Here is a 144,179-nt window from a genome sequence, read left to right as displayed (position 1 = left end):
GCCCCTAACACCCACCAGCACCGCTTTTTAGGCCGGGTCCTTGCACGTCTGGCCCGTTCCCCTCATGACTTACTCGTAATTGGGGGTGACTTCAACCTCTCCCAAACTGAGGCCTACGATCGTCTGGTGGTGACCCCCCGGGTTTCCCAACCCAGAGCCCTACGGGACTCTCATGCCTTGTACAGACGAGCAAACATGTACAATGAAACCGGTCCGCCGGACCGTTTTCACCGTACATGTCTGCCCGGGGATTTCTGTATGGTGGCTGTACTCACCATCATACAGAAATCCGCGCGTAAACAATACGCGGGGCGTGGCCGCGGCGAAGTGGGCGGCCCTGCCAGTTCAATGCTTCCACGCATGCGTCGAAGTCATTCGACGCATGCGAAGGATGGCGGGCGCTCGGACATGTAGCGGACAGGATTCCAGCGGGCTGTTTTAAAACAAGTTTGGAAATATTTGCCCGCTGGAAAAAGGCCCGGCGGGCAAATGTATGCTGGAATCCTGTCCGCTCGGGCCTACACACGACCGAACATGTCTGCTGAAACTGGTCCGCGTACCAGTTTCCGCAGACATGTTCGGTCGTGTGTATGGGGCCTAAGTTTTTCCGCCAATTGACGAGAAAGCATGCTCTATTTGACGCTTGGCGGGCTCTCTACCCGGGCGATCGCCAGTACACCTTCTATTCGTCCCCCCATCACACCCATTCGCGAATAGATTACTTTATGGTTAACAACAACACGCTACTCTCCACCGACTCGCGGATACTGCCCATCTCCTGGTCCGACCATGCCCCCATCACTCTGACACTCAACCTGAGTACCCCCCCACCGCAGGCCCTGTAACTGGCGACTAAACAACTTCCTACTGAAACATGCCCCCTCGAGGATGGAATTAGAATCTTCCCTACAGTTTTATTTTACCGAGAATGACACCCCTACCTCTGGGTGGCCCACAAGACGGTGATCAGGGGGCGCTGCCTGGCCCTCTCCTCGGCTCTTAAGAGGGACGCCAAGTCCGCCAAACTACAGGCCGAGGCACAACTTCGGACCCTAGAAGCCCGTTTGCAGTCCTCCCCGTCCCTGTCACTCCTTAAGCGCATTGCCCACATACGCTCGACGCTTACGGATCTTGCTATAGGTCAAGTTGAGAAGGCATTGATCCACCTGCGGCAGCTGTACTATGACAAGGGCAATAAGGAACATGCACTATTAGCGAGAAAACTGGAAGACCGCGCGCTTGCTTCCACCCTGCACCGGGTACAGGATAGGTCAGGTACCACTTTATCCCATCCCCAGGACATAGCGGACGCGTTCGCGGAATTCTATGCAGACTTGTATAACAAGCCAGAGATACCCCACAACCCCCCACCTGACTTACTCGACAGGATGACACAATACCTTGACCAGGCAGGCATTTTCCCCCGACTTCAACCAGCGGACCTCCTCACACTGAACGGAGGAACTCACTGCTGAGGAACTCACACTAACTATTAAAGCCATGCCTGCCCATAAGTCCCTGGGACCGGACGGATTGCCGTACGAATACTACAAGACCTTCCTTCCCCTACTTCTTCCATGCATGACCAAGCTCTACAATGCGTTTTTGCAGCAGACCCTGATCCCGACGGATATGCAGCGCTGTTTCATTACTCTGATTCCTAAGCCTGACAAAGACCCCTCACTGTGTGCCAGCTGCAGGCCGATAGCCCTGTTGAACTCGGACCTTAAGATTTTTACAAAAGTCCTCTCACACCGCCTGAACACGATATTACCCTCCCTGGTCCATAAGGATCAGGTAGGCTTTGTCCCCCTTCGTCAAGCGGGAGACAACACAAGAAAGGTCATAGATCTCATCGATGTGGCGGATAGGGAGGGTTCGAAATCCCTGCTTCTAAGCCTAGACGCGGAAAAGACGTTTGACCGCCTTGGTTGGCCCTTTATGCTGGCCACTTTGCGACACATGGGGTTCAGGGGACCTTTCCTCCAGGCGATCCGGCACCTCTACACCAGTTTCACAAGTAAAGACCCCTTTTGCCACCTCGTCCACTTTCCCTGTCGCCAACGGAACTCGTCAGGGGTGTCCGCTTTCCCCCCTACTTTTTGCACTTTGCGTCGAACCCTTGGTGGCATCTATTCGCAGCAACCCGAATATTCGGGGTATCCCAGTGAGGGGGAAGGAGTTTAAAATATCCTTGTTCGCTGACGATATCATCCTTACCCTGACCCAACCTCGCATCTCCCTGCCCAACCTCCATGCTGAACTCGAACGTTATGGGGCCCTCTCGGGTTATAAGATCAATGCCTCCAAATCTATAGCCATGCCACTCAACATCCCCGAGCCAGAGATCCTTCACCCACAGTCGGAATTCCCCTACAACTGGGAGTGCGCCTCCTTAAAATACCTGGGGGTCCATCTCACCCCGACTTTCGCCTCCCTATACCAGGCCAATTTTCCACCTCTGTATAAGTCGATCAGGGAGCTGGTCCATAAATGGAAGACTGATCAGATATCTCTCCTAGGCCGCATAGCGGCTATTAAAATGGTTATTCTCATCAAACTGCTGTACCTGTTCCAGACTCTCCCCATCCCGGTCCCCTACGCTCACTTGCGCGCACTACAAGCCGACCTTCTGCGCTATGTGTGGAACTACAAGCGTCACAGGGTCCCACGTTCAGTTATGGTGGCATCGCGGACTATGGGGGGCCTAGCACAACCCTCTCTTTCTTCCGGGGTTGGAACGACCCCTTTCCTTCTCCTGGTGGACCACTCATGGCTTCTCCAGAGTGAAACACTTTTTATCTGCGCGTTCGTTCCCATCATGAGAGGCCCTTCAGGAGACATAATCAAAAAAAAAAATTCCCGAAATCACAATTTATGATTTTTTAACTATTTATTTGTATGATACAGCTGCAAATAAGTATTTGAACACCTGTCTATCAGCTAGAATTCTGACCCTCAAAGACCTGTTAGTCTGCCTTTAAAATGTCCACCTCCACTCCATTTATTATCCTAAATTAGATGCACCTGTTTGAGGTCATTAGCTGCATAAAGACACCTGTCCACCCCATACAATCAGTAAGAATCCAACTACTAACATGGCCAAGACCAAAGAGCTGTCCAAAGACACTAGAGACAAAATTGTACACCTCCACAAGGCTGGAAAGGGCTACGGGGAAATTGCCAAGCAGCTTGGTGAAAAAAGGTCCACTGTTGGAGCAATCATTAGAAAATGGAAGAAGCTAAACATGACTGTCAATCTCCCTCGGACTGGGGCTCCATGCAAAATCTCACCTCGTGGGGTCTCAATGATCCTAAGAAAGGTGAGAAATCAGCCCAGGACTACACGGGAGGAGCTGGTCAATGACCTGAAAAGAGCTGGGACCACCGTTTCCAAGGTTACTGTTGGTAATACACTAAGACTTCATGGTTTGAAATCATGCATGGCACGGAAGGTTCCCCTGCTTAAACCAGCACATGTCAAGGCCCGTCTTAAGTTTGCCAATGACCATTTAGATGATCCAGAGGAGTCATGGGAGAAAGTCATGTGGTCAGATGACACCAAAATAGAACTTTTTGGTCATAATTCCACTAACCGTGTTTGGAGGAAGAAGAATGATGAGTACCATCCCAAGAACACCATCCCTACTGTGAAGCATGGGGGTGGTAGCATCATGCTTTGGGGGTGTTTTTCTGCACATGGGACAGGGCGACTGCACTGTATTAAGGCGAGGATGACCGGGGCCATGTATTGCGAGATTTTGGGCAACAACCTCCTTCCCTCAGTTAGAGCTTTGAAGATGGGTCGAGGCTGGGTCTTCCAACATGACAATGACCCGAAGCACACAGCCAGGATAACCAAGGAGTGGCTCTGTAAGAAGCATATCAAGGTTCTGGCGTGGCCTAGCCAGTCTCCAGACCTAAACACAATAGAGAATCTTTGGAGGGAGCTCAAACTCCGTGTTTCTCAGCGACAGCCCAGAAACCTGACTGATCTAGAGAAGATCTGTGTGGAGGAGTGGGCCAAAATCCCTCCTCCAGTGTGTGCAAACCTGGTGAAAAACTACAAGAAACGTTTGACCTCTGTAATTGCAAACAAAGGCTACTGTACCAAATATTAACATTGATTTTCTCAGGTGTTCAAATACTTATTTGCAGCTGTATCATACAAATAAATAGTTAAAAAAATCATACATTGTGATTTCTGGATTATTTTTTTTTTGATTATGTCTCTCACAGTGGACATGCACCTACGATAACAATTTCAGACCCCTCCATGATTTCCAAGTGGGAGAACTTGCAAAATAGCAGGGTGTTCAAATACTTATTTTCATCACTGTATCTCTTAATAGTAGGTCATCTTTATCAACCCTTTCCTATGTGACACAATGGGAGCGAGACCTTGGATCTGGTATTGAGCGAGAGGACTGGAGCAAAGCTTGGACGTCAATTGCAAAATGTTCGTTTAACACTTCCACCCTAGAGGCCGCTTATAAAGTACTCCTGCGGTGGTACTGGGTCCCAGCTAGACTGGCCCATGCTTATCCTGGCAGCAGTGATAGATGCTTTCGGAATTGTGGTCAACATGGGGAGGTCCTACATATATGGTGGTCGTGCCCATGCTTGATCGGCTTCTGGTCCAGGGTCTTTGGCCTATTGCAGACATTATTTCATGTGACAATCCGTAGGGATGCCCGACTGGCTCTCTTACATTGTCCTATACCGGACCTATTTGCGCCCCAACAGAAATTGGCCACGTACCTTTTTATTTCTGCCAAGAGGACCATTGCCCAGGCCTGGAAGACTCTGTCTGTTGCTTTCCAGGGGGTGAGAACCAAAATGACGGCTATGATGATTGATGAGCAGATGTCCAGTATATTGAAGGATTCGCATGCAACATTTTTGAAAGTCTGGAAACCGTGGATAAGTTATTCCTTTCCATCCAGTTATGGTCAGCTTTAAGAAACCTTGCTTTGGCAGGTCCCGTGTCCGTGATACTTGCCCTCTTCTGGGGCCCCTGTTTTTCTTTACTCTTACTCTTACTCTTTCTCTTTTTTCCCTGTTTGCTTTCCCTCTCATTGCTTTCTGATATGAAGGCCAACAATGTCGGCTGCTGTACTCCTGGGTACAGAATGACATTTGTGTCTATGACACAGGCCTTTTAACCTGGTCCTCCATGGCCTGTGTTATAATTTGTTTTGTTGTTTATTACGTGTTCATGCGCTATTTCCTTATTTCTTTGTTCTATGTCGCCCCTGCGTGGGCAAACCACGGCTTGTTATAATTTTTGAAAATCCAATAAAATATTGAAACAGAAGTACATCAGGAATAGCCTTTTTATTTGAGATCTCACACAAATATAGACACAAGGATGACAATACAAACTGTAACCAGAAACCAAATTAACATGAGCTAATTATCTAATCATTTAGACAGCCTAGGTGACACAGAAGCATGACCTTTGGACAGACTTGCCAACTTTTAGCTCAGAAGACACAATCAACATTATCATAAATAGAAACATAGAAAACCTTCTCACAATAGCAGAAGCTAATTACAATTAACAATACAAACAGTGATCTACCCCTCCTCAGCGTAGTAGGCAACAAACTATAGTAGGAGTATACTGTCCGGCTCCTACCCAGTTCTAGAGGCCTGTGATCAGCTCTTTATATATATCCTGGGAGATATTGTGGATAAATATTACTGTTATATTTAAGTAACAACCTTCTCATTGTCCATTAAGCAGCTGTCCATCATTTTTCTCATTCACACTGTGCCTCTAATGGACTCAGGGTCACTTAGACATAAGAGGTGCATGGGGATCTGAAACAAGGGTTTACCAACCTCTCCAAGGGATTCTTGGTTCCACAGGCCCTCCTGTCACACACACAATCAGATTTTCCGACGGGAATTGTGGGATGGCAGACTGTTATCGGAAAATCCAACCATTTGTATGCTCCATCGGACAATTGTTGTCAGATTTTCCGCCAACAAATGTTGGATAGCATGCTTTAAAATTTTCCGACAAAAAATGTGTGTTGTCGGATTATCCGATCGTGTGTACAGAAGTTCTACGAACAAAACTCCAAAGTACAAAAACGCATGCTCAGAAGCAATGCTAACCATAACACAACATTAGCAGAAGTTGCCCAAAGGGTGGCGCTAAAGAGCTGAAAAACACGTAGTTTTGTGTTTGTTGGCTGACAATTCTTTGCCATTTATATGCAATACAAGTTTCCACGGAAAATCAGATCGTGTGTACCAGGCTTAAGGGTCCATGAGTTGAAGGATAGAACATTGCCTGACTGTGTTGATGGGAGAATCCCTCCCGCTGTCCTATTTTATTCTGACAGAGGGAGGTTTCTGTGCCATCAGAATTCAATGATCACTGCTAACAGCTATAGTAGCCGGCAGTGATCAGGTCAAAAGCACAACCAGTCTGCCCACAGAGGGATCTAAATTCATCCATTTCCTGCTGAATTGGCTGCATAGGCGTTGCTAGGGGGGTGCGGGGGGTGCGGTCCGCACCCGGTGACACCCGCTAGAGGGGTGACACCATCCCGTTTTTGTTTTTTTTTGCTGACATGCCCAGCAGGTGACACCCGCCAGAGGGTGACACCGGGGCCGCCGCGCCGCTAAACACCGTACTGTATTGATTGGAGCGGTGCGAGCAGGGCATCTAGCCGTGCGGGGAGGCTGCCTGTTACATTCCTCAGTCAGGCTATCCCCGTGTGAGCCGAAGTTGGTGGGCGGAGCTGTGGGTGTGGCTGCCTCCTCTTCTCCTCCCACAGACTCCTTCACCATCGATGATGCTGCAGCTCAAGCAGCTAGAGGTGAGGACAGAGCAGCCCCGCCCACAAGCCCGGGTCTTCATCTGCATTCATGCTATGTAAGTAAGTTACTCTGCAGTGTCACTACATAGAGTTCCAAGATGCACTGTGGCACCACAGCCTACCTTGTACCACCCAGCCTGCCCTGTGCCACCACAGCCTACCCTGTACCACCCAGCCTGCCCTGTGCAATCCCAGCCTGCCCTGTGCCACCCAGCCTACCCTGTACCACCCAGCCTGCCTTGTGCAATGCCAGCCTACTCTGTACCACCCAGCCTGCCTTGTGCAATGCCAGCCTACCCTGTACCACCCAGCCTGCCTTGTGCAATGCCAGTCTACCCTGTACCACCCAGCCTGCCTTGTGCAATGCCAGCCTACTCTGTATCACCCAGCCTGCCCTGTGGAATCCCAACCTGTCCTGTACCACTCCAGCCTACCCTGTACCACCCCAGTCAGCTCTGTGCCACCCCAGCCTGCCCTGTATCACCCAGCCTGCCCTGTACCACCCCAGCCTGCCCTGTACCACCTCAAACGTTCCCATGCCACCCCAACATTCCCTGTGCCACCCTAACTTGCCCTGTACCACCCAATCTGCCCTATGCCACCATAACTTGCCCTATACCACCCCAACCTGCCCAATGCCACCATAACTTGCCCTGTACCACCCCAATCTGCCCTATGCCACCATAACTTGCACTATACCACCCCAACCTGTCCTGTGCCACCTTAACTTGCCCTGTACCACCCCAACTTGCCCTATGCAACCCTAACTTGCCCTATACCACCCCAAACTACCCTATATCACCCCAACATGCCCTACACCACCTTAACCTGTCCTATACCACCCCACTACACCAACCTGCCACTATACAGCTCTATACTACCCTAACCTGCCACTATACTGCCCTATACTATAATTTACAGGGGCTGGTTTTGGGTGCGCTGCCTGCTTGGTGCTGGGCAGCCTAGACAGAGGGGGGGGTGACACCATGTTTTACCGCACCGGGTGACACCAACCCTAGTGACGCCACTGATTGGCTGAATTACGATCTGTCTATGACTGACTTTATACATAGGAATGTTACAGGTGTGACCATCAGAGTGACAGAGCACAAAGAGAATGCTCTTTTAGTCACACACATTTTTTTTATACTCTTTGAAAGTGGTGTATGGCTCCAGAACTTTTCTGAATACTTGGTGAATCAAACCAGACCCTTATTTTGTAACACGGGCAGCACAGCTAAAAGATTACATAGCTGAATGTGTGAAGAGTAGGATCCTGATTCTTGATTATGAGTACTCCAGTATTGCACCAGTGGGTTTGGATTGGCTGACTTAAAACAAATGTGCATCTAGAGAAATAATTGATAAACTGTAGTCTTATTTTGGGCCAGTGTCTTTGAAAGAGCAGAATTCAGTGGATTGGTAAAATTGCTATGCAATCAGCATTTTAGGAGATGATGTCGGCAGTAGCAGCATTTATATTTTTCCCATGACATGTTTATTTAAATTAAGAACTACTCTAGTACAGTTAAAATATGTACATTGATATACGTCACTATGTACTCTTATTAAATCCATAGATACCCCTTCTTTCTTTTAACGTTATCGTCACCTGCCTGAGTTGATCGATAGACGTCTGGGGATCAGAACATATTTCAGCCCACCTAGCTGACACTCTGAGGGGGATACGAGTTCGGTACTCGTGGATTGACGCCCACTGTGTTTTTGCTACATGTGAGTGCATCATCTCGAGACCTACTCTCACCTTTTTTGAGGTTCCCTCACAGTGTTACGCTACATGCACTCTGTGTCTATTTTCTTTCTTCCATGGTATACATCAGCTATTGAGATCTGCCCTAGCAATTAACCACTAGCCGACCGCGCACCGTCATTATACGGCGGCAGGTCGGCTCTCCTGGGCGAGAGCCCGTAGCTATACGGCGGCTCTTTGAGCCGCCACTAGGGGGCGCGTGCGCGCCGCCGGAGGCGCGCGCGTGCCGCCGCTCGCCCCCGACTCCCGTGCGTGTGCCCGGCGGGCGCGATCGCCGCCAGGCACACGCGATCGCTCGTTACAGAGCGGGGACCGGGAGCTGCGTGTGTAAACACACAGCTCTCGGTCCTGTCAGCGGGGGAAACGCTGATCTTCTGTTCATACAATGTATGAACAGATGATCAGTGTTTCCCCTAGTACGGCCACCCCCCCCCCCCACAGTAAGAACACACAGGGACATACTTAACCCCTTCCCCGCCCCCTAGTGTTAACCCCTTCACTACCAGTGGCATTTTTATAGTAATCCAATGCATTTTTATAGCACGGATCGCTATAAAAATGCCAATGGTCCCAAAAATGTGTCAAAAGTGTCCGAAGTGTCCGCCATAATGTCGCAGTACCGAAAAAAAAATCGCTGATCGCCGCCATTACTAGTAAAAAAATATATTAATAAAAATGCCATAAAAATACCCCCTATTTTGTAATCGCTATAACTTTTGCGCAAACCAATCAATAAACGCTTATTGCGATTTTTTTTTACGAAAAATATCTAGACGAATACGTATCGGCCTAAACTGAGGAAAAAAAAAGTTTTTTTATATATTTTTGGGGGATATTTATTATAGCAAAAAGTAAAAAATATTCATTTTTTTCAAAATTGTCGCTCTATTTTTGTTTATAGCGCAAAAAATAAAAACCGCAGAGGTGATCAAATACCACCAAAAGAAAGCTCTATTTGTGGGAAAAAAAGGATGCCAATTTTGTTTGGGAGCCACGTTGCACGACCGCGCAATTGTCAGTTAAAGCGGCGCAGTCCCGAATCGCAAAAAGTCTTCTGGTCTTTGGGCAGCAATATGGTCCGGGGGTTAAGTGGTTAAGGAGAGGGTCTCTGCCAGTTTTTACATCCAGTTTGACCTGCAATTTTTTTTAGCTGTTTGGATCAAAAAGCAGTGAGGTGAGCTGCTAGTGCACTCAGAGTTGGTCATCACTGAAGATTTCATTTAGCACGCTGCATCTTTTGTGGAGGTGTTTCATCTAGACACTGTTTTGTGGACTATTTATTGGACTTTTATGTTTGATCACTTCTACGGATGGGACTCTATCACATGCGTGATTGCATTTCTTATTGTCATAATTGTTTTTTATGCACCATATTCCATATATATAGAAAAAGTGCAGCGCAAAACTCAAATATATATATGATGCTGGTATACTAAACAACCAATACCATTATAATGTGAATATAAAGAAAAAATTAAATAAAATTCTAAATGACAGTCCAAAGTCCATAAGTGTCAGAAAATAAGTGAAATAGACGGAATAAATCTCCACCGCGTGATAATCCACCAAATTTAAAGTGATCCCTCCACCGTTACAGATGGCTACTCTCACCTTCATGTATGGACCACTGAATTAACAAATGGTCAGTAAAGCAGATCAAATAGGCAGGTCAATGAACAGGAACCAGGCTGATGTATCAGATCCTCGTTAAGACAACCAAACCGCAAAGGACAGGTGCATGTAAAGAGATAATCACAGACTAAGTGCTCACTGTTGCAATGTGTAGATTTATTCTTTAAGAGAAGCAAAAGTCAGGCTACTCACATTTAGCCAGACAAAAAACGGCATGAAGTACAATCATTTAGTATGGACAGCAGATGAGCGACGTGATGTGCAGGCTCCTAAACCCCCGGACGCGTTGCGTTATATCAACTTCCTCAGCGGGGCGGGGCCTGTTGCGTCGCTTTCCTGCCTTTAAATAACTGCTCGTTGTCATAGGGACAATCGTCAAAGTGGCGTGCGGAGCCTGGCGTCGAATTCTGAACAGCTGATCGTTCAGGAAATGATGCAAACGACGTCAGAGCATCCGATGTAATGTTCAAGTGTGTGCAACTTTATTGTTTACACACACATGATCCAAAACTAAAATGTCGCCATCTTGTGGACAAATTAGAAAATTGCATCCGAATGTTACTTTTAAAATTAATCAAATCGCTCAAGGCTGTCCATGTACAAAAATTGCTACAAAATATATATATCTCTAAAAATAACATGTTAAATCACTATATGATACTGCATAATTCTCTAAAAACCTTTCAGATTAAATACATATAAAACATTTTATTATTACATATAAAATTATCAATATAAAATCCCCAGTAAAAAATAATATTAATATTTAAAAACAAAGTTGCTATTTGTTTGATATGAAGCAATTCAAATCAAAGTCCACATTTAACCCTTCAGGGGTGAGAACCTTAGCCTCAAATATCCAAAAAGATTCTCTCTGGCTAATGTGGCGTGTGTAATTGCCTCCCCTCCAGTGTCTGTTTACCTTCTCCAAACCCCAAAATTTTAAACATTTGGGATTCTTGCTATGGCATTGCTTAAAATGTCTTGAGACGCTGTGATAACGGAAACCATTTTTAATGTTGTTCACATGTTCGCCTACTCTCACCGCCAGTGACCTTGAGGTGCGGCCTATGTATTGTAGGCCGCAGTCGCATTCTAACATGTAGACGACACCCTCAGTGTTGCATGTGATCAAATTTTTTATAGTATAAGATTTTTTAGTGGAAAAGGAAGTAAATTCTTTACGTTTTTTTAAATTGAATTTACATTGTTTGCAGGCTTGGCATCTTCCACAGGCGTAAAAGCCAGATAAAAAATTAAAAATCCTATTTTCTTTAAAAAGAGGAGGATCAATAACTCCAGGGGCAACAACATCTCTTAGGGAGGGGGCTTTCTGATAAATAAAACGTGGGTGGGCCGGTAAAACGGACCCCAAAACCTTGTCCTTTTTGAGAACATCCCAGTGTTTATTTACAATCTTTTCAAATTGTCGATACTGGATGTTGTAATCCAGGACAATTTTGAATTTTGAATTCGAAATTTCCCTCTTTATTCCCCTGTTTGTTAGAGTCCTGTACTAAATCAGCCCTGTTAAGGGAACCCACTCACAGCGCAGTCACCATTTTTAAAATATTTATCACTATGAAACTAATGATTGATAACCTGCAATATATTACAATTTTGGTTTTAGATTTAATACCACTTTAAAGTGTGAACCGCTTCAGTCCAGTCATGTGATCCAAGAGCTCCGGCTACCCTGTGTCAGTGGGCAGCTGCTGCAGTGGAGTGGAGGGAGCGTCGGCAGCAGCTGTGCTATGAGAAGTATAAGATAACGGATTTGCTGCGCAAAAAATTGATGATGTGCTAAAAAATTATAATGTGATAAAAAAATTCAAAAATAAGTCCCTTGTAATATGAATGGTGCAAACAGTTTTTGTACAAGTGTGCACCTGACACTCGTGTTTGAGTTCGTACGTGTGTGATATGGGAGCATGTGCCCCTAAATGTTCCAATGCAAGTTCATAAATAACGCACGGGCTAGACTATTGTCTTAATGCATTTGGTTTGAAACTGCTAACACTATCAGTAGACTTCTGCTTTCATCCTAGGAGTGTAATTCCCCAATACATAAAGGCCTCATATGCACAGTCATATAGACAGGGGCTTTTCCATGTGGCATGTTGATCAAGTCTAAGAATGCTACTGTATTTAATGTAAAACCCTGTCCCAGAGTGATTGACAGCAACAATCTCATGGTAGAAGCCTAGGGTCATGCTCAGGGTGTGAAGGTATGAGAAGAGCAAGCTGGCAATGGTTTTTGCTAGGATGAATGTATATAGTGGATGGAAAGTGGTCATTCTGAGGACGGTTACCAAAGCTGCTGTGGTTTTCAGAGACATAATCCTACTTGCAGAGGTTAATGTTAGTGGCTGGATAGGGCTGAGCCCTGAGGTTAGGGTTGCCACCTCATCCCTTTAAAACCGAACACATGAATTACACAGCTTCTGAGGCTAATTAAATGCAGATAAGGCACGAGTGAGTATATTTACAACCTTAATCAGCCTCAGAACCTGTGTAATGAATGTGTTTGGGTTTAAATGGATGAGGTGGCAACACCTACCTGAGGTGTACATCACTTGGGCATGTCACAGTAAGGTGGCACAGAGTTGTGCAGTGCCAACTCTGTCTAGGTCATGTGTGTCAAATCTGACCCACCAGGCCATTCCATGTGGCCCTCACATTCAGGGGGAGGGGTGAGATGTTGACAGTCTGTGAAAGAGCTAAACCATGCACACTGTGCATAGCACACCCATAAACCCTACACTCTGTAGGTAGTGCACTCCTCAACCCTGCACTACATATGTAGCACACCCCTGAACGCTGCTCATAGTGCATCCCTGAATGCTGCACATAACACACTCCTGCTATTCATGGCACCTTAAAGATCCTCCGACTGTAATTTGACCACACCAACCATTCAATGCAGTTCAGCAGGGAAGGGTCATGGTCAAGTTTCTACACCTATTCTCGGAGAAAATAAAAAACCTTTATAAATGTATATAATCTTACAGATACAGTATAATTGGCCCTTTGAGGACACCATAATGCTGATGAGGCCCACAATGAAATAGAGTTTGGCACCCCTGGTATAGGTAATCTATGGATAGCTGAACTGTAACAGACTTTACAATATTTTGGTCTTCTTTATACCAGTTGTACAAAGTTTATTTACCAAGCAATGCCTGGCCTATCCCTTTAAGCAATCTGCAGTACAAATTCTATCATCATCACATAGCCTAGAGTGTATATCTTTTGTACCCGACAACTTCCTCCGATTTTATTACAGCAATATCAGTGAATTTGCAGTTTGGATGTAAGAAGGAGGTGGATTTTTTTTTTTAAATGTGATCACTCATACAGGTGTCATCATAAGAAAGCTGCCAAGGTATAGTAATGATAACTTATTACACTGCATATGTAAGGTGAAGCAGAAATATTATAAATACACTATTCAGAGGGGCTTATGGACTATGAAAACCCATGTCAATTGTAAGAAAACACACACCTATGTAAATACAGACTAGAGTGTTATCAAAAGGTGGGGCACTCAAGCTCACAACTTGACACTGAACATATGCAAACAATAGGAATGAACATTGCTGTGCAGAAATAGAGAGCAAGTGTATGCTTTGCTGTGACTGCTTGCTGAAGGAACAGCAAGCTTATTTATAATTAACAAGCAGGAACAAACACGCGAGTCCACATGGATTGCTCTGCACATCATGGTAATGCAATCAGCTATCCTAACAATGCTCACAATATTTTCCATTGGCCTTATTTGACAAAGCAGCCATTATATGGCCACAAACAGATTCACCTTACAGGAATCATGTCAATAAAAGAAAAAAAAATCGAATTGGCAGATAGATGCATTTAGACCAAATTTACACAAACTGAGAATTCTAAAGCTGACTTTAACTTGCATTAACACACTTATAGCATTAATGTGCATTTCAATTGCATTGTAAAACTGGGTTCACATGTGCTGCGGCCTCACAGCATGAGGTTCAGTGGGTCCCTGTTCAACGATTCAGGTCTGAATTTTTGCCTGAATTCACACCAAAGATGCACAGGACCCTTTTTAAATGTGGACTGCCGCCACCCCAGAGCTGTGTGAACGGGCTCCATTGAGTGCCAGTCACACTCTCCTGTCATGTAAATTGGATGCAGGGAACCTGCATCCAATTGGCATATGTGTGAACCCAGCTTAAAGGTGTTTAAAGCGGGGGTTCACCCCCAAAAAAAAATTTAACATTACTTTCAGCCGAGTTGTGAGAATGACATTAGGCTGTTTTTTTTAAATCCTTGCCGTACATACCGTATTATCTATATTTTCACCGCGGCTTCCAGGTATGTAATCTGCGGGACTGGGCGTTCCTAATTGATTGACATGCTTCCGACCGGCGCATACAGCGCGTCACGAGTTGCCGAAAGAAGCCAAAATGCGAGTCGGCTTTATACGGCGCCTGCGCACCGACGTTCGGCTTCTTTCGGCAACTCGTGACGCGCTGTATGCGCTGGTCAGAAGCATGTCAATCAATTGGGAACGCCCAGTCCCGCAGATTACATACACGGTGAAAATATAGATAATACGGTATGTAGGGCAAGGATTTAAAAAAAAAACAGCCTAATGTCATTCTTACAACTCGGCTGAATGTAATGTTAAAACATTTTTTTTGGGTGAACCCCCGCTTTAAGTTGTGTCAGGTGATGCCCCTCATAAGATTTTATTTTGAGGTTTTACAACTATGCCCTAAATGTGCTTTAACCACATCTGGTCAAGAGTATACATATATGCAGCCAAATGGAAGTGGGTCTTTATCGGTGGGGGCATATATATGCGTATCTGTCTTTGTGCTGGGAGTGAGCCGAACAGAGATCAGGCTCTCACTGAGAGCCCTGGGTGCCATCTTCATAATTGAGACCAGTGACTCCTGGTCCCAGATCACCTGATCACTGTGATAGTCTGATTGGCTATCACAGTGATCGGCCACTGTGAAGCCCACTTGTGTTTTCTTTCTCTCTGAATATGGGGAGAGACACATTATTCAATCTCCCTGCAAGGGGAGAGAAATGCAAACGTGTGTAAAAAAAAAAAATATATATATATATATATATATGTATAAAAGAACAAATGGATAGATCAATGTTTGATCTAGGTGAGTGCCAGCGTTAATGTTTGGGTCAAGTAAGGGCCCAAGGTCAAAGGTCATAGTCCGTATATTTTGGGCGGGATTTATTTAAAAAAAAACTTGGTATCAGTGGGTTTTAGGTAGGATAGAAAAAAAAGAAATGTGCACCATTGTTTTTGGGCTGTACTATAGGTACATACAACAACTCACTGCGATCGTCAGGAGCAGTAGCATTTTTTTTTTGAGTTGTTCTTTGGTGGTAGTAGCAAGAAATATACAGCTAAATTTAAGAAAAAAAAGTTTTACCCTTTTGGAACAGTTTTCCTTTCTCGAAAAAAAAAAAAAGCCAAGAGATATCCATTCCAATTTACCACCAAAAGAAAGTCCAATTTGTCTTAGGGAAAAAAAAAAAAAAAGCGCAGTATAATCCCCCTGGATGCACAAAGTAGTGGTGATGATATGTACGGTTTTACCAACACATGTCAAGGTTGCAAAATTGTGTTTAGGCATTACCGTTTATTTTACAGTTAATCACTAAGGGGTTAAAGTGGTTGTAAAGACATTCTATGATGCTCCACTTGCATGATCCATGTTATGCTGGCAAATATGTGCACTGGTTTTTAAGAAGCCCAGTTTTTAACTGGTAGATGCTACAGCATCCTCTACTGACGAGCTATTGCCGCGTACACACAGTGTTTTTTTGTGATGAAAAAAAACGACGTTTTAAAAAACGTCATTTAAAATGATAGTGTGTGGGCAAAACGTCGTTTTATGTCTTCAAACAAACGACAAAAAAAAATTCGAACATGCTTGAATTTTTTTATGTCGTTTTTCAAAATGTCGTTTTTTGTGTCATAAAAAATTACCGTGTGTGTGCAAAACAACGTTTAAAACAATGTTTTTAAACCCGCGCATGCTCTGAAGCAAGTTAGGACGTGAGTTTAAATGGAACAGAGTGCCGTCGTACGTGCTGAACTTTTGGAAAAAACTATGGTGTGTATGCTACGTCGTTTTTGAAAATGAAGTTTAATTAAAAAAACGACGTAGTTTTTAGCATGAAAAAAAACTACGTTTTTTTCATCACAAAAAACGACCGTCTGTACGCGGCATAAGTCCAGGAGTGTGTGCGATGGGAATATACATAGCTGCTGGGCCTGGATGACATTCAGAGAGTGATTTGCATTTTCTCAATAAATGCAAGGCATTGTTTGATTGGACAAGGTGGAGAGCATGACATCACCACCACATCTCATCCAATCAGAGAACGCTTTACATTAAATGAAAAAATAGGATTTTTGTACTCACTGTAAAATCCTTTTCTGAAGTTCATGGACGGACACAGCTCAAAATATTCTTGACAGTAGGGTTATGTTCTGTCTATCAGGAGAGGACTAGGCAGACATGTTAAATGGTTAAAAAAATACAGAAGAAAAAAATATATCTACCATTTAATGTAGAATGACAAGATTGAACAGTTGAACCGCCATTTGTTATACTTTATTCAACACGTTTGTACATAGACTGCCTGCTGCGAAATTGTCAGTGTTATATATGAAGAAAAGCTGAAGTCAATAAGGAAGTTATCTCAAGAGTTTGGTGTGCTCTTTAAACCTACTGCTTCCATAGAACGGCGCTAGAGTAACAGATAGTCTTGTTTGGACTAAAAGATCAGAGAACTCAAAATTCTTCTAATGCCACAGTGCATAAAGGCACTTCATAGTGCGGCGCCTGCCACAGGTCCATCGAGCTGCAAACTCGAAGGCGACCCCCCACCCGAGAGTCGGGTGGGGGCAAACCTTCATGCTGTTGCAGATTTGTTCGCAGGCTTGTTTTGCTTCCGAATCCAGGGACGCTTTTATCCCTCAGCTGGCACCTTGTCAGCCTGGGAACGCTTACCTGCAGGCCCAGACTGTCGAAAATACCTCTTCTGAGCAGAGAAGAAGGGCCCTGGCCTACGGCATGGTTCCTTACCCTTCCTGGATTGTGGGAGTAAAGTACCCTTACCCCCAGTGGCATTCTTAATAATGTCATCCAGCGAAGCTCCAAATAGCCTCTCACCCTGGAAGGGTAAATCTACCAGAGCCTCCTTGGAAATCTGGTCCGCGGACCAGCATTTTAGCCAACGTAGTATCACAGCAGATACTGGAGGCTCTGGAGCGCAAAGCAGCTGTATCCAAAGCTGCATCGCAGACATACGTAAGGCCATGCACCAGTTGGTCAGCCAACTCAACACAGACTGGGGAAGCCTGATGCTTCTTCAGCTCGTGGTGCAACAATTTTGCCCACTCGGTAAGAGTCTGTGACACCAGCGCCATGGCCAATACTGGTCGCAATGCGGACCCCAGCATGGTGAACATGGACCGGGCCACCACTTCGGACCTCCTGTCAGTAGGGTCCTTGAAAGCAGGGGTCCCTTCTACCGGAATTGTGGTGAACTTGTTCAACCTAGACACCAGTGGGTCCACAACCAGGGGGATGCCCATTTTTTTCAAAAGGGTAACGGACCGCCATGCTTTTTGGGACTGCAAAAGGAAAAACCTTAGCAGTGAGCACCCCAAATGATGATCGATTGATCGAAATGCGTCGGGATCCATGCTGACTCCACTGCTCGACTTTTACACGCTTTATGTCTGCTGAAATGTGAGTGTAATATTTTATCTCTTGATGTCAAAGTAAAGACTTTTTAAACGGTATTATGCTATGTACGCATTCGTTTTTCCTCTCCTATCTGTTGCACTCTGAGCTCCCGGATTCCCTGTAAGAGCCCACGGTCTTCATAGGCTGGTCCTGGCATCATTATCTATGATCTATCATATAAGGAGTGGATCCCTATTGAATTTCTGCCTCTGCCTACCATCTGAACGGTCGGAGTCCGGATACTGTCATCTTATAAGCCTATGTGACTCAATAAGCATATGCTTAGTTGAGTCCACGTTTTCCGGTAAGCCTCCCATCTTTACTTTGGTGGTGGATCTGCTATCAATATTTTTCCCACATTTTGTCACGTTTTGTTTGGATTTTCTGGATTTGGAATCATTATTGAGACTTATCCCTTATTTATGAATTCATTTTTGCACTTTATCATCAGTTATGAACTTTTGAACACTTGGTGTTATATTTATATGACTTTTTACACAGTTGTATTTTTTTCCATATTTTTAGCGCTACACTTTTTTTCTGTTTTCACTTGTTTATTTGCAGAATTGATCCCATTCTGTGGTGTTGGCTGCCATTTTTATGTTTAGTTAGGTAGCGCGGTGATATATGCAGTATTGTATTTAATTTTGGACATTAGCAGTGAGGGTCGACTTGCGGGACCCAAAATGGACCCGCACCTCAGCAGATGCCCCAGTCCCATCCTCCAATTTGAGGGTTTCCCGCACCGCAGTGATAAGTGCCGCCACAAGCGCCTTCTCCTGCGCTGCCCCGGACACAAAGTCCTCCTCCCGGTCCGCGTCCTCTGATACCTCAGAACAGGGGCCCTGTGCCATGGCCAGGCCCGAGTCTGAATCAGAGCTGTCCCCAGATGATGGTGGGGGGAGGGGGCACTTTTTACCCCCCTTACGCCCACACACCACTTCCACCCTGGCAACAAATTATCCCAGAACCGCTGACAAAGCATCTACCTGTACTGCAGGTGCTGGGGGACCAGTTGCCATCACTGGAATCGAAGCGCCAGCCTCTGACGCCATACCGCTCACCCGACATTCACTCAGAGACCAAGTCAAGGTTTCTGAAATAAACAACCCACCCTCCTTGCTGCAATAGACCGAGGGGTTGACCCCAGAGGAAACTCACCGCTCCGACCTGGGTACTGTTCAGGTGATCTGCCATTCGCGCCATACAGAATGAGCCATTTGAGTGCTAGAGGCCAAAACCAATGTTAAAACCACAACAAAATGGCCGCTGCTCGCCTCAAAAAGAGCACGAGTTACAAGAAAATAGTCGCTGGCTGCAACTGCATTAGAAAACCGCGTGGCTACAAGAAAATGGCCGCCAGCTGCATTAAAATAAATACAGTGCGGCTACAAGAAAATTGAATCCTGAGGTAAAAGAAGGCCGCAAACGCCGAGCCTCCAAGCGAAGGGCCCCTTAATAGCAGACCACCCCACACAGTCCCAAGTACAGGACCCGGAGCCCCACAAGGGACCCCGGAAAACAGCAGGCCCAGCAACGCATGGGAAGGAGAGAAGGACGGGAGAGAGGAAAGGGAGGGCGAGAGACCCCCTAAACGACCGCCCCAGGAATGCCCAGCTGCTCCATCCTGCCAGGGCAGGAGGAACCTACTTACCTTTCCCGCGGGGACCGCTGGAAGCGTTCCCGACAGACCCACCACCGTACCAGTATGGAGTGGTTGTCAGCCACGGCCCACCGTGACATGGACTGCAGTAGCTCACCGGCCACCCCTGGAGTAATGGGGTATGTCGTGGCCGACACCGCATGCAGCTAAAGGTCTGCTCACACTCGATGGCCAGACTGGGGAGACTAAAAGGATCTATATTATCCAGCCTGTCACCCAGCTGGCAGTTGATAGTAGATATCAGGATCAAAAAACAAAAAAAATGTAAAATTTAATTTTTGTTAGGACCAATGGGCCCCTAGGGAGCCAGGTCCTTATATGCTAGGCAGGAAAAAACTTAGCTGCTGACTGCAGGGTGAGGGGTTATGACCAGAGGGCCCGCTCCCTGGGCGGTGCTGTTCGGCTTTGCTGTATTAATTGTTTTTTTAACCATTTACCATGTCTGCCTGGTCCTCTCCTGATAGACGGAACATAACCGTACTGTCAAGAATATTTGGAGCTGTGTCCGTCCATGAACAAAAGAGAAAAAAAAATAAAAAAAATTCTGAATGGTATCTGCGCTTAATTGCTGACCTCATGTGTTCAGCTTGTGACCCAACTAGTGTAAATCTCTGGAGTAGCAGCGCATACTACAGTGATTTTCAGCTTCCAGGGGTATCCCACAGGTATGGTGTATGTATAGTTACATCGGTCCAGGTCAGACAAATATATCTATGTAAGAATATACCCGTTTTAAAGAAATATTGTATGTAAAGTTTGTACTGCAAAACAAATTTGAGTGCACATGGGTTACAGTGCTAATTTTCAGATGTGCCACTTTTAAGTTCCCCTTAGACCAGTGGTTCTCAACCTGGGGGTCGGGACCCCCTCGGGGGTCAAATGATGATTTGCCAGGGGTCACCAAATCCTGGGCTGTTCCTGAAGCCCGCACTGCTCTCCCAGGAAGAGAGATAAGAGGGGGAGGAACAAAGAAAAAGGGAGAGATAGGGAAAAAAAGAGAGAGCAAGAAAGGCAGTTAGAGGGAGGGATGGGGAAAAAAACAAGGAATTTGGGTAGAGAGAGATGAAAGGGAAAGAAAGTTGAACAAAGAAAGAGTGGTACATCCTAAAATGTACCATAAGGGGTTTTAATACTGTACGAGTGTAAAGCACTCAGGGAACACTAAATGTCCACGGGTTAGGGATCCAAATTACCTGTCTTGCCTTGGGTGCTTTCAACCCACACTACAAAAATAATTTTACTGTTAGGGGTCCCCACAACTTTTATCAAGGGGTCACGGCACTAGAAGGTTGAGAACCACTGCCTTAGACCATCACGCTTTCACTATGCTTTTCCAGGAATAACAGGTGTAGTCAGTCACCTGGATGAAGCTCAGACATGGAGGGACCTTTCTGTCTTGAATCTAACTTGTGTAGGGGAGGAGTGGGTTTACCAGATTTGGCTAGAGATTGTAAAGCCTCTCAAATAATGTGTGTTATTGACTGGCACAAACACAGTGCATTAAAATTATGTTTTTCTCTGGAACAAGACAACTCACCAGCCCCTTTACAAGACTTCCCTGGTCAGGCCAAATCGCTACTCTTTCCCTTAAGAAGCACCCGCTTATAGAACCTGCATTGTGCTACATGACTAGATACTTTACCCACGTGGGCAGTTACAGCTACCCCTCTCACTTAACCCCCATACTAACTCACCCGGAGTTTCTCCCCAAACTGACAAACTTTTTCAAATTTGGGCAGCTAACTGCCAACCAGCGCAAGGGACTTCGTAATCAATACAGAATGGTGCTCCTCCCCCTTATCTGCAGGAGGGAGATTCCTATTTTGGACCGCTGGCAACAGCTAACACAGTCCCATTTTCTACACCACAACAATTCTTCAGAGACCTAAAGCCTTTTGAAAAGACCTGCACAACCGATGGTCCACTGCAGCGTGTGCACAGTCCCTTCTCTTACAAAGAGAGGGGAGTTTTTGGGACTTTGAATGAGATGCGTTTTTAAGCAAACAGTAAGTATAAATAAAGTTGTATACGTAATAACCAGGCTCACACTTACCACCCAAACAGCAAGCCAAATTCAACTGTCTAACTCTCTGCATTCTGCAGTCCTAACTAAACTTGTAAAGTCTCCTCAATAGAGGCATATAAATACTGATGAGTATATAGAGGGCAGGTGACTGGGGGTGTGTCACGGCCCCTACCTATGATTGGTATAGTAGTAAAGAGCACTAGAAAAAAATGCATAAATGTAAAAGGGTATCACAAAACGCATCTCCATCCCTGTGTAGTATAAAGAAAACTATGATTGGGACTTTAAATGGTTCTTTTAACCAACAGGGTTGGAGGCGTATGTTTTTCATATGCCTCATTTAAAGTCCCAATCCTAGTTTTCTTTATACTACACAGGGATGGAGATGCGTTTTGTGATGCCCTTATACATTTATGCGTTTTTTTCCAGTGCTTGCTCTTTACTACTATACCAATCATAGGTAGGGGCCGTGACACCCCCCCAGTCACCTGCCCTCTATCTACTCATCAGTATTTATATGCCTCAATTGAGGAGACTTTACAAGTTTAGTTAGGACTGCAGAGAGCCGTGGCGAGGCCTGCAGCTTAACCATGTATTTGCAAATGCGTGCAACCAATCCTCTGCTTTTAACATACACAGTTAGACAGTTGAATTTGGCTTGCTGTTTGGGTGGTAAGTGTGAGCCTGGTTATTACGTATACAACTTGATTTATACTTACTGTTTGCTTAAAAATGCATCTCATTCAAAGTCCCAAAAACTCCCTTCTCTTTTAACCAACAGGGATGGAGGCGTATGTTTTCCATATGCCTCATTTAAAGTCCCAATCCTAGTTTTCTTTTTTCTCTTACAAAGGGCTCCCGAGTGCTCATTCTTGGGGCAACCCGAAGTTCCTTCAGAAGTAGGAAACTAACTTTGGGCTAACATTTTCAGAGCAGCAAAAAGATAGAATCTTAGTGTTTGCCCACAAGGCATCGATATGAAACAAATACCAAGAACTCTCTTATAAGATCGTCACCAGGTTTTACACATTCTGCGACTTGTTGGGGATGCGGAATGCATGTCGGTACCTTTATGCATGTTTTCTGGGATTGTCTGGCCTTCTTCCTACCTTCTGGCAACCACTTTTAGAGATTATACAGTACAGACCAAAAGTTTGGACACACCTTCTCATGCAAAGAGTTTTCTTTATTTTCAAGACTATGAAAATTGTAGATTCACACTGAAGGCATCAAAACTATAAATTAACACATGTGGAATTATACATAACAAAAAGGTGTGAAACAACTGAAAATATATTTCATATTCTAGGTTCTTCAAAGTAACCACCTTTTGCTTTGATTACGGCTTGGCACACTCTTGGCATTCTCTTGATGAGCTTCAAGAGGTAGTCACCTGGCGCAGCACCCAATCACTCTCCTTCTTGGTCAAATAGCCCTTACACGTCAAATAGCCCTTACACAGCCTGGAGGTGTGTTTGGGGTCATTGTCCTGTTGAAAAATAAATGATGGTCCAACTAAACGCAAACCGGATGGAATAGCATGCCGCTGCAAGATGCTGTGGTAGCCATGCTGGTTCAGTATGCCTTCAATTTTGATTAAATCCCCAATAGTGTCACCAGCAAAGCACCCCCACACCATCACACCTCCTCCTCCATGCTTCACGGTGGGAACCAGGCATGTAGAGTCCATCCGTTCACCTTTTCTGCGTCGCACAGACACAGGGGTTGGAACCAAAGATCTCAAGTTTGGACTCATCAGACCAAAGCACAGATTTCCACTGGTCTAATGTCCATTCCTTGTGTTCTTTAGCCCAAACAAGTCTCTTCTGCTTGTTGCCTTTCTTTAGCAGTGGTTTCCTAGCAGATATTCTTCCATGAAGGCCTGAATCACACAGTCTCCTCTTAACAGTTCTAGAGACGTGTCTGCTGCAAAAGGTGGCTACTTTGAAGAACCTAGAATATGAAATATATTTTCAGTTGTTTCACACTTTTTTGTTATGTATAATTCCACATGTGTTAATTCATAGTTTTGATGCCTTTAGTGTGAATCTACAATTTTCATAGTCATGAAAATAAAGAAAACTCTTTGAATGAGAAGGTGTGTCCAAACTTTTGGTCTGTACTGTACATTAAATAAAGGGCAGGCTCCATTGTCATTATAGACTGCTCTGTACCCTTTACCTTACTATCCCTGTTATTCTGGGGAAGCCTTCCCATTTAAGTCCCCTTTGCTTCTAGTTTGTTTGAAAGTCGCGTGAAATCACATCTAAAATAAAATATTTACCTGAGGTCGCAATCGCACTGTGATAACTAAGACCACTTAGTGGTTTCTGCATCAATCGATTTCATAACTTGTACTACACCTATGCGATTTGTAACATGTTCTTCCTGCCAATTGTAATTTGCACAACATCTCGATATTTGATGCAAGTAATGAAATCCCTTCTTAATAAAAATTTAATTTGTCCCAGGTATTTGAACCATTTTGTGGTGTGCAGAGTATTACACAGGATTATATGAGTAGTTTTTAGTTTAACAAAAAGATACCTTGGTAGGTGTTGCAGGAAACTATCAACACACGGTAACCACTGATTTTGAACTAAACTAAATACGTTTGTGGCATGGGGGGGGGGGGGGGGAATCACAGAGGTCCGGATCCCTGTGACCTCAACACCTTGAAGCTCCCAAGGATAACAGAAGTACCACTGCCATGTCTTCTGGATTGGTCTGTTACTTGTCCTTTGAGATAAATAGAGGCTCGCTGTTGTGCCTTGACATCAGACATGCATCCCTGAAGAAATGTAAACTACAGCACAAGCACCCTGCTCTTTCCTTATACGAAACAGCACAATCAGGCAACTGTTTCCACCTACTATGCTGAGGGATCAGAATAATCTAAACTTGTTTTCATTTCAACTGCAAAGCTCCTTTAAATAATGCAAAGCTGCCTAATCAGCTTTTATTACAAAATACACATTGCAACCAAAGTTTTTGTATTGTGTTTTATTACATTAAAATAAAGGGGTTGGGCACAGAAATGTGGAATAGGACAATGTTTTACTCAAATCTAGAATATTAGTAAACTAAGACTGGAAAAAATGCAAATCCCAGTTAAAAATTCTCAAGTAACCATCTGTTTCAATTCCTCCCATCTCAATCATGCGTATGATTGAACAACTAAATACATATTTAACTTGTAACAGTGTTTTGAAATGATAGTAAATAATGCAGTTTAAGAACGGATGCAGCAATAAAAAAAAAGTCTTATTTTTCTCGCGTTACAGAAATGGAACAAAATAAAACAGTGGGATGTAATAATTCAAAAAATAAATTAAAAATAATAATATTCCTGGATAGTCTTAATTAGTGAGAAGCACATGGTTCCAAATGCAACCATGGCATATCACTGCTAAAGAAAATATTGCACCATAAGTAATCTGTACAGAACTTTTGTTTTGTTAGTGACCTACAATAGACAGCAGCCATTTTCTGTATGAAGCAGCAAACCTGCACTGCTCAGCATTTCTGCAGCCTGTTAAGACACAGGTAATGAACCTGATCTCAGATTCAAATATTAGAGAGTCCTGGACAGGGGTACGTTTTAGCCGTTTGGTTTCTTGAGTATAGCCCTGTTTGTTTGTATCACATGCTCCGTCGATATCCATAGTGTTGGTGGGGCAACTCAGAAAACTGGTGTAGTTGTGGGTTCCATTTCCTGGGCCGATAACAGCGCCATCCACATCTGTGGCTTGCACAGTTGAAGAGGAAGATTGTTCATTGTGCAGTTGGTGAATCAATCCAAGTATCTGACGCCTAAGAACATTGAGAAGAAAAATTAGTTATGTGAAACTCTATTGGAATGTCTTTCATACTGACCAAAAACCTGTCCAGCTCAAAAGTCTCATGTCGGCCTTCGGTAATAAAATAGTTCAAGAGATGCAAAGCACAGGACCCAAAGCAACTAGTCCACTTTACGTTTACCTAATGGAGAGATAATCTCTGAAAATCTGTTACAGCACATGTCCGAAATTGGTACCTCCTTACTGCTGCACACATACTCTATTTAACAGAGACTCTTGGGAATCCTAAATCCCTAGGTGCTCCATTATTCAAATCCCAACTAGAGCTTATATGGTTATGCAGTGCCTCATTTCCTACTGTCAAGGAACGCCACCATTTAAATGTAGTTGCCAATACAAATACAAGGCCCCGGCCAGAGAGCAACCATCTGAGCTCTGGCTAGAGGCCCCTGTTTTTTTTTTTTTTTGCTTTTCAGGGTGCTTTAGAAATATAAGCATAGACAAGTGGACGGGGGGGCTTCTTTACCACCTTTGCAGAAGCCATAGGTACACTCTCAGTGAAAGATTAATTCAATTCTGTTTATATGCTGCAAGATGGCGGTACAGATTACACTAGAGCTAGTTCAGTTGCATATGTTAATTAAGAGTTGGTATACTGAAAATTAATATACAAAAACCTCTACAGCTATTTATGCTCTCTATTGAAGAAAAAAAAAGAAGATTTGCAAGATAACGTTTGTTGCTTATATCTGCAGGGGTTGTTTTTACATACAGTTTTCACTGAAGGTAGCCTATACTTATACATTTTTCATCATATACTCACTTTATTAAGGTTTAGAACATAGCTACTATAAGTACTATAATTTGTCATTAACAAAAATAATGACTATACTTTGTCATTAACAAAAAATTTGCATTTTCTAACCTATTGAACAAGCATTGTTCAAACAAGCATATTTAAAATTATTGGGTGTGATATACTGATTCATGACTGTTCCCCAGATATAAAAAAATACATTAGGAAACGGCCCTTAAACACAGTGACAAAGTTTTTACCATTTTCACAAGCCCCTGTAAACTGGCTCTTTTGCCAGAGGCAGCTTCCAGGAATAAACCTATGGTTCTATGTTAGCAGAAACAACTGGTTGTATTGGTCACATTGTCAAAGCAATGAGCTGGGAATGATTGCTGCAGAGCTGCTGGGGAACCATCTGCTTACACAGATAACGATAACTTTTCTATGTTAATGCCCAGCCAACACTCAAGACATTGGCAGGACAATAAATTGTGGAGCCGTAAACTCTTTCACTCCTGGAAATATGCTGCTGTGGCCAAGGGGAAGTGAAGATTTACAGGTTTGTTTATCAAAATGGCCTACAGCACTGATCTTAAGGTCCAATACTGATCTACATGTTTAACCACTTGCCACCCAGGCCAATTCTGACATTTGTCCTACATGTAAAAAATCATACTTTTTCGCTAGAAAATTACATTAGAACTCCCAAACATTATATATAATTTTTTAGCACAGACCCTAAAGAACACAATGGCAGTCGTTATGGTATTTGCAAAGGAATTTTTCAAATGTGTTTTGGGGGGAAAAAAAACATTAAAGTTAGCCCAATTTTTTTTGCATAATGTGAAAGATGAATTTACTCCGAGTAAATAGATACCCAACATGTCATGCTTCAAATTTGCACCAAACTTTGGTACTTAAAAATTCCCATAGGCGATACTTGAATTTTTTTTACTGGTTACATATTTTGAGTTACAGAGGAGGTCTAGGGCGAAAATAATTGCTATTCTTGCTCCAACGTTCGCGGCGATACCTCACATGTATGATTTGAACACCGTTTTCATATGTGGGCGGGACTTTCGTATGCATCAAGGTAGAAAACCTTCTGCCTTTACAACCACTTTACTTTTACCTTAATACACAAGTACAAAAAAAGAAAAGAAAAAAAAAAGAAAAGAAAACAACAACTCACCTGTGGCACCAAAGTGCTTCATGCCCTGGGTAGGATTCAATTAGATCTCTGCTCAACTCCATCTCTTCTTCTATCAAAAGGGGAACATCAAGTCGTGGGCCCTCTTCTTCTCTGGGAAGACAGGGACTCACTGACACAGCTGAATTATCAGAGTCTGTTTGTGCTTTAGCTAGTAAAGATTTGAGCAAGAACTGACGGTAATGAAATCCACTGTGGTCGGAAACGTGTGTGGAGACCCATTGTTTGGTGGAAGACAACTCATCTATGAGAAGCTGAAAAGAAACAGAAAATGCAATTATTGTTTATCCTATTAAAAACACATAATTATGGGAGATAAATATAGGATTCCATTGCAAAAAGAATATCAGAATAGTTGTCTAATTCAGGCACATGCTGAGAACAATTAGGAGGATGCAAACACACACTGACATCTATTCTAGATATTGAAATTGCAGATAAAAGACTACATTATAAACCACATTTATTTGCAGTAAATAAGCCGCATCTTTTGAGTCCTATGCATTTTTAACATCTTAACTAGGTATAAATTATCTTTTATTAAACACATTAAAAGTAAAAGTTGTTACTTTTAAAAAAATATTGTCTAAATATATCTCACAAGTTCAACATTGGAGTGTAAAGTACAGTATATGTTAAATAAACATTCTTTCCCTATAAGTAGATATGCAAGTGAATGTGATCAGCTTGAAGTCTTGCTGTACTGTATTGGGGTGCCATTTCCAAAAAAAAAAAAAAAAAAAAAAAAAAGGGACACATTGGGGAATTTTTTTTTTTGTATGGAGTAGTTTTACAAAATGAAAGTCATCTTGTTACACTGGGAATGTGAAATGCAGTATATATGAAAGTATTATACTTAAAATAAAAAGTACAGATTTTATTGAATAAATAAATTAAAACTTATTTTAAAATTTCATTTTTTATTACAAATGGAACAAAGCACTATATTGAAAATGTCAACTATACACAAGACCAGGTAACCGTCCCCTTTTCAGTTATTGACAATGCTGATCCAGAGGTATATATTGCGCTTGATCAATGTTCTCCTGATTTTCAGGTGTCATTTTATCTATAAATTAGGGCATTGTGTATTTTTGGGAGGCCGTGGTTTGTAAGACTTCCTTCCTTGAAGATGCTGCTGGTGAAGAAATATTTTGTGATGATCCAGAAGCAGCAATAATAGCGTTTCTGGAATAAGAAAATGGCTTCCCAGACTGAATCCATATATCATATCCTGCCAGAATGTTGAGCTGCAATGGTCTGGAGTGAAACTGGGTGTACGACAGAGCCACAAAAAGAGGTCACCATTGGACCCCAGACTCATGACCCTGGGCCCAAAGAGCTTTGGCATGAAATGGAGGGACAGACATTTGTCCTGAGGCACAAAGATTCTTGAAAGGGCTGTGAAGCATCAAGGTTGAGATACTTCACTCTGTGTGATGGGTCCACTGATGACTGCCTCAGATTGAGGATCCAGCTGAAGCTCTCAAATGTCTGCACTTTCATACTATATTTATCCAGGTAACCCACAACATGAATCCCCTTAGCACAGAGCAGAGCCAAAACTTGGGCAGGCACCTTAGTGACAACCTCGTGGGCCATGGAAAGACCAAAAGGGAAGGGCAAAAAATTTGCAATGCTGATCGCCCACTACAAAAAGCCGATATCGCTGAGAAGGTGAAAAGATGGGAATGTACAAGTAAGCATACCAGATGTCTATTGAGGCAAGACAATCCCCAGGAAAGAGGGAGGCAATGAAGATACCGACAGGTTTTATGCAAAAGTGGAGGTTCACCCAAAAACTCAATTTTTAACATTAGATTGAGGCTAATTTTGTGCAGGGGAATCGGGTGTTTTTTTTTTTAAATCGAAGCAGTACTTACCGTTTTAGAGATAGATCTTCTCCGCCGCTTCCGGGTATGGGCTGCGGGACTGGGCGTCCCTATTTGATTGACAGGCTTCCGACAGTCGCATACAGCGTGTCACGATTTCCCGAAAGTAGCCGAACGTCGGTGCGCAGGCGCCGTATAGAGCCGGACCGACGTTCGGCTTCTTTCGGCTACTCGATGTATGCGACTGTCGGAAGCCTGTAAATCAAATAGGAACGCCCAGTCCCGAAGACCATACCCGGAAGCAGCGGAGAAGATCTCTCTCTAAAACGGTAAGTACTGCTTCGATTTAAAAAAAAACACCCGATTCCCCTTCACAAAATGAGCCTCAATCTCATGTTAAAAATTGTTTTTCGGGTGAGCTCCCGCTTTACGAACCAAAAAGACGCAAGAATAAAATCTCCATAATTTTTGATTTTCCGGAACAGGAGATACGACCCCCTTTTTCTTCGCCTGTTGCCTGTTGGTCCAAAATTAACTTTGTTCTGGAAACCGCAAAAAGGCTTCTTATTCTGTGGCTTATTCTTTTGAGAAAAAGGGAACCGTTTACTCTTCTCAGAGGAACGAGCTAGGACCTCCACCAATGAGGAGCCAAATAAGAGCTTGCCTTCAAAGGGAATGCCGCAGAGCTTGTTCTTGGAGATAAGGTCCCCCTCCCAAGACTTAAGACAGATCCCTCGCCTGGTTAAATTAATGAGAGCAGAAGACCTAGCTGCAGCTGCATCAGCCAAGAAGGCCACTGACTTGGCAATGAGTGGGAGGGACTCCCTAATTTCCTCTTTGGGGGTGTCAGATGAAAGAAAATTATCCAGACGCTGAACCCATACATCCAAATTCCTAGCCACACGGGTGATGCTACAGCTGAACCCATTCTGAAAGAATCATATCTTTAAGTGACTGGTGAACCAGGAAAGTCCTTGATTTCCGTCCCTGAAGACCTCTATACATTGAATCCTGAACAGATTGGATTTGCTGTGGCATCTCAATCTGTTCTGAGGTAGAAATTGATATTAAAAGTTCATCAATATCCTCCGCTGGAAAAAGAAACTTAGGGTTACCCGCCTCCCCCACTGATGGGGAATCCTCATCATCAGATGAGGAACTCGGGTTCTCCCCTTCTTCCAGATCTGAGGTATAGTGAGAATCATTGATCTCGGAGGGGGTCTAACTGAAGCTGAAGGCTCTTGAGTTCTGGGACCAGAGGAAGGCGGCCCAAGACCTGCTGTCCTGTCATTAAAAGACAGGAAGGAAGGCTACCACCTCCTTCATAGAAGACATTAACTCTTTCGAAGACTAGCCCTAGATGCAATACAATCTTCACAAAAAAGCCTTTTATATAGCCTGGCTCTACAGTTTCTGCATTTTTTTTCATCGGCCTATCCTAGAAAAAAAAACAAACAGAAACAAGAGCCATAAGAAAAGAAGGCCCATACAAAAAAGGTCCCCTGCTGCATAATCACAGACAAGGGCTTACCTAGGGGGCAGTATGGGAACCGATGGCTACCGCTGGTTCCATCCGAGCGGGTGCTCCATCCTCAGGCCTGTCCTCAAGCTCCATTGGTGAGTGGGGATCGGCCAGGGAAAATAGGCTGCTGTCCCAGGCAGCATGTCCTCCGAGTACTCCGCCGTGTTCCTTATGAACACGCCGGGAAAGTGCGTCACGTGAATTCCGATTCCAGCACCATCTTGCCACGTCACCGGAAGTCCTCGGACGCCATTTTGGTACACCTCGGTGAAGACGAGGCTTCCACCAGGCAGAGCTGGGCAAAAAACCTGAAGGAAGTTGCCACCACATACACAGGTAAGCAAGTGCCTCCAAAAATAGGGAACCCTTCTGGCTGAAAAAACAGGGACTGAACACACCCAGGACTTGGCCACAACCAGTACTGGAAGTTGCCAGAGCAAGGAGTCCGCCAACCACAGTTACCAGACCTAGGAAAAACAAAAAACATGTCGGTGCTCCTGGAGGGTCTGGAAACACTAAACTGAGGGTCAGAGGAAAGGGAGGGGCCTTTTAAAAATGATTGGCTCCGCCCTCTAAAGGAAAAACAAATCAGATGCAAGTAGTTGTCCTGGAAGGTGAGGGGGGGGGGGGAATGTAAGTTAGCCAAGAAAGGCATTTAAAGAGTTTAGCCTCCATGGGGGCTGTACAAGTCTTATTTAGAAAAGAAATGAGAGGATACGTCTCAAAAAGTATCCTGGATTAATACAAATCTTCACAGATGGGCCCACTCCCCATTTAGGTCATGCCCTACTAGCAAGTGGACTGGGAAAGACCTAGTTGGTTTAGGCAATTTAAGAGACCCCATGGTGGATACCTTGGGGTGAGCAGACTCAGGCTACTCTAATGCTAAGCAGGAGCATACAATGTCAATTAGGGTAGTAATAGCTTTTTATTTTTTTAAAGCCTGTCTGTACCAGGCTCCTACTTCCTCAATCATATTGCTCATCCCGCATCACCTCCCCGCCCGCTGTATAAATTCCAAAAATGTTGGTTTGAAAAATGCCCATCAGCCTTGTCAAGAAACACATTAACCTGTTTTGGGAAATGAGGGTTGTTCCGTGTGTTAGATTGCTAGGAAACGTCCTACAACTGTTTCCAGTAATGTCTTGAGAGAAGAGAGCAGACTTGAACTAATCAGAAAACAACTGGAAGGCCCAGATACAAAATTTGCAAAATGCTTAAAGCGGAAATAGACTGCATTTGAACACCACAAACCAAACTCCCCCCATCCATCTCTCCATGCTTTATTTTGCTGAGAAATCACTTTGAAAAACAACCCCTAGCGTTTATGGTAGTGGCCATCTCATTCGTGTAGTATTTACTTCCTGGAATTCATCTGCCCTTAGAGCAGGCATGCAGGCAGGAGGGTGTGCTCAGCTGAGAAAACTTGCCGCGTCACTGGAAGTCTCCTGGGATGTATGACATCATTCGCCTAGGCATGGAAACCATGAAGTAACTGAAGAAATGAATTTTACCTACATAAGTAGCTAAAATTAATAAGTAAATATGATATACAGCAATTTCCCATCTTAATAAAATAATAAAAAGAATAAATATTATTTTAAAAATAGTCCATGTTGATTGGGAGAGGGAAGTTCCGCAGCCCATAGATGGTGTGATTTTCTTTCCTGCAACCGCAGGTTGCAGGAAAGAAAATCACTTGATTACCCCATCAACAGTCCGTGTTGATGGGGGAATCTCTTGTGGGGAGCGATTGTGTTCTCTTGGCAGGGAGAACCATCCTGGTCAGCAGAAAACAGTGATTATTAGTAGTGGCTATGTCTGCTGGCAATAATGGCATGAAAAACCCGATAAGCTGGTTGCACCCAAGTTGAATGATCGATCAACTTGGGTCCAACAGTCTGCCTATACATGGTCCCAACCCCGACTGAACCGGACAAGATTTGAACTGTCAATGGCTGGCTTTAGAATCTGTGGTTTGATAAACAGGTTATTTGCAAGTCCCTCAGTTGGCTGCTCTGAAACATGGTCAACTGCAATAGAAAAAAAGACGACTCATAAAAACTGGCATTTGCATCACATCTGAAACTGTCAAGAGTAAAAAGTCAAAAAGGCCAAAAAGAACACAGGTATTGAGGATGGAATTTTTTTTTTCCTGCATCATGCAGAAGTCTGTACTGTTTTTGATGGACTGGCCAGCCTGTCTTTAAAAATTGAAGGAAATACATCTAAGGTTCACCAGCCTATGTAGAGAACACAACATGGAGTACAAAAAACGTCATTCTGGGCTACTAGGAATGCTATGTATTTGTTAGGACCTACTGGAAAGTGTCTTGCAGTAACAAAATTAAAAACAGGTACTTTGGGTTACAAACAATACGTTTAAAAAAAAAAAATATATATATCTCTCAACATCATGGTATGACAGCACATCAAAAATATCTGAAACAATCCTGTGCTACTGTGAAGCTCCAGTGGGATTTACAGAATAAAATGTGCCTTGTCTCTGATCCTAGACAAGTTTCCCAAAGGGAGGGAAACAAACAATTCACACCGCTTTCATCTCTACGCAACAAACATTCTTTTCCCCTCTTTTTTCTATAGAATAAAGCCAATCTATTTTATCCGATAGTGAACCTTCAAAGATCCCGAGAGGTTTGCACCAGTATGAGAAGAAATGGTTTAAGAGGAGACAATGTCGGTTCCCCAGGGCAAAGGGAAGTGAGCCAGCATTTCCTTCGAACTGCAAAGCGCTAGTACAAAGCGAAGAAAAAATTATGTATCAACTTAGTTTACCACTATCCATTGGAAACTGGTCCATTACCTCAGCAAGGAAAAAATATTGCTACAACTATATGCAGCAGATGTGCAAATTACCTTAGTGCAAAACTTAACCTAACATTTAGGCCCGGATTCAGAAAGCAGATACGCCGTCGTAACTCTGAGTGCGGGCCGTCGCATCTCGGCGTCTAAATTCATAGAATCAGATACGCCTCAATGTTGCCTAGATATGAGCGGCGTAAGTCTCCTACGTCGTCGTATCTTAGGGTGCAATATTTACGCTGACCGCTAGGGGTGCTTTCCTAGACTTCCGCGTCAAATATACAAATTAGGTAGATACGCCGATTCAGAAACGTACGTCCGCCCGGCGCATTTTTTTACGTCGTTTGCGCAAGGCTTTTTCCGGCGTAAAGTTACCCCTCATAAAGCAGGGGTAAGTCATGTTAAGTATGGACGTCGGAAACGACCGAACAGCGTCGTATTTTACATCGTTTACGTAAGTCGTTCGCGAATAGGGCTGTACGTAAGTTGCGTTCACGTCGAAAGCATTGACAGTTTGTGGCGTAATTTGGAGCATGCACACTTGGAAACGTTCACGGCATGCACCGTTCGTAAAAAACGTGGGGTCACAATTAATTTAAATAAAACACGCCCACATCATCCACATTTGAATTAGGTGGGCTTACGCCGGACCACATACCCTATGCCGCGGTAACTTAGGGCGCATGCTCTTTATGAATACGGAACTTGCGCCCTAAGTTACGGCGGCGTAACGTATCTGAGATACGTTACGCCCGCCGATAGATACACAATTGTATCTGAATCCGGGCCTTAGTTTTTGCACATAATCTTTCAACGACAGTAAATGGAACTAATCAGCAGTATTTATAGTTGTTAGATCCACGCTTAGGACATATTCTTGGGCTGCTGCCTCCCCTGGAGGTCCCTAAAGGGATAAATTGTGTAAAATGTTTATGATGTTGGGGTGTATGGCGCTGCCCTCCACTCAAATCGTAGTATGGGTAGAGAAGTGCTACCGTAAGTTAATTTATAATAGTGTTATTAATAACAACCATCTGCATGTGGGTGATTGTATCCAATCTAGTAGTGAATCTTCAAAGAAAACGTTACAAAAAATAGTGGTGTCAGGTGAAGTCCATTGCTGCATGCCACCTATGAAGAGCGAGTTGGTGTTCGAGTCGCTCTTTCTGGGGGCCAGTTAGCAATGGATGTGTGTACAAGTGGTTAATGTTCACTCAATACTCCCTTTAATACCTTTAGAACAGGTTTTTTCCTCAAAGTTGCAAAATTATGGTAAATATCCTAAAAAAGTGATCCAAACTAAAAAGCCCCTTCTATGGGTGATAGCAACCCGTGTGTATTAGATGTAAATACTCGAGTGCACTAAATCCTAAGTGTATCCAAAACTAAACCAGATATTAAAGCGGAGGTTCACCCAAAATACACATATTATGTTAACAAGATCTTTGGAGCAGATACTTCTAAATATGGCTGCTGTTTTTTTTCGTTTGGATGTAATTACCCCAATTCAGACGTATTAGTTGTTACTTCCGGGTATTTCTCCCGCGGGAATGGGCGTATCTCTCCCTTTCCCTGGCACCCCAGTGTGGGCTGGGAGGTGTCCGCAATGTCTCCTGGGAGCTCAGTGTAATGATTCCCAGGAGATGATCTGTGACACCAAAGTATCGTAATCTCATGCTATTTCACTCGTCTCGTGTATCATCAAGCGGGCCACGTGACGAGGGCGGATCACCGCTTCCCGGAAGTCTGTGCTTGTGGGCTTCACAATGCCCACAAGCAAGATGGAAAAGACCAGGATCATTTTTTATAAGTTATTCTTTATAACGAAAAAAGACACGAGATGGTTCTAATCGGCTACCAAGTGAGTGATATGTTGGTATCTGTAACCCCATTAAATGCACCAAAAAAAAAAAAAAAAAAAAAAAAAGGAGGGACCATGGGACCTCCGCTTTAAAACAACTTGTGCTATATATAAAAAAAACAGCTGTGCATCCAAAACCTGCACTATAATTGCCCTGTCTTTAAACACATGTGCGCAATGAAAGGTAAATGAATAAATAAGTGTGTCCTGTGTATCCTTCCCCACCAGGCGGGAAATTGTATATGTCCCAAAAAATGCAAGAAGTACCCACTGATAGGCAAATCCACAAAGAAAGTTTATACTGAGTAGATAGAAGTTCAGCTGCAGTGTCCAATATTCATAAAATATGTAAAAAAGGTAAATATATAATTTCACTAGATCTTCCAGTAAGGCGACTTTTGTGATTGTCCTCGGTGTCCTATGAAGACTTTATCCTGAAGTGTACAGATCAAGGTGACTTTTGTGTGCCCCTTTTGATACCCCACTCACCAGATCCAGATATCCCTGCAGGCGACAGCGAGTGTTTTGATTCGCTCTATGCCAGGTTGCTGCTCCTCCGCTCAGACTCCTGGGTTCCCGGTCCAATGGCCAGGTCTTGTAGCTGTGCTACGTTACTGCCTTCCCAGCATATCAGCTCCTGATGTCCGCATAAAACCAGAGAGAAACGAACTTGCATAGTGTAATTCCATTTATTTAAAAAAAGTGTTGTTTAAAAAAGCGATCCAAATTGCATCATCAATGCAGATAAAATCAAAAGAAAAATATACACAATATCTAAAGGGCCGTGTAGCTGGCCAGCTAGAACCTGTTCTAGGTAGCTAATATAACCTACATGTATATACAGCTAAACCTGCCAAGAACCTAAATGTAGTGCACATGTTTATATGTGAGAGACAAAAGCAAAAGTTATTGACTGTGATTTCTTTATCGTACATCACGGGACACAGAGCGGCATATTCATTACTATGTGGGTTATATGGAGTACCTTCAGGTGATGGACACTGGCAATCTCAAACAGGAAATGCCCCTCCCTATATAACCCCCTCCCATAGGAGGAGTACCTCAGTTTTTACGCCAGTGTCTTAGGTGTTGGTCATGGTTTAGCTCGCCTCCACATCCTTGGGATTAGGTGGGCTAACCGGTTCTGTCCAAAGGCCTCAGCGCTAAAGTGGTCAGTAACCGGACCCCAAACCAAAGGGGTATAGCCCATAATGCTTTTCTTTTTAGAGAGCTGGACCCTGGGCCCAGAACTTAGAAACCTTTGGGGGCCTAATGTTTCTGTTGCCAGAGTGCTATATGGGCCCAGGACAGTGGATCCTTCATAGGAACCCAGGGCCTGAAGGTCAATGCCCCACGGAGATGGGGGAAGATTGGGCCTCTTGCTTTGCAAAGTCCTGCGGCATGGAGCAGGTAAGTGAGGGGAAACTTGCGGAACTTGGTTCTTAGCAGGTTTTTCTGGGGGGTTCACAGGGGACATGCCTAAAGTTATGCACTGCATCTGGCAAAGTAAGTCACATGTCTTAAAGATAGGATGGCTCTATGTGTATTCCCCATAAAAGGTGAACTCCCTGGTAGTATTGTAACATTGAGAAAGAAGCCTGTGTGTGTGTGTGTGTGTGTGTGTGTGTGTGTGTGTGTGTGTGTATAAAGAGAGCTGTGCTTACCTGCAAAGCCTCCAGGCGATTGCTGCCATGGTTTTACCTCCTAGCCTGGAGACAGGACAAACTGCCTCCTCGTGTGGTCTCCTTCCCCCCACCCCCCCCGCCGGCGGGCGCGCGCGCGTCCCCGTGATATGGGCGCAATTTTGCGCCGTTAGCTGAGGGGGGAAGGGCGGGCCAGCATGTTAAAGGAAGGGGCGGCCCTTCCATTTGTTCCCAGCTCAGTGTATGCTGGAACTGAGAGAGGAAGAGACCAGAGCGGCAGCACGGGGCGCCGAGGACACACAGTGGCCGAAACAGATATTACAGTCTTCAATAAGACTGTCCTGGAGCCTAGAGTTAGGCTGTTCTTTTCTATCTCAGCAGTTTTTTGGCAATACTACTAAGGGGGACAGAATGTTTTTTCTCTCTTGGGTTTGAAAAAAAAAAAAAAAACATTAAAGGGAAAGAAGGCATTTTTTATCCCCCAAACGGGTTTTTGGGCAATAACTATTTATAGTTCCAAACACCAATAAGTTAGCGGGCGTACCTCGGTATTGTACCATGGCGTCTGGTTCAGAAGGTACAAGAGGTGGGGATTCCCCCAGAGAGTCTGAGGTCTCGGACAAAGTTATGCCGCTGCTTTCCCGAGAGGGAGCCTTGATGGGACCATCGGGATCTGGGGCTGGAGCTGGCACGGGTCAGTCCAACCCTAGGGTGGTCACGGACGAGGTACTGTCCACCTCCTTAAAGGAGATGGAAAAAAGAATGGAAAAGATGATAGCCAAGGCTATGCGGGGCAGAAAACGGAATAGATCTCCGTCGCCCGAGCGTGGACCCTCAGAGGAGGAGGTCCTTTCCGCAGGGGAATTGGACGACCTCTTGGACAAGGACCAAGCAGGTTCGGGGATCGAGGATCCGGATACAGGGGAGTCTGGGGCAGCCTCCCAAGGGGAGAGCTGGTGGGTTCAAGCCTTAACGGACTTGGTCCATAGTGCATTCAACTTGCCAGTACCAGATCTCCAAGTATCGACTGTTTCAGCTTTGGGCTCACTAAGGGCGCCTCAAAACAACGCAGTTTTTCCGATCCATCCTCTGCTAGAGGAAGTTATGTTCCAAGATTGGACCAAGCCAGATAGAATCTTTTTACCACCTAAAAGATTCTCTGCCTTATATCCTATGGAAGATAAATTTTCCAAGAGATGGGCAACCCCGGCGGTGGACGCAGCCATCTCATGTGTTAATAAATCTTTAACATGCCCTGTAGAAAACATACAGGTGTTCAAGGATCCGGTTGATAAACGCTTGGAAGCACTACTTAAAAGCTCCTTCACTACTGCAGGGCAGTAGTGCAGCCAGCTGTGGCTGCGATTGGGGTTGCACAAGCATTATCGGATCAAACTAAGCAGATGCTTAAACTTATTCCTGCCCAGCAGGCAGAAGAATTTTCGGATGTCCCTAGGGCCATACGCTTTACGGTAGATGCGATTAAGGATTCTATCCAGCAAGCGTCACGTTTATCGTTATCCCTTATCCATATGAGAAGACTCTTATGGTTAAAGAGCTGGGAGGCTGAGCCCCCATGCAAGAAGCTCCTGGTAGGGTTCCCCTTCCATGGAGGACGACTCTTCGGAGAAGACCTGGATAAATACATTCAGACCATTTCAAGCGGCAAAAGTACTCTTTTGCCAACCAAGAAAAAATTTCAGGGGCCTGCGTTTAAACGACCGCACTCCCCTGGGCAGGGGCCCTCTAATGCCAAACAGTATCGACGGCCTCCTGCAAGATCAAACTTTAACTTCAACAACAAATCGCAGGGACAGGCCGCTAGAGGCAAGAAGCAGTGGTTTCGCAAACCAGCAAAACCAGCCCCCAAGCCGACCTTATGAAGGGGCGCCCCCACCCACGAGGGTGGGGGGAAGGCTGCGTCTCTTTTCAGAGGTTTGGGAAGCCAGCATTCCCGACAGATGGGTACGATCTTCCGTGGCTACGGGCTACAAACTAGACTTCCTAAAGTTTCCTCCTCCTCATTTCCAGGAGTCAAGGGTTCCAAACGATCCGGAGAAGGGAGCCGCATTAATGACGGCATTGAATCATCTACTCTCCCAGGAAGTAATAGTAGAGGTACCAGTCCTAGAACAAGGGCTGGGTTTCTACTCCAACCTATTCATCATCCCAAAGTCCAACGGAGATGTCAGGCCAATTTTGGACCTAAAGATGGTAAATGCATACCTAAAGGTCCGCTCATTTCGGATGGAATCCGTGCGGTCAGCAGCTGCCACACTCCAGAAGGACGACTTCATGGCATCCATAGACATAAAGGATGCCTACCTTCATGTTCCAATTTATCAGCCACATCAAAGATTTCTACGCTTTATGGTGGCTTCGCGTCATTTCCAATTCGTGGCGCTTCCCTTTGGGTTGGCTACGGCCCCCCGGGTGTTCACGAAGGTCCTAGCTCCAATCCTAGCCAAGCTAAGGATCCAAGGGGTCACGATCCTAGCGTACCTGGACGACCTCCTAGTCATAGATCACTCGTCTCCTGGCTTGGAACGAGCAGTGGCCCTCACGGTCCAGTACCTCGAGAGGTTCGCTGGGTCCTAAATCGAGAAAAGTCAGCATTCCAGCCCACAAGGCAGTTGGAATATCTCGGCATGAGGTTAGACACAGAACAACAAAGGGTGTTTCTACCTCTGATAAAGGTCAAAGCCATCAAGGAATTAATCCTACTGGTTCTAAGCAAGAAAGAACCGACTATTCGCCTATGTATGCGGTTACTAGGCAAGATGGTGGCCACATTCGAGGCGGTACCGTACGCCCAGAGCCACACTCGCATCCTGCAGGCAGCCATCCTGTCAGCATGGAGCAGGAGGCCACAGGCCTTGGATATCCCTTTGCCGCTCTCATCAAGAGTCTGACAAAGTCTGTGTTGGTGGTTAGACCCTCAGAATCTAGTGAAGGGGAAGTCTTTCAGCCCAGTGGCTTGGAAGATAGTAACCACAGACGCCAGCCTGACGGGCTGGGGAGCAATTTTGGATGGTTGCACTCGCCAGAGTACTTGGGCAAAGCCAGAGAGGCAGTTGCCCATCAACATCTTGGAGCTCAGAGCTGCTCGACTAGCCCTCAGGGCTTGGACGTCCAAATTGCAGGGGTTCCCGGTGAGAATTCAATCAGACAATGCCACGGCCGTGGCATACATAAATCACCAAGGGGGAACCAAGAGTCAAGCCACTCAGAGAGAGGTGAGCTTGATTCTCCTGTGGGCAGAGGCTCATGTGCCCTGCATATCGGCAATATTTATTCCAGGAGTGGACAACCTTCAGGCGGACTTCTTAAGTCGCGAGACTCTGTTGCCGGGGGAATGGTCTCTACATCCACAAATCTTTCAAACACTCTGCCAAAGATGGGGAGTGCCGGACGTGGATGTCATGGCATCGAGACTCAACAAGAAGCTAGACAGGTTCATATCCCGCTCAAGGGATCCGATGGCCTGCGGAACCGATGCGCTGGTTTGCCCTTGGCATCAGTTCAAACTTCTTTATGTATTTCCCCCGCTCCAGTTACTACCCCGCCTGCTGCGCAGGATCAGGGTGGAGCACATACCAGTCATCCTGGTAGCTCCAGCATGGCCCAGAAGGGCATGGTATTCACTAATCCTGAAGATGGTAGTGGGAGACCCTTGGACTCTTCCTCTACGGCCAGACCTGCTATCGCAAGGTCCGATCCTCCACCCTGCCTTACGGCATCTAAATTTGACGGCCTGGAGGCTGAATCCCTGATTCTCAGGGGTAGAGGTCTGTCTCAGAAAGTAATCTCTACCCTAATCAGAGCCAGGAAACCGGTCTCTAGGGTGATTTATTACAGGGTCTGGAAGGCCTATGTAGGCTGGTGTGAGTCCAAGCGATGGCTTTCTCGCAAGTTTACCATCGATAGAGTATTACGTTTTCTCCAGCTAGGAGTGGATAAAAGGACTGGCATTAAGCACAATCAAAGGACAGATTTCAGCTTTGTCAGTGTGGTTTCAGCGGCCGCTGGCCACCCACTCGCTAGTTAAGACCTTCCTTCAAGGGGTCTTACGTATTAATCCTCCAGTTAAATCCCTGCTTTGTCCGTGGGATTTAAATCTTGTTCTGTCAAGTTTACAGAAACAACCTTTTGAGCCGTTGGCTGAAATTCCTTTGGTTTTACTGACAAGGAAGTTAGTATTTTTGGTCGCCATAGTTTCCGCCAGAAGAGTATCGGAACTGGCAGCCTTATCCTGTAAGGAACCATATCTTATTTTACATAAGGACAAGGTCGTTCTCCGCCCTCATCCTTCCTTCCTACCGAAGGTTATATCCAGTTTTCATCTAAACCAGGATTTGGTATTACCATCCTTCTTTCCTAAACCTACTTCCAGAAAGGAAGGGTTGCTGCATACCTTGGATATTGTCAGGGCCATGAAGGCCTATCTTAAAGCTACAGAGAAGATCCGGAAAACAGATGTGTTGTTCATTTTACCGGATGGGCCCAAGAAGGGGCAGGCAGCTGCAAAATCCACCATCTCGAGGTGGATTAAACAGTTACTCACTCAGGCCTACGGCTTGAAGGGGTTGCCTCCTCCGTTATCATTAAAGGCTCATTCTACTAGGGCCATGGGCGCCTCCTGGGCAGCACACCACCAGATCTCTATGGCTCAAGTTTGCAAGGCGGCAACCTGGTCTTCTGTCCACACGTTTACAAGATTCTACCAGTTGGACGTAAGAAGGAATACTGATACAGCCTTTGGGCAGGCAGTGCTGCAGGCTGCAGTTTGAGACCCTCGGATTCCGGGGGCTCCCTTTTGAGTTAAATTTAAAATTTAAAATTATTTTTTCTCAACTAAGTTGGATTTATTATGATTTGAGTATATCTCTAAATTAAATCCTTTTGTCTTTGGAAGATGTTCTCCCTCCCCTCATTGTAAGCATTGCTTTGGGACATCCCACATAGTAATGAATATGCCGCTCTGTGTCCCGTGATGTACGATAAAGAAAAAGATTTTTAATACAGCTTACCTGTAAAATCTTTTTCTTGGAGTACATCACGGGACACAGAGCTCCCACCCCTCTTATGGGGACCATTTTGGGAGGCATACTGCTTGCTACAAAAATGAGGTACTCCTCCTATGGGAGGGGGTTATATAGGGAGGGGCATTTCCTGTTTGAGATTGCCAGTGTCCATCACCTGAAGGTACTCCATATAACCCACATAGTAATGAATATGCCGCTCTGTGTCCCGTGATGTACTCCAAGAAAAAGATTTTACAGGTAAGCTGTATTAAAAATCTCTTTTTTATGCTTGAATGTCATAACAGTTGTATGTTGTGTTAACAGAAGCAAAAGAAAAAATATGCCTTTAAGAATCGTTTATTTATATGACAGTGAAGGTAAGCTCAAATTACACAGTAGATTTCATACCAGAAAGCATAGAGTTAAGCTTTTGTGACTCATCAGTAGCCTTGGCCAATCACAGCTAATAGACAGTCTTGTTGGACTGAAAAGTCAGAGATATCACAATTCATCTAATGCCACAGCGCATGAGGCACTTTATAGTGTTGCGCCTGCCACAGGCCGAGAGTTGGCGTGCGTTCCACGGTTCCGTACTCAACAACCGGAAGTGACGTATTGCGCGTGAGATAGCTCTGCCTTACATACATTTTGTCAAGTGCTATTTTTTTTAAAAAATAATTGGAATTACACTATTCAAGTTCGTTTCACTGTTTTATGAAGACATCAGGAGCCAATATGTTGGGAAGGCAGTAACATAGCACAGCTACAAGATCTGGCCATTGGACCGGAAACCCAGGAGTCTGAGCGCAGGAGCAGCAACATGGCATAGGATTTAGTGCACTGGAGTATTTACATCTAATACACACGGGTTGCTATCACCCATAGAAGGGGCTTTTTAGTTTGGATCACTTTTTAGGATATTTACCATAATTTTGCAACATTAAATCACTTGTTGTACACACATCCATTGCTGACTGGCCCCCAGGAAGAGCGACTCGAACACCAACTCGCTCTTCATAGGTGGCATGCAGCAACAGACTTCACCTGATGCCACTAAAATGTTTTCTTTGAAGGTTCACTACTCGATTGGATACAATCACCCACGTGCAGATGATAATCAGCAGTATACCTAAAAGTGCATGTGTGCCCAGACTATGGGCATGAAACTGCCCATTAGGCAGTAAAATTGCTTTAAAACAACCCACCCAAAGAAATCTTCAAAGCCAAGAAACACCATTTTTCTATGGCGATTAACAGCGCCCTAAACCGCCCCCGCGAACTCTTCAAGATGGTCACCCAGACCATGAATCCAGGATGTCTTGAAGTCCCCAACTCAGACACCCAAGAGTTCTGCAATGAACTATCGGATTTCTTCATCAACAAAATTGAAAGAATCCGGGAAAGCATCATGCAAAACAATACCCCCCTCAACCCCACCGTCAATCAACCACAAAACACCCACAGAAACGCTCTACAATCAACAAAGTTCACTCTGGAACCGATCTCCATCGATACCACAAAAAATATCATTGGTGCTTTGCGGAACAGCACATCGCCCAATGATATCATCCCCACTAAACTGCTGAAGGAATGTGCCGACATCCTGGCACCACCCATCACACAGCTTATAAACCAGTCATTTAAGGAAGGCACAGTGCCATCCCTGTTGAAAGAGGGCACAATCCAGCCCATCTTGAAAAAACCTAACCTGGATCCCAAGGACCCAACTCACCGCCGTCCCATAACAGGCCTAAATGTTCTCTCCAAGATAATGGAGAAAGTAGTGGTACAACAGCTGCAACAGCATCTAGATACCCACAATCTACTGGATCCATTACAATCAGGCTTCAGTCCCGGACACGGGACAGAAACGGCCTTACTCAAAATATGGGACGATGCCCTCGAGGCCGCAGACGAAGGAGAATCTTGTCTCCTGGTTCTGCTGGACCTAAGCGCAGCCTTTGACACGGTAGACCACAAACTGTTACTGATGCGACTAGCCAAGGTAGCAGAAGTCGCAGAAGGTGATTTACCATGGTTTTCTTCCTTTCTTGAAAACCGATCACAAACAGTTAAATTGGGTTGTTTCACGTCGGAAAAGCGCACGGTGTCATGTGGAGTCCCCCAAGGATCCCCCCTGTCACCGGTGCTTTTCAACATCTATCTTCGCCCTCTCTTTGATATTATCAGTAGCCAAGAACTACTCTATCACTCTTATGCAGACGATACGCAACTGTATTTTCGCATCTGCAACAAAAAGGATCATCATCTCAGTTTAGAGAAATGTCTCTCTTTGATAGAAAACTGGATGACTAAGAGTTATCTTAAACTCAACAGTTCAAAAACAGAACTCCTTATGTTTCACGCCAGCCGAAAGAGTCAACTGGCAACAACCTGGACACCCCCGCCCATTCTGGGCCAAATCATCACCCCTAGGTCAAAAGTCTCGGGGTCATCTTCGACACCTTCATGACAATGGACGCACAAATAGGGTCAGTAGTCAGCGGAGCGCACCATCTGTTGCGCCTACTACGCAGACTTATTCCATTTATCCCCAAAGAAGACGTAGCAGTTGTGGTGGGAACAATCGTGAATTCCAGACTGGACTATGCTAACGCCCTGTACCTCGGACTCCCAAAGTACCAAATCTCCCGTCTGCAAGTCGTTCAGAATACGGCCGCCAGACTGGTGACTGGGAAAAAAAAATGGGAATCAATCTCACCTTCGTTGAGAACCCTTCACTGGCTGCCAGTAAAAGACAGAATTGCATTTAAAGCACTCTGCCTGACACATAAGTGCATCCATGGGAAGGCTCCGCAATATCTTTGCGACAAGATAGAACCTCACAATTCGAATCGCGTTCTGCGATCCACCGACCAAAATCTGGTCAGGGTACCAAAAACCAAATACAAGTCCAAAGGAGAAAGAAGGTTTGCTTTTCAGGGTCCTAGACTATGGAACGCTTTACCAACCAGCATTCGGTTGGAGGAAAACCATCTGACTTTCAGAAGACGGATCAAAACTCTGCTCTTTTGATGTCATGAGACACGAACTAGCGCCCAGAAGCGATTCAGTTCGCATGCGCCGCGCTTTATAAGTTTTTCATTCATTCATTCATTCATTCACCCATGCCCTCTCTAGCTGCTTTAACGTGAAGGTATTAATTCTCAAAGATTACAACAAAGTTGGGCTTTAGCCAGTTTACCTGATCAAGTATGTTGAAAAAGTCAACAATTTCCATGGGGTATATTTAAAGTGATATCCCAACAGCAAACGTTATATTGCAGCTTGTCAATTCTTAGATATGGTGGCTGCGTTATTTTCCTTTTTTATGTTCACTCTCTTTTATTTTCACCTGGTGATCGGACCAGAAAGTCTGTTTTTCATCAGAACAAGCTGTCCTACAAATGCATCAGTTGCTTACAATGATCATCGAGTCTGGACTAAATTTTTTAGTGTACCTAAAGCCTGTCTACTGATCAACTTCTGTACGACCAGCCTGTTGGAAAATGTCCGCATGATCAGCGCTGCTGGCTATAGCTGGCACAGCTGATCAGTGTACTAACGGTCAGAATATAAAGACTCAGTGCGGAGGATTCCCCCATCCATCTTGAATGTGTGGATGGGGGAATCAAGTCATTTTTGTTCACTCAATCCATTGATTGAACACAAAAAATAATGGACTCATGTACAGTATGGGCTGCTTAAATCTGTAAGTACATCCAACTCTCCCCTTCCCCCAGATTATCAATGGCTAGTAATTAGCTGTCCAAGGTGCCCCTGTGCTCCTTCATCCAGAGTGGAGGCATTCTTAATACAGGTGGTGTGTTACTGGACAGATCATCAGATGAAGAAGCCTAAAAACAAAGAAGAAAACTAATGCAGCCACCACATCTAAATTAGTGTAAATACCAATAGATATAAAACAATGAAAATACAAATAACTCACAGACCCTTTGGTAAATATCGCTTTTTGATAAAGATAGGGTTGCACTTTAACACAGCTCTACATCTAAAAACAATGACTACGTGATATAAAAGATGTTCTTCACTACTACACTAAAAAAAAAAAAAAAAAAAAAAATGCAGATCAAATCATACCTCAGATGAGGTGTAAGATGTGTACCCATTAGATAAGAAATGTGGAGCTACGATGACCAGTTTAATTCATAAAATTGCAGACATGTTCTTTTGCAGCCTTCAAGCCATATGATACATAGTTTGCGAATCAATTAAAAATATTACAACTCCACGGATAAAGTTGCAGCCAACATTACTGCCAAGTATGTTGTACGATTTATTTGCTCTGTCTTTAATATTTCATTAAAAATACTGTACATATTTTGGGTTTGCATTATCTGCCCATACCTTAATATTTAGCTTTCCCAGGTGCTGTAGAACCCAGATACGATGGGACCAGGAATTGTAGTTACTTGGGTACCTTCCAGCAGCTTCCCCACAGACATTCATCTCTTCTTGTATAATTCCCTGAACCTGCTCTGTAAGAGTATGAGAGGCTCCCTCTTTAGATGTGACTGAGGGAGAAATGTGCTCCTGGAGAAGACGTTGTAGAACCCACCTCCTGTAACCACAAAAAAAATAAAAAAATGAATCATTCAACCGATGTGAATGTTCAACATATATTTATATGTAAAGTGCTGCGTAAATTGATGTAATAATAAACAAAAAAAAAATGTATGTATGTATGTATGTATGTATGTATGTAACCCTAACCATGGGTTCATTGTGCATTTAGCACCTTATCTAGTTTGCAGAGATATCTTGAATATACTCATCTGCCCTGCAAATCCAGCGTTGTGATCTGCCACTGCATGTCGAGTCCTGTGGCGCCATCTAACACCCCAATGTCACCTGGATCCAGCCGACAATTCCAGGTTTAAGTTGCCGACCCCGATTACGTGCTATTGGGCCCAACTCCCCCAGTTACAGATTGTGATCCAATGCCTATGGCTACGTCCGTTTTATCAGCTCTGCAAACCTCCTGGTATATCTATGCCAGACCTTCCAGGAGGCTGCCGGAGGCAAGTTGACAAAAAATTCTTGCCTATGCGAGAATAGAGGGAGGGAGCGGGCTAGACCAATAATATACAAAAGAAGGTCATAAAGAAGTCACCCTTTTAGGGCAAGGAGGGGAGGACATTACCATAATGCAATTGAGTATTCAGGACTGTAAGTCAGGCCATACACGGTTCGAAATCCGAGCAGTACCTGCTGAACCTCCTGACTTGAAGCATGTATGGGCAGGCTGAATGTAAATGTACCAAGTTGATCAATTGACCAACTTGGGTACACGCAGCATGCCGAATTTTACCCAAGATTATCACTAGTGGCTACTATAGCTGCTAGAAAAAAAAAAAAATCAGATTTCTCCCAGCGGGGATGGCTGCCCCCGCCTTGAGAAGACAATGGCACGGCAGGAGGGATTTCCGCATCATCACAATCTGCGTTGATGAGGGAATCAAGTGAATTTCTTTCCTGCAACCTATGGTTGCAGGAAAGAAATTCACTGTGTGTATGGCCTGCCTAGGTCCACTTTAAGTATATTTAAATAAAGTAGGTTTAGGTGGCAAATGTATCCTACTGTACATTATCTGTTATATTTGGTGGCAAAAACATTTTCCCTCTATGGCTTGCCCCCTAAAAGTAACCTTACCTTCAAATGCCAACTCCAAGCTTAGCCACCTGCCCTTGATCAACCCTTCTCATGGAGAACCATTTAAAAAAAAAAATAGCATTCTTTTTAACCACTTGACCACTGGGCACTTAAACATCCTTAATAACCAGACCAATTTTCAGCTTTCGGTGCTCTCACATTTTGAATGACAATAACTCAGTCATACAACACTGTACCCAAATGACATTTTGTCCTTTTTTTCCCACAAATAGAGCTTTCTTTTGGTGGTATTTGATCACCTCTGCGGTTTTTATTTTTTTCGCTATAAATGAAAAAAAGAATCTTTCTTCATTTCTATTATTTCTCTTCATAAATTTGGCCTAAAATGTATACTGCTACATATCTTTGGTAACAACAAAACAAAAAAAATCTGGATATTATTTAGTCTGGGTGAAAGTTATAGGGTCTACAAGCTATGGTGCCAATATCTGAAAATTGATCACTATGTAAACAGTGAGACCCAATTACAGGGGGTATCCCTGTAATTGGGTCTCACTGTTTACATAGTGATCAATTTTCAGATATTGGCTGCTTGAGAACAATTGGCATCAGAGAGGCTATACTCTCCCCTTTTCAACTGAAAATTGATCACACCTGAAGTACTGATGGCCTATCTAATTTCTTGAGACCCTAACATGCCAGAAAAGTACAAATACCCCCCAAATGACCCCTTTTTGGAAAGAAGACATTCCAAGGTATTTAGAAAGAGGCATGTTGAGTTTTTTGAAGTTGACATTTTTTCCCACAATTCTTTGCAAAAATCGAGTTTTTTTTTTTTCACAAAATGTTCATATTAGCAGGTTATTTCTCACACACAGCATATGCATACCACAAATTACACCCCAAAACACATTCTGCTATTCCTCCTGAGTATGGCGATACCACATGTGAGACTTTTACACAGCGTGGTCACATACAGAGGCCCAACATGCAGGGAGCACCATCAGGCGTTCTGGAACACCCAGACCAGTTCTGACATTCCTCTCCTACATGGAAAAATCATCATTTATTTGCTAGAAAAATAGAGTTACGTACCGGTAACGTCTTTTCCAGTAGTCTTTCAGGACAGCCCACAATTGAGAGATACTCCTCCTCTTCCTCTAGGAAACACTGCGCCAGCCCATAAATTTCTCACTCCCCCTGCCAGACCTCAGTTTTTATACGAGCACCTCCGGTCAGCTGGGGAGACACAAGAACATGTTAATAACATATAATTTCATATCAACATCATGTCCTGGTCTTGAAATCAGACTTCCTCTATTCGGGTGGGTACCCAGGGCTGTCCTGAAAGACTACTGGAAAAGACGTTACCGGTACGTAACTCTATTTTTCCCCTCCCGTCTTTCAGGACAGCCCACAATTGAGAGGATAATCGAGAACTTACCAACTAGGGTGGGACTATGGCTTGCAAAACCTTTCGCCCAAAGGCTTGCTCACCTGCCGAAACCAGGTCCACCCTGTAGTGTTTAACAAAGGTGGTGTAGCTGGACCATGTTGCTGCTTTGCAAATCTGTTCCGGCGTTGCTCCAGCTCTTTCTGCTTGAGAGGTTGCCAGCGCTCGAGTGGAGTGTGCTTTTATTCCTGTAGGGATTTCCCTACCAGCCAAAGTGTATGCTTGCCCAATGCTTAGTCTTAGCCACCTGGCAATAGTGCGCCTGGATGCTTTGCATCCCTTCCTGGTTCCAGAAAATAAAACAAATAGTGAGTCTGACCTTCTAAACGGTTTAGTCACCTCTAAGTAATGTAGGATACTTCTCCTAACATCTAACGTACTGAAACGACGTTCCCTTTCCCCCGAAGGGTTGGAACAAAAAGAGGGTAAAACTATATCTTGACTCCTGTGAAACTTTGAAGTCACTTTAGGAAGAAAGGCTGGATCGGTCTTGAAAACGACCCGATCCGGGAAAATAACACAAAAAGGGGGTCTGATCGATAGAGCTTCTAGCTCGCTGACCCTCCTAGCAGTGGTCACTGCAACCAAAAAAGCTGTTTTTAAGGTTAAATCCCTTAGAGAACAATTATCTAAGGGCTCAAAGGGAGTACCCATTAGGGTACGCAACACCAGAGACAGGTCCCAACTGGGGAAGGGTGGCCCTCGCGCTGGTCTCTGTCTGGATAGTGCTTTAAAGAACCTGACTACCCAGGGACTGGTGGCCAGAGGTTTTTCTAAATACACCGTAAGTGCCGAAACCTGCCCTTTAAGGGTGCTAACTGAAAGACCCTTATCTGCCCCACACTGAAGAAATTCTAAGACAGCCGTGGGGCTCTGTATAGAACAGGGGCAATTTACACACCACTCGTTGAAACGAAGCCAAACCTTCTTGTAAATTTTGCGGGTCTCCTTTTTTCTACTATTAAGGAGGGTGGCAATTAAACCTTCGGAAAATCCCTTGGATCTTAGTATGGCTTCCTCAGTAGCCACGCTGCTAGCCTCCACCTGTGAACTTGTGGGCATAGGACTGGGCCCTGTGATAGAAGATCCTCCCGCTGAGGTAGAAATAAGGGTGGTTCTGCCGCTAACTGTTTGAGGACTGAGAACCATGCCCTCTTGGGCCAGTAAGGAGCTACCAGGACTAGAGAGGTGTGCTCTGATTGGAATTTTCTCAGTACTGCTGGAAGAAGTACCGGAGGTGGGAATGCATAGCATCTTCCGAACTTCCAGCTTTGGGACAGGGCATCCACTCCCCTTGCTCCTTCTCCTTTGTTCAGGGAGAAGAAACAGGGGGTCTTCGCATTTTCTCTTGAGGCGAAGAGGTCCACCTCCAGAGTTCCCCATCTCTTGTTCAGGAGATGAAAGACCTCCTGGTTGAGGGTCCACTCGCCCTCCCTCAGCTGCCTTCGACTGAGGAAGTCTGCTGTCACGTTTCTTTCTCCCCTCAGAAAGACCGCCGAAAGGGAGAGGGTGTGGATCTCGGCCCAGCCCAGAATCTCTGCTGTCAGGACCGACAAACTTTCGCTTCTCGTGCCGCCCTGTTTGTTTAAGTAGGCTACGGCCGATGAATTGTCCGATCTCACTTGAATGTGGTGCCCCTGGAGTTCTTCCTGAAAGAACCTGAGGGCTAGGCCCACTGCCCTCAGCTCCTTCCAATTGGAAGATCTTTTCAGATCCTGGAGACCCCAGGTACCCTGCGCTGGAAGGGATCCCAGGTGCGCTCCCCAGCCCTTGCCGCTTGCGTCTGTGGTTACCACCCGAGACACCGGGATAATCCACAGACGTCCTTGGGTTACGTTGGTGGCCTTTCTCCACCACCAGAGGGATCTTTTTACCTGAAGTGGTACTTGAATCAAGGAGTCTAGGGCTTCTAGGCTGTGATCCCAGACCCTTAGTAGGAAGGCCTGCAGCGGGCGAAAGTGAATACCTGCCCACTGCACGGCTGGGAGGGCAGATGTCAACAGACCTAGCGTTGACATCAGGGACCTTAGTGACACCTGTTGATTGTTTTGGAGGGAAGCCACTGCTTTGTCCAACTTCTTGACTTTCTCTACCGGGAGGAACACTCTTGAGAGAGTAGAATCCAGCAGGTACCCCAGGTAAGTGATCCGTTGGGATGGATTTAAACTGGACTTTTCTAAGTTCAGTAACCACCCTAGGTCCGTTAGAACCTTCTTGGTCACTTCCAGGTCCCTGGATAGCTGCTCTGGCGAGGCTGCGAAAAGAAGCAGGTCGTCCAGATAGGCTATGATGGATATTCCCTGAAGTCGCAGAAACGCTATGGGTTCTGCCAGGATCTTGGTAAAAATCCGGGGCGATGAGGATAGCCCGAATGGCAGAGCCTGGAACTGGAGGTGTACAATCGTTCCCTCTAGGTCCACGGCCAATCGCAGATATTTCTGAGAATTCTCTGCGATCGGAACGTGTAAGTATGCGTCTCTGAGGTCCAGAGATACCATGAAACAATTGAGGGGAAGGAGGGCTCTGACTGTATAAATCGATTCCATGCGGAATTTCCTGTATGAAATGGATCTGTTCAGAGGTTTTAGGTTTAGGATTAACCTGTATTTCCTCGAGGGCTTCTTTACCACAAAGATGTGTGAATAAAATCCCCTTCCTTCCTCTGCCCTTGGAACTCTGAGGATGACACTCTGATCCTCTAGCTCCCTTAGAGCTCCCAACAAGGCTTCGGATTTCTCCTTGTCCCTGGGTAGATGGGTGACTAGGTATCTCTGGGGGGGAGGTGATGAAAATTCCAGTCGGTATCCCCCTCTTATGACCGCCAGGACAAACTGGTTTGGGGAAATTGATTCCCATTGTGGGAGAAAGGTCCCCAGTCTTCCTCCCACCCTGACTAGCGAGTCATGGGTTCTTAGGGGGCTGGACAGGAGGGTGAAAAATCGCTCCACCTCTGCCTCTGCCCCTGGGGGTCCAAACCTTCCTTTGGCCTGCCGGTTTGGCCCCTTTTTGTTTTTGCGGACGAAACCCCCTTCCTGCCTGTACTGTGACTTTTCTTTTAGGAGGAAAGGCCTTCTTTTTGTCCGCCGTGCGGTCTAGTACTGCTTCAAGGCCTGGGCCAAAAAGCAGGTCACCTGTGAAGGGAATACCGCATAACTTGGATTTAGAGGCGCTGTCGCCAGTCCAAGTTTTGAGCCAGAGGGCCCTTCTGGCCGAGTTAGCCAGAGCAGCCGATCTGGCCGACATGCGGACTGACTCCGCTGAGGCATCCGCTATATAAGCGACCCCTTGCAGGATAGTAGGGAAGGAGGCTAAAATAGTTTCCTTATCCGTACCAGCTTCAATTTACTCCTGAATCTTAGAGAGCCAATGCTCCAGATTGCGAGCCATTACCATGACGGCAAGTTCTGGTTTAAGGTTCCCTATAGTAGAATCCCAACATTTCTTTAATAGGGAATCCATTCTTTTGTCCATAACATCGGACAAAACCCCCATGTCCTCAAACGCTAAATCCGTGTTCCTGGACACTTGGGAGAAGGCGGCGTCTAATTTGGGGCTCTTGTTCCAAACAGACGAAGGATCCTCTGAGAAAGGGAATCTCCTCTTTAGGGATCTGGAAAAAAAGGGTTTCCTTTCAGGATCCTGCCACTCCTTCTTAATGGTCTCAACCAGTATATCATGTACTGGGAAGACCTTTTTCTCTTGCTCCTCCAGACCTCTGTACATTCGATCATGGAGGGTAAGAGGTTTCTTGTCGGTTTGGATACCAAGGGTTGTGTAAACTGCCCCTAAGAGGTCCTCTACCTCATCCAGTGACAATTTGTACCTAGAGGGCTTCCTGGACTCCCCGTCCTGGTCCTCTTCCTCTGACCCCTCTTGAGAATCAGAGGTGGCACTATCTGGAGGAACCTGTTCCTCTTGGGAAGGGCCTGCGGAAACATCTGCCATAGCTGTTGCAATGGGTATGACAGGAGCAGGACCCTGAGCCTGTGGCTGGGTTGTAACCTGGGTGGGGACAGCCAAAGGCTGTAACCTCTCAAACAGAGATTTGAATGAGGAGAAAGTGGATGACAGCTCTTTAACAGAGGCTGCAAGTCCTGACTCCTGTTCTAATTCATTTTCCCTGACTAAGGATTGAATGCAATCCCTACACAGGACCTTAGTCCATGATTCTGGAAGGACATCCCTACAGGAGGCACACTTCCTCTTTGAGCTATGCCTTCCACCACCCGTTTTTTCAATGGCCTTCTGAAATACAGAAAAGGGCAGAAAACAACAGTTTTAAACAAAAATTATAAACTTGGTTACAACCCTGGGAGTGCACCTAGCCCTCTATAAATCCTGGGACTAAGGACTCCCCCTCCCCTGGCCACCCAGGGGGCTTGCCTCCCCATGCATTGAACCCTACATGGAGAGGCAAACCTAAGCTAGAGAGCGCCCCTCCCCAGGGTACTCTTACCTTAGGCTCGCTGGAGGTAGCGTCAGTTGTCAGGGCTGGCTCTGGAGATGCTGCCGACATGACCGCAGGTGGCTGCTTGCTGAGAGCTTCTCTTCGCCTGTGCGAGATCCGACTCCCTCCAGCGTCCGTCCGGACCTCCTATCAGCACCGCGACCCGGAACCGGAAGTCACGGTTCAAAGGGGAGACATCCGCTCTACGCCGGAAATGACGTCACCCGCCGTCCAGCCCGCTCGGTTCAAAAAATTTTCTGCGGCCTGTAGTACAGGGCGAGCCCTGCTGTCTCCCTCGCTGCGCCCCGCTGGACGAGATAGGGGTCCCCGCAACCAGGAGCCGCGCTCGGCGTGGATGGGGTGGCTAATGGTGGGCCTGCACCGCACCAGGATTCACCTGGAAGGTAAAAGAAATGGCCTCAGTCCTCTGACTGAATTGGCCTAGGTTCCCATGCACAGTGTCTCCCCACCGGAGGAAACACTAATACTGAGGTCTGGCAGGGGGAGTGAGAAATTTATGGGCTGGCGCAGTGTTTCCTAGAGGAAGAGGAGGAGTATCTCTCAATTGTGGGCTGTCCTGAAAGACGGGAGGGGAAAATTACATAGAACCCCAAAACATTATATATGTTTTTTTAGCAAAGACCCTAGAGAATACAATGGCGGTCGTTGCAACTTTTTATCGCGCATGGTATTTTTCGAATGCGTTTATTTTGGAAATAAAACAGTTTTGTGCTTTTAAAAAACAAAACAAAGTTAGCCCAATGTTTTTGCATAATATGAAAGATGAAGTTACGCCGAGTCAATAGATACCCAACATGTCACCCTTCAAAATTGCACACGCTTGTGGAATGGCGCCAAACTTCGCTACTTAAAAATCCCCAAAGGTGACGCTTTAAATATTTTTACTGGTTACATCTTTTTAGTTGGGGAAGAGGTCTAGGGACAAAATTATTGCTCTCGCTCTAACGTTCGCAGCGATACCTCACATGTGTGGTTTGAACACCGTTTTCATATGTGGGCGGGACTTACGTGTGCGGTCGCTTCTGTATACGAGCACACGGGAACAGGGGCGCTTTAATATTTTTTTTTTATTGTTCATTTTACTTTATTTTAGTTTGACACGTTTTTCCTCAAAAATAAATGTTTTGATCGCTTTTATTCCTATTACAAGGAATGTAAACATCCCTTGTAATAAAAATATAGCATGACAGGTCCTCTTTACAGTGATATATGGGGTCAATAAGATCCCACATCTCACCTCTAGGCTGGGAAGCCTGAAAAAACCCCCCAAAAAAACGATCCTGGCTTCGATCGTAGCGGTGAGTCGGAAGAAGCACCAGAGGGCGAAGGGAGGGGGACGTCCCCTTTCGCCTCCCGTAAGAACGATCAAGAGGTGGAACAGCCGCCATGATCATTCTTATGTAGGGAATCGCTGGCTGAAAAAGATGATATGATGAAGCTACAGGCATCATTCAGATATCCCTGCACAAAGTCAAGGACGTTATATGACGGCCGGCGGGCGGGAAGTGGTTAAAACGCATTTTTTTCCCCCCAGAGTATTGGTGCGGGGGTATTGCAGAGTATTGGTGCGGGGGTATTGCAGAGTATTGGTGCGGGGGTATTGCAGAGTATTGGCGCAGGGGGTATTGCAGAGTATTGGCGCAGGGGGTATTGCAGAGTATTGGCGCAGGGGGTATTGCAGAGTTTTGGCGCAGGGGGTATTGCAGAGTATTGCGCAGGGGGTATTGCAGAGCATTGCGCAGGGGGTATTGCAGAGTATTGCGCAGGGGGTATTGCAGAGTATTGCGCAGGGGGTATTGCAGAGTATTGCGCAGGGGGTATTGCAGAGTATTGCAGAGTACTGGCAGGGAAGGAAGAGTATCGCAGAGTATTGGGGCGGGGGTTGCAGGGATGGCTGAGCAGGGATGGCTGGATCTGTGACTGCAATAGTCACAGATCCAGCCACAGCGCTGCTGACACCCGCTCTCCCCCTCTCACAGTGTACCGATCGGTACAGAGAGAGGAAGGAGGAACCCATCAAATGACGCCGGTTTGTTTACATGTGATTGCTCCATCATTGGACGGAGCGATCACGTGGTAAACGGCCGCTATCAGCTGCAATTTACCACGATCCGTGATGCGCCGGCAGTCACGGACATCCCCGTGTGCGCGCGGGAGAGCGATTCTGGGAGGACGTTATATAAACGTCCACCCGGAGTTAAGGAACCACCCTGCAGCCGTTATTTTACGGCGTGCGGTGGTCAAGTGGTTAAGAAGCACACAGGTAGGTCATGTGAGGTGCGTCACAGGCTTCCTCTTCCCTCCTTGTCCTCCAGGGATGGGTTGTGCTCAATGATGATGAGAACAATGTTGATATGAGAATATCAGCACTAGTCTCTACATCATTAAACTGAGCATAGGGTGTTGTGGTATCACCCCCTTTAGGAGGCAGGTCCATGATGCTGTTCATAAACAGGATCTCCCTAGTCTTCCAGACAGAATAATGCCCAGGACATTTTGTGGTGAAAATGAACTGCTGGGGCCAGGGGCGTAACTAGAAATCACAGGGCCCCATAGCAAAATGTTGTATGGGGCCCCCCCCTCCAAAAAAAATGAACTAATGCCATTGAACAACAGCTCAGGTCAGGTAATCAACACTCACCCCAGTGCAGCGGGCTCCTCCGGTCATCCTCATCCCCCTCCTCTTCATTGGTGCAGTCAGTGGCAGATTTCAGACTTGCCCGATCGCTCCTCCACTGCCCTGATCTGAACTCTCCTGAGTCCCGCTTCAGCGCCGAGCGGGGATCTCAGTGTTGTGATGTGGCGGCGGCTGCGGGATTGGAAACTCCCGCCTTCTGGAGCCGGCGACGCGTATGATGGACCTGTGACTCGGCAGATCATATCGCTTCCTGCTCGCCGGCGTTCGGGGCTAAATAGTGTATGGTGCCCTTTTTGAGACTCGGGGCTTTTCGGGGGCACATTCAGGGCTCCAGCCCCCCTAGCCCGGGCCTAACGACGCCTCTGCTCGGGACACGGCCGGGCTCGCGGGGCTGGGAGCCGGATAACATTCTTCATCCTCACCAGTGTTGCCAACCCCCTGAAGTGAAATTTACTGGCAAGGATGCCAAAATTTACGAACGACACCAATTTTTTACTGGCACTGCAAAAAACTACCTAAAATTACTGTTTTCACTGCTAAACAGTGCAAGTAAAAATTTTGAACTATAAACATGTAGCTAGTACTATTAGCAATGTGTTTAATTTAAACAAAAGTCAAAAAGCATATTTCTCCATTTACATGAAGGTCAGGTCACTATAACCCTACCAGCGCTGGGTTCCCCACTTACATCAGAGTCTGCAGGATTCCCCCTTACAGTAAAAGGGAACTCTTATGTAAAGGGGAACGCTGCAGATCATGATCTAAGGGGGAACTCTGATGTGGGGGGAGGGGCGCTGGTGACCAGAGACCACCTTATATCAGAGTCCACTGCATTCCCTTTACATCAAAGTTCCCACTTACATCAGGGTCTGCAGGAACATTCTTCTGGTGACCACCAATGCAAGGAACATTATTCGCACAGACCACCAATGTAAGGAGCATTCTTTCTGCTGACCACCAATGCAAGGAACATTATTTCTGCTGACAACCAATGCAAGGAATATTCTTTCTGGTGACCACCAATGCAAGGAACATTCTTTCTGGTGACCACCAACGTAAGGAACATTATTCGCACAGACCACCAATGTAAGGAGCATTCTTTCTGCTGACCACCAATGCAAGGAACATTCTTTCTGGTGACCACCAACGTAAGGAACATTATTCGCACAGACCACCAATGTAAGGAGCATTCTTTCTGCTGACCACCAATGTAAGGAACATTATTCGCACAGACCACCAATGTAAGGAGCATTCTTTCTGCTGACCACCAATGTAAGGAACATTATTCGCACAGACCACCAATGTAAGGAACATTCTTTCTGGTGACCACCAATGCAAAGAACATTCTTTCTGGTGACCACCAACGTAAGGAACATTATTCGCACAGACCACCAATGCAAGGAACATTCTTTCTGGGGACCACCAATGCAAGGAACATTCTTTCTGGGGACCACCAATGTAGGGAACATTATTCGCACAGACCACCAATGCAAGGGACAATTTTTTCTGGTGACCACCAATGTAAGGAACATTCTTTCTGGGGACCACCAATGTAGGGAACATTATTCGCACAGACCACCAATGTAAGAAACATTCTTTCTGGGGACCACCAATGTAGGGAACATTATTCGCACAGACCACCAATGTAAGAAACATTCTTTCTGGGGACCACCAATGTAGGGAACATTCTTTCTGCTGACCACTAATGTAAGGGACATTCTTCCCACTGATGGTTCTTTTTGTCGAAGTGTACAGATATATCAGTGTTGTATACAAGGAATAGCTCTCAATATACAGATATCAGTGTCAGGGAAAACACTCAGTGTATAGATGTCAGTTATACACTTAGTGCTATTCCTTATGTGTTACACTGACATCTATACACTGAGTGTTTTCCCTGACACTGATATCTGTATATTGAGAGCTATTCCTTGTATACAACACTGATATATCTGTACACTTCGACACTCAGTGTAAAGATATCCGTGTGTCAGGGAATAGCTCCTGGTAGAAGGGGACTGGGGAAGAAGGAACACTTAGCCTGGCTGATGATCACAGACATGCTGTGATTACACACTGACCTGCTGCCACACACAAGACTCCACTGTGTCTCCAGCCTCCAGCTCTCTCACTGGCTTTCCCCCGCGGCATGGATGTATACTGTGGCCCCGCCCCTCTGCTGAATTCCCTAGGAGGATAGGTGGCCAGAGCGCCTGTCATTGCAATAATCCTCATGGCTCCATGATCGCTCTGTAATCCTGGCCAGCACCTAGTCCTCTCATACAGCCTCATCATCTGCAGGCAGGGTTGACATCACTCACTACCTCTGCGGTGCACAAACGTTCCTAATTTTGCATAATAAACTGTGGGCACATCCAGGGGCAGACTGAGCAGCTCATGGGGCCCCCCTGACTCTGGGGTCCTCGGTTTCTGCCCGACTGATCAGTCCGCCCCTGTACCGGACTGTTCGTAGAAAAAAAAAAAAAAAAAAAAATTAACAAAAAAAAAAAAAACGGACGGTTAGCAACAGATCCTCACCGGGCCCCTCTCGGCTGCGGGCCCCATAGCGCCCGCGTGGGTCGCTATGGCGGTAGTTCCGCCACTGGCTGGGGCAACTCCAGATTATAGGTTAAAAGGAGTTGTAAAGGAAAACATTTTTGGCTAAAATGTCTGTCTGCAATGAATACAGACATAATAGTTTTATCATTCCTTTTAAAACCACTTAAAAAGTGATTTAATTCTATCATCTAATCTACCTGTGGTTTCAAGTTTCGTTTCTTCTTTTCATCTCCTGTATCTCGGCGCTCGTTCGTGTGATTGACGTCGCCGTAGTGCATTGAACTACATTTCCAAGTATACTTTGTGCATTGCGCATGCGCAGTTTAAAAAAACGGGCACGAGAGCTCGCTCACAGTTTTAGAATAAACCGCCCACTATACCGCCCAACGATTAATATTCATGCTTTGAAACCCACCCACACAGCCATAGAAGCCAGCAGCAACAAAGGGAGGAGGTGCTGTGGGGTTTTGGACACACACTGCTTACACCTCCTTGAAGTCTCTGGATCACGTAGAGAGCTAGCCTGACGCACTGCTGTAGTCCATAGGACGGGGGCGAGCACGTTAGTGACCACAGAGAGAAGCTCCCATGACTTTCTTCATCAGGAAACAGACAACCAGGAAGTGTCCAGAACAGAGAAGAATTACAGCAACATCAGAGCAAAAACAAACAATGAGGACATGAAACCAGGACTGCAGTAAGGTAAAGGAAGCTATTTAGCTAACAAAAGAAAATCCTTTAGTGACCCTTTAAGTATTGCGTCCTGAGCTTCTTCTATTAATCTGCTGGGGATCCATTTTAATTTTCAAAAATGTTTGACCAAGTTGCAATTTTAGCTGTCTCTAGGACTTATCCCTCTCTTCACCCTTACAGCACAGATAGATAATGTATATTGGCTTTGCACACATTATTATAATTAAGACTAAAGAATGCACAGTTTAAAAAAATGTTTTTTTGCAATGGCAGTAAATGTAAAATATTCCATATAAAATATTACGTAGTCTTTTGAAAGAGAAAATATAAAACCTTAAGCTGCCACCAGAAGAGGAATAGAAGGTATACTGTATCTCCCAGTGGGAACGCAATGTGGTTAAATGCAGGTCGCTGCAATAGGGCATAGAAAACAAGTCTTCTATGCGCCTTGTTTAGGCTTCTAATAAATTCTGGTACATCTGCCTTTAGAGACCACATGATTAGCTGATTGGAGTTGATGTGTGTGTAGTTTAAGTGTAACCGTGGTCTTCAAAGTAAATGCACTTGTTTCTGGAAGGCTGAATTTGGTTGATGGGCATATCTAAACAAAGAGCAAAAAAAAAACGCATCCGGATGAAAGGCAGCAATTAGGGTTGGAATTATTCCATAAGCACTTTAAACTTTGGTAAAATGCTACTTGAAATTCCATCTAGTGTTGCTTGCATATTTAGGCATCCTTCCAAGACTTAACATACACAGTATTTAAGATTACAGAAAATGTTTAACCAAAACCTGCTTTCAATACATATCTTTTTAGCCCCTATGTTGTCATTACTGGGTCTGCAGAGTGCTGTGCTCGATAACTTCACAGCGCCCTGCTTCAGTACTCCACTTAAGAGCCCCCCTTAATGCAAGCAATGGGATGGCTCTTGGGAGGAGTAAACAAATATCAAAAATGTCTTGATCGGTGGATGTTTTCAATCAAATCAGACTACATTTGCATGCAAACTGCCTAGGTAACATCCACACCTGATGCTGTGCTTCCAACTGATGATGCTGGATGTCTACCAACCAGGAGATGAGGCAAGCTCTATCTGACCTGCTACAGCTTCTAATATACATTCTGAGAAAGTCAGTGTGCAGTGAAGTCCTAGTAAGTAACCACTTCAAAACCGGGTACTTCCATCCCCTTCCTTCCCAGGCCAATTTTCAGCTTTCAGAGCTGTAACATTTTGAATAACAATTGCAACACTGTACTCGTATGACATTTTGATAATTTTTTTTCCCCACAAGTAGAGCCTTCTTTTGGTGGTATTTGATCAACTCTGCGGTTCTTATTTTTTGCCCTATAAACAAAAAAAGAGCGATGATTTAAAAAAATAAATAAATGTCATCAGTTTAGGCCGATATGTATTCTTCTACATATTAACACTAGGGGGCGATCAAGGGGTTAAATGTGTTACCTAGAGAGTGATTCTAACTGGGGGAGGAGACTGATCGGTGTTCCTATACACACACAGATCCACATTCCTGCTCTGTCACAAGCGATCGCGGGTGCCCAGTGGACATTGCGATTGCCGGGCACGTGCATCGGCTAGTTGGTGACGCGCCCCCTATGCCGGTGGGAAGCTGAGGACATCATATGACGCCCGCCCAGGATGGGAGATCCTATCTGCAAATGTCATGACTATGGGCAGGGAAGGAAGTGGTTAAAGTACAGCAAAAAGGAGCCTTTTACAACTGTGCAAGGCAGCTGGTAAAGCCAATTATAGACAGTTTGAACCTAGGGCTCGTTCAGCAGCGACTAACCGAGATTCAAACCATGTTTGGGCAGACTAATTGTACCCGACTTGGGTACAACCAACCTGTCAAGAATTCTAGGATGCGATCATTGCCAGTGGCTATAGCCGATAGCAGTAATCACTGTGTTCTTCCGGCAGGCACGGCATTCTGCATCCCCCCCACTGGGAGAACACAGAAGTTCTGAAGGAGGGATTTCCCCATCAACACCGATTGTGTTGATGGCGAAATCAAGCAATTTTCTTTTGCAGGAAAGAAAATCATATCATCTATTGCTTGCCGAAGGGCTGATGTTCAGTTGTGGCTTAACCCCTGGCTTGTGGGCAGTTCCTTTGGCATTCTCACTTAGAACCCAGGGCTTATTGGCCCTGCATTTAACGTGATGTGGCCAGAGCGCCTGCAACTATTGAAACGCCTCGCCTTATAACATAGGGGGAGTCTGTAGGAAAGACGGATTAGGCAGGTCTATTTTACCGATACTCTAGGCATAAAAAAAAAAACATTTAACCCTTGCAGTGTGGGGTAGTCCCAATGCAAGGGTTTTTTTGTTTTTCCCCCCAGAGTTTTGCTTTAGGCTCAGCGCAGCCATCTTGGATGTGTTGTCAGCAGCGCTAGCAGACACAGAGTGGTCACTCTGTAGTATCCCCCTTTACTCATCCTCCAATAATAATTACATAACATTTTATGTAAAGGGAGATGGGTTAGATCAGACAGTAATTAGACACTCTCAGAAAAGAGGAAGCCTAAGGCTGCTTTCACATTGCAGCGTGGAGCCGCGGTGATGGTATAGCCGCGCTATTTGTAGCGCGGCTATACCGTCGTATTTACCGCGATATTCGGGCGCTAGCAGTGAGGATTTAACCCCCGCTAGCGGCCGAAAAGGGGTTAATACCGCCCGCGTTGCGGGCGGTATTACCGCGCTTTCCCATTGATTTCAATGGGAAGGCGCGGTATAGGAGCGGTGAACACACGGCTCCTATACCGCGGTAAAGATGCGGCTAGCAGGACTTTAGGGTGCGCTCCTGCTAGCGCACTGCTTCAATGTGAAAGGGCATGATTTTTCATGCGTATAGCAGCGCTATTTTTAGCGCTGTCCCGCATGAAAAATGCCCCAGTGTGCAAGGGGCCTAACAGATGCAAAGAGGGAATGAACTCTTCATCTAAGGCTGCATTCACACCTGAGCGTATCATTTCCAGGCATTTTTGCACAGACGTTTTGGAGGTCCAAAGGTCACCAATGTAAAAAGCAGTACAACACTTGTAAACTGTGTAAAAAGAAGCTCAAGTACTTTTTTGAGCTTCAGGCGACAGAACGCTCAGATGTAAACGGGGGTCATTTAAAATGATTGGGATTTTTCTTGTTGGGCGTTTTGATATGAAAGTTTTACGAGCTGAAAACGCTCAGGTGTGAATGCAGCCTTAAGGCTGGCCATACATTCTACAATTTTTTTCTATAGATTTCCTTTAGATTTCCCAAAACTATATGAGGGGTCAAATCTAAACACTTTCAATTTGTATGCAATCAGCCCTTGTACTATACAGTTGAAGGTAAATCTAAAGGAAATTGAATAAGAAAATTGTATGGTGTATGGCCAGCTTAAGTCACATTTGTGCAGTTAAAAGGAGGACATGTTAAAAATCAGTTTGGAATATAATGGGTAAAGGTAGATTTACTGACCATAAAGATCTTGTGCACATTTAAATCGTACTAAAATCCTAACATCTATCACATAACACACTACTGCAATATATTGAAACTACACTGGGCTTGATAAATGACCTCTCTGCAGTGAATACTCCCTAGGAAACCTTGAAAAGGGAATTCATTCACTTCCGCTACACTGGTCAATAAAATCTCAGCGTTTACTTCTAACATATAAATTATTTCCTACAGTGCTTAGAAACTTGGAATGGCATCAACTTCACTTCTGTGGGAAAAAAAGAGAAGAGAGAAAACTAGATAATGCCTAAATGCCTAGGATACAGACTGCTGCAGGTATCCTGGAGATACCATCTCCTTAGGAAATCAAATGGAAAGTTCTCTCACAGGAAAGCAGCTAATCCAACCATGGCCCACCGAAAATGAAATGAGCTCACAGAGAGACTTTGACAGAAAGCTATTAAACATATCTCCCAGGAGAAATTATTTCAGAATGCAACTAGATAAAGGAGCCCCTAAAAGTCTGGATTTCAAGTCAAAGTCAAGTTCCACCTTTAGGAGCCTGTTGCATATTATACCAATATTTAGGGTGCAACTCCAACATGGTGCCAAGTGGACCGCCCCGCAGCAGCTGTCAGATTTGAAATAATAGAGCTATGAATAAATAAACTACAAGTTCTGTCTGCCAAAATGGCAGATGGACTTTTAGTTCTCAATGGAACACACGTGTGGTGATTACCGCGTTTGTAGTCCATAGATACTTAATCCAGCTTTCTAACAAAAGTCTGTACGGTAAAACAGAATTATAGTTGGAGGAAGAGTCAGCAGGAGCATGTACATTTCACCAACAATCTGCTTTTTGTGGTTGCAATTCTTTACCAAGGCCTCTCTGCTTATGAGAAATGGTCTCCAAAGTACGCTGGGACACTGACACTTCTAGGGGTGATCTTCCGGGTTCCCTTACAGCTTTCATCAGTTCCTCCTGCTGAGCTCCATGTCACTGCAGGAGCTTTGCAGGAAAAGTTACTATACCGACACCAAGTCACTTTAAAAATATTCATCATAGAGATTTTTTATTTATTTAATTTTGGTCATAATTCTACTTTAACCATTTCCGTTTATTACAGATTTGGTAAGAAGCCAACTGCAGTCTACTTCCACAGAAGCAATCATCATAAAATCAAATGTGTTGAACTATACATTGCACTTCATAACAGTAGCTTACCACATATAACTAAATAAAGCCTAAATAAATGACTCACACCTGTACAACATATTTAGGAATTGTGTATACAAGTGTCAAAGTGGTGTCATCATTGTGTGATAGCTGCATTGAACCAAACCTTTCAAAACAGACAGTCAACAGATTCAGCAAATGATTCAGATTCAGATTCAGAAAATGATAGCATAGAAGAAAATGTATTTTCTTGTTATTCTAAAGGTCTGTTACCTTCTTCCCTTTTTTCCCCTGACACCAAGCCAAGATATTTCAGGCTCCAAAATAAATTGTAAAAATAAAACTTTACAGAGTTCTGTTAGAGTAGGTTCACACTAGAAAGTGGTACAGGAAACACACAATCCATGCGTGCGTCCCACACTGCATTTGAAATGCACTGCAGTGGCTCTTTGCAGCGAGTGTCAATGTGAAGGTAACGGAATGCAATGTGTTTTCCTGCACCAGATCACATGGTGCTACGATGCTCAAATCGCACTGAATCGCATGTGAATTGCACCGTGCATTCCCGTGCGATTCATAGTGTGAACGATGATCATTGGCTCAATTCATATTTACGCTGCATATTGTATTCGCCATATACATTGTTGTTTAGCCTCGTAATTTCCACTGGCTGTCCTTGCGGATATTAGTGGTCATAATGGTATAGTAATAACAAAATGTTCCTTTTTACTTTTTGTAAGGCATGCCGAGGTACAAGATACATGCCAGTTAAAAACTGAATACTTTAGCACACAGCAGCCCCTGTGACGGTACCCAATTATGTGCTTGATACTTAAAAAGGGCTAAGGTGCTCGATGATTTACTTTAGAGCAGTGGGCTCCAAACTGCGGCTATTTGCTTGCCTTCATCCAGCCCTTGGGGAACTTTTCCTTCTACTGATGCAAGATACTATATTTTACACCAACATCTACAATGGGACATAATCCCTGTTATTGACACCAAAGATGGGGCACTATTCCTCCCACTGACACCAATAATGGAGCTTTATTCTTCCAACTGACACCAGTAATGGAGCTCTATTCTTCCAACTGACACCAAAGATGGGGCACTATTCCTCCCCCTAATGCCAAAGATATACTGTTTACACCGATTCCAGGACAATTTCTATTCCCACTGGCCACATTCCAGTCCCCCCTAAAGTCTGAGGGACAGTAAACTGGCTCTTTGTTTGGAAAAAGTTTGGAGACCCCTGGTTTAGAGTAATAAAACTGTGCATGGCTCTGTTTGTGGTTTGCCCAGTCTGTTCCAGAAGCTACTGTGCTAACAGAGATCCAGCCACTGTTATCACAATTTAAGGACACATAGGAATATTATGCCTTCTGCTCAAGAATACACCGCCAGCATTAGTAAAAAGAAGTGCCAGGTTTTACAGCCTATTCAAAGCAAAGACTTATTATTAAATAGTGTGGGTTATCTAACAGGGTATAGCCTAATGCTATAACAAGGTAACAATGCTTAACTACTCTGGCAATTGTTAAGAAACAGCAATGATTTTTTTTGGTCGTTTATATCAGGACTGCAGACCACCTTTAGAAGTAAACATGTGATTATTGCTCACGTGATCCTAGCCAGCAACTCTGTCCTATTTCATCAGAGACTACGAGATCAATACTGGTCACATAAGCATTCTGCTACAATTCTCCCATTGTCCCATTATTGTTATTGAGGTGAGTAGCTTACAGCTTTCTTGACAATTTCCTAATTTAAAACAAAAAGGATATCTATCTGAATAACTGGAGGTTATTATCTCAGTAAAGGTCCCTCTTATATGCATTTTAGATTCAATTAATTTAAAATACAGACCTGTGAATCCATGTTTCTGGACTTTTAGGAAACTTAGTCAATGCCAGTTTTCCCAACTGCAAATCTTTGATAGGGTTTAAGACTCCAGACTGGATCAGTTCTTTCCTGTTGAGAGAAAGGTAAAACTCATTTGAGTAAAAAGCGTGCTCATACTGCCAAGACTTTTATTATAGACCATGAAAAACCGGAAAACTAGCTTTTAGAACCACGTTATCAAGACTTTTTATTATAGAAAAAAGATTAAAAAAGGCATCATTAGCAAACCAAGGACTGGCAATTAGCAAGTCCTAAAAATAAAGACGCTGCATGAAAAATAGGAAGTAATGACTAGCTGCCATATCAGCAGCATTTGCGGCATCTTTTCACATATTTCCAATAGAATCAAAGATATTCACATGGGAGTGATCTGCCAGTACACATTATTATCCTGTTGTCAGTCAGCCAGTTCTTTCTAACTGTGCTGCTTCATTAGCTCTGCAGCTCATATTGAAAGGAAATTTGATCAGTTACTAAGCGCAATTTGTAGATAAACTGTTCTATAAAAACCCATAAAGAATTTTAGAGAAACAGCAACCCTTTTTGTGCTAAACATTTACTTTCCTTGCAAAAGGACTCAGTGGCTGGCACAAACAGGATTCCTTATTTCCCATATGCTGTTTCTGCTGCCGAAACAAGCCAAGACATTAAAGTGGTCAGTAGGCTGCAGCCAGTTCAACAGCGATATGTACATATAGATAGATAATTTATCCATCTATATATCAGGACTGTGCAAATGTTTGACAGGTCTGAAAAATGCTGTAACATAAGAATGCTTTCAGAAAGAGAAGTGTTAAGCTAGCAAAATGGAAAGTAAACAGAGTAGAAATCAAAAATCAATATTTGGTGTGAAACGCTTTGCCTTCAAAACAGCATCAATTCTCCTAGGTACCCTTGCACACGGTTTTTAAAAGGAACATTTCAGGTAAGTTGTTCCAAACATCTTGGAGAACTAACCACAGACCTTGCGGATGTAGGCTTCCTCAAATCCTTCGGTCTCTTCATGTATTCCCAGACAGACTCGTTGTTGAGATCAGGGCTCTGTGGGGGGCAAACCAACTCTTCCAGGACTCCTTGCTCCTCTTTATGCTGAAGATAGTTCCTAATGACATTGGCTGTATGTTTGGGGTCATTGTCCTGCTGCAGAATATATTTGGGGCTAATTACACGCCTCCCTGATGGTATGGCATGATGGAAAATATCTGCCTACATTTCTTAAAGCGGAGGTTCACCCTCAAAATGAACTTTCCAGCATCCTTAAAGCGGAAGTAAACCCATCAATTTAACAGTTTGAAAAAGCAGTTACATTCCTGGCATACCGGGAATGCTAACTGTCACATTGGTTGTGCTCTCAACCAAACTGTCAAACCATCCAATGGCTGGTGTCATAACTGATCACATGTGCAGCATCAAGAAGATTAAACAGAGGCCAAGACGCACCTTAGCAGCCGTCAATCAACTCCTCTTCGCTTAGAAACGCCCATTCCCCGCAGGATTCCCCGCTCGGAGCCGGAAAACAAGGGCTCATATAACGATAAGTACAAGTAAAAAAAAAAAAAAAAAAAACAGCATACTGCAGATGTTAGCAGTATGCTACAGCTAATGTCAAAAAGTGGATTTTTGGGTGAACCTCCGCTTTAATACTAAGAACACTATTGATCCTGACCAAATCTCCAACTCCATTTGCATAAACGGAGGCCCAAACTTGCAAGGAACCTCCACTATGCTTCACCATTGCCTGGAGATGCTGATTATTCTACCACTCTCCAGCCCTCCAGAACAAACTGCCAAATATTTCACATTTTGACTCACCAGTCCAGAGTACCTGCTGCCATTTTCTGCACCCCATTTCCTATGTTTTTGTGCATAGGACATGGAAACAACGCTAAGTCACTCAAATATGAAGAGGACATTGTTAATGTGATTTTAAAAATATGCCAAATGTTTCCAATCTCTTCACTGATATGGTCAATATAAACTAATTATATAGAAAATGCAATCCCTATATGGTTCAGACCTTTGCTGATCTCCAAAGATCCTACCCATAATTCCAACATCTTTTTAGTCTAAATGTAAGACACTTGGTTGAGCTGATCTCCTCACTTTATGGAAATTTGACAACACCTTTGAGCTATGTTAGTAGGCGAGAACAAAACCTCCAAATTACCCCTTGACCCCAAACATTGGGCTTCCAGAACTACAAAAATTACTGCTTCAGTGCTACATGGTTCCCACCAGGTTAATCCACACTAACCATAACACCTCCACTCACTGCTTTCGTGACAGCCTAGAGGCAGTCTCTCATGCATACCTGGTGGTCCTGCCCAGTGGTGACAAGCATTTGACATGATCCAAACCCTCTTCTGCCAATCAGTGCCACCAAACCCAGTAGAAGAGCTCCTCAACCGAAAACCAGATGGGCCAAGTCTCAATTCACCCTCATGACACAGATCCTTACAGCCACGAAACTGATAATTGCAAAGGCGTGGCCTTTGCCACATCTGCCTCGGAAGTCAAAACGCAAATGCACTGGACTAATTAGAAACTCACTGATAGACTTCAAGGTAACATGTCTAAATTTTGTAAATTATAGGAATCATGAGTCCCAGCTTATCTTCCAAACAATTTCAAATGGTGACTCTTGCACCTATGACAACAGTCTCTACGTTTCCTTACAATCTCGGTAAAGTGCCAACCCTCCTGGTCGGTTCCTCCAACTCCCTCCCACTGCCCCTCACCCCCCTAATTTTCGACCCTACACCTCCTTACTTTTGACTCTCTACTACCTCTTAATTCCATTTACTAGTTATATCTTATCAAGTATACTTAATTTGTGATCCGTTTTGCTTCATGCACTGCAAACACCATGGTCATTGTTACCATGTTAACGCAGTTGTATAGTCCATATGTTACAATATCACACTGTATATTGTTACTGGTCATTTCATCTTCTCACACATATTGCCAGTACAAAATACCAGGACTTGAGCATTTTTGTACTTTTTTTTTTAACTAAAAACTTATTCAATAAGAAAATTGAACCCCATTAAAAAAAGTTAAGAAATTAATCATGGTAACAATAATAATTATATTGAGTAAAATAGTAGTAATAATAACAAATATTATTCATGATCCTTTTTATAGTCCAAGAGATAGTCTGTATACTGGCAAAGCGTACACTTAGACTTATGCTTGGACTGCCTTAAAAAAATATTTTATTATCCTCTATATAATTCTTGTGTTTACAAAATAATTTTTCATTGCCATCTTCTTTCATGTCATGCAAAGCCTTGTTTGTTCGATTTTTTTAAGTATGAATACTATAATAATTAAACTAAAATCAATTTTTCTGGCATCGAACAAGAACATTTTTCCAAAATGACAATGTGTACTAGGCTTAAGTTAGAAATGAAAAATACACAAGCTAAAATAAAGCCTGAAAGGTCCACAACTTTTGCAAGAAATACTACATAAATACCACTATAACTATTAGGGTAGAAACTCCTTATGTAGGGAAATGTTTGGCTTAAAGATAAAAATAAAAATATATGCTGCGTGTCCCATAAGATTATCTGCCAGCATCCTGTCAATGAATAATCTGTAATGACGTGTGTGCCCAAGTTCTGCCTAATGAAAAGAGAAACATGGATGCAATATTTATACTGGGTTATCAGCGTTCCATGAATTGTAAACCAATATAAATTTAACAAGTGTACTCAGATAGCGTAGGATAGTAGAGGAAAGGGTGCAAGTCTCAAGTGTAGTACTAACCTTACATTCCAGGCTGTGGCAAAATCTGGATTCAGAAGCAGTAGTGTGCACGTTACATCAATAAGCTCTACAAGACAGGAAAGGAAACACTGCATTACTAATCTAGTATATATAAAATATGAATACATCTGTAAATGCCTAATCTTTTACTGTAGACGCATACCAATTAATCAAATATAATACATAAGAGGTCCTATGCCACTTTATTTTTTATTTTTTTTTAAACACCTAAATTGCTATCAACACAGCAGGAAGATGCTGCTCCAACGGCAAATTGATTGCACAATTAATAGAAAGTAGCTGTAAATCAACAGAGCTATGAAAATTCCATGTTACTCGGCATCTATCAGTATTTACTCAGCACCTAAATGTGAGCCACATACAAACCTTGAAATAATTACTAGCCTACCCGGTAAAGACATCTGTTCTCCAATCAGGCCACTGTATCCATCTGTAAACATATTCTGGGGTACTGTAGACTGGAATGGAAACTCCTCAGCACACGGTTATTTGAAGGGGCACCTAAGGCCAATCTGCCTGTAGAAAACTATGCAAGACTTAAGCAGACCATACACGGTCGAATTTCGAACAAATTTTCTTTTCAAAAATCTAAAATTTTGTGATCCGATGAAGCCACCATTGATTTTCGAAATTCGGCCGACCAAACCTTCATGTTGCCGGGAATATTCTTTTCTCTCTGGGAATATTCTTTTCTTGCAAATGCGCATTTTTTTTCTATTACATTTCTCGCACGATTCTTCCATCATTGATCAAAAAATTGTTTGTTTTTTTTAAAAAAAATCCAACATGTCGGATTCCTCAAATTTGATTTCCGCACTAAAATCGGCTGTTGCAAAATTTGTTCGAAAAGTCGAACCGTGTATGGCCGCCTTTAAGGTAAACTACTGAAAATCGCCAATGTTTCTTTATAAGCATTAGCAGGTCAGTACATTTTACTTCTTGCTAGAAGTACAGTAGCTCTTTACGGAAGGTGCTAAAATGTGCTTGTTGAAAAACAGCAAAATGAATATCATACATTTAAAGAAGGAAAAAAGGATGACGAAAATAACCCAACTTTTTTTCCCCTTTCCGCTGAGCTAGGCGCAAGTTTCAAATTATTACACCCAGAGCATAGTTTTGATAGGCCGATAATCCATCATAAGGAGACTTCTCTTTTAGGTTAGCTTGAACAAGAATCTTTGTTCTGAGCCTCTCATTTCTACTCATTTATTTTCAACGCCTGCCACAAGAGTAGCAGATCAATAGTTTCTAGGGTTCATAATCACACAGCCAACGTATGTTTACTTGTCCCTCCAGCTGGTCAGAACCAAAAACAAATACAATACCATAAATAGTTGGCAGTTCTTGCTGATAAGGTGTATAGACCTGGGTTCAGTTCACATAATTATTAGAACAATAAAAAAAATACAATTTATCAAACATACAACAAACCAGTATAGTAAACATTTTAGTAAAAGCAGCTATTGGTAAATTGATTTTTGCATAAAAACTCAACTGCACCGTGGTATAAGGCCTGTGTTGACGGCTTTGGGCTTGTGTTGACATACATTTTAAGACACTTCTGAGATCATTTGGAATTCATTGAAGGTGCATTAAATTGCCACTCTCTCAGTTCAAGGTGATAAAATTGGTGGAGTATCAGCTGGTAGCAAGATCCACTTGGGAAATATTCTTTATTGGCCACTAGGTGGAATGTAGTTTGTGGCAATGATGTCATCTAGGTGGATCACAAACTACATTCCACCTAGTGGCCAATAAAGAATATTTCCTAAGTGAATCTCACTACCAGCAGATACCCTGCCAATTTTATCACCTTGAACTTCGAAAGTGGCAATCTGAAAGCCACGAAACACATTTTATTTGGCGAAATAAAGCAATTGGATGTTTTACTAAAGCAGATGACTCATGTGTATCCTTTGAACTACTACATCAGATGCCTCTGCCAATCGAACCAAGGGACCTTTTTGCCTAAATCTTTCTAACACACAGGTTTACTTACAGTATCTACACATATATAGAGAGAGAAAGAGAACTTTATAGGAGTGTGTGAAACATTAAAGTGATTGTAAGGCTTCGTTTTTTTTTTTAAACAACAAACATGTCATACGTAACTGTGCAGTTCATTTTGCACAGAGTGGCCCCGATCCTCGACTTCTGGGGTCCCACAGCGGAGCTGGTAGCTCCTCCCTGCATAGTATAACCCCCCCCCCTGGAGAAGCGCTCTTCCGGAGGGTTACCTTGTGGGTGGGCGCACACCCGAGTCCAGCATTTGCATCCATAGATGCAGAATGCCAGACTCGGCCCTGCCCCTGTGTCATTTGATTTGATTGACAACAGCGGAAGCCAATGGCTGTGCTGCCATCAATCTATCCAATCAAGAGCCAAGACAACGAGCAGAGGGGAAGAGCGCATCTCTGGTGTTGGAAATAAGGGGCTCAGGTAAGTAAAAACGGGGGCGGGGGGGTTTAAGGGATTTAAGGCACCCTCTACAACAGAATTTTACATTTTTTGTCAAGGTACTCCATACAGATTAATGATTTCGAAGGGGTGCAGACACTGCAACTTCTCATTATAACAATGTGAGCGCACCAGGTGATTATAATGTACCAGACTCTCCCATTTAGAATCAGTATGCAAAAGACATAGTGAAACAACACGCTCTAAAATTTCAAAGCAGAAATAGGTAGGATATGCACATCCCTGCAATGTACATGGACCAAAAATATTTTTTTTTCAACAAAAGTGGGAGTAAATCTTTAACAGGTTTATAAAGCAATTATTTATATCAAGTCCATCAATACTTGACGATTTTAAGACCAGATTTTTTGCTATTGCAAAGGTGGTAAAAGCAAAAATAAAAAGCTATGGGAAAGGGAATAATAAAAGCTCTACGAAAGGAAGGAAGAAAAGACACATTTTAACTCTGTTTATCTTTGATCTTCAAAACTATTTTAATTAAAGTGGCTTTATTGCCATTAAAGAAGACCAGTATGGCGTTCAATATGTCACATAAGTAGATTTTGTGTCTGAAGTTCTATGGATTTTGAATACAAGCTATACAGTACCATACTTTCTGCATTATGATAGGCCTGTGCTTTTTTTATTTCCGATTCATTTTCGGAACAAGCAGGAGTGTAACAGTGGTGACAGTATTACCACCTCTTTTTGTTCACCAGCTAAAAGCTTGTTGCGTCAAAGTTGCAACTGTCTATGTTTTATAAAATCTACAATATTTTTGTTCTATTTAAAAAGTATGCTAATCCTGTATCTTCCTGTGTGAGGAATACAAATTGCCCACTGTTATTTATTTTAACTCAAAATGCTGAATTTGAAAGTACGGAAAAAGCATAATATACAGAAATCACGATAATGGACCGTAGCAACTAGAGTGCAGTCCCAGCAGTTCATGTATAAAAGGGCTGGATTTCTGTATTTTCTAAAGCCAGAAGGTATACCTGCCTTATACAATTTTTTTTTTTTTTAAACCTATCGAGTTTAACAGGTAACAGTATCTTCCAGGAAAGCAACTGATTGGTTCACCTCTACATGAAAACACAAGCAGGCAAACCGAAAAAGCACAAAAAAGCTCAAAAATGCATTAAAAAAACACACACACACACACACACACACACACACACAATCACGGAAAAATTAGGGGAGGGTTTGTGAAAAAACGCTCATGCTCAAGAAGCACAATAAAAACGTGCAAAAGATGCACAAGAAAAGCACAAGCTTCTATGAGCATTTAGAGAAATAAAAGCTCAAATGCCTGTAAAAGCAGCTTTTTTTTTAGCTGCAGTGGGCATGAGCCCTAATGCTTGAGCAAGGTATTTTTGGTTAGACCTGCCCTGTAGGTTTGTTCTATAGATTTTCCTGCTTTTACATTGCCAAGATATGAATGGAGTGTGCTCTTTATAATGATGGTAGCACATCTTCCTTTTCTTTGTAGGCAAAAGGTAAATGGTATTTCTTCCTGATGCCTGTAAGAGCCACTAAAGAGTACCAAAGGTTGAATGGATCTGATGAAGTTCTTTGTCTAATCCAGATATTGAAGGATACATTGGCGGGAGTCTAAACAATGAAAAGTCCTTCCTTTTTTTATGGGATCTTTACAAATGAGTGCAAGGCCAGCCATATACGAATTTCTTGATTCAAAGACTGTTGATGCAGGAATCCCTCCTGCCAGGTCTTCTCAAGCATCAAGGGAGTTTCTTCCATGAGGAGAAAACCCTTCCAGACTTTGGGAGTAAATCTTACTAGTTACCATCTTCCTGCTCTTGAGTAAAGCGTTGATCACCCTTCTGAGAGTAGCCTTTTGCCCTTAAAGATTTCAAGATCTTTGCCGTTAGCTGGGAACATTGAGGCCTGGACTGGAACACTGGGTGCTGTGACATAGGTCCTCTCGAAAAGGCCGAATCCAAGGTGGGTGCAGAGACATCCTTTGTAGGTTGGTGGACCAGGTCCACCTTGATGACCACAGGTCTATCAGAATAAATTTTTACCTGGACTGAGTTACCTTCTGATATACTCTCGGAAGCAGCACTAGAAATGGGAATGCATAGCCTATGACGAAGTCCCAATATTGGGACAATACACCCACCTCCAGGGTGCCAATTTTCAGAAGAAAAGCTCCAACTTCTGATCTGTTGGATCCTTAAGCATCTGTGCATTGTCTACAGGACAAGTTAAGTTATTATTCACATTGGAAATCGCAGCGTTAATTGCTGGTACTTTCCATCTTTTGGAGAATTTTTCCTCCAGGAGGATAGCGAGTTGCAAAACTTTTAGGAGGGAGAAAGTGCTTATCCGGATGATCCCATTCCGGAAATATAAGCTGTTCTAGCAATGCATGTGCTGGAAACGCATGCAAAGCATGGGAAGGTTTTAAAGAACCTAAGGAAGAGGCTAGGTTTTCATGAGTCCCTGTTAGAGGCAGCATGAAGGTGGAACAAACCATTTCTGTAAGAGATTGTATCAGTAATTTCTCTTGTTTGGGAAGCTGAAAAAGGTTAATCTACCGTTGTCTCCTCTATTGAGGGAATCATCGGTTTGTTTTTCTTCCTGATCAATTAAGGGTAACACCTCATCGTGAGTCCACTGTTCCCCTAGCAAAGCTGGAGTGGGGGAAGGGGACCTAGTATGTTTCTTATCCATCTGAATAGAGGATGCGATTAAAGCCGCTAATCTTTCTTCCAAACCCTGGAGGGAGGAGGAAAGGGCATCTTCAGTCACGTATACAGGTGCTGAGATGTGAGGGGCAGCTGCACCATCAATTTGTTCCAATAGCTCACCCTGAGTTGCCATACTTGGTGATTCAGGCGAGGATGACAGCGTGAAAATACAGCTTGAGATCCCAATGCCTGGGGGTAAAATTTTTGCTTTCTTGGTTTTTGAGGTGTCTTTTTTGGCAGGCATAGTCCTAAGTACAAAAACAGAGGCGCTATACAATTTGCACTAAAACACTGAAATAGTCATGACCTATATCAAGTCGCTATACAATTCAGCCTAGTGCTGGAAAAAGAGTGTCCTTCCTGAATCAGGAATGCCAGTGCAACCCATACGTGTCCCACAGCTTGTGTGTACCTGTGTGCAGGCAGCCGTTTCCTCCTCAGCAGCAGAGGACAGACTGACACAGCTTTTCTTTTGTTTGTTTCCAGCCTGCGTGTGTCTCGTGGACGTTTTTGCGGCACTGTGGTTTGGCCCCGCACCTCCGGGAAAAACTCTGCCTTTTTTTTTTTAAAGTGTTCCAGACCAGAACATGAGGGGGGGAGGGGAGCAGAAACTGCAGTGAGGCACAGAGTAAATACAAACCAGCCAGTCAATCAAAGCAGCGGTACTTAGTAGGACGCAATAATGTAAGGGGGATGCATCGCTGCTGACCCACTGGTCCCATCAGAGAGAGTGAAAAACTTGTATAGCGCTACACATGCGAACTGAATCGCCTCAAGGTGCTTTCCATCCGGCGTCGTTCTAAACCTTCAGAAGAGGTGGGTCTTGAGTTTTTTCCTGAAGGCCCGATGGTTTTTTTCCATGCGGATATCCGTTGGTAGAGCGTTCCATAGCCGTGGTCCTTGGACTGCAAATCTTCGCTCTCCCTTTGATTTGTAGTTGTATTTGGGGATGTCGAGGAGGTTTTGGTTAGATGATTGGAGAGTGAGATGGGTGGTGTAGCATTTTATTTTCTCGCATAAGTATTGAGGAGCCTTTCCTTGTGTGCATTGGTGGGTGAGGCAGAGGGTCTTGAATGTGATCCGATCCTTTACTGTTAGCCAATGAAGGGCCTTCAAGGATGGGGTGATGGATTCACAGGGTTTCTTACCTGTTACCAACCTGGCTGCTGTGTTCTGAATGACTTGCAGGCGTGAGATCTGGTATTTCGGTAGTCCTAAGTAGAGGGAGTTTGCGTAGTCGAGAATTGATGATTGTTCCGACTACTACCGCTGTGTCCTCTTCTGGGATAAAGGGGATGAGTCTGCACAGTAGGCGGAGAAGGTAGTGGGATCCGCTGACTACTGGTCCTTTTTATTTGTATTATTTTCTATTTGTGCATCAATCGACATCTCAGCGTCAAAGGTTACCCCTAAGCTTTTGACCTTGGTACTCGGGGTGATGATCTGCCCAAGGATGGTGGGTGGTGTACATCAGTGGTCCCCAACGTTTTTGGCACAGAGGACCGTTGTTGTGGAATAGAATCGGGCCAAGGCCCAGGGGGGTTGGGTTGTTATGTAGCTTTTTGCGGGCTATTTGTTGGGGAAATGGCTGGTGTTAGCGCTTCAATCATCACAGAACAATGGCTAATATGGTGTTGGGATGATTGAAGAAGTGCATTATTTCTGTCATTGCATTGTAATATAAAATGAAATAGTTCAAACTCACCATAATGCAAAATCTGCCACCAGATGCGGTTTGTCACTTGCCACGTCGCCTTCCACCAGGTGTGGATTGTCGCTTGCCACATCACCTGCCACCAGATGTGGATTGCCACATCGCTTGCCACCTTGCCTGCCACCAGATGTGGATTGCCACTTGCCACCAGGTGGAGATTGCCACGTCGCCTGCCACCAGGTGCGGACTGATACGTCGCCTGCCACCAGGTGCGGACTGCCACATCGCCTGCCACCAGGTGCGGACTGCCACATCGCCTGCCACCAGGTGCGGACTGCCATGTCGCCTGCCACCAGGTGCGTACTGCCACGTCGCCTGCCACCAGGTGCGGACTGCCACTTGTCATGTCACCTGCCACCAGGTGTGGATTGCTACTTGCCATGTCACCTGCCACCAGGTGTGGATTGCTACTTGCCATGTCACCTGCCACCAGGTGTGGATTGCCACATCACCTGATGTGGTTTGCCACCTGCCATTAGATTTTTTTGTCACCTGCCGTGATGGCAGCACAGGCCAGTGAGGGAGAACAGCAGTAATGCGGGGCAGGTGGTGAGAGATGATCTCATCTTTCTGCTCCCGCACCTCGCAGCAGTGTAGCAGGCCCGCTGTGTTGGCGGAAGTGCCGTGATCCAGGCGGGCAGTGAGAGATGTCATCTCTCTGCTTGCCTGCCACCGCACCTCACACAGTTCAGCCTTTGCGGCCCGGCTGCAAATAGGCCACGGCCCGGCAGTGGACCGGGGGTTGGGGAACCCTGGTGTACATGATGTCCTAGCTTTTGACTTTCGGTTTACGTGGAGAAGTAGTTCTGTTTTTGATCCGTTGAGTTTGAGGGAGCTCTCAGTCATCAATTAATGCCAGGCATTTTTCTAATCCGTGAGATCAGTCGGTTTTTTTCGGTGATCCTAAAGTAAAGTTGAGTGTCATCCGCATAGGAGTGGTAGCATAAATTTTGCTCACTGATGATTTTGAGGGGTGGGCGGAGGTAGTTGTTGAAGAGCACCGGTGACAGGGGCGATCCTTGAGGGACTCCGCAAGAAACGGTGCGTGTTTCTGAGGTGAAGACTCCTAGTTTCACGAGGCACATTGCGGGTGGTATTAACCCTTTATCGGCCGCTAGCGGGGGTTAATACCGCACCGCTAGCAGCCGAATCCCGCGGCAATTCTGACGGTATAGCGCCGCTATTTTTATCGCCGCTATACCGCCACCGCGCCTCCCGCCACAGTGTGAAAGGGGCCTAAAACGTTTTGAGCGCTGGCAGTGTGAAAGGGCTCTGAAAGCACTCGGGCTTTCACATTGGGATTGCGGATGAGGCTTCGCTCCAATAACGCCCCAGTGTGAAAGGGGTCTTAGTGAATACGACAGAGTATGGTAAGTGCATAGACTCCATCTAGTGGAGATTTTAAGGAATGACCATCTCTTTTCCTTAAGGGAAGAAACACATAGACATTATAAAATATTTAAGTCTCTTCCTTACCTTATCGTCGCCGCAGGATTTTACTGAATTAACAGAAAAAATTCCAGCTTCCCCCCCCCATCAGCTGTGTTTAGCCAAACCTTTAAGAACGGGGTCAGTGAAACAGGGTTCCACTGCCGTGGGGCATGTATAGCACCCCCTCAGGAGTTTTAGGTAATTTTACAAAGACCTAAACCCTGGATTTCTGCGGTCAAGCCCTACAAAGAGAGGCATTACAGGCAAAACCTTGTGCTTCGGATACGAGGTCCCAGGTACCATCCATTTAGGCCTCAGTGGCAATGTGGTTGATCTGGCTTCTTTTTATGGAGGAATTGAAATTAGAGGTAGACCGATATGGGTTTTTCTCTGGCCGATACCGATGCCGATATTTAAAATCGGGGCGGCCGATGGCCGATATTTTAGGCCGATTTTTGCGGCCGATATTTTAGGCCGATTTTTTTTTTTCCCATTATCTCAGAAAATCTAGGTTGGGGAGGAGGTTATTGTTTAGGGTGGAAAGGTGGAGTGCAGCCTATCAGTGTCCATCAGTGCCCACCAATGCAGCTCACCAGTGTAGCCTATCAGTGTCCATCAGTGCCACCTCATTAGTGTCCACCAGTTCAGCCTGTCAGTGCAACCTCATCAGTGCCTACCAGTTTAGCCCATTAGTGTCCATCAGTACCACCTCATTAGTGCCCACCAGTGCAGCCCATCAGTGCCACCTCATAATTATTAAAGAAAAAAAATACAATCTTAGTCATTTTAAGGAGGGAGGTACAGAGAGGTGGTTGTGGAGGAGGGAGGTACAGAGAGGTGGTTGTGGAGGAGGGAGGTACAGAGAGGTGGTTGTGGAGGAGGGAGGTACAGAGAGGTGGTTGTGGAGGAGGGAGGTACAGAGAGGTGGTTGTGGAGGAGGGAGGTACAGAGAGGTGGTTGGGGAGGAGGGAGGTACAGAGAGGTGGTTGTGGAGGAGGGAGGTACAGAGAGGTGGTTGTGGAGGAGGGAGGTACAGAGAGGTGGTTGTGGAGGAGGGAGGTACAGAGAGGTGGTTGTGGAGGAGGGAGGTACAGAGGTGGTTGTGGAGGAGGGAGGTACAGAGAGGTGGTTGTGGAGGAGGGAGGTACAGAGAGGTGGTTGTGGAGGAGGGAGGTACAGAGAGGTGGTTGTGGAGGAGGGAGGTACAGAGAGGTGGTTGTGGAGGAGGGAGGTACAGAGAGGTGGTTGTGGAGGAGGGAGGTACAGAGAGGTGGTTGTGGAGGAGGGAGGTACAGAGAGGTGGTTGTGGAGGAGGGAGGTACAGAGAGGTGGTTGTGGAGGAGGGAGGTACAGAGAGGTGGTTGTGGAGGAGGGAGGTACAGAGAGGTGGTTGTGGAGGAGGGAGGTACAGAGGTGGCTGTAAAGCTACCTCTCTGTATCCCCTCCTCTACAGCCATGTGTTGTGGAGAGGGATCGGTGGGGATGCATTGTGCCCCTTAACTTAAAATAAGGGTCACGCTGATGGGCACATTTTATGTTAAGGGGCACTCTGATGGGCACAACAAAACGTGCTCCTTAACATAAAATTTGCCCATCAGAGTGCCCCTTAACATGCAATATGCCCATCAGCGAACACATTAAAAATATACCCATCAGCGTGCCCCTTAAAGGAGTTCTCCAAGCTAAAACTTTTAACCCCCGCTGTGCCCGGGCTGTAAAACTATACAAAATAAACTTTCACTTACCTGCCTACGATCCCCCGTTGTTCCGATATCGCCGTCCCGTTCTCCGGTCCCGGTCTCTTCCACTTCCTGCGGGTCGGTGACTCACAGTGCGCTCAGCCTATCAGCGGCCGCAGCAATGTCCCGTCGCGGCCGCTGATAGGCTGAGCGCACTGAGTCACCGACCCGCAGGAAGTGGAAGAGACCGGGACGGCGATATCGGAACAACGGGGGATCGTAGGCAGGTAAGTGAAAGTTTATTTTGTATAGTTTTACAGCCCGGGCACAGCGGGGGTTAAAAGTTTTAGCTTGGAGAACTCCTTTAACATAAAAGTTTTGTTGTGCCCATCAGAGTGCCCCTTGACATAAAATTTGCCATCAGAGTGTCCCTTAATAACATAAAATGTGCCCATGAGCACATTTATTGTTATTAAGGGACACTCTGATGGGCAAATTTTATGTTAAGGGGCACTCTGATGGGCACAACAAAACTTTTATGTTAAGGGGCACGCTGATGGGTATATTTTTAATGTGTACGCTGATGGGCATATATTATGTTAAGGGGCAATCTGATGGGCACAACAAAATGTGTCCATCAGTGTGCCTCTTAAAAAAATATGCTCATCAGTGCGCACATTAAAAATATAACCATCAGCGTGCCCCTTAAAATAAAATGCGCCCATCAGAGTGCCCCTTAACATAAAAAAGTGCCCATCAGCGTGACCTTGCCCAGCAGTGTTAGTGTTGACAAAAAATAAATGCCCATAGTGAACTACATCAATGAACGAATATGCCACATACCTAGCTAGAATGCAGGGGATGCTGCAAAATAAGAAACCGGGAAGGAGTAGCAGGGGGCGGGGTGCGCACTGGGCGTCACGCCTCTCGCAACGGAGAGCCAGTAGAAGACCCGGGAACCAGGAGCAGCAGGGGGTGGGGCACGCAAGGGTGACGTGAGAGACAGGCGTGGCCCCCTACTCGCAATGTGAGCAAGGAGTGGACCGCGAGCTGCGGGGGAAGGACCGTGACGTCACGCCCCTACTCGACGCCGTACGTAGACTTCCAGGACCTGCGGTGAGTAGCAGAGGCCAATGCGGATGGAGGATTCATGGCGGGGGCGGGGGCACTGGTGACTGGTCAGTACATGACTGGAAGGCAAGGGACCTCGCGGCCTGGATATTGTAGCCGCGAATCGGCCGATTTTTTCACGATAATCGGCCGATGCCGATTTCACAAAAACGGCCAAATATCGGCCGACCGATATATCGGTCGACCTCTAATTGAAATCCAGCATGGATCACTCCTGGAGCTCTTTAGAGCACTTCTTCACTTGTGACCAACACCTTTAGACACTGGCGAAAAAACTGATGTGCTCCTGGAAGGAGGACGGGTTATATAGGGAGTAAACTTCCTTAATTAGGGTTTACCAGTGTCAACACCTAAAGGTGGCCTATTACCCATTAAGTAAATAGTTAAGGCTCTGTGTCCCATGATGTACGATAAAGAAGAAATGATTTACTGTATATTTGTAAATCGCAAGATAAAATAAATGTATTGACAGATGGCTGGCTAAATACTTATTTACATTCGTCTAAACACCAAAGCTTAATTGAGGAACTTACATTTTCCCAAGCTGGCCTTAATTTGTCACACATCACCAACAGATGCTGTAATGTTCTGTGCACCATTTTACATTCAGGGCATCTATAAACTCATCAAAGTTTAATGAAGTGCTCCTAGCTTGTTAAGGCTGTGCTACATTTTAGGAAAAACAGAATGTATGTCGCAATTAAATCAAAACTAAAAACAGCACTTTTAACTTCCCGATATTAAAAAAGAAATCCCAAAAGCATTTAAGGGGAAAAAGGATTAGGTCGTGAGATTTCTTAAGGTGAAATTCCAGTCTGTTAGGCAATCATTCCTTGCAGGTGAACCATATACAGTACATTGCAAGGATTTTTTTAGAAAAAAATAATGCAGCTTGCTTTTCCTATACTACAGAAACGTTTTGCCATCACTTTTAAAACCCCAGCAAGTGGGAGGATCTGCCTTTATTAAAACCACCTGATTAGTCTTGGTGTCTTATTAAGAAAGGTGGTAGTCATAGCATCCCTATAGGGTCTGTTCACACCACTGTGTTAATAGTTTGTATGGCACCCAAACGAACCCAAGTTGCACTGCACTACAAGGTGTGGTGTGATACAAAAAAAACAGAGGATACTATTTTAGGTCTGTAGTGGTGCATAAGGTAGTGCAAATTAATGGGTGGCCTTAACGCAACGAGTTGCCACCTCATTCCCTTAAACCCGAACACATATTAATTACACAGGTTCTGTGGCTGATTAAGGTGATAATTGAGGCTCGGTTCACACTATCGCTGCATCCGTCGCACAGCAGGGGTCCCGTGCGTGCTGGTTCACCGTTTCAGGTCTGATTTCAGCCCGAATTTTGGGCTGAATTCGAACCTGAAACGCACCAAAAAAGGCACACGTTTTTCCTGCACACCACGCCGGCCCTGCTGAGGAGATATGTGAACTGGCTCCATAGAGAGCCAGTCACATTCTCCTGCTACGTGAATTGGATGCGACGAAACACACATTCAATTTGCATAGGTGTAAACCGAGCCTAAAACTCACTTGTTGCATTATCTGCATTTAATTAGCCTCAGAACTTGTGTAATTCATATGTGTTCCGGTTTAAAGGGATGAGGTGGCAACCCTAAATGCAACCCACGCAAAAGTGCATGCATTAAACACAATGGATCCGACTAGTGTATGTAAGCCCCAAGGCCCCTTTCACACTGGCTTTCCGATCAGGTCTGCCTTTCAGTCTTTCAGGCAGACCCGATCGGACATTCCATTCACCTCTATGGAGCGGTGTATGTCAGCAGTGACATGTCCGCTGACACCTGCTGCTATCCAATCCTGTCCATGAAAATCAGACAGATGGTGACCCTATTTTCCACCCGCCCGGCAGATCGGATCAGGTCAGATGAAAAAAACGGACAGGTGCCATTGGCTCCAGCTGCTGTCAAAGTCAGCCAATGGTATAGAAAGGGGGCAAGCTGCTTACTGTGGGGGCACCCAACAGGAGGGAGGGCCCAGAAGAGCCAAGGAGGGACCAGAGAAGAGGAGGATCGGGCTGCTCTGTGCAATTTCACTACAACCGAGGAGGCAAGTATAACTTTTTTTTGTTTTTATTATTAAAAATAACAAAGTTAGACTTTACAATTACTTTAAGCTGGCCATAGATGGTTAGAATCCCAGCCAGTTCAGCAGGAACCAGCCGAGACTCAAACCTTGCATGGGTAGGTTGAAATTTTTTAATTGATCAACTTGGATATAACCAGCCTGCCGGATTGTACTTGCGATCATTGCAAGCAGCAATAGCAATAATCACTGTGTTCTCTTGGTGGGGACAGCGAAAACACAATGGCTAGGCAGGGGGGTTCCCCTGTCAGCACTGTCTGTGTTGATGGGGGAATAGAGCAAATTTCCTTCCTGAAACGCGTGGTTGCAGGAAATTTCTTTTGTCTATGGCCAGCCAAAGCTCTGTGAAGACTTTTTGGAAAAGCATTGGCCCAATCATAAGAACAGGACATTAGTGTGCTGCTGGCAAACGCTGTACACATAGGTGTGCGCAGCCTGATGCATTAGGGTGTGCACCTGAAAGCTCAAAAACATGGTACCGATCTCTCACTGTGTTCATTCAGAAAGGGAAGGGGGCGGTAAATTACATTACCCCTTCCCCCACTCATCCTGAAATATCATCTATGTATGACCACTGCAATAATATCCAATGGGAGATGTGGGAAGCGCAGCCATGCTGTGGGAGGGGATACCGGGCAGCAGGGGGAATCTGCACAGTAGGAACTGATTAGGGTGTGCCTGGGCACACCTGGCACACCCTGTGCGCACGCCTATGGCTGTACAAATAACCCCCAGTTGCCAGAAAGCAACATACACATTTTTCTGTTCGTTTTTAAAATTTAGTTGAAAATATATATATATATAATTTGAATATTAGATTTTTTTGTTAATGGCTTTTTATAGCATGTTAGAAGAGAGTTTCTAAAGTAATTATTGTTCTTAAAAAGAATAAAAAAACAAAAAAACAGCAAAGTCACCAAGTAGCGTTTATTTTTAGCACAGGCTTTAGTACAAGAATAGCTTCCTGAACACTTAATCACTTTCTCCAACAAGAATGTTGCCCTATTCATACAACTGCAAAATATTTTTCCCCCCCTTTTTACAGATATAAGGTGTTAGCCTGCTACAGAAGAAATTACGGTAGGTTGTTAAAATGAAAATAAAATAGCATGGTAGCACATATAGCACTCAGGAAAGAAAGCAACATTTGAGTACACAAAGCTTTTTAAATCAAAGCTGTGCCCGATTTGGGAAAGGCTGAGATGTGGTCACTCCAATGGTCTGGGTCCACACAAAGGAGTCTTTGAACTGGGAAAATCCGTAGAACCAGCCAAGTCTATCTTGAGCTGTTCTGTTGAAGAGCTAAACAAATGCACCTCTTGTTCTCATGTTAAGTCCATTTTAGGTTTTCATTTTTAACAATGGTATAGGTAAAATATAAACATTGTTTTTGTGGCACTGAAATACTGAAAGAACAGGTTTCTGGCACAAGCCAATAAATATAATACTACAAAAAAGACAATAAATCTAAAACTGATGTATTTCTTGTTTGCAGTGACCTAAGACTAAACCGTAGAAGACAGAAAAACATCCCACAATGCATAAAGTTTATATGTAATGCATCATTTTTATAACACTATCTTGCATAGAAAAAGAATATGTAAACCCAACATTTCATATTCCTGATATTTGCCTGCTGTACTATTTACTTGTATGAGAAAGTATCCTCTTTTCTTTGTATTGCTTCCTTTGCGTGAAATCCCTGGCATTTCCTGCCTGTTCTTCTGCTTGCCTCTGAAAAACTGATCACACTAAGCAGAACACACACCGTGGTCAGTTGTGTAGCTATGCTGGGAACTCTGACGTGCCGCCCCCCCCCGCACAGCTATTTACTGGGAAGAATAGTGTACTACTGTTCTTCCTCCCCCTAGCTCTTATGCAGCTGAGAACAGAGGGAATGTTTTCACTTGATCACTTATTTATATATTTGTTTATATCTATAAACAAATGTTTTGCCTTTCATTTCTATTTAACCAGTTGCTGACCAGCCAACGCCGTTATACAGCAGTAGGTTGGCTCCCCTGCGCAAAATTGTCATAGCTGTACGCGCTGCGTGACATAGGATTTGATGCACGTGCCCGGCGGCCACGATGTCAGTCGGGCACCCGCGATTGCTTCTGAGAGACACAGAACGGAGGTCTGTCAATGTAAACAGACAGATCTCCGTTCTGTCAGGGGAGAGGAGACAGATCTGCTATTCATACCAATTATAAACAGCAATCAGTCTCCTCCTCCAGGCAGTCCCATCCCCTTACAGTTAGAAACACTCCCTAGGAAACACATTTAACCCCTTGATCGCCCCCTTCCCTGCCCACGACATTTATACAGAAAACGGTGGCTATTTTTTTAGCTCTGATTGCTGTATAAATGTCCCAAAAAGTGTCAAAAGTGTCCGATCTGTCCGCCGCAATCTCAGATCGCCACTATTGCAAGTATAAAAAAATAAAAATGCCATAAATCTATTCCCTATTTTGTAGACGCTATAATTTTTGCGCAAACCAATCAATACATACTTATTGCAATTTTTTTTAGCAAAAATATGTATAAGAATACATATCGGCCTAAAGACATTTTTTTGGGGATATTTATTATAGCAGAAAGTAAAACATCGTTTTTTTTCTAAATTGGCGCTCTTTTTTTGTATATAGCGTAAAATTAAAACTGCTGAGGTGATCAAATACCACCAAAAGAAAGCTCTATTTGTGGGGGGGGGGGAAAAAAAAAGACGTACATTTTGTTTGGATACAGAGTCGCACAAAAAATGGCCTGGTCATTTAGGGGGGAAATCCTTCCGGGGATGAAGTGGTTAAATAGGGTATTCACCTGTACTAGTGATTAATGTCCCCCTTTAATGGCATACTTGGAAGCCTTTAGTATACAAACTATTTTCTACGCTCCCGAAGGTCACAAACATACCACCACCACCAAAGAAATCTAAACGACTAAAAGGATTCTTCCTTTTCTTATTCATCGTAGTCAAAAGGCTACAGTACAAAAAATTAAGTGTGTGTGTATAATCTATACAGTAATAGCCTTTACAGCTGTGTTTGCTTTCAAGGCTAACAAGTATGACGCATAAGGTCAGAATGATAGTCAGATCTCTTGTATTACCTAAAGAAACAATAAAAAAATAAAGAAAATTCTTTGTTAACCTAAAGTGGTTGTAAACCTGAGGCATGAAATCTGAACAAAGCACATATTTCTATAGGTGTTTGTACTTGCCTCTCTTCAAAGCATTATTTCTCTCCATTGTCTAGTAACTCTGCCATCAGTATGAATCACTTCTGACAAGTTTTCCAGACACCAGAAGAAAAAAGGTGACATAGGAAGGAACCCCAGCTGATTGACAGACTTAGCTCTGTTCCTCAGTGAAAGGGAGGGTGTCCCTTCCCTCGCATCAGCTTTTGTACAGCATGTAACTGTAGCTCCCTACCTTTTGATTTGTGGGTCTATAAAAAAAATCCATTTCATCTCTGATTTTTACAAAGATGTACAGGACAAATGGCGGCAAATAAGCAGGTACAGGTAAGGGTTTAAAACGCTTGCCGGGCACCTACCGCAGTTATACTGGCTCCCCTGGGCAGATCGCCATACAGGTACAGTGGTCCTTTTAAAGGCTATAGCAGGCGATCGCTCCACAGAGAGACAGAACGCGGATCTGTCAATGTAAACAAACAGATCCCTGTTCTGTCAGGGAAGTAGAGATAGTCTGTTCCTAGTGATCAGGAACAGAGATCTCTCTCTACTCCGTCGGTCCACTCGCCCCACAGTTAGAAATACCTCCCTAGGGAACACTTAACTCCTTGATCGCCCCCTAGTGTTGACCCCTTTCCTGCCAGCGACATTCATACAGTACTCAGTGGCTATTTTTAGCTCTGATCACTGCAATAATGTCACTGGTCCCAAGAAAAAAAAGTGTCAAAAGTGTCTAAATTGTCCGCCGCAACATCGCAGTCCCACAAAAAAAACAAAAAAAAACAAAAAAAAAAAAACGACCTCAATTTTGTTTGGGTACAGCATTGCACGACCGCGCAATTGTCAGGTAAAGCGACACACTGCCGCATCGCAAAAAAAAAAATGGCCTAGTCATTAAGAGGGTAAATCCTTCAGGGGCTGAGGTGGTTAAAGCTGAACTCTGGGAAAATTAAAAAATTGTGCCTATAATGGGGCTCCACAATTGGTGATCAGGACAATTCATCCGATATTAGATCGGACAAGCACGAAAATTTTCCTTGTACGATTTTCATTTCGCATGACAACTGTACTGACTAAAATACAATACAAATACATTACAACAGACTTCTCTTCCGATTTTATTTTCAGTCGTAAGAGAATTTGTGACTTTAGTAACCCATTAAATTTCTACTTGCGACTAGTAAACAAAAAAAGACGGACGATCTGTCGACCGATTTTTGGATCGTGTGTACGGAGTATTACACTTTTGCCTGGGTCTCAGGAATAAGCACCTTTAGGAAACCATACTCCTCGCTCCGCCAGCTTACAGCACTCTTCCCTTCCTTCTGACACTTCCCCACTGCAATGGTAATCTTTTAGTTTCCCAAGAGTTCAGTTTAAAACTGAATGGAGGAAACTACATAAAGATTTATGAGGGAAAGAAAAAACACGGATGTTGTTTAACCATTTGCCTTTAACTAGAGGTCGACCGATATGGGTTTTTCTCTGGCCGATACCGATGCCGATATTTCAAAATTGGGGCGGCCGATGGCCGATATTTTAGGACGATATTTGCGGCCGATATTTTAGGCCGATTTTCTTTTTTTTTTATTATCTCAGAAAATCTAGGTTGGGGAGGAGGTTATTGTTTAGGGTGTTGAGGTGGAGTGCAGCCTATCAGTGTCCATCAGTGCCCACCAATGCAGCTCACCAGTGTAGCCTATCAGTGTCCATCAGTGCCACCTCATTAGTGCCCACCAGTGCAGCCCATCAGTGCCACCTCATAATTATTAAAAAAAGAGAAAAAATACAATCTTAGTCATTTTAAGGAGGGGGTACAGAGAGGTGGTTGTGGAGGAGGGGGGTACAGAGAGGTGGTTGTGGAGGAGGGGGGTACAGAGAGGTGGTTGTGGAGGAGGCGGGTACAGAGAGGTGGCTGTAGAGGAGTGGGGTACAGAGAGATGGCTGTAGAGGAGTGGGGTACAGAGAGGTGGTTGTGGAGTAGGGGGGTACAGAGAGGTGGTTGTGGAGGAGGCGGGTACAGAGAGGTGGCTGTAGAGGAGTGGGGTACAGAGAGGTGGCTGTAGAGGAGGGGGTACAGAGAGGTGGTTGTGGAGGAGGGGGGTACAGAGAGGTGGTTGTAAAGCTACCTCTCTGTACCCCCTCCTCTACAGTCACCTCTCTGTACCCCCTCCTCTACAGCCACCTCTCTGTACCCGCCTCCTCCACAGCCACCTCTCTGTACCCGCCTCCTCCACAGCCACCTCTCTGTACCCGCCTCCTTCACAGCCATGTGTTGTGGAGAGGGGTGGGTGGTGCTGGGCATGGGTGGGGATGCATTGTGGAGAGGGGTGGGTGGGGATGCATTGTGGAGTGGGATGGATGGTGCTGGGAATGGGTGGGGATGCGTTGCGGTGATGCATTGTGGAGAGGGGTGGGTGGGAATGCTTTGTGGAGAGGGATGAATGGTGCTGGGTATGTGTTGTGGAGAGGGATGAATGGTGCTGGGCGTGGGTGGGGATGCATTGTGGAGAGGGGTGGGTGGTACTGGGCGTGGGTGGGGATGCATTGTGGAGAGGGGTGGGTGGTGCTGGGCATGGGTGGGGATGCATTGTGGAGATGCATTGTGGAGTGGGATGGATGGTGCTGGGCGTGGGTGGGGATGCGTTGTGGTGATGCATTGTGGAGAGGGGTGGATGGTGCTGGACGTGGGTGGGGATGTGTTTTGGAAAGGGATGGATGGTGCAGGGGATGCGTTGGAGTGGGGTGGATGGTGCTGGGTGGGGATGAAGATGATTGTGTTGCATTGTGAAGATGGATGGGGATGAGAGTTACATTGTGAGAAGGATCTCCACAATGTAACTCATTTCCACCCAAAGTCATCCTCATCCATTTTCTCAATGCCAGCCTCAGCCAGGTTTCCCTTTTAAAAGGAGTTTTAATAAATTCTGCAGGGGGGCACAGTAGCACATAATTTGGGCAACTTAACCTCCATACATGCTGGTATCATAATCCAAATCTATCTGCATGCACCTAATAGGCTAGGTGCATGCTGATGAGCTGATCAGCCAATCATTGTTTAGAACTTGGTGTAATGCCAGCAGGGAAGGAAGACATTCCTGCTGGGGGGAGTTACATTAGTCAGGCAGCAGTTGTAAGCCAATGATTGTTTGTTTTTTCCCTGTCCCTATTACAGCAAGCCGAGGGAGGGGGCGGGGCACGGCTGGCGGCACGATGCCAGTGAAATCTATGTCCCTTCTGTGGTGGCCGTGCAGATGGAGGAATCGGATACATGGGAGTGGGGTCAGTACTGCAGGGCAGGCGGCCATGCGGGCCGGACACTTTAGCCGCTTATCGGCCGATTCTTTCACAAAAATCGGCCGATGCCGATTTCACAAAAACGGCCAAATATCGGCCGATATATCGGCCGACCGATATATAGGTCTACCTCTACCTTTAACCCCCTTCCTGCATATGCCAATTTTCAGCTGGTGGAATTTAATCTCTGCTGTTTTTTTTATATTTTGCTAAAGAAAAAAAAAAAGAAAAAAGACAGAAAAAAGAAAAAAAAGACAGAAAAAAAAAAAAATAAGCTTGTCAGTAAATTTTGTAAAGAAGTAATTTTTCTCCTTCACCGATGTGCGCTAATGAGGTGGCACTGATGAGGAGGCACTGCTGGGGCTGTACTGTAATCAGGGCACTGATCATGATCAGTGCCTTGGTTACCTGTCCAGTCTGCCCTGCGAGGTGATGCTGCCGATCGGCTTTTCTCGCCACACACTGTCAGTGTGAGCCGATAAACAGTACTTCCTTGTTTACATGTGACCGACTGTGATTGGACATAGCCGATCACATGGGTAAAGAGCCGTGTCATCGGCTCTTTACCGAGATCAGGGTCGCGCAGTGTCGTAGAAATAGCGCAACCGCCAGGCTGCAGGCGCATGAGAGCAGAGGTTCTGGGGGCCGTCATAGAACGTCATTCCAGAACACAGTATCGGTAGGAATCTTTTATCCAAACATTAAATGAAAAGAGCAACAGGCCAAGACATGACTTAAAGTGGTTGTGAACGTTAAAAAAAAAAAAAAAGGGGGGGGAGAGCAGGAGTGTCAGGACACTCTCTACTTTGCAGATAGAGAAAGGAGCTGTGTGTTAGTGGGCATCCTGACACTCCTACTCGCTCCCTCCCCCCTCAAGAGGCTTTCTCCACACCAGGGAGAAAGGCTTGCATTACTGTGTTTAGTTACAGACAGAAGAACAGGAAGTGAGGATTTCTCAGAAGAAATAAGGACATTTAAAAGAAAAATGGAAGGATGAGGTAAGTGAAGGAGGACTGCACTAAGGTAAAGGAAGCTATTTAGGGAATTTTTTTTTTACCTTTACAACTCCTTTAAGGCTAGGCATGCTTTCCCGCCCCCACAGAGAAAAACGCACTGTTGCTTAGGAGATGTGTGGGGTACCATTAATCCTAATAACACCCCACACACTGGAAATTGCATTATACCATGCGGTTTCCCTGCGGCTGCATTTTCTGAAAACGTGCAGGGACAGTTTCCTTGCATTTTCAAAAGTTACAGCAGCCCATTCAAATAAATAGGCTGTTGTGCCTGGGTAAACAACGTAGATGTAAATCAAGCCCTAAAATGTCAGTCCATCCAAGACCAGATCTCTCTTAACCCCTTCATGACAGAGGGTAAAACAAATCCTAATGACTAAACACAGCTTTGCAACATTGACATAGGTTTGTAACACTGTACTATCCATGTAACTACTTATGGTATCTAGGTGAATTGCACCTTATTCTTTTTTTCAGGATGAATTGGGCTTTTGTTTGGTGGTAAATGGTAATGTATATCTCCTGTTTTTTTATTATTATTATTAAAAGGAAAACTGGGCAAAATGGTAAAATAATATTTAAATGTGACTGTATATTTTTGCAATTATCATAACCTACCAAAGAAAAAACGCAAAATAAATGTTCCGGCTTCTGACATAACAGCGATACCACATATGTGTATGGTATTTGTTGTTGGTATACCTAGTGGGGTTTGAAAACATTAGTTTGCAGTTGTTTCAGTATACTGACACTAACCAACACTGAGAACAATTACATTTATTTTTTATTTTATTTCTAATCCTACCTAAAATATACTGAGGCTGATCTTTGATCGCAACGCGAATCCTGACTACGATTAAACCCTGATCCACCTATTTTATTACGCATTTGTTTTTGTTTACACTTTTCTCATCTAGCAGGAACAGGAGATACAAATGTAGCTTTTTCCCCATTCAAGAGATAAAAAAATAAAATAAAAAGAAACACAAGGGCAATTGACCCTGGTACCCGATCACTAGTACGGGACCTGGGGCTCTTTGTCAGAGCCCAGACCCTGTGCTGGGAGCGCACTAAGAAGTGTTCTCCCAGCACAAACATGTGTAAGCTTATGTATGCAGCCTCGCGGAATAAGACCCACTTCAACGAGGCTGCATATATGTGTAAATGCAGCAGAAGGAGCTTAAGGACTTCATTTTATATTATGGAGAATACAACAGAAGAGGCTGGAATTTGATGGGTGGGAGCAGAGTTAGAGATTATGGAAGGGAGAACTCCAGCAACACAACAGTTTCAGAATTACAATTTCCTTTTATTATTTTCGGTCCTTTAATCTGACTGGTTGGCAAAAGGCAAAACAGGCTGATTCCGTCTAACATACACACTGATAAACAAGAGCTATCAAACATTTCATTCAGCAAAAAGGCTACCTAGCTGCTGCAATTATTCCATTAATATAGTGTTAACACTTCCCTAGTCAAGATCTATTAACTGCAGGTTAGTGTCAGTTTGTGATGCAAAAATACACAGGAAGTCTCAGGAAACCTTTAACATCAGAATTACACTTACCATCTCTATTAAGCCAAAGCTTCTTCTGGCGATAAAGCAAAAGCTTGTTATGTACATAGGGTAGCAGGAACTTGATACACCAGCTTTCCACTCCCAACTTGTTCTCCACCAATACTATAGGGCTGCGATTATACTTTGCTTCAGGACATGGAATTAACCCAATTTCATCTCTATAAAAACACAGACAAATTATATTATCAACAATTCACAAGGCAACACAACAATAATATTACCAGAATGATTTTCTGTGTTAATGGGTAGAAACTAAGGGGTTGATGCACAAACTGTAGAGTGTAAAATCTGATAAGATAACAGAGGCAGAGGCATGGCAGCCAATCAGCTTCTAAGGCCTCATGTACATTGCTGCTGGTAAACGGATTTTTTCAGCTGCCCCTGAACCCTACTCTGTCACACAGGGTCGTTTATAGTCAGTTGAGTTTAGAAGGATGGATGGTCAGAGGCATTTCAAATGCCAAACGCCTGTAAACGCGGTAACTCGAGTTGAACAGCGTTTCGTTTACAGACGTTTTTCATAAAAAAAAAAAAGGAAAAGACATTTTTTTCTAAACGCAAACGCGCCATGTAAACGCGGCTAAGAAGACATTTTTAGACATCGGTTTCTAGCTGTCAAGTTAAATCGTTCAGGAGAGGTTAAACCAGGGGTCGACAATATCCGGGCGCCAGGTCACATTGGCGACAAGAAATTGTGACCTGGCGCCCGCGGCTTTGCGGCCTACAAGGCCGCAGCCTCAATTACCGGCCACCGTGCAATCGTGCAGCAGGGGAGGTGGGGCGCATGGAGGCACAGGATCCTGTGTCTCCGTGCGCCCCCACCTCCCCCGCCCCGCGATCGCGGCGGGCACGTGACGGTCGGTAATTAAGGCGGCGGCTTTGTGAAGTCCCAAGCTCTTCCTTCTGTGAGCTGGCGCCATCTGGTGGTATATATATTTTTTATTCTAACACCCTAGAGAATAAAATGGCGATCGTTGCAATATTTTCTGTCATGCCGTATTTGCGCAGCTGCCTTACAAGCGCACTTTTTTGGGAAAAAATACACTTTTTTTAATTAAAAAAATAAGACAACAGTAAAAAGTTATCCCAATTTTTTTTTATATTGTGAAAGATAATGTTACGCCGAGTAAATTGATACCCAACATGTCACGCTTCAAAATTGCGTCCGCTCGTGGAATGCTGACAAACTTTTACCCTTCAAAATCTCCATTGGCGACGTTTAAAAAAATCTACAGGTTGCATGTTTTGAGTTACAGAGGAGGTCTAGAGCTAGAATTATTGCTCTCGCTCTACCGATCGCGGCGATACCTCACGTGTGGTTTGAATACCTTTTACATATGCGGGCGCTACTCATGTATGTGTTCGCTTCTACGCCCAAGCTTGTCGGGACGGGGCGCATTTTCTGGCTCCTAACTTTTTTAGCTGGCTCCTAGATTCCAAGCAAATTTGTCAAACCCTGGGTTAAACAACGTCCCGTGTACATGAAGCCTAACTTCAACTTGTTCAAGTGGTTGTAAACATCAGATATGAACAAAACATATCCTTCCATAGTATGTACTTGTCCCAATTAAAAGCACCATGTCTCATTTCTGTCTGCCGTCTTGTTCCTCTGCCATCTACATGAATCACGTCTGACAAGTTTTCCTGACACCAAAAGAAAAATTGTGACAGGGGAAGGAGCTACAGCTGATTGACAGCCTCAGCCCTGTCCTATGTGGAGGGGTGTTTTTTCAGGGTGGATTTGATTTAAATCAAGTCAGTCAATTTAAATCACTAGTAAAAAGACTTGATTTAAATCGACTCGATTTAAATCCAACATTTTTAAAGAGCAACTGTCACCTCTGTCCCACAGTGGCTCCTCCTCTGACCCGCTGTTGACTCACTGAAGTCTCATTCACTTTAATGGGACATCTGGTGATGCAGCAGTGACAGCGACAGCAGGTGAGTGGATGCCCGCTAACAGGCGCTGCCATGATGGATCTGAAATGACAGGTGCTCTTTAAATGTAAGAACTTATTCTTGCTGGTAGTTCGAATCTATTATTTGTAAACAAAATTAAGGTTTCCTATTTAAAATAAGATGTCAGGTTAGTGGAACATCAGAAACCAATTCAAATGATACAGTTTGTAGTGTACATAGATTTGCAAAACATGGGGATAAAGGAATATTTTTTGTTTTATCTCATGGTTACTGTGAAATTGTGTGAATGCATCAATGCAGTGCATGTTATCTCAGCTTGCATTCATTAAATGAGTTTACCAAAAATGTAACTATTACAGTATGTTGCATGAGGCTGTATATTCTGTAACTAATCTCCATTTAATGCCGAATAAACTAAATTATTAATGTATCTTAAATAGAAAACTATCTGTAGATAGATTTTCACTCCAAAAGCATTTTATTAAATTAAATTTGATTTAAATAAATAATAAAAAAAAACAAAAAAACACAGATTTAAAAAATAACTTATTTTTTATTTATTTTTATTAAAAAAATCATTGGTTTCTTCACTCCAATCAGGTCTCAGAGCTCTCCCCCCACCGAGCTTTGCCAGAGTAACTTCAGCTTGACTTCCTGTTTTTTAAACGCCGGCAAACTTTATAAATTCTGGACTTTGAACGGCTGTAGAGAAGACTGCAGATAAATCATGTACAACATACGTTGGAGGATTTGTTTAAGCTCTGTGTATCACCTGAGGATAGTCACTGTAAGGCTGCATTCACACCTGAGCAATTTGTTTTCAGGCAGAAAGTTGGGAATTTTTGCTATGATTTTTAACACAATTTTTTTTACAGGTCAATAGGTCACCGATGTAAAAAGCAGAAAAACGCATGCAATCTGCCCAAAAAGACGATTTTGCTCAATGTTTTGCTTCAGGTGACAATACGCTCAGATGTGGTGCCATTGAAATGAAAGGGATTTTGCTTGTTGGGTGTTTTTCAAGCATTTTCGAGTTGAAACCGGTCAGGTGATTTTTGTAGGTGTAAGAAATGTTCTGTATTGTACTGTAACATTGTGGTCCATTCGGACCTCTTTCCCAAAATAAACAATTAAAATAAAAAAAAAAATAAAGAAAAACGCTCAGGTGTGAACGCAGTCTACAGCCACTTTAAGCTTTGCCAAAAAAAAAAGAAAAGAAAAGAAATGGAAGTTTTTTTTTTGCAGAGCTGCACCAGATTTTGCCCTCTCCAATTGTCGTAAATCAAACCCTAATAGTCCAGTTACACCTCAACTACTGTATTAGAGGTATATATGCCTGATCTTGGAGGAGGGCATGGGGGTTGGCCGTGGGGTTAAAGAAAGCTGTATATGTATTGGCTGCCTTGGTGGGTGAAAACATTTAAGATACAAACTTGCTGTCTTGCTAACACTGTGGAACAATTTTCTGGATTTAGGAAAATTTGTATAGGCCCGTTTTAAAGAATGAAAGTAGATAGCATCAATACCCCATGTTATAGATTGTATCACACCATAATGCCCCATACACACCATCACTTTATGTGATGAAAAAAAACGACATTTTCTGTGAAGTAAAAAAACGACGTTTTTGAAACTTCAATTTTCAAAGACGAAGTTGCCTACACACCATAGTTTTTCTCACAATGTTCTAGCAAAGCGAGGTTACGTTCACCACTCTTTTCCATTGAAGCTCGCTTCATAACTAGCTTCTGGGCATGCGCGGGTGAAAAAACGTTGTTTTAAACGACGTTTTTTGCTACACACGGTCAATTTCTGTGAAGTAAAAAATGACGTTTTGAAAAACGGCACATAAAATTGAAGCATGCTTCAAATTTTTTTTGTCGTTTTTTACAAGACATAAAACGACGTTTTCCCCCACACACGGTCAATTAAAGTGACGTTTTTAAAAACGTCATTTTTTTCATCAAATAAAGTGGATGGTGTGTATGCGGCATTATAGTTTGTACTCATACAGGTATATGCACATTTAAAAAGGCAGCAAGTATACTGAATACATGCAAGCTCACATTCTACCTTTAAATAGGTTTTAAGCCCTTTGTCAGGTTACTTCAAATAAGCAGCGAAGGCATAAGTGTCACATAAAACACATCTAAAAACTGGCAGACATTCCCATTGAATCTTAATTACAGCACCTAACACTGACTACCAGTCTTTTTGAAATCTAGCCAAATTCTCAGATGTCCATTTCAGATAAACAAGTAAACAACATGCTTGCAGTTTAGGGTAGCAGATTGTGCAATAATCTCACACTTGTCCACCAGCAGTGTCACCCCCCCTAGTGTCATAGCCCTACCCCCACTTTATGTTCTCAAGAACATGCAGATAAACCAAGGTTCTTAAAGGTGTGGACACCTGCCAAACGTGACCAGTTGTAAGGTCTTTAGGAACAATTCTGGCAAATTCTGCATTATCCCACCTAACTGTAGAAGGCAGGGATGCCACAAGCATATTTTACAGTGGTCCAGACTAATTGGAATCAATCTGCAAGGGGCCCCATTATGTCTACTGATGCCAAGGCTAAATCTGAAAAAAAGAGAACACTTTGGTAATTAACTTTATAGTGGTAATTGCAGCTTACAGCATTTTATCACAAAGAAAGGGCCGATAAAACATTTTCTGAAGAAATGAGCCGTAAAATGATGTAAAGAAGTGTTGTCCTTATCAACTGGAAAATAGCTGGGACATCATTTAGTTAAAATTCTTAGAAAAAAACACTAAGTGACACATCTGATCGGAGGGCTAAGGTTGTGTTAACACTATACTACACAACAGTAGTACGACTTTCATCCTACTTTGCTCTGCGACATTGGTCCTACATCCATCCGACTTTCATGAACAGGATACTACTTTGATCCGACTTTGTGATAGTCTGACTTGTTCTTTGACCAATCAAAACAATCCCAGAGTGAGATAAATTCCCTTTACTGCTGCTATAATCACAATGTCGGATGGTTAGGACAAGGCTCCAACTTTGGTCCGACTTCAATGATATTCAATGGGCTAAAGTAGTATCAATGTCGGACCAAAGTAGTACAGGGAGCATTTTCAAAGTCGGACCGACTTCTGTCGGACAAGTTAAGACGGCTCTCATAGGGAAACATTATTTTTCACACCTCATGCGACATGAGCTCCCTATGTCGGAGCGTTTGTCGGACAAGTGTGAACCCAGCCTCATGTATATGGTCATTAGAGGTGTGCTTACACTGCATTAGCATTGACTAGTGTAGGGGAATTGAGGTACAGTAGTAAAGGGCTGCTGTGATTGTCCCTTTACCTCAATCTGATTAGCAGTGTGCAACAAACTAAATAAATACAGTTTTTAAAACTTGCATTTCAACACATCTAAAAATGCAAATTTTCATGTGTTAAAGTGATGTTAAAGGTTCCTTTAAAAAACAAACAAAAACAAAAAAAAACAAACATGTTATACTTACATGCTCTGTGCAAAGGTTCTTCACAGAGCAGCCAAAATACTTTTCTTCTGGGGTCCCCCGCCAGCGCTCCTTCTCTTTGGCGAGTGCCCCCATCGAAAGCCGATTTCAATGGGGGCACTAGTGCAAGCTCTTTCCTGCGTCCATTGACATACCAGGTGGCTCGGCCCCACCCTCCACTTTGACACAGCATTTGATTAACAGCAGCGGGAGGCAATAGCTCCCCTACTATCAATCTGCACAGAGAGGAGGGAAAAAGCCGGGAGAGCCTCAGCTCTCATGCACAGCACTGGATCATGAATGGGCTCAGGTAAGGTGAGGCTGTAACTCTGCTGGTGGTCCCTCCCCTGTCACCATTTTTCTCTTGATGTCAGGAAAACTTGTCAGAAGTGATTCCTGCTAATAGAGGAATGAAGCAGCAGAAAGAAATGACACTTAGTGCTCTTAATTGAGACACCATAGAGGGGTATACTTTGTTCATATTTCCTGTCTGAGGTTTGCAACCACTGTAAGCTGCAATAGACCGTGGAGGGGCTTATTTACATACCACATTTATGGCGCTTTGTGCTTGTGGTAAAAATGTACCTGACATGTAGCTACACTTACAGAAAAATATGGAAGTGCTGCTAATGCATGCCATACATGCAGATGCAGCACGTTTGTCTGCAAAAATGGGGTTAAAAAACAGGTGGTGAGGTGGCATCACATCACCTCCTCACTGCTTGTCAGTCTCCTCTGAAGTGCAGTGCAAATGCAGATTATGCTTCAGAGAGGTAGATTTAGACGCACATTATGCAGCACCCAGTTTTATGATGTGAATGGGGCTCCTATGGTTGCACCTGTCAATTTATGCAGATGAGTATATCTGAACGGATAAAGTGTGAAAAACCCTAAGAGTGCAATCCTTACAGTCAAGCACAGAGGTGGAAACATTATGCTTTGGGGCCGTTTCTCTGCTAAAGGTACAGGCTGACTTTGCCACATTGAGGGGCCAATAGACAGGGCCATGTATTGTAAAATCTTGAATGAGAACTTTCGTCCCTCAGCCAGAACACTGAAGATGGGTCTTTCAGCATGATGATGACCCAAAACATACCGCAAAAGCAACAAAAGAGGGGCTCAAAAAGAAGCACATTAAGGTCATGGAGTGGCCTAGTCAGTCCCCAGACCTTAATCCTATAGAAAATTCATGGAGGAAGCTGAAACTTTAAGTTACCAATCGACAGCCAAGAAACCTTAAGGATTTAGAGAAGTTCTGTAGAGAAGAGTGGACCTAAATCCCTCCTCAGATGTGTGCAAACCCGGTCACCAACTACAAGAAACGTCTTTCCAACAAGGGTTTCTCCACCAAGTACCAAGTCATGTTTTGCTTGGGGATCAAATACTTATTTTACTCACTGAACTACAACTCAATTTATAACATTTGTATCATGTGTTTTTTCTGGATTTTTGGTTGATATGTCTCGATCATTTAAAATACACCCATGATAAAAACAATAGACCCTTCATTTCTTTGTAAGTGGGCAAACAACGGAAAATGTAATTTCATTCTGTTTTATTAGTTATGTTAATTTATTTTTGGATGATTTGTTATTTCTGTAGAATATAGATATTGATTCGTATTATTCGTTTGACAACGGCACAATGGCTCTCCTGCGTGAATCATCGTAGGTGTACGGCGGCTCGTGTAGGCTCAGTTGCGAGCGGCGAACAGTGATCTCTGTCATGTCTCTGTAATCCCATCCCCCACACAGTTAGAACACTCATAGGGAACACAGTTAACCCTTTGATCGCCAATGGTCTAAAAAAAAAGTGTCCGATCTGTCAACCGCAGTCCCGATAAAAATCGCAGATCACCGCCATTACTAGTAAAAAAAAAAAAAAGCCATAAATATATCTCCTATTTTGTAGACGCTATAATTTTTGCGCAAACCATTCAATATACGCTTATTGAGATTTTTTTACCAAAAATATGTAGAATACATATCGCCCTAAACCAGGGGTACCCTCTGATGTGGCCAGTGACCTCCTGCTCTGGGATGGAATAAAATAGAACAGAAGACCGTTATTAAAGTTAAGTTTATTACTAAAATCACAGTGTGTATATGGGCATATCTGTTCTGCAGCGGTTACTGGGCTGCTTTCAAACTGATCCACAGGTGCCATAGACTTCTATTACCTGCGAGTTTGGTGTGCTGAGAGTAGAGTGGGCTCTATAGAGCCGAGTGGGCTGCCATCCACCTGCTCCGCTCATTGTGGCCCGTGACCGGTTACCAAGTCACTTCAGTGGCCCTTGCTCTTCAAAAGGTTGGGCACCCCTGGCCTAAATTGATGAAGAAATTTTGAAAAAAATAAATAAATGTGGGATATTTATTATAGCAAAAAACATTGTTTTTTTTGTTTTTTTTAAATTTACGCTCTTTTTATGTTTATAGTGCAAAAAAATAAAAACCGCAGAGGTGATCAAATACAACCAAAAGAAAGCTCTATTTGTGGGGAAAAAAAGGACGTCAATTTTGTTTGGGTAAAGCGTCGCACGACAGCGCAATTGTCAGTTAAAGCAGCGCAGTGCCGAATTGCAAAAAATGCTCTGTCATTAAGGGGGGTCCAACCTTCCAGGGCAGAAGTGGTTAAAAACAATTCATATGGGCTCATTCCATGCCAGTAATCCAGCCCCTAATACAGAATGAATCGTCAAAAGACGCTTTTTGCAGGGATGGAGGTGTGTCACTGGTGACACCAGACCCATTTTTTTTTCTCTAACACAGAATGAATCAACTGATTGGACTAGAAAACGGTAAGGCTCCGTTCACACCTAATGCTGTTGCAACTCCCAGCAGGGGTCCAGTGCATCCTGGTTCGCCGTTTTAGGTCCAATTTCAGCCCAAATTTTCTGCTGAATTCGGACCTAAAAAAGACCAAAAGACACAGGGCTCCTGTGCAAATTCGCATTATGAAAGATAACGTTACGCCGATTAATACCCAACATCATGCTTCTAAATTGCGCCCGCTCCTGGAATGGCGACAAATTTTGACACTTGACATCTCCATAGGCGACATTTAAAAATGTCTACAGGTTACCAGCTTTGATTTAGAGGAGGTCTAGGGCTAGAATTATTGTGCTTGCTCCAACGATCACAGTGATACCTCTATACACCGTTTACATATGCGGGTACGACTTACATATGCAGTCACTTATGCGCGCAAGCTCGGTGGGACGCAGCGCTCTAAAAAAATGTTTTCTTATTTATTTTACTTTTTATTTTTACACTGTCCCTTTAAAAAAAAAAAATTGGATCACTTTTATTCCTATTACAAGGAATGTAAACATCCCTCGTAATAGAAAAAAAGCACGACAGGTCCTCTTTAATGTGAGATCTGGGGTCAAAAAGACCTCAGATGTCATATTTACACTTAAATGTAATACAAAAATAAAATAAAATAAAAAGTCCCTTTGGCGTAGGTTCAGACTAGTGGGAAGGGGGAACCAATGCGTTTACAGCGTCTCCCATAGGCAGTCCACACTGCCCTCTGCGAACAGCTGTGGGTGTCAATGTATTGTTAATGGCACCCCCAGATCAGTTCACAGATCGCAGTGCGAACTGTGGATTTGTGCAGGAATCGGATCGCATAGGTGAGAACACCCATGCCATCCGATTCCAGTGCGGGGAAAAATAAGTCCCTGCACCTTTTTCTGTGCGAGTCCAATGCGAATTCAGCCAACTGTATGGCTGAATTTCCATTGCTTAGACATCGCATACGATCGCAAATTAAAACATGCGATATCCGAGATTGCACTGGTCGGAACCTAGGCTGAAGGACGTTGGGCAGAAGTGACGTTTGACGTCACTGCCATCATCCAATGTCATTGAGCCGAGTGGGGGGCCATCATTACCTCAATCAACACAGTGCCTCAGAGGGAAAACCACCAGACTGTCTCTGTCGCTACCGACGCCTCCGCTAAGCGGCAGACACGGCGAAACGTGGAGGGAGTGGGCCCCTCTCCCGCCGCCAATAAAAGTGATCTTGCGGCAAATCCGCCACGGAGACCACTTTCATTGTGAAGTGGACCACCCGGCGTTTAAGAAAATATCTGTATATAACCCTGGTATTTAACGTTAAGGTACCGACTACCGACGCATAACGCCGGCGCCAGGTCCGGAAGTGGTTAAACCTTTAGCGAATCACACCGAATTCATTCATTATAATTTCTTTCGTATTAGTTGAAATGTGTTACTTTTTTCTTTGGGTGTTCAGATGCATCCAAAAGATGCAAAATTCAGCCGAATGTTCCACTCGTTACGAAAAACTAATCGCTCGTGTCTATTAGGGACCTCAGATTGTAAGCTCCTTGACTAAAGCGAATGTATAACATAAATGTGAAGTGCTGTGTAAATGGACGGCGCTACATAAGTACCAAAACAGTGCATGTCCTCACACTGAGCTGGGATTTGTTTTCCCAGACAAGCATGTAAAAGGAGAAGAGTTCATTAGCAGTCCTGACCTTATTGTGGAGACAATGCTCACACACCCTAAGGAGAACCTGAAGACTATTCCCCCTCCAGTACCAGTACAGCCAGCCTCGTCCCCTGTCAGGATCCCGTCACCCGGGATGACAGCACGGAAAGTTTCCCAGCTGACAGCTGCGGTCAGGAGGCGCCATGCCCACACCTCCCAGTGACGTCACGCCGTCTCCTAACAGCCACTCACATATTGGGGTTCCTGCGGAAAGCTCCAGTGATGTCCTTTACTACCCGCTGTACCAGCACATCCACCTCCTCCTTCCACTCCGCCATCTCCGAGCCTGCGGGCGGAGACACATCAGCTTCCGGGTCAGCCTTCCGCTCCGCCTGCGCTGCTGCCGCTCATTAACCCTTCCCGTAGTGTGTGTGTGTGTGTGTGTGTGTATGGGTGATGGGGAAGGCTGGCTACAGGAATGTGAACGGAGTCACCTCAGCATGGAAGAGCCTATGTCCTGTATACAATGTGTGGGTGTGAGGACTAGGATTTCTAATACACCCCAAGTGTCTGTTGTGGCACCAAAAAAAAAAATTCATGCTAAAAAAATGCAAAAAAAAAAAAAGCGTAAACAATTGCTGTACAAGTCATATTATAATTAATTGTCATTAAAAGTGATCTTTCGTTTTCAATCTGTAGCTTTCTGTAAAATGCAACGCAGCCGACTGGACATCATTTTGGCCTAGGACAAGATTAATCAACGGGAAAAAAAGAGAGTTCTGTGCAAAAATGAGTAAAGTTCCACTTTTTCCTTTAACCACTTAAAGTGTTAAAGCGGAGTTCTAGTGCCCCAAACACTTAAAAAAATGCTGTGCATTTGTCCAAACGTACATTAAAGTGGAATTCCACCCAAAAATGAAACTTCCGCTTTTTGGAATCCTCCTCCCCCCCTCCGGTGTCACATTTGGCACCTTTTAGGGGGTAGGAGGGAGAAAATATCTGTTATTTACTCCCACTTCTGGGCATAGATCATCACGGTGACCTACGCCACGTCCGGCGCCTAGCAGGGACCAGTGGGATCGCGCAGTAGGAAACCTTGCGGCTTTACTTCCTGATTCCCTTAGCGAAGATGGCGGCGGCAGCACCCGAGAGCCGAGGGACTAATCAGCTTCAGGACCCGACACCGCGGGCACCCTGGACAGGTAAGTGTCCATATATTACGCCACGTCCGGCGCCTAGCAGGGACCAGTGGGATCGCGCAGTAGGAAACCTTGCGGCTTTACTTCCTGATTCCCTTAGCGAAGATGGCGGCGGCAGCACCCGAGAGCCGAGGGACTAATCAGCTTCAGGACCCGACACCCTGGACAGGTAAGTGTCCATATATGAAAAGTCAGGAGCTATTACTTCAGAAGCGATTTGACTCATATGAAGTGGCATGACCAATATATTTTCTCTCCCTGCAACACAGGGAGAAGAAGCTTAGGCTACTTTCACACTGAAGCATCGGCGGTATTTTTATCAGCGCTTTAATGACGTTTTGCTGCGCTATTTGGCCGCTAGGGGGGGCGCTTTTAACCCCCAATAGCAGACGAAAAAAGAGTTAAAACCACTCGCAAAGCAGCGGAGATTTCCAGGTAGTTTGGCGGCGCTGCCCATTGATTTCAATGGGAACTTTAGGAGCAGTGTATTCACCGTTCCTACAGCGTCTGAAAGATGCGGCTAGCAGGACTTTTTTTATCGTCCTGCCAGCGCACCGCTCCATTGTGAAAGCCCTTTGGCTTTCACACCGGAGTGAAAGGAGAGGCTCTTTCAGGGTGCTTTTCAGGCGCTATTCTTAGCACTATAGCGCCTGCAAAGGGCCTCAGTTTGAAAGTAGCCTTAGATATATTTAGTAAGAAGCACACAATAACACTTGTTAGGCAAACATTTAACCCTTTGATTACCCAAGATGTTAATCCCTTCCCAACCAGTGTTATTAGTATCAGATTGCTTGCTGCACTATCACAGTTTCATTATAAGTCACTGACCACTGCCATAGTATAACAAAATACAAATTCCAGTATATATTCCATCATTTGTAGATGTTATAACTTTCACGCAGACCAATCAATATACACTTTTTTATATTATCAATAACATGTGGCAGAATACATTTTGGCCTAAATGTATAAAGACATTTTTTCTTATTATTATTTGATATGTTTTATAGCAAGCAGAAAGTTAAAAATACTGTTTTTTTTCCCTCAATATTTTTTTTTCCATATATATATATATATATATATATATATATATATAAAATAAAAAAATAAAACAGTGGTGATCAAATACCACCAAAAGAAAGCTCTATTTGTGTGGGAAAAAATGATATAAATTAAATTTGTGTACAACGTGGCATGACCACACAATTGCCAGTTAAAGTAGTGCAGTGCTGAATAGCAAAAAATGCCCTGGTCATGAAGGGGTTAAAATCTTTCAGAGCTCAAGTGGGTATTCTGAATGAGGTCTAACTAAAGATTTATAGAGCGGAATCAGGACCTCCTTCCTCCTGCATTGACCTTTCTAGTGATAACTAAAGATCTATATAGCGGAATCCTGAAACTCTTTCCTCCTGCTGGTGATTTCTCTCTAGTGATAACTAAGGAGCTATAGAGCGAAATCTGAAACTCCTTCCTCCTGCTAGTGATTTCTCTCTAGTGATAACTAAAGATCTATAGCGGAATCCTGAAACTCCTTCCTCCTGCTAGTGATTTCTCTCTAGTGATAACTAAAGATCTATAGCGGAATCCTGAAACTCTTTCCTCCTGCTGGTGATTTCTCTCTAGTGATAACTAAGGAGCTATAGAGCGAAATCTGAAACTCCTTCCTCCTGCTAGTGATTTCTCTCTAGTGATAACTAAAGATCTATAGCGGAATCCTGAAACTCTTTCCTCCTGCTGGTGATTTCTCTCTAGTGATAACTAAAGATCTATAGCGAAATCTGGAACTCCTTCCTCCTGCTGGTGATTTCTCTCTAGTGATAACTAAAGATCTATAGCGGAATCCTGAAACTCTTTCCTCCTGCTGGTGATTTCTCTCTAGTGATAACTAAAGATCTATATAGCGGAATCCTGAAACTCCTTCCTCCTGCTGGTGATTTCTCTCTAGTGATAACTAAGGAGCTATAGAGCGAAATCTGAAACTCCTTCCTCCTGCTGGTGATTTCTCTCTAGTGATAACTAAAGATCTATAGCGGAATCCTGAAACTCTTTCCTCCTGCTGGTGATTTCTCTCTAGTGATAACTAAGGAGCTATAGAGCGAAATCTGAAACTCCTTCCTCCTGCTAGTGATTTCTCTCTAGTGATAACTAAAGATCTATAGCGGAATCCTGAAACTCTTTCCTCCTGCTGGTGATTTCTCTCTAGTGATAACTAAGGAGCTATAGAGCGAAATCTGAAACTCCTTCCTCCTGCTAGTGATTTCTCTCTAGTGATAACTAAAGATCTATAGCGGAATCCTGAAACTCTTTCCTCCTGCTGGTGATTTCTCTCTAGTGATAACTAAGGAGCTATAGAGCGAAATCTGAAACTCCTTCCTCCTGCTAGTGATTTCTCTCTAGTGATAACTAAAGATCTATATAGCGGAATCCTGAAACTCCTTCCTCCTGCTGGTGATTTCTCTCTAGTGATAACTAAGGAGCTATAGAGCGAAATCTGGAACTCCTTCCTCCTGCTGGTGATTTCTCTCTAGTGATAACTAAAGATCTATAGCGGAATCCTGAAACTCTTTCCTCCTGCTGGTGATTTCTCTCTAGTGATAACTAAAGATCTATATAGCGGAATCCTGAAACTCCTTCCTCCTGCTGGTGATTTCTCTCTAGTGATAACTAAGGAGCTATAGAGCGAAATCTGAAACTCCTTCCTCCTGCTGGTGATTTCTCTCTAGTGATAACTAAAGATCTATAGCGGAATCCTGAAACTCTTTCCTCCTGCTGGTGATTTCTCTCTAGTGATAACTAAGGAGCTATAGAGCGAAATCTGGAACTCCTTCCTCCTGCTGGTGATTTCTCTCTAATTCTAACTAAAGAGCTATAGAGCAGAATCGGGACCTCCTTACTCCTGCTGGTGATCCCTCTTATTATAACTAAAGATCTAGGTCAGTGGTAGGCGCAACCTCAGCCCTCCAGCTGTTTTGAAACTACAAGTCCCATGAGACAATGCAAGACCCTGACAATCATAGACATGACTCCTAGAGACAAAGGCATGATGGAATTTGTAGTTTCACCACAGCTGGAGGGCCGAGGTTGCCTACCCCTGATCTAGGTGATCCCCCTAATTAAAACTAAAGATCTATATAGAGGGTACACCTTAACTGGTGGAGATGTTGGACCAAATTCTGAGAATCAATCTATAGAAGGTACATCATTCTGGGACAAATCATTGGTGCCAAAGTGCACAACATCCATGTTGCACTCTTTACTGGCTTTCTTGACAATATGTAAAATATTCTGCTTATCTCTGCTGACAGTAGCACCAGGTAACTACTTTTGATACTTCCACATAGTTTCCCAAGGAAACACCTCTTATGCCACGTATACACGATTGGAAAAGTTTGATGTGAGCTTTTGGTCGGAAATTCCGACCATGTGTAGGCCCCATCGGACGTTTTCTGTCGGAATTTCCAACAGCAAAAATTTGAGAGCTGGTTCTCAAATATTCAGACGGGAAAAGTTCTTGGTGGATCGTCTGTATGCAATTCCGACGCACAAAAATTCTACGCATGCTCGGAATCATTAAACTTAATTTTTCCCTTGGCTCGTCGTAGTGTTCTATGTCACTGCGTTCTTGATGTTCGGAATTTCCGACAACATTTGTGTGACCGTTTGTATGAAAAACAAGTTCGAGCCAACATTCTGTCGGAAAAAAATTCACGGTTTTCTTGTCGGAAATTCCGATCGTGTGTACGCAGTATTACAGTTAAATTATCAAAAAAGATGACTTCTGCTTTTAGGAGACTTTTTCACATCTGCCTGGTTTGTAACATAAGATTTAAAAAAAAACTTACTTTTGGCAAAGAAAATAATTTTTCATGTACCTGTGCTCTAGAAGGGTTACTATTCTCAAAAATAACTATGCTTGCAACATTTGTATCTGCTTCTAGCTCAGAAAGAACACTATAAGGGTTGTACAGTGTCACACCCAAACCTACATGTTTATGGTCCACAGTCCTCAAGCCTCGTACACACGCACGGTTTACTCGGCAAGAACTGCTAGCAGAGCTTTCTTGCTGAGTATACCGTGCGTGTGTACGAGGCTTTCAGGTTTCTCCTCAAGAAAACTGCCCAAAATCATGACGAGAAAAATGGAGAACCTGCTCTCTATTTTCTCGTTGTGATTCTCGGCAGTGTTTTCCTGCCAAGAAACCAGAGAGTGTGTATACTTACCTGTCGCCGTGGAAACCCGCGCATGCTCGAAATGACTTTGACGCATGCGCGGTAGCTTTCTAGGCATAGGTAGGGTGCAGCAAGATGGCGGCGACTGCATCGAATGTGACGAGCGCATGCTAGTCGTACGCGATGACGTCACCGCGTTCTTGCCATTTAAAAGAACGGTGGTTCTTTTGAATGGAGTGTGTACACTCGGGCGGCAAGAGATTCTTGCCAAGAATCTCGTCAGGAACAACAATGTTTTTTTCCTGATGAGATTCTGCCCATGTGTACAAGACTTCACTCTTCCCGACCTAACAGTTGTCCACGCTGCCCTTCTCCTGAAAAGACTTTGAAGAAGAGGTGTAGACAGTACAGCAACCCAGCTTCCCCAAAAAGTACCATGAAAAACAAAAGAAATGTATTAGGGCACATCTATTTGGACCTAATTAGAAATTGTCATTTAAATGACATATACAACATTAACTGCAGTTAAGGAATCTTAAGTCTTAGCAGTTTGCATTGTACCCTTTTGTCAGACATGTTCCATGAATAAGCACTAAGTCAGTGCGAAACGTCGGTTATCCTCCTGTTTCTGTTGCTGTGATCTGGTATGTTTTTGCTGTTCGTTTAAATAAAGACAACCTGTTTGGTTTGGAGTGCGGCCATCCATCCTTCATTTTATGCCAATGTTCCTGGATTAATTGCCACCTGAGATGACTTTTCTTGTCTTCGCCCCCCAGTTTGCCCCCCCTCATTTTTGCTGCCCCTCTTGGTTGCTAAAACACTGGCTCGGCATCCAATGATGCTGTGGCCTGGCTGCCAGCATCCTAGCAACCAGTGATGCTGTGCAGCATTGGTTGCTAGGATGCAGGTGGCTGGGCCACACAGCGCCATTGGTCATTATAGGTCATTGGTCATTATAGTGCAGCTGCTGTACTTTAATAACCAATGACACTGTGTAGCTCAGCCATCAGCGCTCTAGCAATCAGCTTAGTAATGCTTCCCTTTGTAATCAGGGCAACCTTCCTGAGCTGTAGTGAGGACGGAGTCTTCAGTATGGACACTAGCCTCAGTGACAACATCCACCAAGTATACATTGTACCATTTACAGACAGCTACAATTGCTTTGGGTTTAAAGCTACATCAAAAACAATTATTTGGAATGAGCAGTGCGCTCTAGTTGGGGTCATGTGCACTGCTCTATGCACATTATACATCCCATAGTCAGTCCACCTTGGGTAGCGAGCAAGAGATGGTAGCTATGTTCAATTCATGCAGTGGGACAATGGAAAAAAAATAGCCACCCTCTAATAGGAGTTGGATTACAGCAGCAAAACCAGAGTTTAGTGTCACGTTAACTTGTTTGCTATCAAAGATTCCTACAAAACTTGCATTTCTAGAAGACCAATCGTTTTCCTGCATCTACTTCTCTTCTTTAAAAAATAAAAAGTATTATACTTTTAATAAATGTATTTATGTGTTTGTAATTTGTTGTGTTTCTATTAAATATACTTTTTAACTCTCTGTTTTGTATACAGTATGAAGCATACTGTATATCATGTGTTGTACTAACAACACATCTAAAAGCAAACTTCTTTCACATTTCCAATAGCGATTTCCTTTTTGTTTTTTTTAATTGGAGAAAGTCTGGTGTCATTTCACTTTTCCTAGTGATTGAATCAGGGCAGAGCAGCAAATGTGGTAATGTGTAAATAGAAAAATGAAATTCAGGATGACATCCAAACACAAGTTGCACCCAAGCTGGCTGTCTCCAGGTTCTATGAATTTCCAAATTGTATTAGAAGCCACAACCTTAAAAGTTTAACACTTTCACACAGAGGGCACCGATGTTAAATTAAAACTACTATGTAAAAGTACCACTTCTATAATTTCCTAAATTCAATTCCTGTACTTTTTACACATTTTGAAAGAACTATTATATATGGGTTGAGTAGCATTAAATAGCACTAATGACTTGCTCCCTTTTTAATGGAAACGTTGAGCTGTCAATTATAATTTAAAAAGAATGATTCCAAGTGTCAGAATTATTTATCTTTACACTTGTTCCAGGTCAGTGACTTAGAAGAACGCAGAGGGAAGCTGATGCTGCGTACACACGGTCGTTTTTCAGCATGAAAAAAAAAACGACATTTTTAAAAAACGTCATTTAAAATCATCGCGTGTGGGCTTCACATCGTTTTTCGGCTTCTGAAAAACAACAAAAAAAATATTCTAATATTTCGGGTTGTAAAAAATGATCGTGTGTGGGCTAAAACAACGTTTTAAACCCGCGCATGCCCAGAAGCGAGTTATGAGAGGGGAGCGCTTGTTCTGGTAAAACTACCATTCATAATTAAGTAAGCACATTCATCATGCTGTAACAGACAAAAAAGCGTGAATCGTCTTTTACTAACACGGAATCAGCTAAAAGCAGCCCAAAGGCAAATAGAACTTCCCCTTCAGAGTGCCGTCGTACGTGTTGTACGTCACCGCGCTTTGTTCATCATTTTTCAAAAACGATGGTGTGTGGGCAACGTCGTTTTTAACCTCCCTGGCGGTATGATTCTGTCTGGAACTACGTACCAAAAGCGGTACAATTATTTTGCAAGGAAATTTGGCGTTTTATACTGTAGGTCTGTAATTTTTAGGAATAACTCACTTAAATCTGACCAAACAAGAGTCTTGTAGGCATCCCGGGTATGATTTTTTTTTTAAAACAAAATCATAAATTATAATATAATAAATAATTATAAATAATTATAACAAATAATAATATAATTATAATAAAAATTATTCAATAATGTAATCAACTCCAAATCACTGAAATTTGCTCAGTTGAAGAATTGTCGCTGTCATTACTTTTATTTTTTTATGACGAATTTCCCCACAAATCGCTATCGCACAATTCTGCAAGTGATTATAATTTATTATCGCTGTTTTCTAGCTGATCTAAAACCATTTTTGACATAAAGGGACACTTTTGGACAATCTACAGTTTGCAGGGAGAAAGAACAGTTTTTATTATATAAAAGTACATGTAGGGCACTGGGCAGACCACTAGGGACAAGGGGGATGTGTATTTTTTACATACAGTACTGTAATCTATAAGATTACAGTATACTGTATGTATAGTGTTTGTTTACTTTTTTGAATTTGGCGCCGTTCTCCGCCCCCGTGCGTCGTAACGTCGCAGGGAACGGAGATCGGCGGCACACAGGGACACTGTAAATCGAGCAAGGAGGACCCGCTCACTCACACAGCGGGGATGCATCGCTGGATCCAGGGACAAGGTAAGTAACTTGCCTGTGGATTCAGCGAGCAGGTAAGCCGCGCCGCTGCACACTCTGCACGTCCACCCCGAACGTGACTCTGGGATACCGATCCTAACATGGAAAACCCACCCCGAGTCACGCTCGGGTTTACCGCTAAGGGGGTTAATGATGAAGTTGGAAAAACGTCATTTTTTGGACATGCTGAAAAATGTCAAAAATCTCCATAGGCGACGTTTAAAAAATTCTATAGGTTGCATCTTTTGAGTTACAGAGGAAGTCTATGGCAAGAATTATTGCTCTCGCTCGAACGATTGCGCCGATACCTCACTTGTGTGGTTTGAACACCGTTTTCATATGCGGGCGCTACTCACGTATGCGTTCGCTTCTGCGTGCAAGCTCGTTGGGACGGAGCGCTTTAAACAATTTTTTTTTTTCTTATTTATTTTACTTGATTTTATTTAATTTTACACTGTTTTTAAAAAAAATGTGTCACTTTTATTCCTATTACAAGGAATGTAAACATCCCTTGTAATAGAAAAAAGCATGACAGGTCCTCTTAAATATGAGATCTGGGGTCAAAAAGACTAAAATAAAAAAATTGTCATTTGAAAAAAATGACAACAAAAAAATGTGCCTATAAGACGCATGGGCGGAAGTGACGTTTTGACGTTGCTTCCACCCTGCTATGGAGACAGGTGGGGGCCATCTTGCCCTCACTCGTATCCATGGCAAGCAGCAAAAAGGACCCGATAGCCTCCGCCGCTACCGACAGCTCCGGTAAGTGGAGACCACCATTATCGTTTACAGGACCAGCCACGAAAAATATGGATATCTCAGGTATGGCAGCGGCTGCTGCCATTACCGATATATTCATCTTTAAAGTGCCGACGTGTATGTACGTGAGCCGGTCCTTAAGTGGTTAAGGTAAACATAAATCAGACTTTAGATCTACAGTATGTTAAGCAGCACTGACTTGAGGTATCAGGTCCAGATTAGAATGAAAAGAGGGCAAGAGAAGAGTGGCCCAAATCAGAATGTAACAAAGAAGATATAACAGATTAAAGCAGACCCAAATGCAATAGGGAAGACCAGATTAGAGTGGAGTTGACCATGTTTGAGAGAAGAGAGTCAACATAGCTTAGCTGCCAAAAGAAGGCCAGAGCAGAGTGAAAAAGAGTTAAAAGAACCAAAACAGATTTGGCCAATTGAAAAGAGAAGCAGAGTAGACCATAGAAAATAAAAAAGTAAGGAACATATCTCTTAAACCAAAGCCTTACCTGCTGTGCTACAGAGGAGATCTAGACCTTTGGGAATGTCCTTATAGTGTTCAACGTTACCTTGGACTAGCTCCACCTGCTGCCAGCTGTGGACAATTGTCAATCTAGGCAGCCTTTAAATAGGAAGTGATGCCATCACTCAGCACCCGTTTATGTGGATTACTTCCCTGGGAGTTTTGACTGCTCTGTGATCTTGCCTTTTGTATTGAACTTCTGCCTGAATTCCTGACCATTCTACAGCCTGCTGATTTTGTACTTCACTGCCAGTTCGTGTATGACCTTTGCCTGCCTGACCATTCTCCGGATTTCGATTGTGTACTGCTTTGCCTGATCTGTTGCCAACTGAATCTGCCTGACGACGCTTTGCCTGAGACCTCCACGGCTCTCAAGTAAGTCTTTCAGCGTGGCTCTCCTGCATGCTGCATAGCTGGTCATTCATTGTGGTGGTTTGGAGTGTCCCAGTAACTGGAGAGCAAATCCCACTGCTGCCAACCAATGTAACAAGTCCCTTTCTCGCTCGCTTCCGCTCTCCCGACACTCCTCTGCTACTAGTGAGTCAGCTTGCAGATCGCAACGTCTGATGGTTCGGTCATCCAAGGCTCCGGGATCCGAACTACAGCTATGTGCCATTCGGAATCCATTAGAACAAACACCAGGCAGGCTGTATGTAAGTTCAAACAGGAAGACCTTTATTGGAAGTACACAACACACTTTAAAACAGAATTTGGAACATCCCGCCCCCAACAATCGCTTTCCTATTGGTCAATTGTAAAGTACACGTAGTCCTCCTTCAGGTCCTCCTTAGCCATGCAAATGAGGACTTGAAAATGAGTCAGCAGGGATTGGTCCGATACCTTGAATGGAGGGACTGTTATGTGTAATGAGACAGAAGCCCCAGGGGGCAATCAATGTACACAATAGCCAGACACAGAACAATGGAGACGTCTGGAGCTTTAAGACAGGGAAGAAGACCCCCCACTGTGTAACAGCTTTCAAGGAGGAACACTTCTGCATTCCAAGGTCCATGACAAGCATCCTCAATCGGAAGGTGGAGGGGCGCAAGGTCTCCAACATCCACCAGCTCCATGATGTCGTCATGGAGGAGTGGACCTGTGAAGCTCTGGTGAACTCAATGCCCAAGAGCCTTAAAGCAGTGCTGGAAAATAATGGTGGCCACACAAAATATTGACAGTTTGGGCCCAATTTAAACATTTTCACTTAGGGGTGTACTCACTTTTTTTGCCAGCGGTGTAGACAAAAATGGCTGTGTGTTAAGTTATTTTCAGGGGACAGCAAATTTACACTGTTATACAAGCTGTACACTTGCTTACATTACATTGTAGCAAAGTGTAATTTCTTCAGTGTTGTTACATGAAAAGATATAATAAAATATTTACAAAAATGTGAGGGGTGTACTTACTTTTGTGAACTATTGTATGTGATGTTAAAACTTACTAATGTTTTGTTGAACATACTGTTTATGTAACCGTAGGGCCTTGCCCTGCATATCTGTTCTATATAATTGATGTACATATTATTATTTATAACAGTTTAAGCTTTGTGCCATATATAATCTGATTTTTATGCCTTGAGTTATGTTCACTGATTATAGAAATGTTCTGCTTTACTGCTGTAAGGCCTAATGCACAATGGTATGTCCTTGAAGTTTTTTTCTCCTAAAGGAGATTAGCAGCAGCAAAAACATGATATTGCATTTTGCATACTGTAGGTGTTAATGTGCCCGTTGGTGCGTGATTCCACGTCTGTCATTATTACATTCTGTTGGCCATAATTCTGGCCATTAGAATGCATTAATGTGAGAACGCGCCAAGCGTTATTGCTCATTAACCTGCGTCAAGGAGCTTTTGAGTGTTTTTTTTATGCTCAAAACCTCCTGTCCAGAAAGGACTATTCTGCCTGTAAACTCTGCCACTTAACTGCTGAAAACGCCTATAGTGTGCATGGACATGTAGGCTAACATTTAGGGAGTTAACAGGCAGAGAAAAAAAAAGCTTTAACACTCAAAGAAGCAGCACACGATCAGATTTTCCGAGGAAAATTGTGTGATGACAGGCTGTTGGTGGAAAATCCGACCATTTCTATGCTCCATCAGACAATTGTTGCATTCCCCTTTACATCAGAGTTTTTACATATATCATGGTCTGCAGCATTGCCCTTTACATCAGAGTTTGTCTTTACACCAGGGCCCGCAGAGTTCCTCCTTGCACTGTAAGGGGGAATCCTGCAGACTCTGATGTAAAGGGGAATGCCGGGAACTCTGGGAATGTGGAGGGGTAGGGGGGGGAGATAACTCTGGTGATCAGAGACCACTTTCTGCAGAGTGAATACACTAAGGTAAGGGGGTTTACTGATATAAGGGGGAACCTTTATATCAGTGCCCCCTTACATTATTGTATTTACTCCCCCCTTACATCAGTGACCCCCCCTCAGACTGGCATGGCGGCACTGTCACTGACCTCCTCTCGGGGGTACCATGCTGGGCTTATTCGGTCGGCTCCAGCTTGGTGGCTCTGGTTTTATCATATAGTCTACTCTCCACAGGCCACACAAGTCTGACTCCTACCATGACCCCCATCCTTGCGGCGCTTCCACTCTTGACCTCTCTCCACACTCCCCCTCAGAGACTGCAGACATGATAAAAGACAAGCGATGGTTTGCGGAGATAATTAAGAGATAGTTAGGGGCTGCGGACATGATACAGGAAGTGATTAGGAGGTGGTCAGAGGCTGCAGACATGGTACAGGAGGTGGTCAGAGGCTGTCTGGACATGGAACAGAATGGAGGTGGTTAGAGGCAGCAGAGTGGTCCAGGGCCAGGTCTTACTTGTGATGTGGCGAGCCACGTGCCGCTGCCAAGACAGAGTGCCTTACATTTAAAAATGGCACCGGCGGCGCCATTACGTCACTGTGCATGCGTCCACCTGGCCAAAAATGGGGACACGTGTCTGGGCTTTCCCAAGCCTAGCAAGCTATGAAGCAGCGCATGCGCAGTTGCTATGGCAGCCCACAGCCATATTTTTTACGGGCAGCCCTAAAATAGGCTGAAATTTACAGGCTGCAATGAACGGGAGGTTGGCAACACTGAAAGAAAGCAGAATATTAACATGCATTAAAAAAAGGGGATTTTCTCAGGAGATAAGACTGTAATTTTATCACTTTACAAAACTCTGGTCTGGCCACATCTGAAATATGCTGTCCTTTTATCATATGGTCTGGAACTGTCTGTGTTTTCAGGCCTACTGCTCTGCATTTACTAACTGTGTTAGCACAGCCCTCCAAGCTCCTACTATTTGTAATCATTTACATTGTTTATTAGGATATGTTGAGAAGCAGTGATGGCTGGTGTTTTTTTTTTGGAGGGAGGTGGCAAACAACCAGGCGGCCGGCGGTCTGGCACTTACCCCGATCTAGGTGGCAGGCTGTGGTGTCCTCCAGCACGGCCCTCCAGGTGTGCATGCAGCGGGTTGAGGGCAGCGGTTCCAGTGTCTGCTCCTCCAGGAGCTTCCTCCACCGTGTGTCTTTTCTCTCTTCCGCCTAAACGCTAGGCATCCAATAGCATCGCCTGACGCTTTGGCCAATTGGGAAACATGTCTCATGACCTGCCTTCTGATTGACGGGGAGGAACTTTAGTGGGAAATAACTAATAATTAATTTGCTATCGACGCACTACTGGGTGGGCTCGGAGCACAGTGCTCTGCACCCCTATATCATCTATTTTTGAAGCCTATTAGAGCTTCTGGCTCTAATCATGTGCTTCAAAAAAAATCTCCCCCCATTGGAATCCATAGTCCGGGGGCCAGAAGCATGGATGGGGGGTGGCGCCCGTGTGCACTCTATGGACGGGCTGCCACTGTTGAGGAGGATACTCTTCCTGCAGGGAGGAAAATATTTCTACGGTTATTATTCTTTTATGCCAAAAAAAGCTTTACTTTTAACTTGGAAGTCATCGACTACTCCCTGCCTTAAAGAGGATGTAAACCCACTCTCATCAATTCTAAACTACTGCCATGGTGCTGATCTATAAGGATGTACATGCCTCCTGCATGTATCCTTACCTGTCAAATGTCCCCCATTTTGCTGTTTAAACCCCCGCAAAGTCCAGATTTGGTGGGCAGGTCTGTTGTTCGGCGCTCGGTGGGCAGAGTCATGATGTCAGCAGACTCCCGCCCACCTCTACACTCCCCTTGGCCAGAGCGCGCACAAGACAGGAAGAGCGCGTTCTGGGTAGTAGTAGAGGGTAGTAGGGGGGCTCTGTCAGGATGGAGAGCGGAAACGGGACACAGAGCGTTCGTTACCGAGCGCTGTGTGTCCTGTGAAAACTGTGCAGAGTAACCTGTGTGTTACTCTGCTCAGTGTATGAATGGAAGGGAGACGCTGTCTTCTGTCCATTCATCTTCAATGCAGAGAAAAGGACTGGGGAATGAATGTCCTCTGTCCCTTTCTCTGTCTCAAATGGGAGATGTCAGGGGTCTCTGTTTAGACCCCTGACATGTCACCAACACCCCCACAGGGCTGATAAAAAAAAAAACAGACACCACAACCACCCCCCCATACCAAGATGGTCCAGAACCCCCTGTCCACTACCCCCTGTCCACTACCCCACTGTCCACTACCCCACCATCCACTACCCCCTGTCCACTTCCCCACTGTCCACTACCCCACCGCCCACTACCCCACCGTCCACTACCCCACCGTCCACTACCCCACTGACAACGTCCACTGCCCCACCGCCCACTACCCCACCGTCCACTACCCCACCGTCCACTACCCCACCGTCCACTACCCCACTGACAACGTCCACTACCCCACCGTCCACTACCCCACCGTCCACTACCCCACTGACAACGTCCACTACCCCACTGTCCACTACCCCACTGTCACCGTCCACTACCCCACTGTCCACTACCCCACTGTCATCGTCCACTACCCCACTGTCCACTACCCCACCGTCCACTACCCCACTGACAACGTCCACTACCCCACTGTCCACTACCCCACTGACACCATCCACTACCCCACCATCCACTACCCCACCGTCCACTACCCCACTGACAACGTCCACTACCCCACTGTCCACTACCCCACTGTCACCGTCCACTACCCCACTGTCCACTACCCCACTGTCACCGTCCACTACCCCACTGTCCACTACCCCACTGACACCGTCCACTACCCCACTGTCCACTACCCCACTGTCCACTACCCCACTGTCACCGTCCACTACCCCACTGTCCACTACCCCACTGTCCACTACCCCACTGTCCACTACCCCACTGACACCATCCACTACCCCACCGTCCACTACCCCACTGACACCGTCCACAACCCCACTGTCCATTACCCCACTGACACCGTCCACTACCCCACTGACACCGTCCACTACCCCACTGACACCGTCCACTACCCCACTGACACCGTCCACTACCCCACTGTCCACTACCCCACTGTCCACTACCCCACTGTCCACTACCCCACTGACACCGCCCACTACCCCACTGACACCAACCACTATCCCATCCCCCCCAACCCCTTTCCAAAAAGCATTGTGAAAAAATATATTTAAAAAATAAAACCCCACCCTCCCATCAAGTACAAAAATAAATTGTAAAAAGAAAAAAATATGTTATTGTAAAAATGTATAAAAAGAAAAAAATCCACTGGTCCCAAAAAACCTTTTGGGAACAAAAAATATTAAATTGTAAAATAAAAAAAAATGTATCTGACACTGTCCACTATCCTGACACCATCCTGCATGTACTACCCACCTCTGTACCCTACGCATTCCTGTGATTCGCATCGCACTGCTGTTCAGATCACATGTGATGTCTGTGCGATGCGTTTTCAGCCATACAAACTGTATAGCTGAAATCGCATTACATTCGGACCAAACACGCATCACACCTATGCGATCCGATTCATGTTCTGTCAGTTCACAGTGCGATATGCGAGCTGAAATGGGGGTGTCATTACCATTGTATTACACTCCCCAGCATATGGCAGTGTGAACTGTCGTGCGAGTTGGGTGCGATGTGGGAACCCGCAGTGGATTTGCAGGGTTCCCGAATCGCACCAGTGTGAACCAAGCCTCAAAGCATGCAGCCTACAAATGTCACCTGACTGCTCCCACCAAGGCTCAGTTCACACTGGTGCGATTCGGGAACCCTGCAAATCCACTGCGGGTTCCCACATCGCACCCGACTCGCACGACAGTTCACACTGCCATATGCTGGGGAGTGCAATACAATGGTAATGACACCCCCATTTCAGCTCGCATATCGCACTGCGAACTGACAGGACATGAATCGGATCGCATAGGTGTGAAAACCTATGGGATTCTGGTGTGGACCAAAAAAAGGGTCCTGTGCGAGTTTGTTCCAAATGAGATGCAATTTCAGCCATACAGTTTGTATGGCTAAAATCGCATCGCACAGACATCGCACGTGATCTGAACAGCAGTGCGATGCGAATCACTTGCGATCTTGTACAGCTCATTAATGTGAACTAGCCCTAAGTTCATTCAGCCTGGGTGTAAGTATAAAAAGTGAGAAATCCACCCTCCCCCACACAACACATCCTGGTAATATAGGAATTTTGCATCTGTGATCAGGTGACCTCAGACACACACACTGCAATATAACAATAATTAGAAGATCACTCACGCTCGGACTATCTCCCCTAATCACTTGTCTATGTATATTCTGATGGCTGTTCACTGGAGCATTTCATCATGACATTGAACTTTGTCTCACCTCATGTTTTGTAAACATTTTATCAAAACACAGGACAAGCAGACAATTCTGGCATATTAGGAGAGGAGAGGGGAGGGGGGGTGATTTGTACACTGTTTACAGAAACTGTGCATGGTCTGCAGGCTAGTGCACGAGATATGTAAATATCCTGTCACTCAAAGCATGGAGGCGGAACGGACTTTGCTTTTTAGAGGAAAGTCCGTTTTATCCCACTGAACAATAAAAAGAGGATTGCTCAGCTCTGGATTAACTCTGTATGACAAGACTGGGCACAGATGATAGGAAATCGTATTCTCTACATTGTGACATCAAAAATAAAAAAAATGTTTTTGGGGTTTACATACACTTTAAGTCAATAAGACTCTCCCTATGTACAAATTATCCTATGAAGCATGAGGATGTCTTAAAAAAAATCTTAAGTTTGGTCCCCTTTGCTAGACTCTTTGCTATCTAGAATAACCCTTGGAGTTATTGTATTTGTGTATATGAGTTGTTATTAACAATATGCTACATCGTGCTCAGTTCATTTTTCCGTCATTGAATTTTCACAATGTTTAATAAGATATGTGACCTTTATAATTCTTTCTATGACACTGAGATTACTTGGTATGAATAATCAAATGGATGTCTTTTTTCTTTTCTCTTGTCTATATGTCACAAAACATTTATTTTATAACTTCTGTAATGTTTATAGCAGTTTAATAAACATACCCTTTAAAAAAAATGCTGTCCAGTTCTGGTCACCAACCAGTGCCACCTACTGGAACTCTCGGGCCGGTCTGGGGTCCAGGGACAAAACATCTTGTAACCTTCTTTTGGGCCCGCCCGAGCCCCAGTGCTGCCTTGAAGGGTAAGGAGGAGGGCGAGCACCTCCAGATCACACAGAGCAGGGATCTCATTACCCCGTGACTGCTATAATCCAAAGTTCCACCTCCTGGACCGGCTCCTTAGACATCACACTGGTCCAATTCCCGGGACGTGTAACGTCTGTCGAAGTAGTCCAGGAGGTGGGACTTCGGATGGCAGCAGCCGCCAGGTGTCACAGCAGGAAATAGCCACTCTGTGTTGCGGCTCTCCTCTGTAACACCTATGCCCTGAACAGGTTGCATTGATGGGCACTGGTGCGGCTGCATTGATGGGCACTAATCAGGCTACATTGGTGGGCACTTGTGAGGCTGCATTATTTGGCACTGGTGGGGCTGCGTTGATGAACACTGGTGAGTTTGCATTGATGGGCACTGGTAAGGCTGCATTGATGGGCACTGGTGAGACTGCATTGATGGGCACTGGTGAGGCTGCGCTGATGGGCACTGGTGAGGCTGCATTGAGGGGCACTGGTGAGGATGCATTGATGGGCACTGATCGGGCTGCATTGATGGGCACTAACCAGGCTGCATTGATGGGCCCTCTCCTGCCCCCAATCTTGCAGCGAATCCGCTGCTGAAACCACTTTTATCTGAAAGCCAACCAAACGCTGAAGAAGAGGATACTGGGGTTATGGAAGCTAGCTGCTGCCATGACAACAGTTGGCAAGTGGTTAAATAGTCCATAGAAGTGAGAAAAGAAAAAGCTTCATGCAGAGTTTATAATTTGACAAGTGTCCCGGCTGGTGTGGAGAATCTTGCTGCCTATTCTTGAAAGCCATCCCGGTGACTACCATCATGACCAGCATTACTACATGCTTGGTTAAAGCTGCCTCATGGTAAGTGTATTAAATTTCCGCTTCTGGGTGGTGGATACACTTGTTGTGGTGACTCCTTAAAGTGGAGGTTCCCCCTAAAAAACATTTCTAACAATACATTCAGAAGACTGATTACACTGCGGGTATGCTGTTTTTTTTTTTTTTCGTACATACCTCGTTATCGCCGTTTCATCCCTCGGCTTCCGGGTATGATTCTTGCTGGACTGGGCGTTCCTAGTTGATTGCCGTTCCTCCGACCGGCGCATACTGCGCGTCACGACTTTCCGACAGAAGCCGAACGTCATTGCGCAGGCGCCGTATAGAGCCGGCTCTATACGGCGCCTGCGCAGCGACGTTCGGCTTCTTTCGGAAAGTCGTGACGTCAAGTATGCGTCGGTCGGAGGAACGTCAATCAACTAGGAACGCCCAGACCCGAAAGAATCATACCCGGAAGCCGAGGGATGAAACGGCGATAACGAGGTATGTACAAAAAAAAACCAGCATACCCGCAGTGTAATCAGTCTTCTGAATGTATTGTTAGAAATTTTGTTTAGGGGGAACCTCCACTTTAAGTCAACGTCTGGATTTTTTTTTATACTCACCATTGAATATGAACTTTTTTCTTTTCTCACTATTATGAACTATTTAATCAGATGACGTTATGTGCACTTTATTATGCTGATATGTCATTATGGCATTGTGGTTGGTGCTACATTCATGTCAATGTGGGTGCTGCATTAATGGCAATGTGGTTAGTGCTGCATTCATGGCAATGTGGGTGTTGCATTAATTGCAATACGGTGGGTGCTGCATTAATGGCAAAGGAGTGTGGCATTCATGGCAATACGGTGGGTGCTGCATTCATGGCAATACGGTGGGTGCTGCATTCATGGCAATACGGTGGGTGCTGCATTCACGGCAATATAGTGAGTGCAGTATTAAAGGCAATATGGTGGGTGCTGTATTCATGGCAATATGGTGGGTGCTGTATTCATGGCAATACGGTGGGTGCTGCATTCACGGCAATATAGTGAGTGCGGTATTCAAGGCAATATGGTGGGTGCTGTATTCATGGCAATATGGTGGGTGCTGTATTCATGGCAATTAGGGATGAGCTTCGAGTTCGAGTCAAACTCATGTTCGACTCGAACATTGCCTGTTCGCCTGTTCGGCGAACAACGAACAATTAGGGGTGTTCGCGGCAAATTCGAAAAGCCGCAGAACACCCTGTTAAAGTCTATGGGAGAAATCTAAAGTGTTAATTTTAAAGGCTAATATGCAATTTATTGTCCTAAAAAGTGTTTGGGGACCTGGGTCCTGTCCCAGGAAACATGTATCAATGCAACAAAAAGTTTTAAAAACGGACGTTTTTTCAGGAACAGTGAATTTAATAATGCTAAAAGTGAAACAATAAAAGTGTAATATTACTTTAAATTTCGTACCTAGGGGGGGTGTAAAGTCAGCATGTGAAAAAGCGCATGTTTCCCGTACTTAGAACTGTCCCTGCACAAAGTGTCATTTCTGAAAGAAAAAAAGGCATTTAAAACCGGCTTTGCGGCTCTAATGAATTGTCGGCTCTGGCAATTCAGAGATGATTCATTCATAAAAAATAAAAATAAAAAAGCTGGGGGTCCCCCCAAATTCCATTAACAGGCCCTTCAGGTCTGATATGGATATTAAGGGGAACCCCGCCGTCAATTTAAAAAAAAAATGACGTGGGGTTCCCCCCAAATATCCATACCAGACCCTTCAGGTGTGGTATGGATATGTTGAGGGCATGTGGCCTGGTGAGGTTCAGGAGAGGGGGGAGCTGCACTCTGTCCCCCCCTCTTTTCTGTGGCCGGCCAGGTTAACGTGCTCGGATAAGGGTCTGGTGTGGATTTTTGGGGGAACTCCACGCCATTTTTTTTTACATTTGGGGTGGAGTTCCCCTTAAAATCCACACCAGACCTGAAGGGTCTGGTATGGATATTTGGGGGGAACCCCACGTCATTTTTTTTAAATTGACGGCGGGGTTCCCCTTAATATCCATATCAGACCTGAAGGGCCTGTTAATGGAATTTGGGGGGACCCCCAGCTTTTTTATTTTTATTTTTTATGAATGAATCATCTCTGAATTGCCAGAGCCGACAATTCATTAGAGCCGCAAAGCCGGTTTTAAATGTCTTTTTTCCTTTCAGAAATGACACTTTGTGCAGGGACAGTTCTATGTACGGGAAACATGCGCTTTTTCACATGCTGACTTTACACCCCCCTAGGTACGAAATTTAAAGTAAAATTACACTGTTATTGTTTCACTTTTAGCATTATTAAATTCACTGCTCCTGAAAAAACGTCAGTTTTTAAAACTTTTTTTTGTATTGATACATGTTTCCTGGGACAGGACCCAGGTCCCCAAACACTTTTTAGGACAATAACTTGCATATTAGCCTTTAAAATTAACACTTTAGATTTCATATGTTCGAGTCCCATAGACTTTAACGGGGTTCTAAAGTTCACACGAACATTTGGTGTGTTCGCAAGTTCTGATGCGAACCGAACAGGGGGGTGTTCGGCTCATCCTTAATGGCAATATGGTGGGTGCTGCATTTATGGCAATACGGTGGGTGCTGCATTCATGGCACTTGTGAGGCTGCAGATGGGCACTGATTAGGCTGCATTGATGGGCACTGATTAGGCTGCATTGATGGGCACTGACCCTTATTTTGCTTCACAGTTCTTTATTTAAAATGTAAGATTTCTTCCTGAAACTTCCTTTGTAAAGTTAAGGTGCGTGTTTTAAGCCGATAAATATGGTATATCCAAAAAACAAGCCTAAGCTAATCTCTTCACCACACACAGCCACAAAGGCAAGAGAATTATTGTTGGGCAGTGTATTGGTGCTCGAACGAACACACTTCGACCAAATTTTAATGGTTTAAAGAATGTCAGGTAAAATGGCCGACCCTCAAGCATGTTAACTTCATCAAATCTGGCCCTCTTTGAAAAAAGTTTGGACACCCCTGCCATAGACAGTGTAAAAAAGTGTTTATGTATTTTTGTAGTGCAGCTAAGCTTTCTAAATCTCTACTCACCTCTGTGACTCTTATTTCCAATACATAGCCCACTCCTTTCCTCATCCTAACAACTATTCACATTTATTTACTATTGCTGTGTATGGGCCAGATTCTCTAAGAATCTGCGTTGGCGCAGTGTAAGCCATTTACACTACGCCACCGCAACTTACTGGAGCAAGTGCCGTATTCCCCAAACACTTGCTCCGTAATTTGCGGCGGCGTAGTGTAAATGGCCCAGCGTATGGCCGCGTAATTCAAAGGACGTCATTGGTTTTGACGTGGAGGTAAATTACATCCAGCCCGATTCACAGGCGACTTACGCAAACGAATTAAAATTTTTAAAATTATACGCGGGAAAGACGGCCATACTTAACATTGCATACGCCACCAGATAGCAGCTTTAACTATACGCCGAAAAAAGCCGACTAGAGACGACGTAAAAGAATGCGACGGCCGCTCGTACGTTCGTGGATCGTCGGAAATAGCTAATTTGCATACTCAACGCGGATAACTACGGGAACGCCACCCAGCGGAGAAGAATTGCATCTAAGATCCGAAGGCGTACGAAGACGTACGCTTGTCGGATCTAACCCAGATGCCGTCGTATCTTGTTTTGAGGATTCACAACAAAGATACGACGCGGGAAATTTGAAAGTACGCCGGCGTATCAGTAGATACGCCGGCGTACTCTCTCTGTGGATCTGCCCCTTTGTGTATTAGTACTGCTTGGACTGAGAAGAAGGCAACATCCCTGAAAATGTAAATGTAATGCACAAAAAGAAAATATCACAGTACTCAGTTGTATTTGCATTTTTGTCTAATATTTTTTTATGGGAAAATTATCTTTTAAAGGGGTTGTAAAGTTTTGTCTTTTATTTTCTAAATTGGTTCCTTTAAGCTAGTGCATTGTTGGTTCACTTACCTTTTCCTTTGATTTCCCTTCTAAATCTTTTTTTTCTTTGTTTGAATTTCTCACTTCCTGTTTCTCCTCAGTAAGCTTTCCACCATCATCCGAGCGGTGGAAAGTCATTTAGAACAGCTTACTGAACACCTTACTGAAGAGGAACAGGAAGTGAGAAATTCAGACAAAGAAAACAAAGAAAAAAACATTTAGAAGGGAAATTGAAGAAAAAGGTAAGTGAACCAACAATGCACTAGCTTAAAGGAACCTATTTAGAAAATAAAAAACAAACCTTTATAACCCCTTTAGGCCTCGTACACACGATAGGTTAACCAGAGGACAACGGTCTGATGGACCGTTTTCATCGGTCAAAACCGATCGTGTGTGGGCCCCATAGGTTATTTAACCATTGGATAAAAAAAAGCCAACTTGCGTTAAATTTAACTGATGGATTCCTAACCGATAGGAAAAAAACGATCGTTAGTAGGCACAACCATCGGTTAAAAATCAACGCATGCTCAGAATCAAGTCGACGCATGCTTGGTAGCATTGGACTTTTTTTTCAGCACGTTGTTGTGTTTTACGTCACCGTGTTCTGACACGGTGTGTTGGCGCGATGGACCATCAGTCAGCTTCATCGGTTAACCGATGACAACGGTCCATCAGACCGTTCTCATCGGATGGACTGATCGTGTGTACGAGGCTTTAAGCATTAATATGAATTTTGACCTCTTGTTTGATATGTGCTTTACAACATTGCACTAAATTCAACATTTTATTTTTATAGAATTTAACTAACTCACTAATACAACAGTTCTAGTGTTTCAGGTACTAGGAGTGGCTTTAAAATAGCTAAGTTATTAAACCTGGTAAAATCAGCATATAATTAGCTCATGTTATTCAACCTTTTTCTGAGTCATGTACACAAATATATAATTATACATAAACTTATAATTGATCTACTGCTATATTGTGAAGAGCACAAGTTCTTCCAGAAGGTTCCATGGTGTAATGGTTAGCACTCTGGACTTTGAATCCAGCAATCTGAGTTCGAATCTCGGTGGAACCTTTGTTTTCAACCTAAATGTAAACCCTCCTTACATATTCCTTTATTTTACGGACTTTCAGGATAGATGAAGATCTGCTGTTCAGTGAAAGTTACAATGTAGCATTGTAAGAAAGAAAACGAGGGTTGAACCCGAGCCTTAAAGTAGTATTAAACCCTTAGCGTTTTAAGGATTAAATATCAAAGAGAAAAAAAAATCTAACAAATACAGCTGCCAATGATAGACCTGAACACAGAGGAACCCTTGTGAGAACCTTTAGGAATCACAAAAAGGGAATGCAATTTACAGACTGGCACCACATTCATAAGTGGAGGGTAGTCACTAAGGATGAGTAGCATTTGCCAAGAGAAAAGCAAAATAATGTTCTCACTAAGTGCCGGTTCACACTACAGCGACATGAAAGTCAGCATGACTTTGCCAGGCAACTTGAGGCAACTTCAAGGCAACTTCGAGGCAACTTCAAGCCGCCTTCAGAACAGGCAACTTTGCCAGTGGCCAATCAAACAATAATCAGCTCTGTGGGAGAGAGGGGTTTGCCTGAGAAAACTATTCTCTCTTCCTGTAAAGTTGCTTCAGTTAAGACAGCGATCTGACATTGGAGGCAACTTCCATTGAAATCAATGGGTACAAGTTGCCTACAAGTTGCCTAGAAGTCGCCTTGAAGTAGTACAGGAACCTTTCCTGAAGTCGGAGCGACTTCAGTAGTGTACATTAACCTCCCTGGCGGTATGATTATTTCAGATTTTAGGTGCTGGAAGCGGTACCATTATTTTGCATGGAAATTTGGCGTTTTATATTGTAGGCCTGTAATTCTTAGGAATAACTCAATTAAATCTGTCCAAACCAGAGTCTAGTAGACATCCCGGTATAATAAAATTTGAAACACAAAATACTAAATTATAATATAATAAATAAATATAAATAATTATAATAATAATAAACATCACGTGATCAGACCCGGAAATTACGGGCTGCACGTTCTGGAAGCCGGCCGGCTCGTTTTTCTAATGTTCCTTGATTTTATGGATGATGTAAGTGTACATCTGTTTTTATTCTATTAAACACCTTATGGTTTTACACTATGCGAGTCCCTCTTCTCTCTATATATACCTCAGATTGTGGCATTGCTTGAGGAAATCCCACTGGTGTGACCCGCTCGGATCTGGTGCTAGAACTAGAGGAGTCCATGTGTATATGCTGTTTTTGATCTCAATTCTTCCGGTAAGAGTCAGTGTTTACTGTGGTGGAGGTGCTCCTGTCCTCACTTTGTTCGGATCGTTTGTGGATCTGTTTCTCACTGAGGCTATCATCGATCGCTATCATATGTTTATGATTGGATCTTTTTTACATTGATTTTTGTTTTTTATTGGTGCTATTCACTTATCACTGTTATTTGTATATTCTACTGTGGTCATCAGGATCTGCCTTTGTTGCAGTGGTTAATTCACAGTGGTTTACACCCTATTGGTCACATTACTATTGGGTCTTTAAATTAGTGGATAAACTGACATATTCGGGAGTGGTTTTATATGGTAAAAGTTTTTCCCTGATGTCTTTGTTTTCTTTATCAATGGTAGCCAGACGGGCTCGCTTTTTTCCCCAATAAAAATGAAATAAAGGAAATCCCTGCCTCATTAAAATATTGAAACCATAGATCCAGTTCCAGGTCGCCCTGTTGTGGATGTACGTCCCATCTCAATCCTCTCGGGACCATGCTTTCCTTCGTGTATTGTTCAAGGAATGCACTATCCCATTCGAGGTGTAGTTCTGTGGTCATAAGGTTTTTCAACCTCATGAACAGACCTCCCATTTCGGAATCAGAACTAATAGAAACAAACACACCTTCTGTGGTAAAAGTGCGATTAGTGCGATAGTCAAAAACATCCATGTTAGGATATAGAAAGTGTTAAAGGCAGCAATAAAAAACAGTCAAAACAACTAGAAAAATCTTATCTTCTCTTTCCTTATGTATATATGTATGATTAATGTTATTTTTTGTCTACATCATGTAGTGATCTGAATCACAATCTGCTCCTAAGCTATGCAATTCCTGGAATGCTGACTTTTATCTCCTGTTATTATGTGATCTCTATGATTTCTTCTCACCCCATCCCTTAATCTTCATGCCTTTTTATGTTTATCATCAATCCATGGGAATTATGTGCTATTGATCGCCAGCTCCATCTTCATTGTAAAATCAATTGCTCTCTCGTCATTATTACTTTCTGCATGCAGATGTTATTTCCCTGTTGCTAATCTATATTCATGCTCTTTTCCGACTTTTGAATTTTAAACACCTACCCTATTTTAATAATATACTTTGGAAATGGCGAAAAATAACTTATATCTTCCTCCTGATGTTCCTGAACATTAAAGTTGTTGTAAAACCCTAAACAGGAACAAAGCCTATACCGTGTCTCAATGCAAAGCACATGGTCTGATTTCTGTTTTCTCTATCATTCCTCTGCCATCTGAATGACTCCCTTCAAAGGGCTCTTTCACACGTCCGTTCCGTTCGTCCGTTTTTTGGACGTCCGTTAACGGACCGCAATGCTTCCCTATGGGTTAACGTCCGTTAGCGGATGAGCATCCGCTAACGTCCGTTAGCATCCGTCTGCGTTAAGTTCCGTTTTTTGGGACGGAAGAAAACCCTATTTTTCTTCCGTCAAAAAAACGGAACGGACGAAAAACGGATGATCCGTTTGCCATCCGATCCACTAACACCGTGTGCGGTGTTTGGTATGAATCCTGAGGGGGAAGTCCCCGCCGGATTTTAAATAAAAATCCGGCATGGGTTCCCCCCTCGGGAGCATACCGGGCCCTTAGGTCTGGTATGGGTTGTAAGGAGACCCCCCCTACGCCGAAAAAACGGCGTAGGGGGTCCCCCTACAATCCATACCAGACCCGTATTCAAAGCACGCTACCCGGCCGGCCAGGAAAGGAGTGGGGACGAGCGAGCGCCCCCCCTCCTGAGCCGTACCGGGCTGCATGCCCTCAACATGGGGGGGTTGGGTGCTCTGGGGCAGGGGGGCGCACTGCGGCCCCCCCACCCCAGAGCACCCTGTCCCCATGTTGATGAGGACAGGGCCCCTTCCCGACAACCCTGGCCGTTGGTTGTCGGGGTATGCGGGCGGGAGGCTTATCGGAATCTGGGAGCTCCCTTTAATAAGGGGGCCCCCAGATACCGGCCCCCCCACCCTAAGTGAATGGATATGGGGTACATCGTACCCCTACCCATTCACCTGGAGGCAAAAAGTTAAAGTTAATAAACACGACACAAGGGTTTTTAAAATAATTTATTAGTCTGCTCCGGAGGCCCCCCCTGTCTTCTTTATTAGCTCTTTCACCAGGGGGGGCTTCTTCTTTGACGTCTTCGGGTGGGGGCCGCTCTTCTTCGCCGCCGTCTGGTTCTCTTCCACCGCCGGGGGGGGTCGCTTTTATAAAAACGCCCCCCCCGGCGGGTTTCCTCCGACGTCTTCGGCGGGGGGGGTGGTGTGCTTCTTCTTCCGCTATCCGTGGGTCTTCTCCGCTCTCCGGGGGTCTTCTTCTATGTTTGCCGCTCTCCGCTGTTGACTCGGCGCACCCCGGTTCTTCCTCCCGCTGTCCGGTGCCTTCTCCTTCAGCGCTGAACGTCTTCTTCTTCCGTGCTGTGACGTCATCTTCTTCTTCTTCTCTTCTCCCGATGTTGACACGTCGCCTCTTCTCGCTGCAATGACGGGTGCGCGGCTTGCATCTTACTTATATAGGCCTCACAGTCCCATCATGCTCCGTACCTACCCATGTGATACCTACCCACGTGGGTAGGTACCGGAGCATGATGGGACTGTGAAGCCTATATAACTCAGATGCAAGCCGCGCACCTGTCATTGCAGCGAGAAGAGGCGACGTGTCAACATCGGGAGAAGAGAAGAAGAAGAAGACGACGTCACAGCACGGAAGAAGAAGAAATTCAGCGCTGAAGGAGAAGGCACCGGACAGCGGGAGGAAGAACCGGGGTGCGCCGAGTCAACAGCGGAGAGCGGCAAACATAGAAGAAGACCCCCGGAGAGCGGAGAAGACCCCATATCCATTCACTTAGGGTGGGGGGGGCCGGTATCTGGGGGCCCCCTTATTAAAGGGAGCTCCCAGATTCCGATAAGCCTCCCGCCCGCATACCCCGACAACCAACGGCCAGGGTTGTCGGGAAGGGGCCCTGTCCTCATCAACATGGGGACAGGGTGCTCTGGGGTGGGGGGGCCGCAGTGCGCCCCCCTGCCCCAGAGCACCCAACCACCCCCATGTTGAGGGCATGCAGCCCGGTACGGCTCAGGAGGGGGGGGGGGGCGCTCGCTCGTCCCCACTCCTTTCCTGGCCGGCCGGGTAGCGTGCTTTGGATACGGGTCTGGTATGGATTGTAGGGGGACCCCCTACGCCGTTTTTTCGGCGTAGGGGGGTCTCCTTACAACCCATACCAGACCTAAGGGCCCGGTATGCTCCTGAGGGGGGGAACCCATGCCGGATTTTTATTTAAAATCCGGCGGGGACTTTCCCCTCAGGATTCATACCAAACGCCGCACACGTGTAGAATTGGCGGGAATCCAAGTCGGATCTCCCGTCGCTTCTATGACGTGCTTGCTGGAATGTGCTTTTACTATTCCAGCGAGTGCGACATGTCGGCACCCTGTCGCCGAGAATCAGCGCGATGCCGTCGTGCTAAAAACACATTCTCGGCGGCAGGCACTGTATGTAAAAAGCCCCCCCCAAAAAAAAAAAAAAAAAACGGATGGAAAAACTGATGAAAAACTGACAAAAAACGGATGGAAAACTGATGGAAAAACGGATCAACTGATGAAAAAAAAACTGATCTAAAAAACTGAACTGACGTGTGAAAGAGCCCTAACAGGTCATGCAAAAACGACAGAATCTCCCCATTAAACCTCCAGCACACAGCCAATGATTGACAGCCTCAGCTCTGCATATTTCCCTATGTGACTGGGTAGAGAGGGGGGTGCCCATTCCCTTCACTCAGGTTTCAAAATACAGTCAGCTCTCCTCTCTGTTCTGTGTGTGAGATGCCCTGCCTGTTGCAGCTGAGAAATAGCCTTTGATCTGTGTGTTTTTAAGCTCGTTTAGCTGTACTTCTCCTGTGGATCACATGGAAAAATGCTGTTGGCTGACATCACAGAGCCAGTGCAAGCTCAGGACAGATTGCAACCATATGGTCGGGATCCGCCCACATGCCAGCACCTCGACCTGCTGAGAGCCTGAGCCAGCCACTTCAGCCCTCTCCACAGCCCAGTGCTCCAGTGAGCACTGGCAGTCACCAGCTTTCTGCTTAGGGACCTCTGAGAACCGAGCGATCGGCTGTGTTTGATCGCTCGGTTCTCAGCCTTAGAGCTGGCGGGGGACTGATACTGTATCAACCTAGGTAAGTATGATTCTAAAATGCAAAAAAATTCCCATACAACTTTTGTTGGAGGATTTGTTTCATCTCTGTGTATAACCTGAGGCCAGTCACTTCAGTGGGTATATGTTAGGGTTCACAACCACTTTAATATTAATATTCCTTATTATTGTATTCAATACACACACATACAAATATATAGGCCCGAATTCACGTAGCACTTACGCCGACGTATCTCGAGATACGGCGCGTAAGTGTCAATGTGCACCGTCATATCTATGCGCCGTACCCATAGAACTAGATACGCCTGAAATTAGGCTTCATCCGACCGACGTAAGTTTCCTACGCTGTCGTATCTTTGGTGCATATTTACGCTGGCCGCAAGGGGCACTTCCATTGATTTACGATTTGAATATGCAAATGAAGGAAATACGCTGATTCACGAACGTACTTGCACCCGGCGCATTCATATACGCGGTTTACGTAAGTCTTACGTCCGGCATAAAGTTAAGCCTCATAAAGCAGGGGTTAGTCATGTTAAGGTATGGACCAGGGAACAGCCGTCGTATTTTACGTCGTTTACATAGTAGTACGTGAATAGGGCTGGGCGTAGGTTACGTCACGTCGTAGGCAGTGATTCGACGTATCTTATGGAGTATTTTCAACGTGATTCTGAGCATGTGCACTGGGAAGCGTCCACGGGATGGCGCATGCACCGTTCGTTCGGCCCATCATTTGCATGGGGTCACTGTTCATTTAAATGTATCACGCCCACTTCCACCTACTTTGAATTAGGCGGGCTTACGCCGACGACTTTACGTTACGCCGGCGCAACGTTGGGAGCAAGTGCTTTGTGAATTAGGTGCTTGGCTCTCTGCTTTACGTCGGTGTAGCGCATATGAGATGCGCTACGCCCGCCTAAAAATGCGCCGATGTCTCTGAATCCGGCCCATATTATTTAGTGTAGTAAAAGTAATTTTAAAATCTGAATGTAACATGTTTGTTATTTTTACCCTTTTTTTTGTTTCTTCAGATGCTCAACTCAACTTGTATATAGGTTCCACCTTATTTATTGTACTTTATCTGTTGTTTATCTGTTGATTATTTATTGATGCATAACACATTCATATGAGGAGATTAAATGTTTTCAAGATTTCTTTGAAGTGGAGAAGGATAATTCTTACTAAAAAAATACCTCACGATATAGGCCATTGCACATTCTTGCCAAAAGCAGTCTTCAAATGTAGTGCCCCATGCAATTTTCATTTAACACGGTTTATTTAAAAGCAAATATCATATGCAAGCAGTACAGTGCAGTTGATTTTTAAGGTTTACATACACATCACAGCAAGCTTGCTTACAAACCAGACATTCATTTTTAAACTCGTTAGAATCGTTAGCTGTCTGAAAGTCTAATGGAAAAGAAATAATGGGGTAAAAAGCTGCTGCCTTTTCTAGCAACACAAAAAAACAGATTGTATGAAATGGTTGACCAAGGTGAACGAATGCCCCGTAAACACGATCGGAATTTCCGATGGCTTAAAATCCAATGGAATTTTTTGTCGGAATTCCGTTTAAACTGTCTTGCATACACATGTCAGACCAAATTCCGACCGTCCAAAACACGGTGACGTAAAACACTACGACAAGCCAAGAAAAATTAAGTTCAATGCTTCCGAGCATCGTCAATGCACACAGACAATAGGAATTTCGCATCGTTTTTTTTTCCATCGGAAAAAAATAAAACATGTTCTATTTCTAAACACAGATGGAAAAAAGTCTGATGGGGCCCACACACGATCGGAATTTCCATTGGACTTTTTTCATCGGAAATTCCGATCGTGTGTACGCGGCATTAGTGTACTTTTCAGGGACATCACTGGGATTATGAAAAACCCTGGGGCACACTGAGGAAAATAATTCTGCTGCATGGGTAACAAATGAAACCAAGCAAGAGAAGGGAAAAAAAGGACGCCAATTTTGTTTGGGAGCCACGTCGCACGACCGCGCAATTGTCAGTTAAAGCGACACAGTGCCGAATCGCAATAAGAACCTGGATAATGGTCCGGGGCTTAAGTGATTAAAAGAACAAAATTCACACTGTACCTAGAAACACAATCTCAAATACGTTGCATATAAGGTGTGAAGCACATTCTTTTATACATTCTTTGCTCCTCCCATGAACTTCCTAATTAAAGGCATGTCTCCGCACTTTCTGTTTCCCAGATGATTGTGCTCTCTCCTTACAGAATCTTGCTCTCGTCATCCTTGCTGCCATCCATATTGTGCTACAATGCGTTATCGACCCTTGGCTTGCTCCTCGACTATGCTTCTGCCTGAAACCCAACATGCAACTACTCGTTATTGACATTTAGCTTGTTTTACTGACTGTGCTTCTGCTTGATCCTTATCTGCTAATCTGCTTCTGCACCCTGTTTTACTCATCCACTGTTGGGGTGATCCTGAGGACCGCAACCTGGTACTAACACACAGCCAAATCCATCTCCACGGTTAGTACTTGGACTCTGCAACTCAGGTGAGCCCACACCATCTGCCAGGGCAGGGTTTCTCAACTCCAGTCCTCAAGGCGCCCCAACAGGTCATGTTTTCAGGTTTTCCCTCAGATAAAATGGCTGTGGTAATTACTAGGGCAGTGAAACTGATCAAATCACCTGTGAAAAATAATGGAAAGACTGAAAACATGACCTGTTGGGGCGCCTTGAGGACTGGAGTTGAGAAACACTGCGCCAGGGTCACTACCTGTGTTACCTATCCTGCTGGTTGGTGGTAGTCCCGCTACTGCTATAGCTACTGGTTTAAAGCCTGACCCCTGATCGTGACACTTTGTGATAAAAACAAAAACCACGTTCAACTGCTCAGCACCCCAAAAAGGAAATATGTGTCCCAAACCAAAATAAAATTTATTTCCTCATCAATGCAGAGAAGACATTGCAGGATCTGGCGGCAGAGGAGATCTAGAGTTTTCCTCCTGTGAAGTCTGGAGATTATATGACCATCACATTGCCTCCACCTCCCTTTCTAATAGAATAGAGAAAGAAAAATAAGATTCTAGAAGTCACCAGAGAGATCATTGAGGAGAGGTCCCTTGCAATGAGCAATTCAATTTGGTGGAAAGTGCAGTTTAAATGTTGGATGACCAGGGTGATTCAAGGCGCATCTTATCCAGAATTGTGGTGAGTGCATCCCCAAAAGGGGAGAACCCCCCACGTGGTGAAATGTTTTGGTGGAACGTGCACTGATTAAAGATCTGGAAAAATTGGAGAAGCAACCGCGCTAGTGTATAAAGTGATAAAAAGTAACTGCTACTGAGTGACAATCAAATGTGATAAAGTGAAGCTGCACCTTACTGAATATATACAAACAGTGAAAACATATGGAAAAAAACAAGATGCGCTACACATAATACAATGTAAATAAGTGTCCAAAAACTAATGAAATAAATCATCCGTGAATAATTGTGAAATATACATGAACAGCAAATATTCGGAGAAAAATCCTTAGTGGAAACAAAAAAGTCCTTTCACCAGTGATTATGAAAAGCAAAGTCCATATTGGTAAGTGACAATCCAAAAAGAAAAGACCTCCACCAAACGAGTATTGAATCTGCTTACCAGATTCCCGGTGGTCTCTTAATTAAAAGAAGACCCCAGGTAGCATGAAGATTGTAAACTCTGCAGAGTCAAAGCTTGAAGGACAATCAGACAAACGATCTCGGTTGCACTCCAGTGTTAGGGGATACGGTGACCATACCACATAGAAAACATAGGAGGCCACAATAGTGTAAATCCGTAAAGAAATACTTTATTAAAAGTTAGTAACAAAAACACACTTACAATTTAGCAGTGTTTGACAGGCTTATCAAGTGAAGCTCCGGCCGGAAGCAGACCAAACAGCCCATCAAATGGTGTGGGAAATATGCAGACGACGGAGGGTGATACCGATGTGAAAGCACGTTCCGCCCGACCTGGTTTCGCGACAAATCGCTTCCTCTGGGGCACGGGCAACACACCGGATCACCCCCCTTAAAATAGCAAAAGGACGCCAGTGTGGGAGGAGCCAACGTCACCTGCCGCGCCTGCGCATGACCGGATGGTCCAAGCCTCGTTGTGGGACAAACCAGCACTACTGCGCATGCGCCGGCGGGACGTATATCAGCAAACGCTTATGTTAGCGCTAGCGAGCTCCTATAATATATAATTGCGGCGTGAACATAAAAAAGAAGACTCCCGCAGCATGACAACAAACAGCTGCGGGACAACGTAAGCTAAAACGTCTATACTGAGAAGCGGGGATCACTTCCGCGTCACGTGAGCACACACGACCACGTGATACGTCGGCGGCGTGATGACGCGACTAAACGGAGGAGCCCCACGTCCCAGATGCAGATTAAAAACAGACAATCTGTATAAGGAATGACAGCCAAGCCTCGTTTTGGTGAACACCAAGAGAGCTGATCAGCTGGTCATGTCCCAACCAACCGAGCAGCTCCATTAACAAAGGCTGGGCAAACAATCCAGAAAACGGAAACAGCAAGAGGACCGGTGGTTATAGCACAACCTAGTCACTGTTCTCATCTGCTGTAGCCGGCATAAATACATTTATTAAAGGAATAAAACAAAATAAAATATAATAAAACGACTAAGTCGGCATAACTGCACACTATAAAATGTAAAAATTGACAATGACCCCTAAGTAAAATAAAAACCTAAAAAAAGGGGGGTATGTAAAAAACTACGTCCCAATGTGAATGTTAAGCTGGGAAACGAATCTTAATCACGACGTGTAGGTGACTAGTATATTGTACTTTCACTCAGTAAGGGTCCTAATGATGAACACATACAGGTGTACAAAACCACATAATGGGAAGAGCCAACAAATCCAGGGTACAGACCATAATCCCCTTATTCAGGACATGATTGAAACGCTGTTCAGAGAAACCATATACACTTACATAATACATGATATGATGATAATATCAGATTAAAGAAGAAGACACATGGTGACATAATGTAAACTGGGTGAATAAATCTAAGAGTTGTTTATAAAAGCGTTAATATCTGTGTCGATATTCAACCCAAATGGCGTGTAGGTTTTGACTCTATGTATCCATGCCATTTCTTGCTTAGATATTTCACGAACAAGGTTGCTGCCTCTCCAATGCGGGCGGTATTTGTCAATCCCGACAAACAACGTGTTGGAGGGATCTCTATTGTGTTTTAAATCAAAATGTCTGGAAACTGAGTGTGGCAGGATTTGATAAACACTCAGTTTCCAGACATTTTGATTTAAAACACAATAGAGATCCCTCCAACACGTTGTTTGTCGGGATTGACAAATACCGCCCGCATTGGAGAGGCAGCAACCTTGTTCGTGAAATATCTAAGCAAGAAATGGCATGGATACATAGAGTCAAAACCTACACGCCATTTGGGTTGAATATCGACACAGATATTAACGCTTTTATAAACAACTCTTAGATTTATTCACCCAGTTTACATTATGTCACCATGTGTCTTCTTCTTTAATCTGATATTATCATCATATCATGTATTATGTAAGTGTATATGGTTTCTCTGAACAGCGTTTCAATCATGTCCTGAATAAGGGGATTATGGTCTGTACCCTGGATTTGTTGGCTCTTCCCATTATGTGGTTTTGTACACCTGTATGTGTTCATCATTAGGACCCTTACTGAGTGAAAGTACAATATACTAGTCACCTACACGTCGTGATTAAGATTCGTTTCCCAGCTTAACATTCACATTGGGACGTAGTTTTTTACATACCCCCCTTTTTTTAGGTTTTTATTTTACTTAGGGGTCATTGTCAATTTTTACATTTTATAGTGTGCAGTTATGCCGACTTAGTCGTTTTATTATATTTTATTTTGTTTTATTCCTTTAATAAATGTATTTATGCCGGCTACAGCAGATGAGAACAGTGACTAGGTTGTGCTATAACCACCGGTCCTCTTGCTGTTTCCGTTTTCTGGATTGTTTGCCCAGCCTTTGTTAATGGAGCTGCTCGGTTGGTTGGGACATGACCAGCTGATCAGCTCTCTTGGTGTTCACCAAAACGAGGCTTGGCTGTCATTCCTTATACAGATTGTCTGTTTTTAATCTGCATCTGGGACGTGGGGCTCCTCCGTTTAGTCGCGTCATCACGCCGCCGACGTATCACGTGGTCGTGTGTGCTCACGTGACGCGGAAGTGATCCCCGCTTCTCAGTATAGACGTTTTAGCTTACGTTGTCCCGCAGCTGTTTGTTGTCATGCTGCGGGAGTCTTCTTTTTTATGTTCACGCCGCAATTATATATTATAGGAGCTCGCTAGCGCTAACATAAGCGTTTGCTGATATACGTCCCGCCGGCGCATGCGCAGTAGTGCTGGTTTGTCCCACAACGAGGCTTGGACCATCCGGTCATGCGCAGGCGCGGCAGGTGACGTTGGCTCCTCCCACACTGGCGTCCTTTTGCTATTTTAAGGGGGGTGATCCGGTGTGTTGCCCGTGCCCCAGAGGAAGCGATTTGTCGCGAAACCAGGTCGGGCGGAACGTGCTTTCACATCGGTATCACCCTCCGTCGTCTGCATATTTCCCACACCATTTGATGGGCTGTTTGGTCTGCTTCCGGCCGGAGCTTCACTTGATAAGCCTGTCAAACACTGCTAAATTGTAAGTGTGTTTTTGTTACTAACTTTTAATAAAGTATTTCTTTACGGATTTACACTATTGTGGCCTCCTATGTTTTCTATGTGGTATGGTCACCGTATCCCCTAACACTGGAGTGCAACCGAGATCGTTTGTCTGATTGTCCTTCAAGCTTTGACTCTGCAGAGTTTACAATCTTCATGCTACCTGGGGTCTTCTTTTAATTAAGAGACCACCGGGAATCTGGTAAGCAGATTCAATACTCGTTTGGTGGAGGTCTTTTCTTTTTGGATTGTCACTTACCAATATGGACTTTGCTTTTCATAATCACTGGTGAAAGGACTTTTTTGTTTCCACTAAGGATTTTTCTCCGAATATTTGCTGTTCATGTATATTTCACAATTATTCACGGATGATTTATTTCATTAGTTTTTGGACACTTATTTACATTGTATTATGTGTAGCGCATCTTGTTTTTTTCCACTGATTAAAGATCGATCACATTTCCAATCACATTAGTCCTCTGCATCACTGCTTTTTCCTGTATGAACGTTATACGGAAGTTGGTCAAACTGTGGTTTGACTGAAGCCCTGCTACAATATAACTGTGGACTCTATGAACTCTGAGTGTTTTTAGTGTTGTTTTATATTCATATTGTGAGCTTTTAACCACTTCAATACCAGGCTTTTATACCCACCTCAATACCGGGCCTATTCTGGCACTTCTCTCCTACATGTACAAATCATCATTCTTTTGCTAGAAAATTACGCAGAACCCCCAAATATTATATATGTTTTTTTTAGCAGACACACTAGGGAATAAAACGACGGTCATTGCAACGTTTTATCTTGCACAGTAGTTGCGCAATAATTTTTCAAACGCCTTTTTTTTGGAAAAAAATTTTTCATGAATTAAAAAAATAACAAAAACAGTAAAGTTAGCCCAATTTTTTTGTAAAGTATGAGGCCGCATACACACGATCAGTCCATCCAATGAGAACGGTCCGAAGGACCATTGTCATCGGTTAACCGATGAAGCTGAAAAAGGGGAGGGTAAGGGCAAGAAGAATAGTGGCTGAAGCTAGACTTAGGAACATGCCCACCCAAAGATATGTGGACTATCTTGTTACTGATACAAGGAAATAAGAGTAGTTGCATTAAAAAGATTTATTACATAATAAGAAATACAAAACAATCATACAGATCAAGGTTTTGGCAAAGTCTCGACTAGTTTCGTGTGTGTACCGCTTCTTCAGGAGAGCCAATCTATAAAATACATAACAATGTAAAAACATATAAAAAACAATTCAGCAGAGAAAATGTTCCTGAGTCTAGCTACTATTCTTCTTGCCCTTACCCTCCCCTTTTTCATATTAACTTGGATGATGGTACGTTCTTATCAACATTACCTTGTATTATCTGAGGCTATACTCCCCCTTTTGTTCATAACCGATGAAGCTGACTGATGGTCTGATGCGCCTACACACCATCGGTTAATTAACCGATCGTGTCAGAACGCGGTGACGTAAAACACAACGACGTGCTGAAAAAAACGAAGTTCAATGCTTCCAAGCATGCGTCGACTTGATTCTGAGCATGCGCAGGTTTTTAACCAATGCTTTTGCATACTAACGATCGGTTTTGACCCATCGGTTAGGCGTCCATCGGTCAAATTTTAAAGCAAGTTCTCATTTTTTGGACCGAAGCATAACTGACCGATGGAGCCCACACACGATCGGTTTGGACCGATGAAAATTAACCTTCAGTCCGTTTTCATCGGTTTTGACCGATCATGTGTATGTGGCCTAAAAGATTATGTTACACCGAGTAAATAGATACCTAACATGTCACGCTTTAAAATTGCGCACACTTATGGAATGGCGCCAAACTTCGGTACTTAAAAATCTCCATAGGCAACGCTTTGAAATTTTTTTACAGGTTACCAGTTTAGATTTACAGAGGAGATCTAGTGCTAGAATTGTTGCTAGCACTCTAACCCACGCGGCGATACCTAACATATATGGTTTAAACGGCGTTTACATATGTCGGCGGGACTTACGTGTGCGTTCGCTTCTGCGCGCGAGCTACCGGGGCATTTTTTTTTTTATTCTTTTTTTTTTTTACTCATTTATTTTTTTACACTTTTTTTTATTTATTTTTTCACTTTTATTACTATTACAAGGAATGTAAACATCCCTTGTAATAGGAAATGTGTGTGACAGGTCCTCTTTATGGAGAGATGCGGGATCAATAAGACCCCACATTTCTCCTCCGGGCTGGAAAGCATGAGATCGGTGAAAAAATCGCGGTTTTGTTTACTTACGGGTACCCGGGCCTGACGTCATCACATCGCGCCCGGGCCGCCAACGATCATAGAGATGACTGGTGACCATCTGGTCACCAGTCATCTCTATGCTTCCTGCCTGCGCCAGACGATTCTTTCTCTGGGCCCCCAATGGCACGGGAGAGCCCGGAGAAGCACCGGATGGTGGCGGAAGGGGGGGATGTCCCCTCCCACCGCCTATAAGAACGATCAAGCGGCAGAACCGCCACTATGATCATTCTTATGTTGCACAGAATCGCCGGCAGAAGAGAAGGATATCTGAATGATGCCTCTAGCTGCAGGCATCACTCAGATATCCCCCCACAAAGCCCAGGACGTCATATGATATCCACCCAGGATGGGAGATCCCATCTGTGGACGTCAAATGACTATGGGCCGGTATTGAAGTGGTTAAGTAGCCGCTGTATATTTGTAAGCTATATTGCACTATTTGTTATTTTTTTTTGCTCGCAAGCCTGAATTGCTGTTTCCTGAGCGCTGAGCGGTGCTTTTTTAGGTAGGTCGGTATAAGCATCCTGGTTTACAATGCATGCTCACACCTGATGAAGCCATGATTTTGTGGTGAAACGTGGTGAGTGAAAATGTTTTACTTTTGAGTTTATTGCTCCTGTTTTGTTATGATGGATTTAGGATAATTTGATGATTAGTAGGATCACACAGGGCATTAGGAGCGTGCATGAGAGATTGAGACAATTTGTCAGGAAGGATAGATGGCTATCAGCCATATATGATAGAGATAGGATTTTCATCTTTATATGAGAAGCATGTATTTGTTAGAAAAATCATAGAATACTGAGGAATTACCCTCTGTGAGCGAGTGAAAAAACTAAAAGATTTGTCTTTTCGTTCACAGAAGGGAAACATTAAGGCTCTGTTTCCACTACTGTGAGTTGTTGTGCGACTTGACACATGTGAAGTCGCATGACAAGTCAAAACCTATGTATTTCAATGGTCCCCACTCTAATTGGTGCGACTCAAGTCGCAGCGACTCCAAAAAAGGTTCTTGCACTACTTTGTTCCGACTTCTGTGTGACTTGTTCTCACATGATTTTCACCAGTTGCATCAAAAATCACATTGCAAAGTTGCATTGTAAATCGCACGCCTTTGGGGTTGCAATAGTGGAAACAGAGCCTAGACGTTTTTTTTATGATCTTTGGGACTAATCATGTACACATTGAGAGTATATGAAGGCCACTCTTGATTTAGTATAGTGGTGATCCTATGTTCACCTCCCAAAATAGTAAATCATTTTAAACGAAATATGTAAAAATACATTCCACACTTTTCATAAGATAATTTAATAAGGGGGTGCTGATGGGATATGGACATGCATAGAGGAATGTGTGTCACACCTTATATAGGTAGCATGTGATAACGAATGGTGGTTGTGGCCAGGTCACAAGCAACAGTGGGGTGACTTAAAGCTGATGTGAAGGGGCAGGAGTCTATACCCGGAAGTGGTGCAAACACCTGTATTATACAGGTATCTGCACCCCCTCCCCCCTGAAAGGTGCCAAATGTGACACCGGAGGGAAGGAGGGTTCCTGAAAAGTGGAGGTTCACTTTTGGGTGAACCTCCTCTTTAAAGAAAAATAGTTTAATGAGCCTACTCACTGGACAAGGGGAAACTGAATTAGCTACCAGGAGCCTTATCCCAACCAGCAAAATTAAAAGTGTATTTTCTACTTTTACAGATAAATTGGTATAAAAACTACATTATATTTGTTATATGTTCCTATTCACATAGCATAGCAAAAATATTTAAAAATTGCAGCTTACCTTTTTGAGATGCTCTTTTCTGATAACGCCAGGATTGGAAAATTGTGCTTAGTTATTTGTTCATAAGGGGGGCTAGGGAGTAGTGTTTGCCATAATTAATGCTTACTTTACTGTGCTAGAAGATCTCATTATCAGTTGTAAACCAGATTTGAACACTGTCTTTCCTAACAAAGGATTAAAGACTTAGAAACTAGGCTTCTTCGTTGTATATTACTGAGAATAAACTCTGTTTGTTGTAAGCCTCTCTATTGGGCCTTTCACTGAACTTTTTTAGAAAGTCAGTCATGAAATCAGTGCCCTGATTATCAGTGTATATTGTCCCCTGTAACTGGAAAGTCAGATATTGGCTTTCCTTTCCTGACACACTGACAGAGCTGAGGAAATGAAACACTGATAACCGGTATTCGTTTGCATGTGATCAGCTGTAATTGGACACAGCTGATCACATGGTAAAAAGCCTATGTCATTGGTTCTTTACCCTGAGGGACACAGCTCACCACTGATCGCTGTGCTGTGTTCCCCCGGGGGCACGCACAAGCAGTGCTATGTGAAGGACGTCATATGGTGTCCAGTCAGAACGATAAAGCACCCATCTGGTCGTTAATCTGCTATGGCTTGGCAGGAAGTTGATAATTACTAACCCAACAGAAAAATATGGGGTTTGATTTACTAGAGGCAAATAGACAAATTTTGCAAGGGAATTTTTCCCAAAGCATAGTGAATGAGGTGAAGCTCTGCCGACTTCCATCATTCAATCTTATGCCGCATACACACCATCACTTTATGTGATGAAAAAAAACGACATTTTCTGTGAAGTAAAAAATGACCTTTTTGAAACTTCAATTTTCAAAGACGAAGTTGCCTACACACCATCGTTTTTCTCACAATGTTCTAGCAAAGCGAGGTTACGTTCACCACGTTTTTCCATTGAAGCTCGCTTCATAACTAGCTTCTGGGCATGCGCGGGTTTAAAAACGTCATTTTAAACTACGTTTTTTGCTACACACGGTCAATTTCTGTGAAGTAAAAAACGACGTTTTGAAAAACGACACATAAAAGCATGCTTCAATTTTTTTTTTGTCGTTTTTCAGAAGACATAAAACAAAGTTTTCCCCCACACACGGTCATTTAAAGTGACGTTTTTAAAAACGTCGTTTTTTTTCTTCACATAAAGTAATGGTGTGTACGCGGCATTAGGAAAATCCCCTTGCAAAGTGCAACTTTCCTTACAACGTGAAAAGCCCTTTAATAAATCAACGCCAAATGCCCCGTACACACCATCACTTTATGTGATGAAAAAAAACGACACTTTCTGTGAAGTAAAAAATGACGTTTTTGAAACTTCAATTTTCAAAGACGAAGTTGCATACACACCATCGTTTTCTCACAATGATCTTGCAAAGTCAGGTTACGTTCCACCACGTTTTACCATTGAAGCTAGCTTCTGGGCATGCGTGGATGAAAAAACGTCTTAGAAAACGACGTTTTTTGCTACACACGGTCAATTTCTGTGAGGTAAAAAGTGCACTTTTGAAAAACGACACATAAAATTGAAGCATGCTTCAATTTTTTTCTGTCGTTTTTTAGAAGACATAAAACGACGTTTTTGCCCACACACGGTCAATTAAATTGACGTTTTTGAAAATGACGTTTTTTTCCATCGCAGAAAGTGATGGTGTGTACGCGGCATTAGTCTTGAAAACATCTACAAGTATTAAGCCCCATACACACCATCAGATTATCTGCAGATTTTTGTCTTCAGATTTACCAAAACCATATAATATGAGGTCAAACCTTGATGCCGCGTACACACCATCGCTTTCTGCGATGGAAAAAAACGTCATTTTCAAAAACGTCAATTTAATTGACCGTGTGTGGGCAAAAACGTCGTTTTATGTCTTCTAAAAAACGACAGAAAAAAATTGAAGCATGCTTCAATTTTATGTGTCGTTTTTGGCCGACGTCGTTTTCTGTGTTCTAAACATTGACCGTGTGTACGTAAAAACGTCGATTTAAGCCCGCGCATGCTCAGAAGCAAGTTAGGAGACGGCAGCGCTCATTCATGTAAAACGACTGTTCAGAATGGAATCAGCACATTCGTTAAGGTGTTTTTCAGCTTATAGACAAGAAAATAAAGCGCTTCTTTAACCCCTGCTTTTAACTGCTACCCAGAAATGGACGTTTGTTGCGGCTGATCTTGTTGCATAGTTATGACAAGCTTTTAATTAGTTTCTTTCTTGTTTGATAATGTTTATGTTTGTGTTCTGTTATTTAGTTGTATCTTCCATCTTAAACATTTTAAATATATATATTGGTCCACCTAATTTTTTTTTTTTTAATTTTTGTCACCAATTTGATTAGTAATCTCTATTTTGTTTTTATTTAGGAGTGT

General features: G+C 44.1%; 1 protein-coding gene and 1 non-coding gene across 2 annotated transcripts; one reads left to right on the top strand and one right to left on the bottom strand.

Moving 5' to 3' along the window:
• Positions 1–24,684: 24,684 nt before the first annotated feature.
• On the bottom strand, positions 24,685–102,576 carry PTAR1 (protein prenyltransferase alpha subunit repeat containing 1). The gene is made up of 7 exons (XM_040356781.1): positions 102,436–102,576; positions 92,303–92,472; positions 69,962–70,028; positions 66,155–66,259; positions 46,577–46,790; positions 27,486–27,757; positions 24,685–25,510 (listed from the first exon to the last, which is right to left on the bottom strand). Exons 1-7 carry the CDS (start codon positions 102,519–102,521, stop codon positions 25,156–25,158), a joined length of 1,269 nt encoding a protein of 422 aa, XP_040212715.1. The 5' UTR covers positions 102,522–102,576; the 3' UTR covers positions 24,685–25,155.
• A 22,965-nt stretch (positions 102,577–125,541) lies between these two features.
• On the top strand, positions 125,542–125,613 carry TRNAQ-UUG. The gene has a single exon. It is a non-coding gene; the product is annotated as a tRNA-Gln (tRNA).
• The last annotated feature ends 18,566 nt before the right edge of the window (positions 125,614–144,179 follow it).

The sequence above is a fragment of the Rana temporaria genome, chromosome 1 (genome assembly GCF_905171775.1).
Source record: "Rana temporaria chromosome 1, aRanTem1.1, whole genome shotgun sequence".
Classification (NCBI taxonomy): Eukaryota; Metazoa; Chordata; class Amphibia; order Anura; family Ranidae; genus Rana; species Rana temporaria.
The sequence above is the reverse complement of the archived record's forward strand: the minus strand, read 5'-3'. Positions and strand labels throughout refer to the sequence as shown.

Coding starts and splice junctions, on each gene's coding strand:
- PTAR1 (XM_040356781.1), bottom strand. CDS start 102,521: ATGGCGGAGTGGAAGGAGGAGGTGGATGTGCTGGTACAGCGGGTAGTA. Junction 92,473..102,435: donor TTCCGCAGGAACCCCAATAT/GTGAGTGGCTGT, acceptor GTGTTTTTATAG/AGATGAAATTGGGTTAATTC. Junction 46,791..66,154: donor CCAGAAACATGGATTCACAG/GTCTGTATTTTA, acceptor TTGTGGTTACAG/GAGGTGGGTTCTACAACGTC.